Source organism: Anas platyrhynchos, chromosome 4, assembly GCF_047663525.1.
Source record: "Anas platyrhynchos isolate ZD024472 breed Pekin duck chromosome 4, IASCAAS_PekinDuck_T2T, whole genome shotgun sequence".
Taxonomy (NCBI): Eukaryota; Metazoa; Chordata; class Aves; order Anseriformes; family Anatidae; genus Anas; species Anas platyrhynchos.
Window position 1 is genome coordinate 66,011,599 of NC_092590.1, and position 133,295 is coordinate 66,144,893.

Here is a 133,295-nt window from a genome sequence, read left to right on the forward strand (position 1 = left end):
GCTCCGTCACCCTCACCATGAAGAAGTTATTTTGCATATTGGCGCGGAACTTCCTGTGCTCCATTTTGTGGCCATTGCCCCTTGTCCTGTCCCCACAAACCACTGAAAAGAGGTTGGCCATATCTCTTTGTCTCCCTTAAGGTGTTTATAAGCATTGAGAAGGTCCCCTCTCAATCTTCTTTTCTCCAGGCTGGACATAGGTCTCTCAGCCTTTCCTCACAGGGGAGATGCTCCAGGCCCTGTATCATCTTTGTGGCCCTCTGCTAGACTCTTTCCAGGAGATCCCTGTCTTTTTTGTACCAGGGAGCCCAGAACTGGACACAGTACTACAGGTGAGGCCTGGCCAGGGCAGAGTAGAGGGGGAGGATTAGTTCCCTTGACCTGCTGGCCATGCTTCATTTAATGCACTCCAGGATCCCATTGGCCTTCTTGGCCACCAAGGCACACTGAAGGCTCATGGCCAACCTGTTGTCCACCAGGACCCCCAGGTTCTTCTCCTCAGAGCTCCTCTCCAGCAGGTCATGTCCCAGCCTGCACTGAAACATGCGGTTGTTCCTTCCCAAGTACAGGACTCTACACTTGCTCTTGTTAAACTTCATTTGGTTTCTTTCTGCCCAGAACTCCAGCCTGTCCAGGTCTCGCTGAATGGCTTCTGGTGTGTCAGCCATTCCTCCCAGCTTTGTATCATCAACATACTTGCTGAGAGTGGACACTATTCTCTCATCAAGGTCGTTGGTGAATACGTTGAACAAGACCGGATCCAGCACCGACCTCTGGGGAACACCACTAGTCACAGGTCTCCAGCTGGACTCTGCGCCACCGATCACCACCCTCTGAGCTCGGGCAGTCAGCCAGTTCTCAACCCACCTTACTGTCCACTCCTCTATCCCACACTTTCTCAGCTTTGTTAGCAGGTTGCCATGGGAGACAGTATCAAAAGCCTTGTTGAAGTCAAGGTAGATGACATCCACTGCCCTCCCCCCATCTACCCAGCTGGTGATGCCATCATAGAAGGCTATGAGGTTGGTTGAGCACAATTTCCCCTTGGTGAATCCATGCTGACCACTCCTCATAACCTTCTCTTCCAATTGCTTGGAGATGTCATTGAGAACAAGCTGTTCTAACACTTTTACAGGGACAGAGGTGGGACTGACCAGCCTGTAATTTCCCAGATCCTCCTTCTTGGCCTTCCTCTGCGCTCATTCTAATACTTCATTGTCCTTCTTGTGCTGAGGGCCCCATAGCTGAACACAGTACTCCAGGTGTGGTCTCATGAGAACAGAGTAGAGGAGGAGAATCACCTCCCTTGACCTGCTGGCCACACTTCATATGATACAGCCCAGGAACTGTATGGATTTCTGGGCTGCAATCATGCACATTGCCAGCTCATGTTGAGCTTCTCATCAACCAGAACCTCCAGGTTCATCTCATCAGGGCTGTCCTCAATCCATTGTCCACCCAGACTGTATTTGTGCTTGGGATTTCCCTGGCCCAGATGCAGGACCTTGTACTTGGCCTTGTTGAATTTCATGGAGTTCACACGAGCCCACCTCTCAAGCCTGTCCAGGTGCCTCTGGATGGCATCCCCACCTTCCAACATGTTGGCCACACCACACAGCTTGGTGTCATCAGCAAACTTGCTGAGGATTCACTCAATCCCACTGTCCATGTTACCAGCAAAGATGTTAAACAGTGCTGGTCCCAGTACTGACCCCCGATGAACTTGTTACTGATCTCCACCTGGACATTGAGCTGTTGAACACAGATCTTTGAGTGCGACCATCCAGGCAATTCCTTACCCACCAAGTGGCCCATCCATCATATCTATATCTCCTCAATTTACAGACAAGGATATTGTGAGGGACCACGTCAAATGCTTTGCACACATCCAGGTAGGCAACATCTGTTGTTCTTCTCCTATCCACCAATGCCGTAACCTCATTACAGAAGGCCAACAGATTTGTTAGGCATGATTTGCCCTTAATGAAGCCATGTTGGCTGTCACCAATCACTTCTTTATTTTCCATGTGTCTTAGCATAGTTTCCAGGAAAATCTGCTCTATGATCTTGCCAGGCACAGAGGCAGGATTGACTGGCCTGTAGTTTCCTTGGTCTTAATTTTTCTCTTTTAAAAATGGGGGTTATGTTTACCCTCTTCCAGTCAGTGGGAACTTCACCGGCTTGCCGTGACCTCTCAAATAGGATGGATAGTGGCTTAGCAACTACATCTGCCAGTTCCCTCAGGGCCCTCAGATACATCTCATCAGGTCCCATAGACATGTGCACCTTTAAGTTCCTTAGTTGGTCTTTAACCTATGTACCTATAGAAGCCTTTCTTGTTGCCCTTGATGTCCCTGGCCAAATTTAACACTAATAGGTCTTTGTCTTTCCTAATCTGATCTCTGGCTGCTTGGACAATGTCTCTGTACCCTTCCCAGGCTATCTGTCCTTGTTTCCACCTTCCGTAGGCCTCCTTTATCTGTTTGGGTTTGGCCAGGAGCTCCTTGTTCATCCATGCAGGCCTTCTGGCATTTTTGCCTGACTTCCTCATTGTTGGGATGCTCCTGAGCTAGAGGAGGGGATGCCAGTATTCTTGGGGTTGTCAGGGCTCTATCCCATGGTATTCTACCAAGCAGATCCCTGAAGAAGGGATTCACACCCACACCCAGTGTTCAGTGTTATGAGTTTGCTGTGTTTCCTCTTCACCGCACTCAGGATCCTAAACTGTACCATTTCACAGTCATTACAGCCAAGGCTGCCCTTAAGTTTCAAATTTTCCACCAGCCCCTCCTTGTTAGTGAGAAGGAGATCCAGCATAGCACCTCACCTTGTTGGCTCCTCTATCAGTTGGAGAAGGAATTTATCATCAATGCATTCAAGGAACCTTCCAGATTGCCTATGGCTTGCTGTGCTGTCCCTCCAACAGATATCAGGGTTGCTAAAGTCCATCCACCATGAGGTCCATGGCTTGTGAACATGAGGCTATTTTTATCTGTCTGTAGAGAGCCTCATCTGATTGGTCTTCCTGATAAGGTGGCTTGTAGCAGACTTCCACTATAATATCACTTGTCCCTGCCCTCCCTTTAATCTTAACCCGTAAGGTCTCTGTCAGCTCCTCACCTATCCCCAGGCAGAGGTCCATGCACTTCAACTGCTCAATGACATACAGTTACACCCCCCCCATCTCCCCTGCCTGTCCTTCCTAAGGAGCCTGTATCCTTCCATTCCAACACTCCAATCACAGGAGCCATCCCACCATGTCTCCATAATGCAAATGAGGTCATAGCCCTGCAAATGTGTACATGTCTCTAATTCCTTTTATTTATTCCCCATGCTACGTGCTTTAGCATAGGGACATTTAAGTTGTGTCCCTCGTGTAGCTGATTTACTGGCTGGAACAGCTGAAATTCCTTCATGTGCTTTCTAGATGACCTGTGACCAACCTTCATGCTCTGGGCGTCTATCACTGCCACTGGCTTCAAACTGGGAGGAGGGGGATGGATTGAGGTTCCCTTCCCCCAGCAAGTCTAGATAAAGCCCTCTTCATCAACTTGGCAAGCCTATGACTGAAGATGCTCTTCCACTTCTCTGACAGGTGAATTTCATCAGCTACCAGCAGATGAGGTTTCTCAAAGCAAGCCTCATGATTTAAGTAGCCAAACCCCTGTCTGTGGCACCAGCCCTGTAAATATCCATTGATTTACCAGATTCAACTGGCAAATTCATTCTCAGATGCATCCTATGTAATCTATACAACTTCCTGAGGAGGGGAAGTGAGAGAGAAGTGCCAGTCTTAGACCCCTGGTAACTGATGACAGAAAGGAGGCAACGGCAACACACTGTGCCAGGGGAGGGTTGGGCAGGAGAGTACAAAATATTTCTTTACCGTGAGGGTGCTCAAACACTGAAACAGGCTTCCTAGGGGGGGTACTGTATGTCACAAGCCTGTCAGTGTTCAAGAGGTCTTTGGAGACTCTAGCAACTCCCTAGGGGCTGCTTTTGAACATCAGGATGAGGGGGCACTGCTGGCTCTGCCTGTGCCTCGTCAGCCTCCCTTGTGAGGGCTGATGGGTCTTGGGGGCTACCTTGGCTGCTTCAAGTGTCCTCGATGCTGGAAACAAAGCCCTGCCAGTCCCAATACCCCGGTCTGCTGCAGAATGTGTCTGTCCTGAAGCCAATCTACTCGGCAAGTGAGTATGACTAGGGGTGGACACACAGACAAAAGGTGCATTTTCTTGGTTAGCAGGCCACGTAGCACTCAGCCCTACCCCAGCAGAAGTCATCCAAGAGGAGAAGAGGGAAGGAGCAAGCTTGCAAGTCCCCTTGTTTATTTTTGAGAGCAGTTTGGAGGGGGTTCAGAGCCCCTGGGAGCTCACTGCTCTTGCGTTTGTAGGTTGGGGGTTCCGGGGCCTTGGTGCCCAAGGCAGCCATGCGTCAGATGGGCGGTGGGGCATCTGTGACATGGCTCTGACGCGTGTCACACACACATCTGAGGACAAGTCACAATGGAGAGCTGTCCTTAAAGGAGCGAGCACCAGGCAGTCCGTTTCATTTGGACTTGAGCGATCCGTGAATATGGTGTGTGGGGGAAGGCTGGGCTGGGCAAGGGCCGTGGCACGCATCTGGGGTGGGGGGGGTTCTGAGCCTGCACCTGGGGTCCAGACACTCAGGACTACACCGCAGGCAGGGCCCGGTGCGGCCACGGGGGCTGGGAGCAAGGATGAAGGGACTCTCGGGGAGTCTCTGCCCAGGGCCTCTGTCCCCTTCAAGCCTGCCGACACCGCTGTGGCTCCCAGCCACACAGTGCTCACAAGCCCTGCTTTTGCCCACTCCAAGACCAGCCCTCTTACCAACCCCGCTCCCCCAGCAGCCAGCTCCCTCCCAGACAGGCCCACTAACCCCCTTTCTCTCCCCCCTCCTCCAGGCCGTGGCTGAGTGGATTGCCTTTGTCCTGACTGTGCTGGGAAGCCAGTACGTGGGGCATGTCAACGAACAGGCTGACATGTCCACGCTTGAGCGGATGTGGCAGCGTGAGGAGCAGCTGAGACAGGAGATGGCTCGGCTGCAAGACGAGATGGAGAACAAGGTGGTTCACGAAGAATCCATGCTTTCCACTGTGTTCCAGCAGTGGCATATCTGGGCCATTGTTGGAGCCTTTGTTGTGTTCTGTGGGCTCTGCTGGCTGGCCAGGTGCAGGAAGACAAAGTCTGCCAGAAGCAGAAAGGAGCTCAGCTCCAGCAGTGAGGAGGAGGGGGTTTTCAGGTCATCAGCAATGCATACCTTTGGGCCCATGCAAGACTTGACCAACTTGTGCAAGAAGCTAGTAGGAGAGCTCCTCTGTGTCTGCCGAATACTTTGCAAGGATAATTACGTGCCACAGCTGAATCTAGCCATGGGGATGGATGAAAACAACAGCGGCTGGAGTGTACAGAAGGATGGCATATTCTACTGCCTGAAGGTGTTCTTGGATGCACCTCCAGGGTTCTCCTTCCTCCTTGACTTAGACTCCACAGGGCAGCGGCCAGCAAGGCAGTCTGACATCCGTGTGGAACTGAAATGCGTGTGCTCCAGGGAGAGGCTGCTGGGGGATGTGAAGTGCATCCTCCACCATCCGGATGACAAGCTGGGGATGTATCTGGCCACGCGTCTCCTAGGAACCCTCTGCACCAAATTCCACCTAGACACGAAGAAAGTCGCCTCCTGGGTGCAAGTGCTGGTGAAAAATGCTTGGGTGCTTTTGCCTATGTCGCACCACTGCCAGCTAACAGTGCTGCCCTCCCCTGACTCCTGCAAGTTAGAGCTGACAACCGCCTCCCAGCGGACCATCTTTATCGAGCTGATTTTTGATGTGCAGAATAATAAAGATATTCATAATTTATAATAAAAAGAATCCACACATGGTTAAAATAGTATATATATACTTTTTAACATGGACAAAATATTAAAATCACTCAGTATCCGTCTTTGAAATAATAAGGTCAATTGGGCTAAAATACAACATGAGAAATGTGGTTTTTTTATTATTTTTTTTTTTCCTGGTTTGAATTCTGAGCTTCTAAGTGGTCATGTAATATGAACATAAAATTAATAAGAGTTGAGTTAGCAATAGTACATACAGAAACCTGATCAAATTTTAGTAGGAAAAAAGGCTATGTTCATGAAATTGCGTTACTTAGGCACTTTAGTAACGTATGTAGGTATAGATATAAAAGTATGTATATATATGTTTACTCTTGTTTACAAGAACACTGGCCAGATGACAAGTGAATATTTAATTAATTTTATTATTTTTTAAATTTAAAGATATTTTAATTAATTCAAATTAATTAATAAGGTCAAAGATCAGGAGTATATATGAATATCTTGTTTTATTTTGTTTATTTTAGAAATCAGCAGGCAAAGACTACTGAAATACTTCAGTAGTCAGAGAACAAAAGTTTACCAGAAGTAACAGTTGTGGTGGTTTTACCATACTCAGCAGCTGAATTCCACCAAAGTTGCTCTCCCTCTCTCTTCCTCCCCCACCCCCCTCCCACCCCCCCCCCAAAGAAGGGGGAGAAAACATGATTGAAAAAAAAGCCTCATGGGCTGAGATAAAGACAGGGCAACCACTCACCAATTATTGTCACGGACAAAACAGACTCAGCAAAGGGAGATTAATATAAATTTTTGCTTATCATTAGTCGACTAAAACAGTGAGAAACTAAAACCAAACTTGAGACACCTTAACCATTCCCACCCTCTTCTCCCAGGGCCCGGGGCCTGCTCCTGCAGGGGCTCTCCATGGGCCGCAGCCTCCTCCAGGCCACATCCACCTGCTCCACCGGGGGCTCCTCCACAGGCTGCAGCGTGGAGATCTGCTCAGGGTGGGACACATGGGCTGCAGGGGGACAGCCTGCTCCACCAGGGGCCTCTCCACAGGCCGCAGGGGAAGTGCTGCTGCCTGCCTGGAGCACTTCCTGCCCTCCTGCTGCACTGACCTTGGGGCCTGCAGGGCTGGTTCTCCCACATTTTCTCCCACCTCTCTCCCAGCTGCTGTGTCACAGCAGTTTTTCCCCTTTCTTCATTCTGCTCTCCCAGAGGCCCAACCAGTGTCATTCACTGGCTTGGCTTTGGGCCGCGGCAGGTCCCTTTGGAGCTGGCTGAAACTGGTGTTTATGTAACATAGAGCAGCTCCTGGAGTCTTTTCACAGAGGCCACCCTTGCAGCCCCCCTGCTACCAAACCCTTGCCATGTAAATTCAATATACAGTTAAGTGCAATTAAAGTCTGAGTTTTCTACTGTGACTGGTAGAATGGAGCGACGTGGAGAGAGAAGAATCACTCATTTTAAAAAGTCAGAAATGTTGAAAACTGAAGGGTTCTGCCATTTTCACTTGAGAGGAAATTTCATACTCCAAATTCAATGATTATTTATATAATTAGGTTCATTAGAATTGGAATAAGGCATAATATTTGGGAGGCTTGGAGGCTTATCCTTGTCAATGTCTTACCCTTCCCCATAGCTGAACTCTGCTGCTTCTGAAGAACCCTTGTTGCACTGGCACCAAATTTCATGTTGGCGAAAAACTGTTATTTTCAGTTTCAAGATGTTCAAAAGCCATCTGGACATGATCCAGGGCAACCTTCAGTCCGTGGCCCGGCTTGAGCAGATGCGTTGGACTACACGACCTCCAGAGGTCCCTTCCAAACTCAGCCATTCTGTGATTCTGATGCCTCGGATTAGTAAGAATCAGGATGGAAAGAAAGGAGAACCTGTGCTGCCCACCCAATACCTCATAGTTTGCCTGCTGCATGATGGCTTCCAGCTCCTCCTGTTTGTTGTGCATGCTGCATACATTGGTGTAGATGCACTTGAGTCACATCATTGCCCTCAACCTCAACCCTGGGACCGCAGCCCCAGGTTCATCTCTGTTGAGCCTCATTTCCCCCTCATCCCCCTTCATACCTAGTTTAAAGCCCTCTCAATGACCCTTGCCAGCTCGTGGACTAGAGTCTGTTTCCCTCTTTGGAAAAGGTGGGACCCATTGGCAGCCATCAGGCCAGGTGCCCATGCCTGTCAGTGTTCAAGAGGCCTTTGGAGACTGCCCTCGTTAATATGCCTTCTCTTTTCTTTAGCCCTGAAGTGATCAGGCAGTTGGACTGGGTGATCGTTGTGGGTCCGTTCCAATGGAACTATTCTGTCACGCTCAAATGAGTGCCCACCATCCTGTCTAGGCAACTAGTATGGGAGCTTCAGGGGCCCTAACACTGCTGGTCGCTAACAGTCTTTACAGCTTGCCTTTTGTATGACTAGGGGTGGACACACAGACAAAAGGTGCATTTTCTTGGTTAGCAGGCCACGTAGCACTCAGCCCTACCTCAGCAGAAGTCATCCAAGAGGAGAAGAGGGAAGGAGCAAGCTTGCAAGTCCCCTTGTTTATTTTTGAGAGCAGTTTGGAGGGGGTTCAGAGCCCCTGGGAGCTCACTGCTCTTGCGTTTGTAGGTTGGGGGTTCCGGGGCCTTGGTGCCCAAGGCAGCCATGCGTCAGATGGGCGGTGGGGCATCTGTGACATGGCTCTGACGCGTGTCACACACACATCAGAGGACAAGTCACAATGGAGAGCTGTCCTTAAGGGAGCGAGCACCAGGCAGTCCGTTTCATTTGGACTTGGGCGATCCGTGAATATGGTGTGTGGGGGAAGGCTGGGCTGGGCAAGGGCCGTGGCACGCATCTGGGGTGGGGGGGGTTCTGAGCCTGCACCTGGGGTCCAGACACTCAGGACTACACCGCAGGCAGGGCCCGGTGCGGCCACGGGGGCTGGGAGCAAGGATGAAGGGACTCTCGGGGAGTCTCTGCCCGGGGCCTCTGTCCCCTTCAAGCCTGCCGACACCGCTGTGGCTCCCAGCCAGACAGTGCTCACAAGCCCTGCTTTTGCCCACTCCAAGACCAGCCCTCTTACCAACCCCGCTCCCCCAGCAGCCAGCTCCCTCCCAGACAGGCCCACTAACCCCCTTTCTCTCCCCCCTCCTCCAGGCCGTGGCTGAGTGGATTGCCTTTGTCCTGACTGTGCTGGGAAGCCAGTACGTGGGGCATGTCAACGAACAGGCTGACATGTCCACGCTTGAGCGGATGTGGCAGCGTGAGGAGCAGCTGAGACAGGAGATGGCTCGGCTGCAAGACGAGATGGAGAACAAGGTGGTTCACGAAGAATCCATGCTTTCCACTGTGTTCCAGCAGTGGCATATCTGGGCCATTGTTGGAGCCTTTGTTGTGTTCTGTGGGCTCTGCTGGCTGGCCAGGTGCAGGAAGACAAAGTCTGCCAGAAGCAGAAAGGAGCTCAGTTCCACCAGTGAGGAGGAGGGGGAAGAGGACAACAAGGAAAAAGTCCGCAGTGGTGCACAGCGTGCTTTCAGACCTTCAGCAAAGTGCACCTTTGGGCCCATGCAAGACTTGACCAACTTGTGCAAGGAGCTAGTAGGAGACCTCCTCTGCGTCAGCCAAGCACTTTGCAGGAATATTTTCATGCCACAGCTGCAGCTAGACACAGGGACGCACAGCTGGAGTCTCCAAGAGGATGGCTTATTCTACCACGTGCATGTCTTCCTGGTTCCACCTCCTGGGTTCTGCTTCCACCTCGACTTGGACCCCACAGGGCAGCGGCCAGCAAGGCAGTCTGACATCCGTGTGGAACTGAAATGTGTGTGCTCCAGGGAGAAGCTGCTGGGGGACGTGAAGTGCATCCTCCACCATCCGGATGACAAGCTGGGGATGTATCTGGCCACGCGTCTCCTAGGAACCCTCTGCACCAAATTCCACCTAGACAGGGAGAAAGTCGCCTCCTGGGTCCAAGTGCTGGTGAAAAAGGCCTGGGTGCTTTTGCCTATGTCGCACCACTGCCAGCTAAAAGTGCTGCCCTCCTCCAACTCCTGCAAGTTAGAGCTGACAACCGCCTCCCAGCAGACCACCTTCATCGAGATGATTTTTGTCATGCAGCAAGCTGAATAGGACTCCTTACGCTGCAGCATCAACTAGGCAGGGGCTTGCTTCACCATCAGCACGCCGTGAGAGACAACATCACATCATGACCATCAGCTGTGCTTCTTCAGGCTCATGGCGAGGCACACCTGCCAGAAGAGCTTCTACTTTCTATGTCGCAGCTCTGCACTGTATCCTGGAAGGCACAGGCTGTTCCACCTCTTCCTCAAAGGCAGCTGTGATGCACCTCCTGATGACTACACCCCTGCCAAGATGGCACAGGAGGTTTCCTACTGCAGCTGGATGACATCTTCTGGTACCCATGCTGCTGCCTAAAGGAGAAATACCGTTGACCCTTCCTCCTAGGAAACAAAAGGGTGACCAAGGAGGTTGTCTTACCCTCGGTCTTCTGAAAACACATCCTGCTCACCCTCTCGCAGTGCCTGGTGCTGGAACCAGCTGCCCAAGCTCAGGCGCTGCACAAGTTCCAGGAGCTACAAGACCGGCTCAGAATGTTGCTAACCTACGGACATCAACAGAGGTCTCCACACAAAGCAATGAGTTTGTGGGGTTGACAGCTGGCAGTGGACATTGACCTCATCCCTTGGGGAAGAAAAGGAGGGAATGTGAGAAATGAAATCCCCCAGCAGTAGCAATGTCTTCTTCTGGACGACCCTTCCTGTGCTGCAGGAAATTAAGACAACAGCAGCTACAAAAAATGACTTTCCCACTCCGTTCCCCTTGCACTGGTTTGGCCTGGGTGACAATTTCAGGCTCTGGGGCAGAGAATCTGCTCAGCCCAGAGACCCTCTGGGGAGAACCGAGTACTCTGCACATGAAGAAGACGGTGGGAATTGATCCTCGCACCTGGGAACAGTCGTGGAGGAATCGTGCATGTGTTCTGGACTGTGAGCAAGCTGGATTAGAGGAATTCCTCAAAAGCAGAGTCTGAGGAATCTCACCCAACCCAGACCAAGAAGCCATCGCAAGCGGGCTTACAACAGAACACGCTGTTACCTCCTGGACAGTGACTGCCCAGTCTGTGTGAGAGAGTCGGCTCCCCCAGGGACCTTCAGCTTTGCAAAGATGACAATAAATTACCTCTCTTCCTGATTGTCTGTGCAATGCCCTTTATTTGGGAAAGTAGGCTTAGGTTGCTACCTGCTCAGCTGCAGCAGAATCAGGGCAGCATTTGGAGGTGATATGTACCAAAACAGAATGCTTCCCCTCTCCTCCTCTTCTCTTTCTTTTCCAGTTTTCTGGACTGCTTCCCTTTTCAACAAAGATGTCTTTGTGTATAAATACCTGATGGGAGGGAACAGAGAGACAAGGCAGAAAAAACTTTTCTCTGTAGTGCACACTGACAGCAATAGGACCAAATAAAAACCTTGACATTCCATCTGAACACAAGAAGCCACTTTTTTTTTACTCTGTGGGTGCATATTCTCTGGCACATGTGGTCCAGAGAGGTTGTAGAGTCTCCAGCTCTCAAGATATTCAAAAGCCATCTGGACATGATCCAGGGCAACCTTCAGTCCGTGGCCCGGCTTGAGCAGATGTGTAGGACTACACAACCTCCAGAGGTCCCTTCCAAACTCAGCCATTCTGTGATTCTGATGCCTCGGATTAGTAAGAATCAGGATGGAAAGAAAGGAGAACCTGTGCTGCCCATCCAATACCTCATAGTTTGCCTGCTGCATGATGGCTTCCAGCTCCTCCTGTTTGTTGTGTATGCTGTGTACATTGGTGTAGATGCACTTGAGTCACATCATTGCCCTCAACCTCAACTCTGGGACCTCAGACCAGACTGAAAGCCCCTGCTGCTCTCCGGTGTGGTGATTTCATTCTGATGGACAGCTCAGCTCCACCCACACCTCTCTCTTATTTCCACTCCTCAAAGGAAGAGGGTGATAAAATATGATGGAAAAGGGCCCAAAGGTTGAGGTAAGGACAGGGAGATCGGCCACCTTTTACAGTGACAACGAAGACAGGATCAATGCAGGGAGATTTAACAGAGTGACTGAGAAAAATATAGAAACATTAACACGAAAATTATTATTTATAACAATACTATCAGTACATGAGACTCCTCCAATAGTGACAGACTAGTTAGAGACTCTGAACAAACAATTATGAACCAACAGCCACCATAGACTCTGAACAAACAATTATGAACCAACAGCCACCATTAGTGGGACCACTGCTAGCAGTGCTGTACCATCTCTGTTGCCTGCAGATGAAGGATGTGAAAATGCAAAGGCAGTTCAAAGGAAGGCCAAAATAATGAACTAGGGGATAGGAAACATAAGCTGCATGACAGGAGACCTAAAGAGCTCAACTTATTTTGTAAGTGCTTGATCATGAATACGTGAAATAGCTACTTGAGAGCGGGCCTTTGAACCTTACTGACAATGACATAACAAAATCCATAACTAGAAATGTAAATTAAAGAACTCAACTTCAAAGTAGGTAAACTTCACAAAAGATGAAATTTCAGAGAAATTACAGTGATTAAATACTCCAACAATTTAGCTTCACTAACACCTTGAGCCTGTAAAGTGAGATTAGACATATTTTTCGAAAATATAATTAATTTATCTTTTGGAAGAAATTCCTTGGCTTGTGATCATGCCATGAAGGGAAAGTTAGGGCTGACGAATTTTTCTGGGTTCAAACTTTTTGAGCTGAATTAATATCACTCATGTCTTTCATTTCTTAGCCCCAGGGTGACCAAGACCATACACACAGTCCCCATGTTCTCTGTACTTCTATATTAAGTCAGGATTACAGCATGAAGTTGTGTACCCGGGGAGGTTCAGATTGGATATTAGAAAAAAACGTTCTATACTGAGAAGGTGGTCAGGCACTGAAACAGGCTCCCCAGGGAAGTGGTCACAGCACAAAGTCTCTGGAGTTCAAGAAGTGTTTGAACAACACTATTTGGTTTTGGTGTGGTCCTGTGTGGAGCCAGGAATTGGACTCAATGATTCTTGTGGGTCCCTTCCAACTCAGAAGATTCTATGATTACGAATGTTGTGTTTTGGGATTTGTCAAAATGCCTGTAAAGAACTGAAAATAACAGTTTTTCGCCAACATGAAATTTGGTGCCAGTGCAACAAGGGTTCTTCAGAAGCAGCAGAGTTCAGCTATGGGGAAGGGTAAGACATTGACAAGGATAAGCCTCCAAGCCTCCCAAATATTATGCCTTATTCCAATTCTAATGAACCTAATTATATAAATAATCATTGAATTTGGAGTATGAAATTTCCTCTCAAGTGAAAATGGCAGAACCCTTCAGTTTTCAACATTTCTGACTTTTTAAAATGAGTGATTCTTCTCTCTCCACGTCGCTCCACTCTACCAGTCACAGTAGAAAACTCAGACTTTAATTGCACTTAACTGTATATTGAATTTACATGGCAAGGGTTTGGTAGCAGGGGGGCTGCAAGGGTGGCCTCTGTGAAAAGACTCCAGGAGCTGCTCTATGTTACATAAACACCAGTTTCAGCCAGCTCCAAAGGGACCTGCCGCGGCCCAAAGCCAAGCCAGTGAATGACACTGGTTGGGCCTCTGGGAGAGCAGAATGAAGAAAGGGGAAAAACTGCTGTGACACAGCAGCTGGGAGAGAGGTGGGAGAAAATGTGGGAGAACCAGCCCTGCAGGCCCCAAGGTCAGTGCAGCAGGAGGGCAGGAAGTGCTCCAGGCAGGCAGCAGCACTTCCCCTGCGGCCTGTGGAGAGGCCCCTGGTGGAGCAGGCTGTCCCCCTGCAGCCCATGTGTCCCACCCTGAGCAGATCTCCACGCTGCAGCCTGTGGAGGAGCCCCCGGTGGAGCAGGTGGATGTGGCCTGGAGGAGGCTGCGGCCCATGGAGAGCCCCTGCAGGAGCAGGCCCCGGGCCCTGGGAGAAGAGGGTGGGAATGGTTAAGGTGTCTCAAGTTTGGTTTTAGTTTCTCACTGTTTTAGTCGACTAATGATAAGCAAAAATTTATATTAATCTCCCTTTGCTGAGTCTGTTTTGTCCGTGACAATAATTGGTGAGTGGTTGCCCTGTCTTTATCTCAGCCCATGAGGCTTTTTTTTCAATCATGTTTTCTCCCCCTTCTTTGGGGGGGGGGTGGGAGGGGGGTGGGGGAGGAAGAGAGAGGGAGAGCAACTTTGGTGGAATTCAGCTGCTGAGTATGGTAAAACCACCACAACTGTTACTTCTGGTAAACTTTTGTTCTCTGACTACTGAAGTATTTCAGTAGTCTTTGCCTGCTGATTTCTAAAATAAACAAAATAAAACAAGATATTCATATATACTCCTGATCTTTGACCTTATTAATTAATTTGAATTAATTAAAATATCTTTAAATTTAAAAAATAATAAAATTAATTAAATATTCACTTGTCATCTGGCCAGTGTTCTTGTAAACAAGAGTAAACATATATATACATACTTTTATATCTATACCTACATACGTTACTAAAGTGCCTAAGTAACGCAATTTCATGAACATAGCCTTTTTTCCTACTAAAATTTGATCAGGTTTCTGTATGTACTATTGCTAACTCAACTCTTATTAATTTTATGTTCATATTACATGACCACTTAGAAGCTCAGAATTCAAACCAGGAAAAAAAAAATAATAATAAAAAAACACATTTCTCATTTTGTATTTTAGCCCAATTGACCTCATTATTTCAAAGACGGATACTGAGTGATTTTAATATTTTGTCCATGTTAAAAAGTATATATATACTATTTTAACCATGTGTGAATTCTTTTTATTATTTTATGTACAAATCTATCATTCTAGCACCCAGACTTTAAAGAAAGGATGTAAGATGGGACACAGAAAGGACATTTATTCTAGAGATTTTTTTTTTTCTGTGAAAAAGGACCATATTTCAAAAATTAACACAAATTAAATGCTTCCACAAGTATGCTGTTGATTAGATAAACTGAGATGCAAATTTCCTGAGAAACTCAGAGAAGTGCCGTCATTGCAGAGTCTTATCATGTTCTAAGTCCCAATTCCAGAGCAAGAGTCTAGAAACCAAGAGGAATAATGCTGAGTAGTTACTCGATGGTCCCAGAGTCCCTTCTGTGAAGGTGAGGGCTGTGGCTAGAGCCACGGTTGCTCAGTTAGAGAGGCTCTGTTCAAATGGTGCTGCCTAAGGTGGTCTCTGAAGTCATGTGTGACAGGTTGTCCAAGCATTGGGTCAACAGAGCTCCCATACCACCCACCTCTGTGAAGATCTCAGGCAGAAAGGACTCAGTGTCTCCAGAATGCAGTGTTTCCCTTGGGAAATGAGGCACCCAAGGATTTCAGAGCATCCAATGTGGGCCTGTCCCAGAGCTGTAGAACTGTCATGCAGCCCATCATAATCACAGGAGAGATTTTGTCAGCCTTCCCCTAGCTTCAGTGATATTTCCTTAAAGATAGAAGGCTACAAACGAAACATTTAGGGTTACAGTTGTTTATGTTTGTGTTTTTTTTTCTTTTTAAAGTGACTACTTTTATTAACAAATCAAAGAGAACTGTACTGTGGATAAAAGGAGTGCTATGGAAGGATAAGCACTGAAAAATTAGAGTTTTTGTCAAGTTAGAGTCAACTATCAAAATTAATGGAAGCCTTTGAATCTCTCAGTTCCTCATCAATCAAATTTGAGTAATATAATTCCAGCACCTCCCAAGGATGCTGTGAAGATTTATTAGTTAATGTTTATGAAGAAATTGAAACCATAGTGATGATTCTTTGACAGATATAGGGAAGTCTGTCAACACTGTCAAGAATGCAGTCACTGTCTTCAAAGCAAGTTTCCAACAACATATAGTAAAAAGACAAGGCACAAACTGAACAGTGAAGAATGAGTCATAGACTTGTTTGGGTTGGAAGGGACCTCAAAGATCACCTAGTTCCAACCTCTCTGCCATGGGCATGGTCACCTTCCACTAGACCAGGTTGCTCACAGCCCCATCCAACCTGGCCTTGAGCACTTCCAGGGCTGGGTCAGTCACAGCTTCTTTGAGCAAACTGTTTCTGTGCCTCACCACCTTCATAGTGAAGAATTTCTTCCTAATATCTAATCTAAAGCTACTCTCTTTTAGCTTAACACCATTTCCTCTTGCACTATCACTATATTCCCTGAAAAGAGTCAGCATCTTTCCTGTAGCACCATTTAAACACTAGAAGGCCACTATACAGTCTCCGCAGAGCCTTATCTTTTCTGGGCTAACTAACCCCAACTTTCTCAGCCTTTCTTTACAGGAGAGGTGCTCCAGCCCTGTGATAATCTTTCTGGCCCTCGATTCTAGCAGGTCCATATTGTTCTTAGACTGCAGAGCTGAATACAGTACTCCAAGTTGGGTCTCACAAGTGGAGAGTAGAGGGGGAGAAACCTCCTTCAAGGAAATTGTTTTTGATCAAATCCCACTCACGAATGTACTTAACATGACATCCTAAAGCTTTTTTTTTTTTTTTTTAAATAAATTGAAATTAAACTGGGAAAAAGGAAATTGAAATAAGTTGGCCCACACGGAAATTATGGTATTTTTTAAATTCCAAGTGCTGAGTGTGCAATCTTCCCAAAGCTCTTCTAATGCTGAATCTTTGTACAGTCTCTTGGAATATCTCTCACATCACTGTAGGTGTTTTAGCAATTTTTCATGTATTTAATCTGCATATACATTAAAACACATGCAGTGGGATGTTTTAATCTCTATATTTACCTGAATGAGGATCTAGCTGCAGTAAATGTTCCCTCATCAGGTTGTTTTGCTAGCAAAAGCCTTAGTTCTGGCAACCTGATCCAGGAAATATGACCAACCACAAAAAGCTAAAATTGAAAGAAAAGCACCTACAGAAAACGTGAGTATATACATAGGTCTTCAGGTTGTGGGTTTTTGCTTGGGTTTGATTGTTTTGTTTTATTTTCTAAACTGCAGTGTGAGGTTTTACTGACTTCTCTGTCTAAAATTGGTGATCTCAATTTGAATTGGTTAAGCGTGTCATCAGCAAAATTTTGAACTAAGCAGTCTCCGGTCAAACTCAGTCATGGGATACATTAATTTTGTTAATAAAAAATAAAATTAAGGTGTGATCACAAATTGAAAATGTAGTGCTAACAATTCACTGTTTCAGCCACTGACTTGCTCTTTCTTAACAGGACATCAACTAAGTGCTTCTTTTGGTGGAAGCAGCTGAATTTGATATGTGTGCAGAAACCCAGGGAGAGGTATTGTATTCTTATACTCACAGACAAGCCAGCTCAGCTCATTTGGCTCTTTTCACAACGGAAAAGATGAGTAATCATCTGGTCAACAGCATCTTAGTCTTGTGAACAAGAGAGGCTCCTTATTTGTGCTTCCTGCTGAGCTTTGAACTTAGCAGTAAGTCCTACCTAACTTTTTTCCTTCAGCTGCATGCCAGGCCAGAAGCCCATGCTTCTCAGGGAGGCAAAAAGTCATTAACCAGCTATTGTCACTGTGATACTCCAAACTGCAGGTATATAATATGGTATATAATAATAGGTATATATGCCTAATAAGAGCAGTGTAGTTATGCCAGTCAACATTAAATCAGTGCAATACTGAGTAGACATTATGTTTGTTTCTTCACTACTTGATACTGAGGTATACAAGGTACTGGTGAGTTAATACACAGAAGTCTATGGGTTTTTTTTTACTGTTATTTTTTATCTGATTGAAAACTCTCCATAGAAAACTGTTTCAGATCCGGCATAAGAAGTTAAATAAATGCTTTTCATTTTTGGAGTAACACTCAGATTGACTTTATTTACCATTAAAAAAAAAAAAAAAAAAAAGAGGCAGAATATGACTTTTTATTTTAATGTCTGAATAATGTGGCAATGACATTGAAACACATCTGAGTAGGAAGATACAGAAAAGCAACTGCCCCAATTGCTCAATTGCTCCTTCATGCCCTAATTAGACATGAGACACTGAATAAGTTATCTTGTCATATCAGTCAAATTAGAAAAGACACAAATAAAGCAGGTTTTCTCAGTGTTTTAAAGGCACAGCAATCAGCAATGCTTCGCTGATTTGCAATCCCACATTAGCACCAGGCAGCTGTGTGACAGAATATATCCTTCAGGTTCCTGCCTGCTCCCAAAGGCATGCTCAAGTTGACACTTTCAAAATATTTTGCTTAGATATCCCTGGGTTTACTTCAAACTTACTATTAAACACCTTTTCCCCAAACTTAAGCTTGGGCAGAGAGATATTAATTACAATGTACATGGACTAATCCAAACACCTTTTTTCAGAATTGGTTTCAGCACCTTTTACCCAAGACCATATTTGACAGCCATGCAGTTTAAAACCGCAAGTTGAGTACAACGTAAGTTTAAAGGAGCTAAGATACTAATGATTTGTGCCAAGTTCCTAAATTAGTATATTCTATTATTCTTGATTCATGAATATAAAAATCATTGTTATTTTAATAGCATGCTTTCTAGAGGTAGGTGACAAAGATATCTATGGACACTATTTTCATTGTTCACTAGGCCTGAGAGGTTTTTATTTCTTAACCAGTATTAAAACATTCACCTGATTAAAATCAAGCTCCCTATCAGGAGAAGAGAGGGCAGGGAAGGGGAGAGGGGAAAGGGGAAGGGGAAAGGGGGAACAAGGGAAGGGAAGGGAAGGGAAGGGAAGAGAAGGGAAGGGAAGGGAAGGGAAGGGAAGGGAAGGGAAGGGAAGGGAAGGGAAGGGAAGGGAAGGGAAGGGAAGGGAAGGGAAGGGAAGGGAAGGGAAGGGAAGGGAAGGGAAGGGAAGGGAAGGGAAGGGAAGGGAAGGGAAGGGAAGGGAAGGGAAGGGAAGGGAAGGGAAGGGAAGGGAAGGGAAGGGAAGGGAAGGGAAGGGAAGGGAAGGGAAGGGAAAAGGAAAAAAAAGCTAATTAGCTTAATATCAGTGAAATTTTCATTTGTACAAGTCAAAATCTGTATGTTTTGTTTCAGCAAAATTATATGCCTCATGTACAGGCTGTTAAGCTGTATACAAATGCCATGTTTCTAGTCAACTTAGAACAAAATGGATTGTAATGAAAAGAAGATGACATAAAAGTCAGAAAGTGACCAGTGACAGGACCCACAGGAATGGTGTCAAGCTGCGGCAGGAAAGGTTCAGGCTGGACATCAGGAAGAGGTTCTTCACTGAGAGGGTTGTCACACACTGGAACAGTCTCCCCAGGGGAGTAGTCATTGCACCAAGCCTGTCAGAGTTTAAGAAGCATTAGGACTATGCACTTAGTCACATGGTTTGAATTTCTGGGTTGACGTGTGTGGTGCCAGGAGTTGGACTCGATGACCCTTGTGGGTCCCTTCCGACTCGGGATATTCTATGATTCTATGATAAAATTTTCATAAATTTGATTCCAGTGTGATGTCCTGGTACCTAAATGGTAAAACTTACTTTGTCAAGAATATTTTTTGTGATACACTTCAAAACAAAGTGAAACTTTTCAACATCTAGTTGGATGAATAGAAAGAGATTGATACCAACCCACACTAGACATTCACATCCTATCAAAGACCTCTGTGCTGTGCTGTGAATAGAAAAAGTCAGAATGCTTCACAGAGGACATGAAAAGATGCTTCTTTAAATCATTAAGAACTCAGTCTCTCCCCATTGACCACAGAGCTAGAAGCCTCCTGCTTCAGCTGTGGAACGTGTCCAGAGAAGGGCTACAAAGCTGGTGGAGGAGCAGCTGAGGAAACTGGGGTTGTTTAGTCTGGAGAAGAGAAGGCTCAGGGGAGACGTTATTGCTCTCTGCAGCTGCCTGAAATTAAGGTGTGGTGAGCTGGGAGTCAGCCTCTTCTCGCAGATAACTAGCAATAGGACTAGAGGGAATGGCCTCAAGTTGCGCCAGGGGAGGTTTAGTTTGGAAATGAGGAGACGTTTCTTCTCAAAACAAGCAGTCAGGCATTGGAATGGGTTGCCCAGGGAGGTGGTGGTGTCACCGTCCCTGTGGGTGTTTAAGGAAAGGTTGGACCTGGTGCTTAGGGACATGGTTTAGTGGGTGATACTGGTGGTACCAGATGATGTTGGAAGTCTTTTCCAACCCTAATGATTCTATGATTCTATTCTATATCTAAAACTTACACTGTGCCAATGAAAAAGGTTGAACAGTTACCAGCTGAAACGAAGCTTAACACATCATCATGCACCAAAATTTCAGATTTTCACTTCTCCTGAAGTTATTTTTCTTTCTTTTTTGATCTGTATTGATACAAGGTTTTGTTTTTTTCCTGTTTATTTCAATTTATTGGTCAGTCCACCAAAGCAAACCCAATTGTTTTCACAGCTCTATCAACATAATTTCCGTAACAACTCTAAGAAAATACAGTAGCAGTTGTATATTGCAGAGTAATTAAACAAAAGCTCCCATAAGACTTCCCTGGCATTACATTCTTTAATTTACCTTGGAAGAACACATTTAGGTTGAAAGAAAGATATATCATGACCTTATTTATATTGACAGAGTTGCTATATTACTGTAAACTGTGTGAACTTGATTGAATGTAGACATTTTAATATAGAGGCAGTCTCCAGCCAAAAAATAGCAGAGGTACACTGTACACAAAGCTTCCCAATGAAATATGCCAGCCTTTTACCTCAGCATAACATATGCTGGGATTTACTGATCTGTAGTTTGGCTTTGTAAATTACAACAAGGAATCTACAGAGGAAATTAACCTGAGTCAGCAAAACCCACTTTAAGTAGATGGAAATGCTCTGCTTTTCCAAGCAATAGAATTGGGAAGTTGGGGAGGGAGGGGAAGAGGGGAGGTCTCTATAAGGGATTGAATATTAACCCTCTTAGAAAGGTTTGAATGTAATTCTGTAATGCTACATCCAGCTCATTGTTGCTTCAGGGCAGCAATCCGCAATATACATGTTCCATGTATATTAGAATTTCCATTATTGTTATGGAATTATTACTATCAACAGGATTTATGTGTAAAATTATCTATCACCAAAACATGATCATAAACAAAAGGGATGGGAGAATTGAATGACTTGTGTTTGGTTGGTTTTGTGCTGTTTTTGTTTTTTCCCATTGACTAAAACATGAAGGCAAAGCCTATTCTACAGGGTGTCAGCTGTAGGACACAAATATTAACACTGTTAAATAATGAGTCTTCCTTCTACAAGTTCTTCATTCCAGCTTTCCTCTGTACAGATTTTGGATGTACCCCAGTTAAGACAGAAGATTCCTCTTAAGCATCCATTCATTTAACCCCCTTTTTTATTTTTTATTTTTTTATTTTTTTTAACTCCTTCACTGACATAGGAAAACCAACAAGGTTTTATTCCATATATCTCAAAGGTGAGTTTATTTTTCATTTCATTTTCTCTAGATACTACTAAATTGTGTTGTAAAAACTATCTCTGTGTTTACTTTCCCATCATAATTCATCAGCACTTACACAGAAATAATTATGTTGTTAGAAGCTGAGTTTGGCAATTCTGTCATTATATTCTGTGTTGATGACTGATGTACTGTAAAGTGTGAGTGTTCACATGTGGTCAGTAACAAAATAGTTGACTAAAAAGAAAAATATGAGGTGCAGGTATGAACATCAAGTAAAACAGACATCTAAACATGGGCATTTTAGTTCTCCATCCAAGAACTGAAGGGAATAAATAGAACATGCAACATCTCCCCAAAACAGAAAAGGCGATGTACAACCCATTCTTCCCTCTGCTTTGTAAAGACAAATATTCCTTGTCTGCACTGTTCATTAAAGGGCATCTCCACTGATCCTTTTAAGCCTCAACTCTCCAATAGAGTAAGCCTGCAAGAGCAACTTTATATAGGATGGCAGAGCATCCTCCACAGAACAGAAGAGCTTGTAGGTCCAAGGATGCCCAGGGTGTTTGTGCACATTAAATTTGTCCCACAGGCAGTCTGCAGGCTGTGTACCAAAGCAGCCATGCAGACAGAAAGATTGCAGGAGGCAAATCATGCTGTGTTTACATCTGCCCTGGGATATTGCTCTTTTAGAGACATAAAGACACAGCCATTGAGTCCTTTCCCTGTAAATGAAACATTTTTTTACAGTGAACAGCTTGGATGTTAAAGTACCATTTACTAAACACAAAGGCATACTGATATCAATTATAACATTAAAGGAACTTTTTCCCAGCAAAAGCAAACGTAGAGGATATTTATCATCTAACTACTTCAAGATGCTGTGAAATTTTCTGAGAAATTTTCTGAATTTTTTTTCAACTTCCCCTGATTGAAACTTCCCTTAGTGCTTACATATTTAAGCCCTAGTCACCATATGTTCATCTGGGATGACTGTTACACCAAAAAAAAAAAAAAAAAATTGAGACTGCTCACTCCACAGCAGTGGAGTATACCAACCTTCAAGAGATATATATTTGTCACATATACTTCTGTATCATCCAGAGTCAGTAAGGGAGGCTTGTTCCTTTGAATCTGAATAGCACTTTTATAATTACTCCCTCTGTGAACTTGCTGGACATAGTTAAAAAAAAAAAAAAAAAAGGTTAACTTCAGAAATTTCAAAATAATAAACTGTTTCAAATTTTTTCTTCAGGTGGAACCCATTTTGCAAGTAGACATGGGTACATGGGTCAGCCAAAATAATTTTTAACCAGCAAATAAAGCAAGCCTAAGTAATAATATATATATATATATATATATACAGTAACAAGTACAATACGAAAGATGCAATCCCACCAGAAACTACCTCACAGCTCCAGAACCTTCTATTCTGTGAAACACGAGCAAGCACAGACAACTTGGGGTGGAGGGGGGAGAGAGGGGTGTCAAATTAGCATTGACTTAGTCAGATGAAACACAGATGTGAACAGAAAACAAAGAGAAGAAAGGACAAAGAGCTGCAGTCACTCAGAGTCACCTCTGCAATATGCAACAAGAAGGGTCCATACTGCAATGGAGAGTAGTAAATGGGACAGAGATTGTAGTGTCATGGTTGTCCTAACTCTTCCTAGGAATTTTTGCAGTCATTCTTTCTACTCTTTATAGCAGAATAACGAGAGGAAAAAAAATAATAATTTTCAGGTTTCTTTACAAGGAAATTAATAGGGTTTATTTTTATTCTCTACAAGAACAATTAATGACAATAGGAAGACTTCTCTTGACTCCATGTTCTGGTTTTGGGTTGGGATAGATTTAATTTTCTTCCTAGTAGCTGATATGGTGCTGTATTTTGGTTTTAGGGTGAAAATAATTTTGATAACATATGTATTTTCATTGTTGCTGAGAGGTGCTTACACAGAACGAAGGACTTTCAGCTACTCATGCAGCCCGGCTGGCAAGAAGGCTAGGGATGCACCAGAAGCTGGGAGGGGACAGAATGAGGACAGCTGGTCCAGGCTGACCAAAGGGATGCCCCATAGCATATGGCATAGTGCTGAACAATAAGAGCTGAGAAGTCTGGCTGGGGAGGGCGACAGCCACTGCTTGGAGTCTGGCTGGATGTCAGTCAGCAAATTTTGTATATTTATTTGTATATTTCTTTGTATTTTGTATATATCTTTGTATATTTCTTTATCATAATTTTTATTTTCCCCTCCTTTTCTCTCCTATTAAACTGTCTTTATATCATCCTCTTAATTCCCCCCTCCCCTACTTTTTTTTTTTTTTGTTTCCTGATTCTCTCCCCCATTCCACTATGAGAAGTAAGCAAATGGCTGTGTGGTGTTCAGCTGATGGAAAGGTTAAACCACAACACTCCAGTCTATGCTAAATTAGGACTCTAGTTTTGGAGCATATAAATAGAAAACAAACAAACAAAAAAAAAAAACTATAGCGTGACTATATGAAACTACAGTGTAAGAATAAGCATATTGTTCCCAAAGTATTTGTTTTGCTTGTGTTGTCTTTTTTTTTTTTTTTTGAGGGAATAGATTTAAAAAGTAGTTACACATATCTCAACATGACTTATAAGCTCTTTAAACAGCTTGAGAAATAAGAAAATATAAGATCAGGAGCAATAATAAATTTTCCCAGTTATATAAAACAGCTGCATATCAGAAAAAAATTCTTCATGCTAAGATTTGGAACAGCTATTGTGAAACTGAGACAGAATTGTTGAGTGTAGGTGAAGGTAGAGCATACATTCATCCTATCTCACTTGAGGCAGATGCACAGATAAGAAACGGTGGGTATTCACTGGTCAGCTCACATAGTACTGATTGGTGCCTCTGTGTGTGCTAGCCATCCACAGGAAACTCACGAAAAAGCAGCAGAATACTCATCCACTTAAACTGAGCATCACTGACCTCCGGCTAGCTTTGTGAGGCATTTAGCAACAGCATACAATTGTTTTACAGGGGAAAACATCTCAGCATTGTTCTAGCTCAGAGCTCACGCACCTTAAAGGAAAGAAACTGTGAGTTGCCTTTGTTTCTTCCTATGCTCTTCTGCTTTGAAAATGTTTTTTGTCTTTTAACCAAGGGATTAACTTGTGTATCAGTTTGGTTTTGTTCTTAGAGTGTAGCTTTCTGCTATGGTTCAAAACATTTGGATTGCATTAGCAGTAGGTCCATAAAACTGCCATACCCCATTGGGCAGCCTCTCGGCCTACAGCAAATGCTCATGCCTGTCTTCTTAAACCATTTTCTTCCATTTCTCACTCTAAGCAAATCAATAGAGCCTTCACTTTTGTGTGTGTGTGTGTGTGTGTGTGTGTGTGTGTGTGGCTATTTCCTCTGTATGTGTCTTTTGCACTGCTGATTTGTATTTCTGGGTAGAAGTCATGTACTAAAACAAAAGTGCAGTATATTTTTACACTTAATAAACCAATGCAAATAGCTTCCTAAGTAACTATCTTTACAGAGAACTTTCGTGGTTCCTATTAGAGATATATTTTGTTTCTGTGAAACTTCTGGTTGCATATCTGGCAAGGGAAAGAATCAAATTAATGTGCTATTAAAATAAATTGAGCAACATGCTAATTATTGCCAGAAACAGATTAGCAAAACCAGATTGTATTTATTTAAATCAGATAAGTACTTCCTGCTACATGTAATTGTTTTCTGTTTTTGTGAAGACAGACTTTGAAAATTATCTTGACAATGCCATTTGACAACTGCTTCACACTTGCTTGTAAAACAACTGTTTAAGGTCCTACCACTGTGCCCCATTTTACTCACTGCAATTGGCCTCATACTCCAAAGCACTTCAAAAGAAGGTAGAGACTGGCAGCATGAAAATTGAGCTATCCAACATTCCTGCACCTTAACTGTAGTCTTGTAAGTGATTTTCTGAATCATGCACACAACAACTGTCATACATTTCCATTAAAATATATTGTAAGAAAACATATGGTCAAATGAGAAAGGATAACCGGTATAAGGCTTATGTGCATTCTCTACAGTGTCACGGTCACTGAATGAAGACCTGGCTCATGGTAGATATTTTTAGCTAATTATAGGAATAGATAATTATTTGAGTTTGATTATTTACAGAACTGAAAACCAAATTCTTCAGTTCTTTCTCCCATGTTGTCTGACCAAGAATCTGTCTGTGCTGTGAGCTGGATTTTCAAACCGGTTTTTCAAAGCTGTCTAAATGATTAAGAAGCTTATGTCCCAATTTCAGAAGCAAAGTATTAACTTTCTAACTCATGTCTGATTGGAGAAAATATAAAAATAAAAACATTTTTTTCTGCACCATAACCATGCATGCTTTATTTGCTTGTTTTTGTTTAACCTGTAGATTTTCTTCTTATTCAAATAAAAAAGGCAAAAAAGCTTAAAGTGCTAATAGCACATACTGTCTAGCAAGATTTTTATAGGAGTAATTAGCATTAAGTGTTCATGTGAACAGAGTACTCCATTCTCAAACAGAACACCTCTGTTCAACATTTTAAGATATTGGGCATTCACAATGACCCACTGGGAATTGGGTCATTCCCAATACTATAAATACTAGAAGTTCATGTGGCTTGCTCCATTCTGTTCTGTTTAGACAGACAACCCATGAAATTTTCTAGAGATGCCTGAAAACTAATGGAACTGTGCATCTTTTCTCTCAAAGTAAAAGCCCTAGAAAGTCCCTCAATACTCTCCAAGCAAGCCTTAGAAAAAAACGTAAGATTTTTTGGCTTTTTTTTTTCTATGCAAGTTTTCTCACTTTGTTCTCCCTCTAGTTTAGACTTTGTGCTTTTAAGCTCCATTCCACACCAAAATGCCTAGAGAGGGGAAAAAAAAATGTTGTATAACTTTAGAATTATTAGGTTCTTCATAATTCTTTTGTTTCCAATACTAAGAGTTACTAGTAATTGTTGGAAGTATTATACAGTTACAGTTTGGCTCATGCTATGTTATAGCTCTAGATACCTGAAAAGAGCTAAATATTCAGAAGAAAGCTATCTGAAGAAAAATACCCAGTATTTAAGGTAGGAAAAGTAGAATTTCTACTCTGGTTACTCCATGACAGAAATCAGCATTCTGGTGAGCTTTTAAAAAAAAAGTCGACGTTTGGGCAAAAGCACTTTTTTTCTTTTTCTTTTTTTTTTTTTTTCTTTTATTATAACATCTTTCCGAATTTTCCAAATTTTTATTCCATCTTAACTTTCAAAACTAATCAAGGAATCATTTTTCTCAATCAGAAGTACATCTGCTTCTACTATTGCTGCTTGCCGTAAATCACAAGCCACCGTTGGCTATTTTGGGTATCACAAATACATTTTTGTGGATTTCAAATTGAGAGCAACCTACCATAGATATCTATTTGATTCAATGTTTGCAGAATTCTTGGTAATCATCAGCACAGTAAAACATCAGGATAAAATTAACTTTAGAAAATAAAACAGTTTGGCTCACTACAGATATATAGCAACAGCTAAAATTAGATTAAGGCATTTTAAACTGGACTGAATGTGTACACTCCCTTGTAAAGAGAAAGCTTTAAAATTTTTGTGTATGAATTTAAGGCCAGTCTAAAATGAAAACACAAAATAGAGTGAAGATGATAGAAAGCTCAGAAGCAATTGGCATACATAAGGTTACAAGGCCCTGCTATTTGACAAGTGGCTGCACATTAGCAGAGAAGAAAAGAACATTTTTTACTCTCATTATAGTCGTTTTAACTAATAAAAAGTAATGGCAGTAGACAATGATAGAAATAGAGTAAATGGAGAAGTTATAAACTCTATTTGTACTTCCAAATTATGGAACTACTAAGGCTCTGATTAGGAAATATAGGGCAGAGACAAGCAGACAATTGGAAAATTGATTGAGTCATCAACATAAAAGACATGGCAATACAATAACTGACAACTCTGAAACAGTCTTTAGAGTTTTATATTTCTCCAACAAAATTGCAAAATCAAACTTAAATAGTGTGTGTGTTTTCAGATGTACTTATTTTCATATTACCATTTGTGACCAAGAGTTTCACAAGACCTATAATGTCGAGATGTGGTTTTGACAGATTATCTTCAGACTTTATGCTTGGTTTGTAGAACTTAAACTTCACTTCAAATTTTCACAGAAATATAGATCTTTACATACAAATTCTATTACTGAGTGCACAGATGGCAGTGGTAGAACAATGTACACAAAAACCACAGAATCATAGAATCACCAAGGCTGGAAAAGACCTTGAAAAATTGTTCAAGTACATGTGGAGATTTCATTAGCACCACCTTTGAAAACATGACCACACTATACACTTTCTGATGCTGGTCATAGTCATTATCACATCTTTGAACACAGTACTCCTGCCAAAAGTGAAACATTTTCTCTTTGAATAGATGACACCACAATTTATTTTCTAGCTTTCCAAAAAGTTTTTTTGTTTGTTTGTTTGTTTTGTTTTGTTTTGTTTTATTTTTTGAGGGTGGCAAGAAATATGTACATCTAGATTTTTAACACTCTATGTTCCTTTTATCCTCACAGGCTCATTTGAAGATCTGCATTTCCATGAGTCAGGAACCAAGAGCATGGAGTAAGTATTGTACCTGAACATTTGCCAACCTCTTTGGCACTCTGTACTTAACAGCTACTGCATTTTGTTATTGATGTTAATTTTATGCTTCACCTATGCTAAAAGTTACACGGCAGCCTCACAGTCGTCTCAAATCTTCTGTAGTCTGTTACTGCCTTCTACCTTAGTTCTTTCTGAAACTGTAATCTCCTGCCTCACCTAGGTCTCAAATCATTGCTCCAGGAAGATTTCTGAAGGGTGTCCTTAACTGTACTACATTTACCTCTATGTTTACATGCATTGAGCGGATAAACCTCATTCCTCTGTCAGAGCATTTCATGGAGTTTAAAGAAGGCTGGTCACGCAACACTAGTGACAGTGCTGATGGGATGCCGTTAGGCAGTGAAGCCAGGCACAATTTGCATGCAAAAAATGTGCAGACCTCAAGAGAAAGGTGAGCCCAAAGATCTTCCCATACCTGGGAAAAGCACCTGCAATACCCTGAAGTTAGCTTGTAGGAAGCTCTGGTATGAAGAGCACAGATGGGCACAAAGTCTAGGCTTGATTCTGAAGCCAGTTTAAATGCACTGAATGCATGGCCTGAGTCAGTTAACCGAAATCATACAGGAACTGTGTATCCCAGTATGCAATGAAAGGTTTCTGAATCCCACTCTGATGTCCTTCACCAAGAAACACTGCCTCCCATGTCTCTTTCCAACAAGGACATTCGAAGATAAGTTTTATTCAAGCTGTTCCAGAATCACATATTAGTGGGTAGATCTACAAGTATATTTAAAATAACCTGAATCCACGTTCATTTATTTTTTCCACTGATAATAAGCAGACTTCCTATTCAGCAGCAGCCAGAAGTTTTTGGAGGGTGGTAGGTGCTACTTTTTAACTTTGTTCTGGCTGGGGTTCGTCAGTCAGGATCACCTCACATTTCCACAAAGGTCAGAGGACCTGTAGTTTCTGCTTACCACCCCCATAGAAGTGATAAGGATCTGTGACAAAGTTTTTTCCATAGAAGAGCTCGATCTTGCTTCATTAAATTGGTCTGAGTATGGGCTGCTGTTCAAAAACCCTCTGAACTTTTCCAGTAATTAATTCTGATGTTTACTGAAAGTAAAATGCTGATTTTCACAGGAAATTTTGATTATGCAAACTTCGAGAACTGGCTTTTTTGTTGCTGCTGCTGTCTTTAAGCACTCCAGCCACCAAGAAAAAGTTACTTCAGAAATATCCTGTAGCTACCAAATCATGTGAAGAAATTAGCTGAAACTACTCACTTTCTACTCACAGCTCACAACTGATAGCTATGCACCCAAAGCAGCTCACTGCTTAACCACCTACCTGAGTATTGCAGGTCTCCATCTAAAAGTAGCTTTGTTAGATTTGCCTGGGCTTAGACGCCTCTAGAAACTATAGACATTCAGTTACATTTTATGTGGGGAAGGGTGGGAGATGAATTTGTGGGTGTGTAAGAACATTAACATAATAACCTAGAACAAATGCATGTTCTGGCAGGAAACTTGATTTTTCTTTTTTTTTTTCCCAGCTCTTTGTAGGAAAAGAGAATTTGTATAATGGCTGGTATCAGTTCATACTGTCTGAAAAATGATATCTAGGCTGCACTTAAGTTTTCTTGTTCAGCTGGGGGAAGGGAAACTTTCAATTCTCAGAACTGAGGCTTAGCTAAATGAAGAGGTTTCATAAATATCCATTTTCTGAGCTTTCACAGAAAATTGAATGGATGTTGTAGGGAGTTAGACTTTCAAAGGACACTAGACTTAGTAATAGGAAGGGACAAATCTGATAGTTCCTGAGGTCTTGACAGATCAATTGGATATATTCTTTGCTTTTATATGTGCTAATTATGTAGCTAGTCAGCTCTCCATTCTAGCTTACCTACCTTTTTTAGGGTTGACTGATTAGTAGCAGGCCTTACCCTATGTAAGTCTATAATTTTGAGCAAGTTTTAAAAAAATCAAATATTTTAAAAATATATGAATTTGGACCTTGAGTTACAGCACTCTACAAATACCCAAATTCGGTAATCACTGAATGAACTACTGTAGTCTCTAGATCTGCGGGCAGTAAAACACATGCCTGGCAAACTGGCCAGTATAATATTCGTGGGAGAAAAAAAAAAAAAAACAAAGTGTATAAAGTCATTTAGCAATTCTAGTATCAGAGTTATAGTCAGCATAATAATAATAATACAATAATAATAATATATAAAAAAAGGAATTAAAAACACATAAGAGATGTACATATTTTGTCTCCTAACTTAAGGAAAAACAAAGCCATTTATTCCCTCTAACTTGGAAATCAATGGAAAGTAAATACTTAAACACCTTTAAATCCATGGGCTTAAACTATGTTAAAGTCAACATACACTTTCATCCTTAAGCAAAGTCATTCCTCAGATTTCTCCCAATTGTGTTGCAGCCAGCCTTCTAGCACAAGGAGTAAAGGTATAACCCAATATTCTTGATATTTTTAATTAAGACTGAGAAGGAAAATAATGTGTGAAATGGTACCATCTTTGTACAAGATGAAAGAACATCAGAGAACACATAACCTTTGCTGTTCACTTTTTTACATATGGTCATTCTGTGGATGCAGCATAGGAATTGGGGTAACAGTTTCTGGAAGAGCATACTAGACTTCTTTTCTATTTTGTTTTCTCGTAAAGCTGACCCGAAGGAAAGAAGTACATAGAAAAGAATATGTGGCTAGTTTTATCCTCTTCAAGGTCTTATAACAACCATACAACACATCACTTTAAAAACATTTTTAAATGAACAAGACGCCCTCAAGGCTGAAGACTACTGAAACCTCCCATGCTACATAAAACACATCACTTTCGGTTTCAGCTAGGGCCCCTGCTGTGGCTTCTCTTTTGAAGTGCTCACAGGTAGGGGCAGCTCAGTAGAGAAAGCCCTGCTGGTTTTCACCAAGGAGCCTGAACCCAGAGAGCTTACTTTATGCATGTTCTGGAAAAACTCCTGCTGAGCAGCAGGCAGAGGTATTCAAAGAGAAGGGTGATGGGTACATTTGAAACACTGCAATTGATTAAATGACATTTTGCATGGGAAAGAGGCTCAAATTTAAGCTAAGGTCTTTACACATAAGAGCAATAAACTGAATTTAAACTTGTGTTTTAAAGCTGGTGGCTTACCTTTGCTATGGGAGTAAACTTTTAACTACACCTGAGATTGAAGATGTTGTGGTGTCACTAGCCTTTGAAGCAGATACAAAGATAGCTCTCTGCAATGAGAAGCAAGTTTTTAAGTCAACTTCCAACTAAGCTACAGCAAATTTAAAGCCTATGTTTTAAGCTAGCAGGTTTCCTTGTCTGTGGCGAGGAGCTTCAGCCCTAGCTGCAAGCACTTCAAAGGCATAGATGCCTCAGCTGTAAATGTAGCTGGAAGATGCCAGCTTCATCACACCCTAGGTTTTACAATATAAAGTTTTCCAGCATCAGTTATAGAACTGTACAAATTTTATTAAACTACAAGTTATCTACAACATTAATTTTCAATTTTGAAAGAAGTTTTAGTGGAAAATACAGCTATGCTCTAAATATTATTTAGATAAAGTAGGTGTTTTAGCATTTGTGAATTATTTACATTTGTCACAGGTCTTCTTTTCCAAAAGACCACAAATATACCTCTTGTAGTTCTCTACGGTGCTGCCTTTTATTATCACGTCAGGTAGAGCTGTTCCTATGATCAGTCAAGGCTTCTGAAATATTTATATCAAGGAATTATTTCACAACCTAGCCAAGTACAGTGTTCACTGCAAAAAGGCCAGTGCTGCTATGCAGAGGGATAACTTTATTGCCCAAGTTTTGTTGCACAAACAACACTTTGTGCAAACCACTGAGTAGCTGGAGGGTGAACAAAGAGTGAGATTGTGGCTTTTGCTTCTCTATAAAGTATGGTGAGGAGACACTGTCTTCAAAGGAAACATTTTCTGAAGAAAAGCACAGATTTTATAATATTGAAAAACTAAAAAAAAAAAAAAAAGAAAAAAGAAAGAAAGAAAAATAAAAGGTTCTTATGATACATTTCTAAATGGTGTCTCCTAGATTAATCCACAGACCCTTCCTTATCTTTTCCCTGATTCATGAGTATGTATGTCAACCATTTTCCTCTGCCTTGTGAATTTGGAGTCAGGAGAGGATCCAGATCTGGCCAAGTGAAACAAAAAGAAAACTCCCTGCTGGTTCATTGCCTGCAGGGGGTATTGAGCCAACAGGAGTGGAAAAGTATCTTAAGAATAGGCTTTTAGGGGGCTGACAATTCCATTTTTAAGTCATGGGTTTTTATTTTCTCTGAAATGAAGCTTTACTTTTAAGAGTTTGCCCTTTTATTTTTAATGAAAATACTAAATCAATGATTTACAGCCTTTCTGACAAAAAAAACTTCTCAAGATTTCCTTGGTGAAGTAGCTTTATTTTACTTTGTCTCAATTATTTGGTGAACAAAACATTCTAGTCCATTTGGCTTTAGTTATATATTTTCTGACCTTCAGAAACAAAACTAAAAAAAAAAAAAAAGAAACACAAAAAAAGAGAGAGTGGAGTGAAATCAGGAGAAAAATAAATAAATTAAACTGGAGACAGCCACATGCTTCCTAAGAGTACTTTTTACATACTCATTACACCTCCTATTTCCTCTCTTCTTCCTCTGGGCAGGAGGCAATACACCATTTTACTAGCCCTTTGTGAGAAGCAATACAGTGTTTGCTATCTGGCCAGTCTGGAACTACTGTCAGTTAAGCAGTTAAGCTGCTCTGTGCAAGAGACATTAAAGAGTATCTCTTATTCCATAATGGGGTTTACATTTTGTCTACAGCTGTGAAGCTTTTTCAGGCTTTTTAACAAGGACAGCACAATGTCTTTGGAGGGATTATATGCTTGCCCTTTTCTTACTGTGACTTAAAGTATAATAGGGAACGATGGAGTAAATATAATGCTGTAATTAACTGGAGTGGCTCTGCTGATGTTATTAACCATGAGCATGTAACTCAAGTGGCTTCTGAATAGCCACAAAACCCCAAGAGTGAAATACAGCTCTGTATTCACTTCATAGCCATCTGTTATTTTTAAAGGATGCTGGATTTTCCCGTTAATGCTGAAAGTTTTAAAGTAAGGCGCTGCTATGAGACATTACAAAATGCTTTTGTAGATGGTGCATGAATAGGGGAGCAGGCAAAAATGATAATTCACTGATCCTAAACTTTAATTTAACTGTGTCACAGCAGAGGCATGCTTGTAATGCTGATTACCCATTTTTTTCCCAGTGCAATATTCCTTTCCATTCTAATTCATCCTTCTGAGCAGCCTATGTACATCTAACATAACTATAGCCTGCATTATGAGGGAGTGGAAAACATACAGTTCAAAGCCATTATGGCTCTCTCTACTCTGCAGTACAGAGTCCAGTTGCAAGAGTTGCAGCTACATTAAGGTCAATGTTCCAGCAACTGGTAGAGCATCTGATGCTCCTGTGGTTTTGATCTGATGATTTCCTTCCCATCTGCTTTCCCTCTCATACTAAACTTTTATATTTCAAAAAATGTATGCTTATAATGCTTCTAAATTCACAGGGAAGCACATTAAAAATGTTTGATTTTTAAGATGCTTATGTCAATTCTAGACCCTAAGAAAACATGGCAGGAACTGTAGCTGTAAAGCTTTAGCAGTCACCAGGCCTTATACTTTTAGCACAGAATTGGAAATTCCTGATTTTTTTTTCTATTTCCCTATTATATGCAACATTACTCTGCTTGTATACCTAAATGGAAGATATTCCATGACAAATCATTGAAAATGTGAAGTTGGTCACAACAGGGAGCCGATCATTCAAAGGAATCAAAGGAGTGCTAGATGGACTTCTGCATTTTCCTTTATAATACTATGACCAAAAAGTCTCAAGTATCCAGCCAAGTACTCACAAGTGTATATCAAACCACTGTTTGTTACACAGAAAGAATTGGGGACTGAGACGAGAGCAGTCAGTAGAAATCTGGAGGCAGTTGATAATGAGTGGAGTGTAGAAACAGAACTGTGGAGCATTGTTTAAATTTTTGGGTTACAGTCAGATCTGGTACTAGAGTTTGAGACTGAAGGAACCAGACCTTGTTTATCACAGGACTCTGCAAGGCATTTGGGGTTAGATGAAGGGTGCTACTGCTGTGGACAAAGAACTTTTTTTTCAGTTTGGGTAATATTAAAATCACTGTTAAGTAGTATAGTGTTCTCAGATAGGAAGAACTGGAAAGGCTGTTGGGTGGCTGAATGCTCCTGGAAGCCTTGGGGCCTGGATGACAATTCTTGTCAGCAAATACTTATTATTGGAACTGAACTTAGTACATTGGTGGATTTTACCAGAGCCAGGAAGAGGGCTGTCCCAAGGGTCAGCAAGCTGGGAGCTGAGGAGCATGACAGAGCTGTCAGGCAGGAGGCTCAGCAGCCAGGGCCCATTCTGCCATCCCAGGCAGGTGAGCAGGACATACTGAGGGTCCCAATCATCAAGCATGGAGCTGTGTCAGGGTTATGATCATAGCTGGTGAGAGTAATCATGGTCAGACACAGCCCAGTGATTACTGAGCAGCTCCAATGTGATGAAATAGGTTCAAGATCAGGCTGGGAAGTCTTTCTGTAGGTGGGGTCTGAATCAACAGAGTCCATGGCCAGACATGGACATGGCTGTGACTGAGTTGGGAACTGGCAATTTGGTGACATAGTTCATTGGGTAGGGTCTGATGTCTCTAGGCTGAGCTGACGTGAGGCTCCAGGCCCATGAGCAGGGGTGATGAGAGGCTTCAGGATCAAGGCCATTAAAGCCTGTTATTGCCCTCAGGGCCCAGACAACAGAACATGATAAGTTGTTTGCAAAGGTTTCTAAACTGTCTTTAAGGTTCCAAATTGGAATTGAGGTTTGAGGCCTAGATTGAAGCTTTAAGCTGTCAGATAAACCCCACAGAATCTGGATATGGTCTGACAGGAACAGTATGGTTAGGTAGATAGGAATTTTCCTGTAACCTTATTTGGCTGTAGATCATTCATTAGATTGTGAGTTAGTGGAATATTAATGATCCTGGCATAGACTGCAGAAGTAGCAGAGGTGAAGTAGGTGTATTTAGAAGTTTATGTCATTAAGTTAGCACTATTGATTTTTACCAAGTAGCCTGTTATGCTCTCCCCAGGTACTAAAACACTCTGTCTCTGCTCCTCTAAGCAATATCTGACAGCAACTAAAGTTGCTACATGCAGGAAGAAGCACAGAAATAAAAATAAACCATTGACCATAGCTGGAAGTTAACTAGCCCAATGTGGATCCAAAGCCCACACCTGGTCTGATTCCAAGGCTATTTCACACCACAAAGGATGGACAACTTGAGAACTCTTTAAATTTTATCGCCTTCAAATTCCTGTGCACCACAGACGAACTTGACCTAATAACTTTATGCTGCTCCATTATGAACATACAGAGTGCTCAGTTATTGACAGAATATTTATTTATTTGTGGTTCCTGGAATCTGTTTCTGCTTCTGTTGAATGGTCTTCAAGGAGACAAAAACTTGGATAGGGATTAAATATTAGGCTGCAGTTAACAGTGATGATGTCAGAAACCTTTTCTAAAACGAATGTTGTGCTGCTTGTGAAATGTATCTGGGTTTCATCTTTGCCATCTGTCAGGGTAAGGCACTTACTCACAAAGACTTCAGAAACAGCATAGGCTATGCCAACACAATCCCTGTCCTTTAGTAAGCTTTTATGTAGACATCCAACGTTTACCTATCTACATGTCTGTAGCTGTCAGGCAAGGTGGCCTGAAATCCCATGAAGCCACAAGATCAGGCAGCTGGCAGCACCAAGCAGATATCCAGATATCAGAGAGCAGCACAACTAGAAAAGAATGGTCAAAAGCAATAACAGGGATATTCTAGGATTAATTAGGAACAGAAACTTATAGGTATATAGGACTGGACAAGTTTTTACATCAGGATGGATAATCAAGAGAGAGAGGGAAAGGGGGGAAAGAAAAAATCTCTAAAGTTGATTTTTTTTTTTAATATTCAGAGGCACTTGGCTACAGCTAGAGAAAATTCAGTCTTCTCAAGCATGAATGCTTACAGTAAGTCAATAGCAGGTTAATTCAAACACGTAATTTATATTTCAGGATCCCAATCTTAGTGGCATGAATGTTTAAATAGGCAAATATATCCCATTCAGCAAAGCACCTTCTCTTTCTACTAAACTGCATCATTCCTTAATTTGTTTGTTTGTTTTTGTTTTGTTTTGAAATATTGATTGTAGTTTTGCTAAATATATATATATAGTTTGGCATTTGCTCATGTAAGCATATAAATGAAAAAAATGTAAACAATAACTGAAAAAAATACTATTAATGCTCGCTTTCATTTTAACTTAGAAGTGTTACCACCATATGTACCTTTAACTCATCATGAAAATCATCCCTGGGAGAATACATGGAGCGGCCATTTTCATCCAGCTCTAAACAGTATTTCATTGGCAACCTTTAACTGTGGTGTAACGTGTGATTCATAGATATTAAGGACATGGATATAGGTTTACAGTGCAGTAGCAGTAAGCTGGAGTCCTTTTACATATTTCCTTTCTGCTTTGGACAGGATAATTTTATTTTTCCTGAGTACTAAAAGCTATACTTTAGGCTAGACCCTATGTCTATGGTGTAAGGATCAACCATTTCTACTTTTATTTTATATGGAGATTATTCCACCTTGATTCGGATAGAGTGAAATTAAACTAAAATCTGCTTACCTGTCAGCTCCTTCCTGGAAGCAGATGGACAGGGAAGGACAGAAATGGCATATTCTTTCAGTTCCATATGGTTAAGTGTCTGTCACATGTAATGGGTTTGCTCAGCTTGTTTTACAATTTGCTGTTGTAGAGCAGAAGCAAACCATCCATATTACAGCAAAAAGGAGGGAATTTTGATTCTGATACTTAACTCAGAGTCAAACGTCTTCTGAAACAGGTTTTCCTGGGGCTATGGTAAAATTGCCAGATCCCCATATATGCTAGAAAGGGGTATATGTAATGACAACACCCCGGGCAGTTCTGGTTGCACAGTCCTGGTTCCACAGTGCTGGCAGGTAGCTTCAGCCAGCACTACATGCTCTGAGATAAGATGTCATCTGCCTTCTTCTTGTCTGCTCCCAGGGTATTGCTCATCTGTGCAAGAGGAAGGAGATGATAAACCTTCAGCTTCTCTGCCTCCTCAGATTAAATATTTTGGTATTCTTTAAGCAAGTGGAAAGCTAGAAGGCTTTGGATTCCTGTTTCACTCCAAAGCACTAGGGAGAGAATTATGAAGTTAAATATTTTTCCTCAGACAACCCCTTATGTACAGGGATTTGCACTTGTCATTGCAAGATGCAAGGGCATCTTGCAAATAACCAGAGTATCCAAATGTGTGGACTTAAAAAGCCAGAAAAAGCCAGTAAAAATAACTTGGTAGGTAGCTACACAGAACACATCTGGAAACAATACTGCTTTTAGAAGGCAACAGAAAAATAAGTTAAAATCTATATATGAACCTTTTGAAAGACATATATTACAGGTAAAATTGCCTTCAGAGGGAATGTTTTCAAATTTTGCAAGTCTTCAGAGAGTATCTGTTACCAGAATCTTCAAAAAAAAAGTAAAACATATTTGCTTCCCATTCATATCTTTGCTCTTCATTCCAGAAGAAACTCTCTACCATTTAGATGTCAAAAATCCCAAGGGGCTGCACAGAAACAATGGAATATGAAAATGAAAATAGTCATGGTGATACAACCCTACACCTCTAGGAAGTATTAGTATCATCCCAGGACCAAATTCAGATGAGGCATTATACTTGAATTACACTGATTTCTACGGTCACAAATCACGGTGCTTCTAATGTATATCTTTATTATTATGTCACTATAAACCGTTTTATATGCATTAAGGTATTCCCTCAGTCTTGCTCATTCACGTTACTGTTTAAGTACTTGGATTTAAAAATATGAAAACCATATCCATATTTGGTTCATCAATGCTTTTCCTGATCTTCTCATAGAATACATGATGTCAGGTGAGTTTGGAAAAACTCACTGAGAGACCATTTTTATTCACACTTAATAAGCATTTCTATTTCAAGCCACTGTTAGCCTAATCTCCCTACTCTATATTATGCCGTGACAGAGCTGTTATTATAGATAAGAAAGTGCTTGGCATAAACATGCACAATAATATGAACAGTAACCACAGGAACCGAAAGCCTCCCACTAGCATTTTTCCAAGTGTCAAATGTCTGTGGTTACCTTTCAGGTATCCAAGGTCCCTGCCCCTCCTGACAACATATGTTCAGCCAGCTTGACAGTTTTATTAGGGGTTCATGCTGCTGGCCCTAAGTGTTTGCATTGAGGTGACAGAACTGGTTGCTATCCTTAAACAAGTACATATTGTATAATATAATATACAATATTTATATTCTAATGTATATAATAGATACTATATGCAGAGAGAGAGAATATATTTATTCTACTGTTTTGTGTGTATATATATATATAAATGATCTGTATTTGATATATTTATACATATGCAATGTGTACATGCATATATAGAGACTATATGTATGTATATATATATACACAAGGTGCTGCCTTTTGCATTGTATTCCTTTAAGGAGACATACAGGAAGGGTAAGGCATGGAGGAGGCAGCCCCATGGTTCATACTCCTTTCTTCAAGGGCAAAATGTTCGTGCCATACCTCCCTGAGGAAGCTTTGCAATGTGGTTCGTATTATATTGAAGCATTTGGCTTGAAGTGTCCCAAAACACTGTTGCTGTTTGAATATGTTTTGCCTGATTTGATAGCAGAGTTCTGGGGAGGAATCTCTGCCAAACTCCAAATCTTTTCCAGGCATTTCTCTGCACAGCATGGAATCACGCACAACAACAAAACATAAATCTACATTTTGCAACAGTAATTTCTTAAAAGGGCCAGTCTTTGTAAGTGTTTGCAAATAAGGTTGAGTAAAATCTTTCCTTCTCCTTAAAGATCACAAAGCCTGGCTTGAAATGTGCCTTAGCATTATCCTGTCTTTTTCTTCAGACACAATGGGTTATCATTTTTCTCTCCTTTTAATCTCTTTCAACCCATGCAAAATCACCTGGCTAGGATTCATTACAGCCACTCCAAGCCAGATGAGACAAATAAAAGTGTCTTCTGTGCGTCTTAATTGTCAGTCTGAATACCTGTATTACCCAGTAGTAGAGAGATGGGAATGATAACATGTTCACCAAAGGAGCTGTTTCCTGATAAAGGTAGCTTTAAAATCTTTTAATATATTGTAAGTGGAATTTCAAAGAGCTGGCATTTTGCTGATTGCTAATGCAGTTTGGCACTAAGGAAATGTTTCTGTTCAACACTTCTAAAATCCATATTTAATCAATAGGATAAGTAATTATTGTTCATTTTACTTGTGTTCCTGTGGGTTTATTTTAACTGATATTATGGTGATCGGTTGGTATGTTTATACATCTATATATAACATTTTAAATGTTGCCAAGGAAACCTACAGCACTTTTTTTTTTTTTTTAAGAAAATAATTCAAATGAATCGTGCCAGTCAGAATTCAAATCATTTTGTAAATGAGCTGTTACATAATTATACTAAGAGAATATAGCCTATAATATTTATTATTATGCTCCTAACATTCACTTTAGGTTAAAAAAAAAAAAAAAAAAGATATACTTGGAGGCTTGGAGGATCACAGCTGAAGTCATTTAAAGATGTTAATCATATAAGCATCTGTTTTAGGCAGCTTTTTGTCTGATGTCACTGCACTGAGCACAATGCTTCCACAGATGATCTTATTACTGATTCATAAAAACTGACCTTTACAAATTAAAACAAACCAAAAAAAAAAAAAAAAAAAAAGAGCTAATTTCCAGGACAGTGTCTGGGACTGATTTCAGAAAAGTGGTTGGGCCTCTGCGTCAGACCTGCAGGATGCTTATGTGTCTGCATTCAAAACCATCAACAAAACACGAGATGCAAAGGTTTTCACTCACTACCTCCCATGGGTAGACCAATGCCTAAACAGTCTCTAAGCTGTGGCTATCTCCCCAAAGAACTTCCCTCAAATTTTAGTGCTGAGTACAGTGTCATATGTTGTGGGACATTCCTTTGGTCAGCTGGGGCCAGCTATCCTGCTCTGTCCCTTCCCAACTCCTGGGGAACAGAGAGGGAAGAAAATTGAGCCTTGACACTGAGCAGTCACTGCTCAGCTACAGCCAAAACAGTGGAGCATTATCAACATTGTTTGAGCCACAAAGCCAAAATACAGCCCCATATGGGCTGCTGTGAAGATGATTAACTTCATCCCAGCCAGACCCAGTACGGCACACTGCAAATTATCTCAAGTACATAGAAAGGTAACTGTGCTGGCCCAAAACTACCTCAAAAGGACTTAGAAGATCAATGTATGCCACAGGCAATTTGGAGTACAGAGGCTCCATGTTAGCCTGTTAAAGGTTCTAAATAACCCTGCTCAGATGTTCTTCCCATGTGTACCTCCTACCCACCACTGGCATCAGTCCCAAAATTACTGTTTCCGCCTCTAAGTGGGATGGTAGCAGTAGGAAAGCTCTCCTGCTGTCCTTCTGCACATAATTATGGGATTCAGGAAAAGGAAGATTTGGACGCACATCCTCCTGAGCTCCAACGGGAGGCCAGGCAGGGTGTATTCAGGCACCCAAAATGTCAATGCATCCCCATATTGAGGTAACTTTGTGTGGTGGTTTTACCGTGCTGGGCAGCTAAACCCCACAACCGCTCTCTCATTCCCCCTCCTTTAGATGAGGAGGGGGAGAAGTAAAGCAAAGAACAACTCACGGGTTGAGATAAGGATAATTTAATTAAAGGGAAATAATTAAAAATAATTATAATAATTAAATAAAGACTACCATGAACTAAACAATTTAACTAAGGGGAAATAAAAAGGGAAAGGGGAAAGGGAGGGGAAAAAAAGGAAAATAAAAAGAAGGGAGGAAAACAAACAAACAAAATAAATGAAAGCTATATGGAAGTGCAGAGGAAAGAAATTACTCTCTACTTCCCACAAATGAGCGATGATTGACCACGTCCTTGAAGCAAGGCCTCAACGCACGCAGCCGGTGTTCGAGAGGAGGACCGACGTCTTCCAAACGAGAGCCCACCCCTCCCCTCTTCTTCCTGTTTCCACCTTTTATTGCTGAATGTGACATCACATGGTATGGAATATCCCTTTGGTTGGTTTAGGTCACCTGCCCTAGTGATGTTTCTCTCCTCACCTTTTGCCCACCCCCTAGGAGGGTTAGAGAAAGGCCTAATACTGTGCCACTGCTGCTCAGCAGTAGACACAACACTGGTGTGATAACACTGCTGTTCCAGCTACAAGTACAGAGTACGGCACTGTATGGGCTGCTGCCGGGAAAGTTAACATTCCAGCCAGACCCAGTACACTTTGAAATTCTCTTCAGTAGTGAGCCAGATTCAATCAAGCCAGATTCATGATCTCTCTTATTTCCTGTCACTTCCAAATGTGAACTAACTCTCTTCTGTGCACTCCCTGAGAGGTTTTTTTGAGTGTTCTCTGCTGTTAGATTTAAACATTACTTCTGCCCTACTGACTTCAGTTATGCTTAATCAGGGCCACAACAGCAGTGGCCAAGCCTCCTCCTAAGCCAAACCCTACTGCTAGGTAACAATGTCTGTAGAGAAAGATGTTACCAGAAAATGCAGTGAACAGTATGATGCACTTTCAAACCACCTCATAACAGAATGGCCTTGAGATTGCAACATCCCCAAAATCTAATCATGCTGCCGTGTGCAGTGCACACAGCACATTTAGACACAAGTCAGGAAACAAATTGTGTTTTGAATGACACCGTCCCTTATTAATTGCCCTGGTAAACATTTTTATTCAGAAAATTACTTCAAGGTATGGATTCGGATAATCAGAGTGAAAAATACTAGGATCCTTCTTTTGTGTTAAGTAGACAATAAAATGTAATACTTATCTCTTTGTAAAGTAGTAAAGATACAAAGATTGCTTTCTCTTTCCAGACAGGTACCTAAGCTTTCGCACCAGGGACTGACCCCCTTCAGATGCTTACAGTAGCACAGGGTTGCATACTCCATGATTTCCTCCTTTCCTTCTAACCAAACTTTTTTTTTTTTCGCCTTCAGCTTATTGTTTTGTTCCCTATTTGTTGGTGGCATCCACATCTTTTCTTGTTTTATGCATTCTTTGACTTTACGATTGTGAATCATCTAGCACAGCGAAGATCTATTCTTTGAGACAAGCTCTCACAAATTTCTGCCAAAACAAATAAATATGCAAATAACTGCAAAAGTAAGTAACTACGGAAACAAATAACCACAATAATGTTTAGCCAATAGGGAATTGCTTCTGAATACTTTGGGACGAATGATGGCATTTACAATCTCTCGTGAAGAAAAATTTGACACAGGAGTATGGGAGGGTGTTTGGAATGTAGTAATTGATGGAACAAAGCATCAGGCAATATTGAACTGCTTCATGTAAAGTACTGCAGGCAGAGAAGAACCGATATGATAGCTATTTTTGTTCTTCTTATTTCATTGTTGAAATAGTAGAAAAGAGAGAGAATAAAGGTAAAAAGAAAAGGATTTGTCTCTTTTACCGTCAAATTTCAGCTATTGATTTAGTCATTCTTTACTCCTGGCAAGTAAAATTTACCCTAGTAATTATCCCCTTAAATGCTGGGAAGTAAGTAAACTTCCAGATGGAGTAACATAGTTACAAATTTTGTGACTCTGGGAAATTCTCAGATTTTGAAACAGGAACTTTTATACATCCAATTCGTCACGAATTAATCATAACTTATTGCAAGGAACTCATCAAGAGGAATTCAGCTGACATTAATGTAAATGTTATTTTTATTGCTTAAGGTGCTCCATTACAGTTTGTCTGCAGTAAAATATTAGTCAGGAAGCCTACCCTAGATTTTCTTCTTGCTATGTCTTCTGGCCATACACAATGTAACCTGGATCTTGAGCTAAATAGGTTTTGCTGATCTCTCTGTGCCAGTAAAGTGCCCTGTCAAAGACATGCAATTTAGGTTTCTGTATCTGGTCAATCTCAAATGTGTAACAGATGAAAAATATTCTAAAACATAGCCAGATAAATGAAATTCTACATATCCCTTAAGTTAGAAGTGAAAGGGTCTTATAATGCATAGAAAAAAAAAAAAAAAAAGAAAAAAAAAAAAGCCTTTTGCAGAAGGAGGGAGCAATGTCACTGTAGTATTGACCAGAGAATGAAGAAAATTCCATGAAAGAAAAAATGCATTGGCACTGTAATTAGACACAGGGATTTAAGAAATGGCATATCTGTATTTCAAAGCAAAAAATGTAAAAGTGGGCTTTTTGTAATCTTTTTAGGCAAGGGAGGGATTTTGTTAACATAGGTCACCCAAAAAGTGCAGAATGTCTCCACAATCTGAACCCATGATAAGCTTCTGACAAATCGTGTCCCATTAACAGTATTAGTTACCTTTAACATGTCTGTGGTTCTGAAGGACTTATGTAGGTAACCAGCAAAAGAGGTATTCAACCTCAGTGCTGCATCTCACATGCAGAAAAAAAAAAGAAAGAAAAAAAAAGGAAAAAAAAAAAAAAAACATACAAAGGGGACTAAAATAGTTTCCTGCTGCAGGCAAAGGAGAACTTGGCAGAAGGTCACTTTTCAGGTGCATGTTGGGAAATTCACCATGCAGAAGGGTTGGTGACAAATGCTACAAATTCAAGCACACAAAAATTGCATTCACTGTATTTATAACATTTATATGCAATAGGCATTTGCATTTGTAATACATACTTCAGTAAGTGGAATTGGGAAGTTTTGCAGAGAATGAAATTGTTCTCTTAAAGGAAAAACAAACAGTTGATATACATGAATATTAAAGAGAATAGAGCTGACAGACATCAGTTACTGTTTGTGTTTTTGATGTTCTAGAGAGATAACTCAGCACTTAAAATTTAACCATTTATACTTCTAGTAGCTGGAGAATACAACAAGATTTTTAAAACTCTTGACTGGCAAACTGAGAAATAGGCAAAGTCCAAAATTCTCTACAGTTATAGCCACTGTTCAAAAATATCTCTCATGCCAAACAAAATCAAACCTTTTTGCATTTGTGACCATTAGTATTTACATGTTGACAGAAAAATTATTTATCAATGTGCCCATTCAAATATTAATTAAAGGATTATTTTTTTTTATGAATTTTGGAGCATATTTATAATGAAAAAAATCAAATTTGATTTGGTATTACTAACTATAGGATCTATTATGAACTTAGAGTAAACTGGTCAGGACTGAGCCCCAGTGAAATCGTTCAAGAGAACATGACCAACTTGACTATTTGTAGGCATTATTTAGCAAGATAATCCTAACTCTTTTGCTGCAAACACTGAAGTCTCTTGTAGTTAAATAGTAAAAGTTGAAATCTTCTCTGTTTCAAATTACTTTCTTTTACATGAGTAAAATTATGTGATCTGTAGGGCTCAAGAGCAACCAGAAGTGGAGGACTAAGAGAACAGGTCCCTGTTACTTTGATATATACATGGCTTGTGTTTAGCAAGTGTTTTAGTATCAGAAGAGATCTTGGATACGTGACCTGGGTTTTAATTCCTATTCAGCTGTACAAGACTTTAATAAGTACTGTACAGTAAAGAAACCAAAGCACTGGATGCAGGATTATAGTGTTTGGGGTATTTTGTTGTTTATATTTTTTACAAATCAGAAAGAAAGAAAGAAAGGCCAGCAAATATATTCCACCAGAGGGTGGAAATGTTTGAGGGAGAAAAAGGAATCATTTACATAAATGTGTTTCCCAGACTTGAAAATTTGAAAACTCACATTTCTTTCCCATTTACTGCTACTTGCTAACAATAGTCTTTGTTCAATTGTGTCAGAGCTAACAGGAAGACCAGAGTACAGTGCCTGACAGATTCAAACAGCATAAAGAAAACTATACCAAAAAACAGGTAAGTGAATAAATTACCTTTTAAGGCATCCATAAGTGACTTTAATAAAAGCTTTGGTTTTCATACACCCATGTTTTAAGCAGAAGACAGCAAAGACCAGATTAATCTAGTGTGGTTTACATACTGCTAGCTGAACAGGAAACCACTGAGCTTCACTCTGTTCGAAAGCAGCTGCTAACCTAAATTATGTTGTAATTCCAAGAGTGGGTCCTCAGAAAGTAGGTAAAATAAGTGTGTATTACTGTACTCCTGATGTGATCCCTGTCTGCATATTCACTGTAAATAATAATTCTTCTTGTTGTTTCTGAATACTAAGTACTGCTACTGTGAAGATGTATACATGTTTATGTTGCTGGACAGACTGATACAGAGACAAAGTCCAGTAGGTAAAGAGGGTGATTGTGAGAAAACTATCGTCCACAGCACCAGGGTTAGGTCAAGACCTGTCAATGCATTTCTTCTGTACTCAATATGTCTCATATATTCCCTGTGTCTGAGTAATAGCAGGATGGAGGAATGCCATGTCAGAGTTGGGGGAAATCATGATACCTGTGGGGGTTGGCAGAAGGGGAAGGGTGCCATGTAGAGTGGTACAGCTGCACGCTAAAAGAAAGATTTAGGTCGTATCTCTCCAAGCAAATTCATCCCTGAAATGATAAACTGAAGATGCTGTCAATAAGGCAGTTACAATATTTATGCCTAAAATTAATATTAGCAATATCAGTAGTGTTCTCTATAGCTGCACCAAATTTGGGGCTGTAAATGATTAAAAAAAAAAAAAAAAAGTACAGTTTGACCATTTTGTTGACCAATTTGTTGAATTTCCATGTCTATGGAATTGTTTTTCAAATGTAAATTATTATCCTTGCAACTTTCATTTATTCTATTAAACTAGATTGTATGATTGTATGTAAAGTTTAATAGAGCAATGGTAATTTCTAATATTTAAATCGATTTTTTTTTTCTTTTTTATGTTCTTAGGTCTTGTCCAAACATACTTGCAGAAATGAATCTGGAAATACATCCAAAAGGTAAAATTCATTCAGTACTGGAAAAAAAAAAAAAAAAAAAAAAAAGTGCTGTAACATATCTTTTTACCTTACTGATTAGTGATGGTTTCTGGTATGCAAGGAACAAAGGGCCAGAACATTTTAATGTGATTTAAAAAAAAAAAAAAAGAATTGTAAAAAAAAAAAAGGAAAAGAAAACTAACTTCTCGGATACCTACTAATGAAAAAAAAAAAAAAAAAAGTGTTTATTTCCAGGCTGCTCCAAAAAAAAATGTTGGCTTCATGATGCTATATACTGAAAAAAAAAAACATTACATAAGTTATCTTCTTGCTGGAAACTGAAAATATTACATTGGCTGCTGACTTCTAGAAAGCAGTTGAGGGAATTTAAAAAGACTCACCTGTTTTAAAACAGTCACTTTTGTTGTTGTTCCAAAACAATGGGACAATGACATACGAGCTCTAAATCTGATTCCACGACAGTTATGGTCAATGTTAAGCATGTGTTTAATTCCCAGTGATTTCATAAGTAAAGCACTGCTTCTTCTCAAGTCAGTGGAAAATGATACCATATTTCACACCTTTAGCTGAGCTTACAGATATTCAATGCAAAACATACAAAATTATCTAACTAAATAGGTGCATAATCAGATAAATCTATTTAGTATACCATATATTTATTGTGTTATGTGAAGTTTTCTTAAATGTATATCAGTACAATACAGAAGATTTTGATTTAAGTCTGGGAAAAAAAGTAAAAGTCGTTCTGAAAAAATAACCCAACAGTCTAACATCTTACTGCAGGTCTTTTATTCCCTGTGGATAACTGACATATCACAAAAGCTTAACATAACTGGCATTTATTCACATACCTTTTTCACAGTCTCTGAGGAGAAGCCTGCCTAGCCTTTTCCTTGGTCTTGGAATTGAATCTGTGCAATTTATGAAGGTTCTGCTTGTCTTGCCTAGCTCCCCTAGAGGCTAAGGGAAAATGCCAAGCATTTTACACAGTACTTTTGGACCAGACAGAAAAAAGTGATACTGAAAACTCCTCTGCAGGTTCTTCCTTGCAGTATTCCATCTTTTTTTTTTTTTTCTTTTTCTTTCTTTTTTTTTTTTCCTTCTATTGAAGAGGTTAGGAGACACTCTGTAAGTATGACAAGGTTTATTGAAACATAACCCACAACATTTTATTGTTTTCTGTCACTTGCTGAAACACCGCAAAAATGACTGAAAAAAACCACAGCACATTCTCAGACCCACAAAAGTCTGTGAGAATAGATCTATCTTCTGCTTTCTCATTTAAATATGGACTAGATTTCTGAGATCAGATTTGCATGCACAAATTGTTAACCAGTCACTCTTTTGGTCAGACTCTTTTAGGTCAAAATAAAAAGCAAGCAAGATGGTCACAAAACGCACACAATTTTATTCTGCTACTAAGTAAACAAATTTAATTTCTTCACTTTTGTCCTTTGACATCAGGCATTCTCTGTCAGCTGGCAGAAACACACCCACATGTATGCCATAGAAATCCAACACCTTACTATTGTTACAACTATTATACAGTATACACCATCTATTAATTTCACAGAGGATACAGTGAAGCAACAAGAAATTTTAAGACTGATTATGGAATGTTCAGTCTCTATAGCTTGAGGAAACTCCCACCAGTTGCAAGTTGTTAACTTCACTGAAAAAAACAATGATGTGAGAATGTCCACCTGATTGAAAACTACCTGACACAAAGACGGAGAGAGACTAAGAGAGCTGGTGTTGTTCAGCCTGGAGAATAGAAGACTCCAGGGAAATGTTATTGTTAGTTGCCTTATGTTACAGTTAGTTGCCTTTCAGTAATTAAATGGGCATACAGAAAAGATGGAGAGAGACTATTTAGCAGGACCTGCAGTGACAGGACAAGGGGCAAGAGTTTTAAACTGAAGAGGGTAGATTTAGGTTGGATATAAGGAATAAATTCTTTGCTGTGAGGATGTTGAGGCACTGGAACAGGTTGCCCAGGGAAGCTATGGATGTCCCATCCATGGAGGTGCTAAAGGCCAGGCTGGATGGGACTTTGAGCAACTTGGTCTGGTGGGAGGTGTCCATTGCTGTGGCAGGGGGTTGGAACTGGGTGATCTTTAAGGTCCCTTCCAACCCAAACCATTCTACAACTGTTTGATTCTGTCTTCTTTTATACCTGTACAATAGGGAATGGAAGCCAGGGAATTGGAAGTTCCAGGGCAATATATATAGTAAACAGAAGAAATTGTCTCTCTGTGAGTGGTGAGTCTCTGACAGCCTTCCACCACCCAGATGGCAATCAGCACTTTTCATTCTGCAAACCCAATATGTCTAGCATAGTTGACAAAATGAAATATTCATCTTCACTTCCAAAATGTCATCTTTAAAATAACAGGAGGAGCAGTTTCTCTCTGGTTTGCACTCCTCAGCTAGCACAGAGCAAATATTTGGGAACTTACCTTATGTAAAGGGAACGCCCACAGAATACCACAACTCTATCTCTCCCTTCACTGGCATTGTGCAGGGATGCAGTTCCTCCAAACTGTGGTGATCCTTGGGTAACAGAATATGTTATAAACTAACCTGGACATAAATTTGTAAATCAATGTTAGATATCAGTAAATCAACCCAAAGGTTCGCATCAGCCCATTTTTGGCATTAAGCCATGAAATGTGTAGGTAATAACTTTGATGTTTACCACTATTTTACATTCATGTTGTTCATGTTATTCTGTGGGAGATAAAATGACCATTTTTATTAACAGATGTACAAAAGCGACAATTTAAAGACACTGACTGTTTTTTCATTGTTATATTGTCACCATCTAATTATCCTCTCATCTCCATCGGTTTTCCTCAGTGTCATTGATTTAACTGGGCTTACTTCTAATTCACACCAGCGTAACAAAACAGATGAAACAGAAAATCAGATAACTATTTTGCATGAATAATTCTCCTCCTTGTCAATGACCCTCCAAGTAGAGATAAGAGCACTATGTACATTTTACAAATGAACATTGAATGCCATCTGCTGGGGCATACAACACTCTGCAATATCAGGCTTATGTGCTCTTCAGACCTGTAAAATAATAATAATAATAATAATAATAATAATAATAATAATAATAATAATAATAATAATAATAATAATAATAATAATAATAATAATAATAATAATAATAATAAGTCTTGATAGAACCTTCATTCTCTGCTTTTGAAACCAGGCCATTTTTGAAACCAGCACAGGTGAAAGATGTGGCTAAGGGTTCATTTCAACAGCTCAGAACTAGGGCACTTACTGGGCAAGGACATACTGTGGCCATTTTGCATTTACCAGTCACGAGATTAAATGTGTAAACCAGGTTAAGGGTGAAACTAAGGACTCTCTTCTCAAGTGAACACACTGTCTCTTGTTCACCAGCCCCTTAGCCCTGTAACATGGTTTCTTGGCTAAACCATTAAACAGCATCTATGGGCAAACAGTCACCAGCTGTAAGAGTTTACAGGCTGGTAGATGGAGTGCTCTTATCTTGGGAATCATGGCTGTGAAGCTTCTCAAGCTGAAACCAGAGTCACATCTCCAGGGCAAGTGCTGCAAGTGCTGTGCTATTATTACAGAAAAGACATCAGCACAACTGCTTTTCTCATTCAGTCTTGAAGGCAGGAGGCCACATTTGCTTGTACCACTAAAGGAACAAGATATGTTTCTATCCAGAAGAGGGATTTCCAGTCCTGGGTCCCCATGCTCAACACTTGGAGTTCTGCCCTAGGCAAGCAAAACTCAGAAGAGAGGTAGGAGATGGAGCACATCCTTCTCTGAGTGTTTTCTGTGGGTGCACTTATACAAGCTAGTGGTTGTGGATCCTATTGCTACATAGCTACTTCCTTGTGCATTGTATATGTCAAAAAACTCTTGGGTGGATTTGCTTCTGCTCCTTTGTATCAGTCACTGATCTGTAAAATACTGTGCCACTGACAAATTTTTATTACTCTATGTAATCTACTAGTTATTATATCATCTTCTACAGAATTACATCTGCTGACATTTTTTCTCCATTTCATACAGAATATGAGAGAAGGAGCGTTCTCACTAATGCACATTTTTCTGTAAGTATCATGCTGATCTTCCTAGCATTTTATATTCCTTTCACCTCTACGTGTGTGCTAATATTGTCTTGGTTACAGCACTGGTAACAGAACATGTAGTCCTCACTGTTAATGTAAAATAAAGCATGAGAATTTTTTAATTACGTAGGATAACTTTAACTTTGTTTTAATGGGAGCTAGATAAGTGAAGTCCATGTATGGTATGCATCTAAAATGCACCTTTATTATAAGGTCATGCAAAATTAACAGGAGTCAAGCTGAGCAAGTATGTAAATCATAAACCTTGAGCTGTAATACAAAACCAATGCAAATAAAATCTGGAAAGATAACAGTATACATTTTAATATCTTCCAATTTGTATCTGAAGGATGATTTTGAGTTTCAGCTGTTAAGTGATGCATAAAAGACTGCAAATACCTTACAAGGTACAGAAAGATTAAAAGAAAGCAGAGGTCCATTGCATAATGAAGAAGTTAAACAAATAAAGGATGACAGAGGAAGGCTGCTGTAATCGATACTGTGGCTGCTTCAGGTTTCGTAGAAAGCTTAATTACATTCACACACTATATGGATTTAATAAAAACTAGAAGGCAGTCATGGTGAAAAGCAGAACTGGGAAAGAGCTGCTGGGAGAATATTTATTTATGCTAAAGCACTTAAGGAAGTATTCAAAGTAATTTTTGAGATATTAATTTATTATCTTTGGGAACTCTTCAAGGAGTCATAGGTTCCTAAAGCAGCGGAGAACAAAAGTAATGTCAATTTTTTACAAGTAAGAAAGCAGACTGAGGGCTCATTGGATACCTGGAGAGACTATTACACAAAGTCAGTTTGAAAGCATCTTTTGGAAATATTAAATATGTTTAGTTAAAAAGAAAAAGCTGTTAGTGTGAACATGAAGAACCACTCATTGAACCAAAATAATTTCCTTTTTGGCAGAAATATGAGCATGCTGGGGAGAAATAAAACAGTAGATGTGATATATCTTGATTTTTGTTATTATTCTTATGTTTGTATTCTTATGACCTGCTTATGACACTGTCTCATAAGCAAATTATGGAAACCTGTCCTAGGTTAATATGTTTAAAGTGTTTGCACAATTGATTGAAAAATATCCACCCTCAGTCTAGTTCACAGTGGACCTGCTGCTAAATTGGAAAGAGTTATCCAGAAGAATACCCTGCAAATGCAGGTATCCTGCAGGGGTATGTCTAGGGTGTGGTGATATTCTTTTGTGCAATATGTACAGTTATAAAAAGGCATACCTCACCCTGAAATGTATGGTCAAAAGCACTATATTCTAGGATGTCCACTTGGTGTTTTCATAAAGCTGTGTACAACCTGGAGAGAGTTTCTAGGAAAGTAACACTGGGGATATGAGGTTCAAGATCCTTTTGGGGATATAAGGTTCAAAATCCTTTGAGTTGTCTGAGCTCAGAAAAGCTTTAAAGAATTGTTCTTGTTTAGTCTAGGAATGAAAAGATAGACTAAAAGGAAATATAATTACAGACATTAAATGTAATGAAGGTTGAAATACAGTGGATAGTAATCAATTTTTTTGTGTGTGTGTATATGTCCTTGGAGTATGAAACAAATTGGTTTAATTTGTAGCACTCAAGAGAAAAAGCATTAACTGAAAGGATAGTTAACTAGTGGAAGAAGACACCTCAGGAAGCTATCGATTCCCTATTACTAGCAAATTCAAGAACACATTAAAACAAACATCAGAGAAGATCCAGGTATGCTGTGAGTGCGTGGATATACCTATACTGTCTCCAGCAGCAAAACATTATTAACTGAGCTGCTGAGTGCCCTCAGCTGAGTTGATATGGCAATAATCTCAGCTATGTGCTGCCTGTGCATTTCTCCTCCAGAAGGAAGCCAGAAGTGATGTCCCAGCATGTAAACAGTGAGTAAGACGTGTGGGGCAGGACTCCAGAAAGAAATCTTGAGCAAACCTGATCCAAGCATATAGACACATCCAGAGACATCTTGAGTCAATTGGACTGCTAATTTGCTAGCATGAAATCCCCAAAACAGTATATGCTTTTATTTTAAAGCATGAAAATTGTGATGAGCTAGTTGATATATTCTTGCAAGTAACATATGTAAACAGTCAGTACAATACAAATACCACATGGATAATATTATAATGAAAGGCATAGTTTCAAATGTCTGCAATGATCATAAAATTAAACACTCTCAATGCATTTTCAAGAGTGCTGACAGGCAGATTCAAATTGAGATTTAAGCTGCCTCCCAACAGGGTATTTTATGAATCAAAATAAAAAATGTTGAGCTTCAAAACTCTTGCTCAATTACTTTTCAACCCTTCAATTTCCATCAGAAAATGTTCTGTGTACCAAAATATCTTGTTCTGGCCATTACCTATTTCCAAATCTGAAATTAATCTTGAACTTAAACTTATTTGCATTACCTATGCATCTCTACCTCTTTTATCCAGGACAAAAATTTCACAGGGGAGGATCAGGCTGACTTCAAATCATGCTCTGAGCTATACGGGCAGGAAGAAGATGATTATGAGACAATAAATTCTTCCACTCTGGAACCCACCCATGCTTTGAGAATCCTTCCTCCCAAACCTCTACAGGAATCTGAATATGCAGGTATATTTTTTCTGTTTGCTGAAAGTAGGCCAAACCTATACATAAATAGTAACAGTACTATTGTTTTTATTTCATTCTTGGTGTTTGTTTTATTGCTATAATTTAATTGAAAAATAAAGAACTAGTGAACAGGATCAAGAGAGGAGCTTTGTCTGCACCTTAACATTCAACAGTTACCCCATTTTTCCATTAGATTATATTAAATCAATATTTACATGCTACTTTTTGTTGTTTTTGTTTGTTTATTTGCTTGTTTCATTTTGCTATTGACTTCCTGGAAGAAATTCTATAATCCCACCTGAAATCTGTAAAAACTGATTAATCAAATCCACAACCTTTACAGAAAAGCCCACTGCTATTTAAGCCTATTTAAAAAAAAAAAAAAAAAAAAAAAAAAGGTTCCTCCAGATGATAATTTGATAATTTGCAGATGAATTAATGCAGCACTCTTTTTAAAGATATTTTCTGCTGCTTTTAATATCAAAAATTAACAATTACTTTGAACGCATTTCTCAGGCATTCTTAACTTTACAAGATGGCTGCATTAGTCAAGTTTTGGATTACTAAAGCAATCTGAAGTCAAATTTAATGCCCAAAACATGGCTAGAAGCCGTGGATTATGGAGATTCTAAACTGTTTTCAAAACAAAAAAATAAAAAATACATAAATGGAGGAAATGCTAGATGAGGAAGAATGGAAAACAGATGCCGAAAATAATATGAATTTTATACGTATATAAAAGGTTGCGCCAGTTCATATCAAAGTCTGTGAAGATTTTTCCATTAGTTCTTGTGTGAGTGAGTTTGATGTCTAAACAAATAAATGACTTTTTATGTGAGTAAATTTAGCAGATCACAATCAGTCTGAACATCCAAAGAGTCATTTGGACATTTTGTTTGGATAAGAGTTATCTCAGTTAGAAAAGATTTTAAGTCAACAGCCAGTACCGTCTGTGGTTTATGTAACTGTCCTGAAATATCAAAACAAAACTTTTAATTTTTATGTTTTTGGAGAAAACACATTAAACAAAAAGCTGCCTTTTACCTGCATGTTTGGCCCACTAACTATGATGTAGCAGTGACAGAAGAGTGATGAAGGTATGAAAATGTATTCAGAAAGGCAAAAATCCATGCTACCATCCCATTTTGTCATCTTTCCTAGAAAAATAAAAATGCCCTTGAGGTACAAAGTTAATAACTTGAAAACATGCCAGTTAACAATCTGCGCATTTCCTTTAGAGGGCAACAGGTGCAGTATTTATTAGAAGCTAAAGTAAAAATTAAGATGTTCTCTGGAGACCAACCCCCTCCACCCTCGCTAAAGCCAAACAACTCATTCAAAAAGGCTGTTGGCATCTCCAAGAACAAATGTTCCAGTGAAAAAGGGAATCACTGATATGTTCACAGCCTACATCAAACATCTGCCTTAACTGTGCATCAGCTTACAAAAGCTTATTTTTTTATTTTTTTTTACCACAGTGAGGTATGCCTCAATACCATTACTAAAATACTGTGGAAGTTCAGAAAAGACAAAATGAAAATGCTATAAAAATGGCATCACCTGACCTTGTAAACAAGTTCTAAACCTGTTCATATTGACACAGCATTACTGAATTACTAAGGCTTACTTTTTCTTCCTCTTATACAGACAAACGTTATCTGATGCCTTCAGGTATCACTTCTGAGATGAGCAGCCATCACCCGTCTCAGTCACCTCAATATTTGGCTGTAAGTAAAGACCTTAAACTCTGTTCACAAATGTTACTTCCTTTTTTCTGTAACATCATTTAAAGCTACAGGCAGTCCAGTCAAAATCTTAGCCAAGTAACATTTGATTTTTTCCAAAGTCACAAAGGTTCCTGTTTCACTTTGCAACAATGCACTCTCTACTAATTATTGTTTGTTGATGCCTAAAGTCAAAACTGAATCTACAAAGTATTTGGGGCATCCCGGTGAAGAATAGACTTTTTTTTACTAGCTACGGTTTCAAAGAACAATGCCTAAGATCACATCTTTACTTTGTTTTATTAACAGAAATGCACGTCCGCTCTAGAGGGGAGGAGCATGGTGACTATTAGAGGTATAATTATAAAATCTGTTTCTGCAATCAGAAGTAGAATATGGTGATTCCATATTTAGCTTTGTTACATTGGTACACACTGAAGATGGTAGAAAATACAGTTTTCAGAACAGCAGCTGCTTTCCAAATTAAACCTGCTGCAAAATTTGGAATGCTGTTTTGACAACCAAACATTTCAGTAATTATTTACCAAAGAATATATATTTTATCCAATGAGCACCTTGTTTCTCAGTGGAAATATATTTATAAAAGCTATCTGACAATGTTCTCCTACTCAGAAAATGCCAAGTCTATAGTATTACCTGGTATATATTTGTTTCTCCACTGCGTTTGTTCTATTTCTTGAGACAAATTTGTAGACAGACTGCAATCGTATTCTTCAAGAATTTAATGAGGCCTCTGACTCTGAAATCCTTTAATTTACAATTTTACTCAATAATAATTTTCTTTTAAAAAGTATATTTATAAATACTTTTCTATATACATTTCAATATGTTTGATATACTTTAGATATAGCAAAATATCATGAAATCAAGTACTGAAGAATTAAATATATTTCACCTTGAAAGGGAATTATGATTTTTCTCTTATCATTTCAAATCTTTGAACCATATTTGCTAAATATGGACAGAAAAAATGCAATTACCAAAATATGATCCCTTTCTATGTTTGATGTAAAGGCTGATTTTCAGAGAGTAAGTATTACATTTGACCAGTCAGAAAAATAATACAAAGAATTCCATAAAAAAAGAATCTGTTTAAATTTTTCCTTTTATTTCATACTTTAATTCAAATCATTGAGCCAAGTAATTCCTGCAGATGATGAGAAAGTAAGCAGTATAAATTCACAAAATTAAAGGTTAGACTGAATCTTGTGAGATTATATATCTCACATTATATTATATATATAATATATCTTATATAGTAATTATATATAATGTATAATAATAATAATAAAATTATATAATATATATTATATGTGAAATACTGATATAGCTTGTACGAAAACTGAACTGAGAGAAATACTAAGCAAGACAGCTTCAAAATCTAAAGAAATTAGTAGGAAAGGTCCTACTGACAGTTGGACAGTTTGATAAAGCCTCAAATTCCACAACAATTTACGAGTTGGCTATATGTGTTTGCCTGCCTTCCTGAGACATGTGCTATCAGGAAATATGAAACAAGGACAATGCATGAAGGTAAATTAAACTGCAATTTGAAGGTGTAACTTAAATATATTTTTGAGCACTTCCTGAGCTAATAGTACTTGCAGAGTAATCTGATAGTTTTAGATAGTAACTACACTATTGAATTTGTCTTATTTATTCTAATACACAGTGCTATTAGTAGCTTTGCCACAAGATGGCATAAACAGCACAAAATAATTTTTTTCAACAGCTATTTTCTAGAATGGTTAAACATTTAAGGTGTCAGTATTTTAGTTCAGAGCAACTTACTGTGGCTTACCTGAAGGGGAACTTAGGTTGTTTTGCATCACTTTTCACTTTACCTATGATGTCAGTATATAGAACTTCTGAAAATACCTTCAAAACTAAACTCTAATGCAAATAGAGTAAAATAATTTTTACTAGTAAGATGTTCTATGTGCATTTAAATAATCAGTCAAATTGTGGTAAATTTGGAAACAGCAATGACAAAAAGCATATATTTACTTTCATTTTTAACAAAATAGATCAAAAAAAAGTCCTACATAACTTGATAAGCACACATATAAAGTCTCTGAGCAGTGTTTAAATTTTCAAATTACATGAAAAAATTCTCACTTTCAAATATTTCATTTTGAAATCCAGAGAAAAAAGCAAACTTCACTGCTTATCAAGCATCATGAAGAGTTTTTAGTTTGCTTTATTTTATATTTTGAGCTGAGAAGCTGAGATAATCAAAAATACTTTTTGTTGTTGTTTGATTGGTTGTTTGGTTGGTTTGCTTAGCTTTGCTTTGTTGTTTTTGTTTGTTTGCTTGTTTGTTTTTTCCCTGCTCTACCTTCAGGTAATTTCTAGTTACGTCTCTTATGAAACAAACGTTTGTGAGTGATATTGAAAAGATTTACCTGTCTACTATACCAGAAGACTCTCAGGACTTCCAGGACTGCCACAATTATAAAAGAACAAGTAGTCTACTGTTTAATTGGAAAGAAGCACAAGTTTGTTTGAGAAGGAGTTTGGTTGAGAAGGACAGTTTGTTTGAGAAGGACAAGTTTGGTTGAGAAGGAGTTTTAAATTGCATCTGAATCTATCTCCAAATCCATCCTTAAAAAAGGCTAAATAAAGTACAGATTTAACAAAACCCACATGTGATGAGACAACAAGGAGTTCTGGAGGTAGAACAGGATGGCGGGTGGATGGGGGTGGACTGCCAATAATAACAATACTGGAATAAGCCTATTATTTTATTTGTGGGTTATATGGACAGCAGTCTATTAACAAATATTATTAACTTTCTTTAGGAGAAAGAGGGAAAATACATGGACCCCAGGTAAGCAGAATCTCTCATCAGTTAGATTTTTTACAGGGCATTTTGCCATTGAAAGTTTTTTAAAAGCACACTCCAATTTTGCTCGCACTAACTGAAGGATGAGAGAACTTGTGTCTGTAGTCCTACATTATCTCACTTATTTATATTCATGGTTTGTATAGGCATCTTTTACCTCTCAGTGACTTTAAAGTGGCATATTAAAGTATGATGTTATGTGTTGTGGAGTACATAAAACTTTGACTGCTGACACAGACATGCCTGCTTAATGTAAGATAGCAATACTTATTTTAGTAAAACAAGGAAGAAATGCTTAAATGTATTTTTGTTTTCTCTCTTTCCTAACAGCCTTTCCCTCCTCCACGGTAAGATAAGAGATGGCTTTTGTACATTTCTCAAATGGGTGCTCAGGGCACTGAGTGCTGACGAGTGCTCACATCCAGCTGTAGCAGTTGTAATCACTCCCACAGAGACAGGCCAAGCTCTATGCCATGAATATGTATGACTACATTTTTCTATGATACGCCCACAAAAAAAAAAAAAAAAAAAAAAAAAGTTTTTTTCCAATCTCATACAATAATAATTGCTATAGTTAATAGACACCTTCAAGAGGTAAACCAGAAATTCCAAGCTTATTCTTCACCATCTATATTGAATGCAATAAGAGCTGTAAATTGGTTTAAAATGTGATAAGAATTACAGATATTCAAATTATTTCTTAAGTAAACTGCAGCGTATTCTGCAGCTGGGCTCTATGCACAGCTGTACCCACCCAGAGATGTCAGCACTAAAGAGCTGTATTTGGCACATACCAGTGAAGTGTATGAAAGTACTGTTAAGTGGCATGGAACATAGTACAGTAATGTCTTGCAAATGTAGAATATTATCCAAAATTACTTTTGCTATTGAATCCTGGACCTGAGCTAAATTCAGCACAAATACATTGAAAAAATCTTGGAAAATTCCTGTATTTTCCTTTTTTGAGCTTGCAGTTACAACAGACATAATTCTTATGCCTCCTTTATACCCTACAAGTTCTTCCAATTCTCCTTTGACTTCTTCAGGCCACTGAAGACACTGCCAAAGCAATATCAACCACTTCCTCCAGAGCCAAAGATAAGCAGCCAGGTCTCCCACACCAGGAAAACGCTCAGCCAAGCACACACCTTTCCAATATCAGCAAAGCTCACAAGGTACTGCTATGTTTCTTCATGCTGATTGCCTGAAAATTGAAACACTCTCCCTGACAAAATCACCAGACTTTACCTCCGTTGCACCTCTGCTTTTACTTAAGGAAAATAAATGTTGATTCTTTAGACAGCTGTGAATAATCAAGAGAAGTGGTATTTAGAGTAATCTGATACTAACATTTTTTTAAAGAAAAAAAATACCAAAATATCAGTAAAGTAAAGGGGCAGAAAAGTAGAAGTTGAAAAGGAGAAGAAAAGTAGACTAAAAGTCATGAACACTTAGTATAAGGTTTGTCCTACTTTTTTTTTTCCTGACATTTAGAGGTTTTGCAACCACTTCCAAGCAAAAATAATAGCACTTGCTTAGCACAGTTGGTGAATGAAGTAATAGCAAACCATGTGATGGGAATATACACTGACTGTGCCAGAGAAATACAAAAATATCTCCATAACCCAAGGATACTACATTCAGCAAAAGAAATCTGCAGCTAGAAGTCTTGCTCCAGCCCGAGACCAGTCCTTTATACCAGATCCCTGTAGCCCATCCACCGTCATACAACACACAGCAGAGCATGGATCTGCAGCACAAACCACTTGTGTCCAGCTCTATGGCAGACCATATGCATGTCAAGTTATGAGACTGTCTGCTTTTTTCATGCAACAAGCATGCTTAGCCACATGAGCATGAATGTATGCTGCTCACTGCCATGGAAACAGATGCACTCCTGCTGTGTGACCAAAACACACGTGTGTAAATGGGGAAGGTGGTGGGCATGTGCTGGGAACAGGAGTGGTATGTACGTATCCTGGGGCCACAGGGTATAATGCTCAGATGCCTCTCTGCAAACCTATCGCAGCCAGATGTTTCAGCCCAAAGAAGATATGTCAGTTTTGTCCATCCTTCAACAAATAGTTTCAATTTCAGTTCGTCAAGTTGGAATTTTGCTTCATTTTGCAAACGTCACCTCAGTCTAAATCCTATAGTATAAATACCACAGAGAAAGAAAAAAAAAAAGCAGCTTACAAACCCATTAAGTAATCTTCTACTCCAAGTATAGGAGTCAAAAGAGAAGCTCTCTAAGGAGCTGACTCTAAGTATGTTTTATTTTTTCCTAAATGGTTCTTAAATTCTTTTTCATGGATTAAGTTACAGAAACTTTCAGTTAAGACATTTTATTAATATGAAGTACCTTCATATTCAGATGTGTGACCTGACCTACAGCTGAGAAGTTCCAAATCCCATGACTGATCCCTTCCCTTCATAGGATAGCATATAAAATTGAAAGTTGTGAGAACTATTTCAAGCTGTGTTTGCCAGCAGTCATCAGTATGCAAAGTGCTAGAATTCAAAAGGTCTTATTACAAAGCCAAAGTCTGTAATATAAATAGGTGTAATTTCTTATTGTAGAAGTAAGGGGTGGCAGCAAAAAATCATAACCACAATGCTCTGTATTGCAGTTATAAATACTAAAATCATTCTAATATTTTTTTTAACTGTCATAGTATTTTGTTTGTTTGTTTGTTTGTTTGTTTGTTTCAATCACAGGAGTAAGGGAAGTGGCCAATACTAAGACCATACATGATCTGGGAAGGCATTTCACAAATTTCCCACACAAGCATTTCACTCAAAATATTTGTCACCCATCACCAATCCAATCACAGCTCTGCAGGGAGAAAACATATGCATGGACTGCAGTATGGAGTAGTGCAGCACTACACCATTATCTGCCAGATTGTAAGCAAAGCTGTCAAACTGCAGGCATGATTTAGGAGTGCACATCCTATTTTCCAACAAGATTTGGAAGACCTATAAAATTACACATTGTTAATTATACACTCTATAAACATCTGCATAAAATATGGGCATGTACAAGATGCTGGAATGTATCTGAGAAGCTTTGGCAAGGTTTAAATATGTGATAAATGTGTGGCCGTACAAGTGGCGTGTCCACTTGTAGAGGAGTCCTCCCTGAAAATACATCTTTAGTACCTCTTTACTATGCACCCAGCATCCTACATATGGGCTTTTCCTTGTCAAATAATGACCTCAGAATCCAAGCCAATGAATTGCACTTGCTAACACAAAAGCATCTTTCCAAACCCAAAACAGCATGATGCCATTTCCCCTTGTCACTTGGTGCTTGGGGGAAGAGCCTGATCCCTACCTCATTATAGCCTCCGTTAAGTCAACTGTACAGTGTGATAAGGTCAGCCCTGAACCTCCTCTCCTCTAGGCTAAACAAACCCAGTTCCCTCAGTCGCTACTGTGAGACCTGTTTTCTAGATGTTTCACCAGCCTCAATGCCCATCTTTGGACATGCTCCAGCATGTTGATATCCTTGTTGTTTTACGTTCATAAATAACTTATAAAATTTAGACCTCTATCTCTTTTGCTATGAAATGCAAGCTGCTGAAAAGTTTGTTCATCCAACAAAATATGCCAGATTTGATACATTGTCCCTTTTGAGGGGGAGAATACTGCCTGATGCTCCTTCTCATTAGGGGAAGATGTTCCTGTTGACCAGGCATATCAGGAGAAGGCAGAAAAATACCTAAATACCAGCTTGAATCAGGACCAGGAAAAGCATTCTACACTTCTCTTTATCTGTTTGCATCTTAAGTTCCTGGTTTGCATTTCCTTTTGTGTACACTTTGCATTCTGCCACCATGAATGTTTCATTTTTGAAACTCTTCAGTCTTCAAGAAAATCTGTTTATAGCTGACTTTAAAGTTTCTAATAAGATTTTTAGCATGAGAGTAAGAGCAGAGAAGAAAGCTCATAATCTTTCATATCACTTCTCCCTTCCCTCAGAATCAATCCTTACAAAGACTTTTTTCATTTACCATAATGAATTCTGCGGATACTGTTCTTCTTTTATGGAAGTCCATAACCTTTTCCTGCAAATAATTTATGTCAAAAAATAACCAGCCTCTGAATTTTTATTACAGTAATAAAATGCCAAGGGCTGTTAATTTTCAGTGATGATGTAACCAAAGTATTTAAGTACTCAAAGTCATTTTTTATTTTATGATAATGATTTTTTTCATATAATTCTTTCTTTTCCAGGCATATATCTCTTAGGGAACTCAATGAAGTAAGTAATCATCTTTGTATACATTATTACCACCAAAAGCATACACATTTCATGTCTGCATAGCTTCGAAAGTACCATTATTTCAGTCACAACTTAGCCTGTTAGGTAGAAACACTATAATAACCATATTAGCTTTGGGTCATAAATATATCTATTTTTAATGTGTGTAGTACTTTCAAAATGGCTACTCTGTGAATGACAGCTAAGATCCTGAAGTTGTTTTCAGAAATAAAAACCCAAACAGTGCATAGCAACCTCCCCAGGTATCCAAATAAAAGAACATATCCTAAGTGCCAAAAGCTGCAGATGTCTGAAAGATGTGCAGAAGGGAGGCACTTGTACTCTGAAGGCCAGTGATGCTGAGCTCCTGTGTGCAACAGAGGCCATAAAGGCTCTCACTCCTCACTCTCACCTCCAAGCTGAGCTCCCCTCCCAGTGCAGCCTGCAGCCCCGCACCAGCTGCCTGTGGCCAGAGGGCAGAAACTGAGAGATGATGCCATGAACTCACCTGTAGGCATAAATACAACATAAAGCATTATCTTTTCTCAGAGACTGGTAAAGGCAAGTGATTTTTTTTTTTTTTCATATCCCAGTTTCTGTAAAAAAAAGTTTTTAGAAAGTTCCTTTACCACCTAATCTATCTATCAATGAAGTAAAGCAGAAAAAATGAGCTTAGCAAAAAAAAAAAAAAAGGGCGGGGGGATACTTATGACAAACAGAAAATTCTTAGTGGTTTCCTGTAAGATGTATTAAGAGATACAGTCCTTAGAATAATGTAGAATGTTAAAGGCTGTAAAATTCAGAGATGATGGGTTATAATCTATGTTATTTTGTGTTTTTTACTGTGTTCTATTTGTTACAGTAATAGATTTTTTAAACGTTTTTATCTCATTACAAGGGAACAAAGGAAAGAAAGTAATTTCTACACTAAGTTAAGTCCAGCCATTTCCTATCACAGAAGCTGTATCACAAACCCATAAACTAATCTAGCTCTAACTTCAAAATCCTTTGATTTTTTCTGATCCAAAGCTCTGAATGGGAGGCTATCGCAGAACCTCACCCTCATGATTGCTTTGAAAGATTTTTCAAAACATTCTGTGATAGCAATATTGTAATTAACAATTAAAGCCCCCAAAAAATGCACTTCTGCCAAGAAAGATAATATTTTAACACAAAAATCTTTGTCTTCTCCTAGATGATGACTCATTACCAAATATAAAAATAACCCCAAGAACAACAAATATCTTACATCTGTAACTAATATTTCTGGCACTGTACAGCTGCACAAAAGCTGCAGTTCCTAGTAAGTTCATAGTTTAGCTACATCTTAAGGAGAAATGCTGTATATTTCATAACATGGATCACTTCCCATCTGTATAGATCCTAAGACATAGATAGCTTCAATGTGACTCAGAGGAGACAGGATATGCTCTTGTTAAGTTTTTGTACATCAAACTGCAGGTCAAAATGGTTGAGAGCAGAGCTACCACTCGACAGGACCCAGATGAGCTGTAGGAAAGGGTCAGGAGGAGCTCACTCACCAGAGCACATCTGGAATGCTTCACAAGGAGCTGCTGGCAGGCAGGAGCAGGATGGACATAGGGTCACCAACACTATCAGGGTGTGCAGCCCTTGCCCTGTGAAATGAGGCTGACAGGCCTGGATTCCCTGAGGAAACCCCAGGGGAACCTCTTAGCAGCCTTCCAAAACCCAAAAGAAGGTTATCAAGAAGAAGGCAGAGGCTGGCGCTTTACAGAGTACACAGCTGAAGTACAAGAGGCAATGATCACAAATTGAAACTAGGAAGATTTCAACCAGAAGTAAGGAAAACAAAAAAAACAAAAAAATTATGAGGGCAATTTCAAGAGTGTTGGAACAGGTTGCCCAGACGGGCTGTGAAATCTATGTTCTGTGGGTCTGCAGGACTCAGCTGGACAAAGCTCTGAGCCCTGGCCTCATCAACTAGCTTAGTCTTTGAGCAGGGGTTTGGTCCAATGACCTGCCTAGGTCCTGTCCAATCTGAATAGCACTATGAATTTCTAAGTAATGTAAAAACATTAATGGGGAGGTAAGTTTTAAGGAAGACTTAAAAAAAAACACCATTTACAAAGAGTGATTTTTTTTCTTCTGTTTAATCTAATGTATTATATTCTCATGTGTATCAATTTAATAATCAAAATGATCACTATTCTTGCATGAATCAAAATACTACAGAAATATAGTGAAAGTTTATCCAACTATAGTCTCTAGACACCTATCTATTGTTCACTTCTCTGCAATATATTATGCTGTACTAAGACTCCCCACACAGTGATTTTGAATGAAGTATCTGCCATGACAGTTAAAGTAACTGTACTATTAAAGGGTCTGAAAAGAAATGACTGATTTTCATCTTTGGATAGTGTATCTCCAGTCAATCAAATTAATCTCTTGAATTCACAGAAGATTGGTTGAGGAAAACCATATTGTAAATTAAGCTGATGAACGACAGTGATCATGAAACATGATCGTGATACACCCTGTGTTCACTTATACCCCTAAACATTCATTTCTCATTGTTGCCAGTGGACTGAGATGAAAATTCAGCCTGAGGTTTTGATAAAGTGATCAGGTATTTATAACTGAATGTCTATAAATTGTTTTAAAATGAAAAAAATAGTTGCGTTTGTTGTGCTAAGTTCAAGTTGGTAATCAAAACAAAAATATTCACTATCTATGTTATCATTTTATATAGGCATCTGGAAGAGAAAAAGGTTAGTATTTAACAATATGGTATTAACTTGTTGTCTTTCTTTCATATTCCAAGAACAACATATCCTATCATTAAAACTCCAGATGTGTTAAAACTCAGTACAGGAACCTAACATCTCTCCTACTGTACAGGATTATGCAGTCTGGCTCTGAATTAAAACTAGTAATAGACATCCCTCAGGTATACATCTGCTGAGAATGGAGAGATTTAGAGTGACTTCAACGATTCTGGAAAATGCAGTGGAAAAAAGGATTTAATTTGCATTAGCTACACCTATTTGGGGAAGCCGGGCATCACATTTGTTCTATGCAAACCAAAGTCTTAAGGGGAAAAAGAGTGAAAAAGGAAAGTTAAAAGTCTTAAAAAATATTTAAACAAAAATCTTTAAAGAGTTAAAAATCTATCTTTTTAAGCTTTACATTTTTAAAACTACAAATAGCAGCTTTTGTTTTGTTTTGTTTTGTTTTCAAAAAGCATTTTAAAAATATGTCAATTCTTTAGATGTGCATAAAATGTTTTAAAACCACCTTAAGCTATTCTGTCTGTATGAAGGTCCATGAAACAAAAGAATACTTGAAAATACCTTGAAGATAGATACAGGCTAATTGTTATGCTATTTACACCTCTATGTCAATGAATTCATAATTTCCTCTGGCAGTTCTTTTTGTGGATTAAGGCATGGTTTCCTGATTTCCAGCTAGAAGTAGTATTAACTGCATCAATACATGTGTTTTCTACCTGTCCTGCCCTAGAAGAAGGATTTTGAAATCTCTGTAAGCTTCTAGTACAGCATTCTCCACCATTTACCATTATGTTAATCCATATTATGTTGATCCATATTTAGCATGAGCAAAACCTGTAATGTTCAGCATCAGCATGTAACATTCCATACTACAGTAATGTTTCCCACTGTAATCATTAATTGACTGATTTAAATCAGACTGATTGTAGCCTATTAGCTTTCTCTGTTGAACTGCTTCCCCTTGTACACAAATGTGGTTATTTTTGTTAGTGGTAGTTGCTAGATACTGACAAAGTTGCACATGAGAGGATATAGTAAGTTCTTATTCTTTTTATTAATAGTTACAGATTTGATGAAGAAACTTGAATTGACTTTACAATCACAACAGAACAAAATAAAGCATCTTCCTGAATCCAGGTAGGAATATAAGAATTTTATGAGCTTGTACTGGATGTTTCAAGAACTAAACATTCTGCACGTAGCAAATTACACTTCACTATGTAATAAAAGCAAGAAGATATCACTTTCTGATGCCATGTAGTGATATATAATGTTTTGCCCTGAAGCACAGGTCTTTGGGAATTGCTTTTAAGCTATTACAAATACTCATTCAATTTTTATATTTAATAGCATACTGCTGTATTAGATTTTCCCTCAATTTCCCTGAAGTGGTGTTAAATATACTATACAAAGTAGCTCTGTCATCTCCAGCCTCAGCATTTTCCCTACCCTCTGTATTCTATTTTTATATGTGAAGATATGCTTGGCCTTCTTAAGGCTGATTATGATTCCATAGAAATCTGCCACAGTTTCTACTACTTTTCTAACCTTTCAAATCTTTCTTTTCTAAATAAGTTTTTGAATGCAATTCTACCACATCTCTCCTAAAGCATTCAACAAAATATAAAAGTATAGGATAAAGTATAGGAACTGTGACAAAAATTTAACATCTTTCCTACAGCCGACTGATAAGACAGAATCTCTCATCTAGCCTTCTTGATGATGACAGCATTTCTCCAAGATAAAATTACTACCTGTAATACCTAAAATTATTACCAGTATTTGTGACCCCTAGTATTTTGATTCTTGTGCTGTGGTACCAGTGGCTCTGTTATGGGAAGTTATCTGTCCAGTGCATTCCCCAGTTCTGACTAATACTACTACAAAATTTGGGGCACTCAGCAGTGGGCTAAAAAATGATGAGTGTCAGGGAACAACTGCTTGCTGCATCTTCCTTATGGAAGGACTGGAAATAGCAGGTGAAATTAGCATGGGGTTGGCTCAGAACAGACACAGGGAAATTGTGCTTCACTATAGAATCAAAGAATCATAGAATCATTAACACATGGGGTTAAAGCATGAAACTCTTGCAAAGGCTCGTGGGGAGTAAAAACGTATGTAATTTCAAAAAGTGGCTGGAGAAATTAATGGAAGAGAAATCTGTCAAGAACTGGTAAATACAAAATTATCACCTGAAACTCAGGAGGGCCCATGGCTGCAATTTGTAAGATGAAGGTATGTTTTGGGGTAGCACAGCTATGCATTGTTCTGTAATTTTACTGTTACTTAAACATGTGCCGCTAACAGAAATATTTTTCTGACGTTACTTTCATTGCTTTCTCCTAGCTTCCAATATATACAGAGCTCCAAGGATGTTTGCAGCTCAGGTAAGAAGAGAAGAGCTTTGAAAACTAAACACTAGTCACAGTTACAGGTGCCAAACTGACGCAGTAGGCACCAGATATGTGTTTCTATGTGTGTGCATCTGCACTGGGTATTTTCAGTGCGTTGAGTCAGTGCAAAGGGATTGTTAAAGGAAGCAAGAAGGGAAAAAAAAATAGTAAAACAATGGCACAGTCAATAGCAATGTAGAACCAACTGGAGTTACTTGCTTGGCTGTACCCTGCCCATGGTTCAAGAAAGCTCAGAAATGCCTAACCTAACCCAAGAGTATTAAGCCACTATAAAACCCCACACCCAGAAAAGGAAGGAGATTTGGATGAGCTGCTGAGGTACAATAGGGGTAAGATGAAAAGGCAAATTGCTGGGCATGCAAAGAGGCAGAGAAGGAGAAAGTGTGCTGTGAGCAGAACAGGCTGCTTTCCCCAGCAGAGCTGCCATCAGCTGACATGGATGGAAGCTGCAGATGTTCAGGATGTTATTTATATAGCAGCTACCATGGTTTTAATGACTTTCTGTAAGTAAATACATTGATCTTTTCTTTGTGGAAACTAGTTTAGGTTTATCACAGATTCCTAGAGGGAAGGACTTGTAGATGGCATTATCAGACAGGTCTGTTAATATATTATGGCTGGAAATAGGAAATTCACTGGGCTGTGTGGTGTTTCCTGAGGGAAGGGACTGGGAGCCAAAAGTAACAGTCGCGGGTTGCCCTGCTCAGCCCCAGCCCATGGTGTGGCTTGTCCAGTAACCATGGCAACATCACTCCCGTCATTGTCCCTGTGTTTTTTTGAGACTCATAGAATTGAATGAAGCACATGGGAGTGGTTTCACCACATTCATGGTCACACTCTCTAATCTGGAAGATGATACTTCCACAAACACAGTTAAAAGCTGTGTTAGCTTTTTGCTGTTATGTCATATTGTATTTGGTGTCTGTCAACCTCTCTACCTTATCTCTTCTAAAAAAAAATATATATATATGGCTTTATTTGTATTTACCCTTTTAGCCCAAAAGTTCTATTTGACTTATCCCTACCTGTCAATAAACTTACCATTGCTTTAAAAAGCAATTACATAAATCCAAAAGAGAAAGGATTAAAATAAAATAAAATAAAATAAAATAAAATAAAATAAAATAAAATAAAATAAAATAAAAATGGCATCTGTTTACAGACATTTGAAAAGCAAAATCCCTTTGTTTTCCAAACTTCATGGTAAAAATTGTGTAAGGAAAACATTTATCAGTGTGTTGTGTAAATATGATTTTTGCACGTATATATATACACTAAAGAGAAAATATTATAGAAAGGAAACTCTCTGATATATTGGTGTTTCATAAAAAGATTGATTGAAAAAGAAGTATGTCCAAACCTTATGTGGAGTACATATAAATAATATGACCTTGGTCTTTTGAATTCTGTGGGTCTCTGGGTTTTTTGAATGTCATTAAAAGTGCACCAGCCAAGTTACCTCATATTTTATCTCAATTTTTTTTACAAGTAAGTCTTTGAGAGTGCATGCCTTGGGAGACACAGTAGCTCTGTGGCCTCAAGGAGTACAGGGCTCATCCATGCTGGTAACTTTCTACTGTCCTTGACTACACTTACTGTACTTTTGTATTCTCCCTTAACTGCCTCTGCAAATGCCCTTTCTACCAAAAATACAAACTTCTAAGCCATGCTGACAGCCCATGAGTTGCATAACCTGAATTCATGCTAAAAGCCAGGAACACCAGGAAGCACATAGAGGCCATATTATTTGTTCAAATTAAGAAGGATTCATCTTGACTTCAGCCTGTGTCAGGCCACACAAGCACACCTCCCACTGCTTCGTGCTGTAAGCTCCTTTACCTCTATTTTGGGCTGTTCTCAGGAGTCTCTCAGTCCTCATCTATGCACAATTCCTTGTTTTTCCTAGGTTCCCTGTACCAACCTCTGCTTCAGAAACTCCTGCCATTCCTACCACTGTTTCTGGTCCTTCATGTGCAGGCCCTCTGAGACAGCACAACCTCACTTTATGTCCTTGAATTCTTTGACCTTGTGAAACAACAGGGACAGAACAGAACAAAGAAGTGGCCTTCACCCCTGCTATCCTAAGTGTTCCTTTAAAGTCCGTGTTTGGATTAAAAAAATATTTTACAAAGAAAGTATTAACTTTACTGGATTTGTATGAATAACCTTGTATTTTTTACCATATGTAAATATATATTTCTCTCACTCTGAGAAATTTCTCTGTTTTTTATCATTTATTGTTTAAAACAAATTATTTTCTGTGTAAAAATCTAAACTGTTCTTTAATTTCTTGGCAAGCAGTGCAAGAGAATTTTCCACTTCTTGACATACGAGAAAGAAATTCTACAGAACAAACACACCAGTCACAAAGCAAACATAGTGCTAGCTGCAGGGTTTCTTTTTAAAAATAAAGTATCTGAGGACAGCCACCAAAAATGAAATGTGAACACAAATGACAGTTTCAGGATCTAATAAACTGAATGGTGGCATGTGGGTGTTTTAATGACTCAATCTGCAGGAAAAAAAAAAAAAAATTAGATGCCTGGTTACAGACCCTTTACACAATTGGCTCAGTAATTTCATTTCTGAAGGGATCGATTGCCTATTGAATATGAATGAATATAAATGAATATGGTTGTTTTCCTACTGACATCAGTGGACATTGTTTACTGGCTTAAACACAAATGCAATGTGCTGTAAACCAGAACATGACACATGGTACATACATGAAACAATGAAAACTATTATTCTTCTGTAAAAGGGTGTTTCTGAACTTCTTTAAAACTTTCATATGTTATGTATTGGCAGAATAAACTGATAAAACATGACCAACAAATAAAACATAATGAAATTCCATTTTGGCAAACATTACTGTCTCTTATGAGAGTAAAGGAAAAGATGGAAGCCATTGATAATCACATTTTTCTCATTTACTCTTACAATAGTTACTAACCCATTTCTACCAACAGCACTGCACAAAACAAGTAAAAATGCCTTCTGTTTTATGGCAGGACATCATATTTTTATTCTGCAGTTAACCATTTCTTTTTTTCATGGTGTGTACCTGCAAAATGCTTCCTAACCATACATCTTGAAGATTTTCTCAAGCTTTTTCCACTGCAGTCTCACCAGCCTGAGACTTCCCATGTCACCCTGCACTTCGTGGTCCTGCCCCATCCCGTGCACTCCCTCGTGCTCTGCCGATAATAGACAACATTAAATATAGACTGCAAATCACTTGGTTTAGGAGGATGCTTTTCAGCTGCCTGAGCTCCCTCAGTTGGCTCACGTAACCCCACCAGGAAAGGAGGGAGCAGGAGCGCACAGCCTGGGGGCTCTGCCTTCACCTTTTTCTTGATGCAAGAGCAAATTCACTTCTCCGTATCCAAAAAATGAAGCCTGGCCCTAAATTTATTCACTGCAGCAAGCTGCAGAGCAAACTGAAATTCATCGGCACAGCAGAGCCTTGAATCCTCTAAGGCTTGGTGGAAATAATGCCATCTGGCAATGGGATAAATGAGGAGCTTTAATATGCTTGGATACAATACAAATGCAAGGGGTTTGAAAGGTAAATGCAGAGCAGAATTACACTCGTAGAACATAAATGTCCCCATATTTTTTTTTTTAATATTTTATTATAATGTACATATAATATTTTGCTATGCTTACGGGTACTAGTGATGTCAGTTAAAAGGCATCAGAAAATTCATGTCTTAAATTTCTTGGGGCATGGATCTGAAATCACTGGTCCTGCATTAGCACGAGAGTAGTCATACCAGTTCTAAATTTTAAAGGTTACAAACACAAAACTGCAATTCCAAATTATAAATGCTATTCTCTCATGTAAAACAGATAGGGGAAAATGAAGCTAAAATTTAAGTTTAAAAAATATGACTGTTTTTCCTTCTGAATTTTCTTTTACAGGGCCCACATTAAATGTAGAGGATGTGTCAGTGAAGAGGTCACCATCTCCTGTACAGTGCACATCATATGAAAGCAAATCATTCACAAAACATTCACTTGTAAAACAGGAAATGAAATCTCTTACCCAGCCCATAGAAAAGGTAAAGAATGCTTTGCTTAATGAAGACAGGGTTGTGGTTTTTTAAATGGAATTATCACTCTACAGCATGATCACAACTAAGAAATACGGCCTACTAAATATATTTATCTAAGAAATTAAATAGTCTGAAACCTGTAGGCTTTCAGCACCCCTGAAAACAATCCAACATGATAAGAATTTAGATGTTTAATTTGGAACACATTTTCCAAAACAATTTCTAGATATAGATGCATTATTATCATTCTAACAAACTATGACAAATTTTCTTTAAAGGCAAATTTGATTTAATCGGTTTTCACTGGGATTTGTTTCAACCATCTGTGTTTAATTTCTATACACTGATTTTGATATCTTAAAATTAAGGACTTAAACAAATATGAATGGTACATTGGAGAATATGATCGCCATGAAGCAGAGGTGGCACTGTTACAGGAGAACACCGTAAGTACAATCTATCTTGAAATCTGTGGTGTAAAATCTTGGAGAAAATGTCTTTAAACTGTCCACAATGGCTTACAATTTTTCTGTGAACTAACCATACAATCCGTGACAATTTAGATTTGATACAAAATATAGAAAGAGTTAAAAATATTGTCAACTGATTTTATTGCATTTCTGATAAACAAACTTACATTAAAATTCTTAATTGCCACACTACCAAACATACATACACCACCAAGCAGTTTGCCATGTAACACATCAGACATTATCAACAGGATTAAGGACAGGAGTATGCATCAGTATTTGTTTATTTTTAATTAACTCTAGTCATTTGAGCATCCACCTATTTTGCTGTTTTGCAGTCATTATTATGGCTAAGTGCTTTGCAAAGCACAGCCTGGAGGGTGTGGGGTGAGCAGAAGGACGGATGGCCCCTGGGAGCAGGAGGCGCTGAGTAGAGTACGCTGGGCAGTGCCCAGCAGCCAGGGCAGTTGGCACTGGCTTGTGACCTACATGAAAGAAAGACGCCCTGCTCTCACTGTCTCACCCTGGGCAATGCGGGTGGATAAAAATAATTGTTGGGTTTAAAAAAGGTTTGTGGTATGGTCAACAAAAGGCATAAAATCCATTTATCTTGTAACTACTTCAGAGACTGAAAGCAAGCCTTCAGGGCTGTAAAGTCAAAGACGCATTCCAACCCATCAGCCAACCCACAGTACCCCAAACTGTGAAGGGCTGGATTTATTTACTTATTAGTATAATAGAATGCAGTGATTGCTAGTTTTGAGGGCAATTTTAGCACAAAACCTCTCAGTTGCAGTCTCCAGAAAGTTGCAGTCACCAAAGGAGTCAGGAGCAAGAGGACTGATGCGCTCCCATGGGTTAACAGCCAGCAGAGAGTTTTGAAGGGCTAGGGCCCCACACAAGTCCTAGTGGCTGCCTTGGTGTTCTGGCAGACCCACATCAGAACAATTATGAAGGGTTGCTGAGGACAGCCAGGCCAAAGAGCGCTAGCATCAAGTTATTCCAGAATTTAAAATTTTTCTGTGGTCATTTAACTTCTTCCACTGGGTTTCCAGTCTGATAGGGTTTTACAGTGTTTCTTTAGAATACTTCCATGCATAATAATTTTAAATACAGTATGGGATCCCAGGGCAAATGGGAGAGAGAAGGCAGTTTCTCAGTGAGCTCTTTCTAATTGCATTCAGAGTAATGGCTTGAGGCCTCCAATCAGATCTAAATTTGGCCCTGAACTGGCCACTCTGAAAAGAGTTTGGAAAGCAAAGCATACAGCTGCTCTGTGATTGTGTAGGGAAGTGTAAATGAGAAGCAGTTAGTAAAGGTGAGCCTTTGGTAACAGCTGAGTGTGGGGATTAGTTCTGATACCAGATCCTGGCTCACTGCTCAATGCTTTGCACCCAGGAGAGCTATCAGCAAGAACAACAATATAGGCATATTTTTTGGACTTCAATTTATTCATAGCATCTGCTGGGAAAAGCATAGTGATTTTAAGATATTCAAAAGTAAATTAGATTTTATAACCTCCTATCCTTAGCTACGTGTGAAAACCCCAAAAAGTACCCATTAAAGAATTAATGATTCTGTGCTTTAACATTCTTGTAGAAATACACTGTAGCAGCTTTCTTCAATAATAGCACAGTCTCATTGAAATGCATAAATGATTTTTTTCCCTCATTTTTGTATTTATCATATCTGATTTCTGGCCAGAAAATAATCTTGCACCCCACAACATGGGTTCTACTACTGATTGCATCAAGCACAGAATCAGATATACTAAGATAGTAGCATTAATGATTAATGTCATCTCTTGGTTTCTTCATTTGCTGCACATCCTTTAAAAAAAAGTTCAGGTCTCCTGGTGCAGTTGGCAATTCTGGTCAGAAATTCTTGTAGTTCCTACTACAGTGACAATAACTTGTTATTATTCACAGAGAATCTGAAAACTTGTGAGATGCTTAGATTTGTCAGAGGTTCTTAGCTTCTCTGATTTACATGTTTTCACTCTAGTCTCAAACTTTGTTACAGTTAAGAAAAAATAAAATAAAACCGTATATATGAGAACACACTCCATACAATCAAGAGTAATAATTTTGAAAAAGAGACATTTTGTTTTTCCTTCCTCTGCTCCTCTACTGCATAAATGAGGAGTATCAAGTTGGCACAAATCAGAATTAGGTAGAGTCATTTGAAGGAATTAATGTTGGAATTTTAGCTCTACCACAGGTAACTTTCTCCCTCTCAGGCCTTCCTACAAAAGAGTAAAACTAAACAGCCAGATCACAGAATTTGAAACATTTTCTAACAAACATTTAGGTTCATGAACTCTTTATGCATATGAAAATCTTTACTGTGTTGAATGAAATTGCTAAAATCAATCATGCAAACATTTAATTGCATACTGCAGTTTATGTATATGAACAGCCTACAGGCTAGTTCTGCATGGGTGTCAACTCTGAACACACATTAAGTGGACAAAGCCATTTTTCAGTATTATTTCTATATTCACTGTTAACACTTCATGGGTATCTTTTTTATTATTGCATATCCCTAGAAACAGAAACTGTAATTGAAACTGTTGTAGTAATTACATTAAAAAAAAAATGTAAACACCCAGGTTACCCCGATAGTGTAAATATTTATCATACCAGCTTAAGACTCAACTACAACTTAAAACAAAGAGGTCATAACAAGCATTAAAGAGACCATGTCCTTGTATCATAAATCATTATTCTATCCAAAGGAAATTAACCAAAATCATACACTGTTTTTCTAAAAAGGAAAAAAAAAATGACATCACCTATTCCTTCTTCCTTCTTCCTGTTACTTAATAACTTTTTTCTTTAAATTGATTTGACTTTTGATATCCCATTTTCATTTTAAGATTATTTAGTAGCATGGAGCTTCAATAAAGGTTTCAGCTTAACATTGTACAAGAAGCAGCATTGATCAAGCCATGCTTTTCACTATCATCAGTCAAAATGTATGCTAATTATATTTGACTCGTGGAAATTATTGATTTTAACACAGTTTCACTACATTTAAAGAAAATACTTTACTAAACTGTCTACCATCAAACTTCATTTAAAAATGTATTTTCTTGATACAGTATGACATTGTTAAAATTAACTAGTTTTGCAAGATTTAAAACTAAACACCAGCTCTAGGCAAATGTTATGATACGCTTTTACCAGGATTTACTGGTATAACTGCTATAATAATTTGTTCCGTACAGGATGAGACTTTCTTGGTTAGAGACTGTTCAAAGAAATCAAACACTGAACCATATGTTTTGGTTGTCTATTATGGAAGAAGAGTATACAACATTAAAGTACGTTTTCTAGAAGACAGCCAACAGTATGCACTGGGAACAGGGCTCAGAGGCAATGATGTAAGTAAAATGACCTGCCTATTGCTTTTGTGTTGCATTTCACAAGTTCATAACATGAAAGATTTATTATAAATTTCCCCACATAACAAATTTGTTGTATATTAGTTTAAATTATAACTGTGTTATAATTGTATTCTTTTATATACTGGTGTTTCAAGTATGTCTCAATGTTTCAAGTAACTTCAAGACAGTAATTTAAAACCTAATTTTACATACCATGCTCAAATACTGATTTAAATAATTGTATTTCTACCTATCCTGGATATGAATCACCTGCCAAGTAAAATGGAAAGTTCTCCTTTTCCAGGAGAATTTTTCCATCTTTATACCTACAATTTTAGCATATTTTTTAATTTGTTAAAATAAGCAGAAAATTTAAAATCTATACAATTCCACACGTCTGGCAGAACAGTCTGTTGTTGCTATTGCTACATAATCAAACAGATTCTCTAATTGTCTGTCCCTCATATAACAAAAGGTGAATCAATATCTTTACAAAGAGATGAGGAAGTAGGAAAAATATGGGACAAAGGATATTCAGAAGCCATGAAATAATGTGGGAGGGTTATTTTTTCCAAGCAAACGCCATTTACCTGGTAGTTTCCCATTCCGGTTAGTTTTCATTATTTAAGATCCACAGATAACTATAACACTTCTATTTTTCTTGTACACAGTTCTTTTGAAAAACAACTCAAATCTTTGCTCACATTTAAAGCTTATCATGACATAAAAATTAAATATTTTCTACTTTCTAATTAAATATTATCTACTTTGCTAATCTGGTACATACAAAATACATGGTTTTAGCAGAGTAGATTAAAATTATATTAGTAAAAATTACAAAAACTTTAAAAAAATAGCACATTTGCTTTGAATTTCGTAATTTTGGTCTTAAAAAAAAATACAATATCACCAAATCAGATTTCATCTGATCCTCTTGTTATATACTGGGAGTGGATCAGGTGGAATTGACAGTGATTACCATGAGATGCTATCATGTATACAGTATATCTGTGAATATAGTAAATGTGATAGAATAAGCCATGCATTTCTTTTAGAAACAGCACTAAAAGTACTAAATTAACAGTATACTTGCATTTCTGTGTACAGTTCTCGTGACTTAACAATGAATCCAAAGAATAGCTCAAGATGAAAAACAGTGGTGTGATCACACATGACACATGATCAGATCCATGACAGAAATGGATCACTTACCTCTAAAGTTAGAAGTTGGTTTGTCTCACCTGCAAATGCTTTGAGGTTACACACAGAGGGAAGAGTACTATTTAAATTGAAAGGCAATGACACGAGGTGATTACTAATGAAAATGGAAAGTAGAGAAGTAGAAATTTGCTACCCATCAGAATGGCAGAATCAAGGATGGATTCTCATGAGTAGGACAGGTGAGGGTACCTTTCATAGAATCATAGAATGATTTGCCATGGCCATGGGCATCTTCCACTAGACCAGGTTGCTCAAAGCCCCATCCAACTTGGCCTTGAACATCTCCAGGGATGGAGCAGCCACAGCTTCTCTGAGCAACCTGTTTCAGTGCCTCACCGCCCTCATAGGAAAGAATTTCTTCCTGGTATCTAATCTAAATCTCCCCTCTTTTAGTTTAAAACCATTACCACTGTCCTATCCCTACATTTCCTGACAAAGAGTCCCTCCCCAGCTTTCCTGTAAGCCTCCTTCAGGTACTGGAAGGCTGCTGTAAGATCTGTCTGCGGAGCCTTCTCTTCTCCAGGTTGAACAACCCCAACTCCCACTGCCTGTCTTCGTAGGAGAGGTGCTCCAGACCTTTGATTATCTTCATGGCCCTCCTCTGGACTTATTCTAATACATCCATGTCCTTGTGTAATTCTAATACATCCATGTCCCAGACCTGAATCCAGCATTCTAGCTGTGGTCTCACAAGAGCAGAGCAGAGGGAAAGAATCACCTCCCTCACCCTGCTGGCCATGCTTCTTTTGATGCAGCCCAGGAGATGGTTGGCTTTCTTGGCTGCCAGCACACATTGCCAGCTCATGTTGATCGTCTCAACATGGTTGAGAATGGTTCAGTTGCAACTTGATCAGTTCAGGAACCTCAAACCAAACATTTATCATTTTATGAATGGGCTTAAGGGACGTCATTGTTTCTCACAGCAGGGAACAAAATTAAAACTCTGCTGAAACCCTTACATTGATCTTGTACATTAAAGGGATTTTATAGTGACTTCATTGGCAAATCAAATGGGAAAATAAAAGGTACATGTAAAAAACAAACAAACAAAACAAAATGAAACAACAACAAAAAACAGAGAAAACAGCGGTATATCATGTACTACAAACTAAGAGTAATTTTGATAGGATAAAGTTAGTAATAACCTAAAGTTGTTTCATCTTTTCAAAATCTATCATTGCATCTGCTATCACAGACTTTTATGGGTGACACTGCACTCCTAGACATGCTCCCCTTTTGCTCCAAGCTGCTTTCTATCACACAAGATGGAGACACAAAGGAAATAAAAGGATTAAATCCCATTGCTTTTCCTTTTACGATAGCTTATGTCCAATCATAATTCTATGCAAAATATTGCCTACTTCTAATGCTGTCATTTGAAATTCTTTTAATGTTATAGACAAAAACATATAGCACTTGCAGTGTCAATCAGTAATTACAATTTTTCTTTTCCCCCAGAAATTTAATTCGGTGAAAGAAATCATTGACTTCTACAAATATGTTCCCATCACACTCATCGATGGAAAGGATAAGGCAGGAAGCCAGAGAGAACAATGCTACCTTTCATATCCATTCAAGTTACGCAAATGATATCTTCTGCCTCAACATCGCACATTTCTGTATACATGTAAATAGAATAATTATTTAAATATATCAAAAGCCAGATTAGCTTTTGAGTGATGAAGCATTCATACTATGAAGCATTCTAAACGCTCTCCTAAAAAACTTCTAACTTGGATTATAGATTACTGTATTTTTGATTTGTTGCTATTTGTTTTTATCCAATAGGTAAGTGAGACTCACATTGTATTAATTCACAGAAAAGCGTTTAAAGATTGACTCCTGATACTTCAACAACGGTTGAGCAATTTGCTTATCTTGCATTATACCTGCTAACAAAAGATGAAAACCAGCCTTGCTTACCTACATGTCACTGAAGCTCAGTTAGTAGCAAAGCCTAATAAAACACAATGTAGTCATATTAAATGTATTTTTTGCTTTTAAAAATACACACCAAATGCTATTATCTGAGTATTCACTGATTAACACTTTCATTCAGCGTGCGTACGTATTTGCAGAACAAAAAGCCCTACTCAGCAGCCACTGAAGTCAATGGGTATCAGCTGATGCTCCCAGGTGTTGGAGCAGATTCTAAGGCTACCTTTAGCAATGAAAACTCTTACTCGTTAACTAACAAATATTCTTCACCTTAAGTAGAATCATAGAATCATTTAGGTTGGAAAAGACTCTGAGATCATCAAGTCCAACCATTAACCTAGCACTGCCAAGTCTACCACTAAACCACATCCCTAAGCACCACATCTACACATCCACCCCCAGCCTGTACTGACATGGGAGATCTCGCCGACACAGATGCAGGAACTTGCACGTGCCCTTGCTGAACTTCATGAGGTTCACATGGCCCCAGTTCTCACATCTGTCAGGGTCCCTCCTGATAAAGTCCCTTCCCAGCACGGATATCAAGTGCACCACTTGCCTTCGTGTCATCAAAAAAGTTAGTGTCACCCATAAACATTACGGTCGTTCAGATTCTCTTAGGCATTACGTTTCTAGGCAGGGCGCCTCTGGTCTTGGGTTTTAGACTCTCCCTCAGATTAACTATTGCTCTTGGGAGAAATGTGCCTGGATCTTCTTTTGCAATCATACTTCTTCCCATCACACCTTCCTGCTTTACACAGCATAATATTTGAGTTGGGAATGAACGTGCTGAGCTATTGATACACATCCCTCTGTCTGAACATGTCTTTGTGCTTTGGCTGTCCAGACTGACAGCACAGCAGGCACAACTACATATTTGGTAGGATTTCCACAGGACACCCCACTCTGCTCACCAGAGGTGCCCCTAACGCTACCTGAGGTAGGGTCAGAGCGGCAGGAGCAAAGCACTGCCTGTGGAGCACAAGAGCATGAGAAGGGGGGGCTGAGAACACAGCTGGTGGTGTGCCACTCCCTCAGCCTCCCCAGCTTGAGGCCAGGGTGGAGGGACAAAGCAATCACTGAAGTAACAGATATTTGTATTCCATATTTGAACTTTCAAACATATGTTAGGACCATTATGCAAGCAGTCCCTTTGAATTCTCACTATGCTCAAGTGCACAGATTAAATCATCAGTAGGAGCAGCAGAATTGTTTCAGAGACACCTAAAACTGTTCCAGCATTTATCAAATGGATGAGCTTTTTTTTTTTTTTTCCAGAAAAAAAATATATTTTATTCATATCTGATTTTGGGGAAGCTTAACTAATTTTCCCTACAAATATGGAAGGAAAGTTTAGAGCTGTTCTGTAAAGCATTAATAATCTTCTTTTCTCAGCATGCTGAGAAGTTTAATGAAGTAAGGCACCAAGAAAACAACCTCAGGTACTTGATCCTTACAGAACAGGACCAAGAAGAATAAAAGCATTAAAGCCCAGAATCACAGAATTTCTAGGTTGGAAGAGACCTCAAGAATATGACATTCCATCCCAACTTATGACGTACTGTGTAGTCACACAGACTAGCTCTACAAGAATTTAACAATTGGTTGTTGACTTCCTTGCAATCTTTTTATTTCTCCATGCTGCATCAGAATGCAAAGGAACATTCATTACAATTATTTCTCTCAAACCACTGAGAGTATTAAATATGAAGGAAATTATTTTCACATGACATTATCTGATCATTAGAACCAAAAAATCAACAGAACAGAAGCTGCTACGTAGAGTTTGGCAAACCTCATGAAAAGGAAGAGAAGCATGATGTAATCTGCTTTCAAACTTTTAGAGTCACCATACAAATTAACTTGTGGAAGGTTTTCATGTTATTTTTTTTTTCTAAATTAAACCCATGAGAAAATAAAACAGCTTAACAATTTAGATAGGAGACTGTGTCAGAGACATACAAAGCTTTGTAGATGTTTACTAAAACAGCAAAGTTGCTTACTAAAGACAAGCATTACTAGTATACTTAAACCACCTACAGTTTATAATGCTGAGCAGCAACGCTTTTTCCACACACACAGATTACAGCTTTCATTAGGAATGTTCTAATTTTGCCAGTGACAACTCTTAAGAAGAAAATTCAAAGCCATTTTATTTAGTAGCTTCTACAAAAACAAAATCAATTCAAACAGTAACCTGGACTGAAAGAGTTTAAACAAAGGAGGAATTTTAGCCATGTTTTTCTCATGTTAACAATTTCAATATTTATTGTATGTGATAGGCCGAAGTTTTAAAATGGAAACTATTTTCAGAATCAAAAATGCAAATAGTACTGTTAGGTTTGGCATAAAAGTACATGAAGTGAAAAAACCCTCTAGTGTTCCCATCTAAAAAAATATAATTCCATTTGAATACAAAATGAGAACTGTCATTTCGTTATTACTGACAAAGTAGACAAAAGGAAGTTTGTTCTGTGGAATAGGTTAGTCTATGATACAAATGATACAAAATTTTTCAATGTGTGATGAAAAAGATCTCACTTAAAGCACCAAGTATCTGAAGGATTTTAACACTATTGCAAAATGTTTGGAAAGCAATGTTTTAACTGTTTTTTAAAATAAGCCTCAGTCAGATGTACTTTATAGTTTTAAAATATTTACATTTCAATACAGATACCATACATACTTTATCAAAACAATGTATAATCTGCCGGAGTGTATAAAAAAAATATTCCCAGCTTAATTCAACTGTTTACAAAAATGCACCAACAGCAAAAAAAAAAAGTTAGGAACTACCAGTTTTTCAAAACAGTAGTCCCAGTTCAAACATACAATAAACATCCAGCATTACAGTCAGTATTGATTTTCTTATCTTTAAAAATGTAATAGGTGATTTTAATTGTAATTGTGTGCTTCAATATAATTCATACTATATGATTTTAAAATAGAATGATTTAACATTGACGAGATGAAGAAAAACATGTATTGTTTGCGTACAGTAATAACCATCCCTCTTCTGTAAAAACTTGAAATTTGGCCCTGACTTAGAAATGTGTTTACGCAACTGAGCAATGCTTATACTGCACTGAAGTCAGTAGATATTATAGGTACATATGTAACTAGGCACATGCTTGTATTAATTGACACCTACAAAAAATATATTCTAGCAACAACTGAAGTTTTAAGATTAAGAAGGATGAAAGATTGCACTGAAAATCTGGTTCAACACTGTCAATGTTGTGCAACACTGCTTTTTGTTTTGAAAAGTCTTTCCTCTTCAGCAAGCTTCCCCTTTAAGCAAGCATAAACCTACTGACTAAAGTTTTAACCAACTGACCAATTCTACAAATGTGTTCCTATCAGACTACACACATGCTATTAGAGGGTTTATGTTTGGCTATTAATTCCTCAGATTTCCGAACAATCTGTGGAGACCACCTCAAGAAAAGCTTCTCTCTCCTATCAGTCCAAGTTTGATGGTATCTCTGGCAATGTGTGCTCAGAACAAAGGCAGTACAAAAAGCTTGACAGTCTTGTGCTCTCCTTCTCATGTCTACACAATACAGTCTAGGTAAAGACTAATTACTACAAAAAAATTAATATTTTTAGTGCTACTTGACCTAGTGGGAGTAACTCCTATCTCACAGATCTCACAGATTCTTCATTTACACACTTGTATTTCTTGAAAGTCAGTGAAGGTGGTTTTATTCCACTGAAACAGAGTGCTTGCATTTAAGTTTTACTTTCTCTGCTTGGTATATAAATTGCCACTAAAAACTGATATACACTTGCTGCCCGCTGAAGGTTGAAGGTGCTTTTCAGTACATATGTGCCTAATCTCTGAAACACCATGCTGTAACAAAACAAATTAAACCCTGTGAGACAGATCCCATAGTCTAAGATTTTAATTCATACAGACCTAGAACAAATCAGTTACAGCACACTATTCTAACACAGAGAATAGCAACTAGAAAAATGTTTGCATAGCAAATCTTCTTCAAATTTATCTTACGGAACACATGAAGTTGACCTCCAATAAAAATTTCAAACATGAGTGCAAAGTAGTGCTCAATCCTCATAAGTTTCTCAGTATCTTTGTAATTCTGCTCACTTTGCTAACAGTAGAGAACTTCTCATGAAGTGTTTTTACCTGTCTTCCTTTTCAAACAAATTGATGGCACCCATTAGAATTGAGATTTAAAAAAACAAAAACAACAACAACAACACCTCTCACTTAATGATTTTTTACTGGAAGAGAAAGAACATCCCAACCCTTGGTTGCCTCTATCAAGTGCCTTTGTCCATGACTTATCCATTCTTCTTGGTCCACATATACTCTTCCACAAAACCAACACTTAAACATACACTGAAGTGTTTCAGCTGGTGAAGCTTCCACCACCTGGTAATTGTTTTTATGGGTCTTTTTTAGTTTCATCTTTAGCATACTCTGTTTTTTTGCTTGGCTTCCTGTCTCAGCATTCTGAAGAGTAAGACGCTTTCGATAACGTTTGACACCAAGACAACTACTTGTCCTTTCTGACAGAACTACTTTGAGGACATGACCTTTATACTTGTTGATAGTCTTCATGACATTAATTATCTCTGGTGTGTCAACGTCAGGATGGTTTAGTACGACAACTGGCTGGTTGCGACGAGGGCATTTGATCAACTGATTCATTCTCAGAGGGACAAGCCGAAGACGTCTTGCTGTCAATAGATATGACATGTCAGAATTTGAACTGGTTTCTGACTGAGTTCTTGTTTTCCTCTTAGGAAGTTCCCTGAAGCTTGCTTGTTTTACCTTATTTTTGGGTCCTAGTTGACTTCTTGAATAGGGTTTGCTTTGCTTACTCACATCACTGCTTTTCTGATATGGTACACCATTTTGTTTGCTATTTTTAATACTTGCTTCTCGCCTTGGTCTTTGCCTGAGCGATAGATTTCGAGACTGAGCATTTGGTTCAATCTGATTAGGCAAATGTGGCACATTACTGCTAAACTTCTCAGAAACACTAACAGGAACCGGGCGAGGCAAAAGCATTTCATTGCAATACATAGAAGGAGCTGATACTTCACTCCTCTTCTCTATCCCTTTAGAGTTTTGACTGCTAGTAGCATTAAGCACTCTCAACACTGTCCCTTTGGGGATAAACACTGGAGTAGCAACATTGGAATTTTTAGTTACCCTGCTTTTAGATGTTCTTGCAAATGTAAGCAGCTGCTCGTTACTGTGTTCTTCACTACTAAACACACTATTTCCACCATGCATTTGAGGTAAAGACATAGCTTGTTCCAATTCAGTGGCAGGAACGACTCTCTCACAGCTTGCTAAATTTTCTTGAGGGAAATGCACCTTTTTACTAGAAGCTTGACATCTCAAAGGCATAGATTTCATGTTAGATTCAGCAGCAGACATGAGCTGAGCAATCTTTCTACACAGCAATGTTGCTGACTTCTTATTGCATGTTGTATCATCCCATCTGATGCCCTCTGGAACATTTTCGGCCCCAGAACTAAGAGAAAATACAGATGAAATAACGGGTCCCTCAAAAGGACTGCTCTTATTCTCCATTTTCTGTAGTTCTAATGATTCCAGAAGAAGATTGGTTTTTGGACTTATGGTTTCAGCTTTCTTTACTTTCCTAAAGCCAAAAGTCATGTCCTCCCAAGGTGGAGTTTTAGTGAAATTAAAGTTCTTTTCCGCTTCAGAACATGTAACAGATTTTTTATCAAAACCCTTACCAGTTAGATGTGCTTCTGCAGAGCTAACTACCAGATTCTTACATTCTTTGTCATCCCTCTTTGGAGGCAATGTATCTTTTTGTTTAAGGACTGTAGCAGAATAGAATGTTTTGCCCTCCTGAGTAGTCTTTACTGAAATGTTCTTGGAACTTTTATCTTCAGAAACAGTTGCATATTTTGGACGGGATATATCCATACCTTCTTCATAACAATACAAATCATAATGTAAGTTATTTTTTCCATCTACTTCCCACTTTGAGGATTTAAGATCACTTTTTTTTTCAGTACTATTAGTCACCAGAGACTGAGAACAGAGCTCTGCAACACTTGAATGCACATCAATACCTTTTACCAAATGAAGGCGTAATTTTGATGCATCTTCTCTCTGTATAGATACAGAGTTGTAGTCTAAGCATTGAGAATCCGAAGAACAAAGACATTCAGAATTTTTGTCATGTGTACTCTCTAAATTAAGCTGGTTACTAACACTGGATAACTTGTCTACATTCACTTCCATGGTTAGTAACTCATTTTGAATCACAGAAGATGTTTTTTTTCCTTCTACAGATCGTTCTCTACCTTGATACTCAAGTTCCTGTTCAGCACAGTTCACAGGTTTGTAAGCTGCTTCTTTCATAGGAATTAGCTTAAGAACCAGCTGTTGAGCTCCATTCACTATTTTAATCTCTACTATCTGAGCTAAACAGTTAGAAGGAACTACAAGTTCAGATGGTGCAATTACTGTTAAAGGCATTCCAGGTTGTAAAGGCTCAGATTTTGGAGAATAAACCTCAACTTCCACACTTTGATTCTCACACATGCTTATTTCAGATGGCTCCAATATTCTTTTGTCCTGTACTGACGTTGCATTTATGCTACATTCTGTATCATGAGACGAACACACTATTTTAGTCACTCTTTCTGGAATCTCACAAATCATATTTGAAGATGAATTTGAAAGTTTATTTTGAAAAGGAATTTCATCATATTTCTGCTTTTCAAATAAAGTGCTTTTACTTGGCAAGCAAGCCTTCTTTCGCTTGTGGTTTATGATAGTATTTGAAGGCCGTTTTGTGGGTGCTTCATGTACTCTTCTTGTATGTTTTACTATATAGTCATGTCTAACGGCACCATATTCACAGTATTCACACTGATAAGGAAAAGTTCCAGTGTGTTTCACCAAATGTCTCTGGAATTCACCTTTAGTGTAAGATATATAATTACATTGGGAACAAATAAATTTAATTTCTTCATGTTGACCTATATGCTTTTTATACTGCAAAGGATCCCGTGTTGAAAATCTACACTTATCGCAGTAGTATTTACCTGGCAGAAAGTTTTTAACTTTAAATGTTTTCTGTTTTCTACTTGAGGATATTTTTTCATGCTTTTCAAAGTCTACAGCATTGGCACCTTCAGGAACAAAATGGAAAGCAGGCGGTGGAATATGACTGCAAGTCTTACAGATGAAATTCTTGTCTTCGGTCCACCCGAGTTTCTTATGCTTTTCTATATCTTGCATTGAAATTTTCTGAACATTTCTGCATTTTATACAGTTTATCAGTGACAACTTATTATTCTCAGCCTCAGTCCCTTGGTACAGGCGGTTCTGGTCACCATCCCCTTTTGACGGATTTGTTTTATCTTCAGAAGATTGCTTTGGGGATGTAGTTAAGGAATTATTTTTATCATTAACTTGGCCAGGGTACAATCTTGGTAAAATTTCCCTCATTTTCTTCAATTGCATTTCAGAACATGCAACTCTGCAGCAGTCTTGTCAAACAGAGCAGTAACAGACAATATTTTCTTGATATAACTCTTGTGTATGCTGCTTATTAATTACTCATTCGGGCCACCAGTTTGCAAAATATGCTCTTTGGAAGAAATGGTGCTCAAGGAACTGCATCCATATTATATTCCATGTCCTTAATTTTATTCAATCAACTTGCAGCACTAGGGAATAAAAAGTAGAAGATTAAGTCAGTTATGATTTACTAATTACTTAACTAAGGTGAACTACAGCTTAATTACAACATGCAAACTTGTTAATATAACATTGATTGTATTGTGCACGTACAATCATTAACTCTAATGGAAACATATCCAAATAAATAACCCTTTAATGTTTGCTTATATTCTATTTGTAAATTCATGAAATGATCTAATATATAACAAAACCTAGAGAGTTTCTTCCATGTCATGAAAAAAAAATCCATTTAAAAGCATGTATTTAAGCCTAAAAAAAGGATTCTCAGTAACAGAACTCTGCACCAGAATTTGATTTCAGTTTATATACAGTCCTTGACTGAGGAAAAGATATTATAAAACACTATAGGTGCCACTCATTTATGAATAGCAATAAGAAAAAGGAAACCAACTCCAAGGATTACTAGAAACACGCAACCTAATTAACATAAAAATTCCTGAAGTATAGATATAAATTCTTTTCTAAGTTATGCCAATGTTTCCAGATCCAAGCAGTCCTGAACACTAACTCATAACAACATAATTTATAATTTATAACAACATAATTTCTACTTCACATATTCTCAAAATAATTAGGTCAAAACAATCTGTGGCTGCAATAAGTAATTACTATCACTTCTATTAATATCACAGTACAATCACTTCTACATACATGTGCTTGTGGGCAAGCACATAAATAATTCACTCCACCCCGATAACACAAAATGTATTATTCAATCAAAATAAGCAATGCAATGGTAGGCAGAGGAAGAACAGTATTTTTAGTGTAAAAATACCACAATCACTTGTGCAACACTTTTGGCCGCACGGGTTCTAGTACTTACTGTCACTTTTCTATATTTAACACAAACAAGATCTCTGCTTTAAAAGCTTTTGCCAAAACCACGAGACCATTGAAATTTGGAAAATAAACAACTGAAGCATCCTTTTGAGACATAAATAAAATAAGATAAAGTCCAAAGCTAACAGTAATAAGTAAAAATCTATTCAACACCTTCTTACTCAAAATCTTACTTACAGACATAGTGTTGCACAGATCTGCATTCAAGTATAGACCCTGAGGTTATTTCTAGACTCCTCTGCATTTTAATATAATCACACAGAAGATGGCTATTTCTGCTCCTGAAATCTACTTTCTCTCCATGTCTACCTACAGAGAACAGGGCTTGATTTGGGCTCTAAAACCCTCTCGCAGAGCTGAGATCTCATAGGAGCATCTTACTACTATAATACTACCTGAATGAGAATTTGATACTCCAGAACACCTTTATAATGCCTGGATATGAGTAAGAATCCAGAAGGTTCTTCTTGTATCTCCCTGCATTCCATCTGCTAACACTCCTAATTGCTATAAGAATGTTAACCTAGAGATGGGGCTATACAAAGAGCATAAAAATTGACATAACCTCAAACAACAGCAAAAAGTTATAAAACCGGTTAGATAATTGTCTTTTCAGTCTCTAACAGATGGATGGCGGCACACCTCAAACTCATCAGTATGTAGCACTGAGGGCTATAGCAGTCTCATCTCATTATAGTGCCAACTGCTGTAGCTACATCCCTGCTTTAAAAACAAATCCACAGCAGCTTCCCAGGAAGGAGGAAAGTACACATTACTATATCAGGATCTGAAGATTTGTGTATTTGGTTGTTTTAATCTAACACTGGTAACATTAGTGCCTGGATAACAGGATAAAAGTCAAATAAATGCTTCTGATGATCTCAGAAGAACTGTTCTCCCATGCTAATATAACTTTAGACTTGGGATGAATCTTGTTGACACAGAAGACATATGGTAGGCCTATATTCAGGAGATCCACTGCTTTATTTCAGGAGAAAGATTATACAAGAGCTTGGAGAGCTCAAGAGCTGCATCCAGACCAAAGAAGCTTTGATGATTTGTACAGTTTTAAGAAATAACTAAAAAACTGTATTTTGGAAGGGACAGGTGAAATTAGATTAGTATTGTCTTTGCCTTTTTTGCTGTTAGCAATTACCTGCTCAAACAAACTGCAATCTGCATGAACCGGCCAGCAGATAAGCATTGCGTACTTTATACCATCAACAACCTTGATCACAAAAAACAGTATTAGACTAAATACATAGAAAGTTTTCTTATTTTTTTAACACTGTAAACTTCACCTTCCGAAATAGCATGAAAAAGAATCCACCACCTTTAAAGACCAAGAAAACACTGTCAAACTTCTTACAAATGCTTCAATTTACCAGACAGACCTCTATTGCTCAGCCCAGGAAGGTGGCACTAGAAGAATTTAACAGAGGTAACTCAGAGAACAGGCTAGTAGTCTTCCTAAACTTTTCTAACTCAAGTAGTTTTCTATTTGAAAGAGAAAACAAATGGGTGTATAACCCCAAATCCAAGCTTTTATGCAGACCTGTGACAAATACATTTGATATATGTGGTCAGTTAAACCTGACCAGCACCTAAACACCCACACAGCCTCTCACTCAGTTCCTATCCCACCCTGATTAGAAAGGGGAGTGAACTGCAGGGCAAGAGCGAGAAAACTCATGGGTTGAGACAAAGACAGTTTCATAGATGAAGGTAAGAAGCAAAGTGTAGGGGAAGCATAAACGAACTCTCTCACCATCTCCCACAAGCAAACCAATGCACAGCCAGTCTACACGCAGCAACCACCTTGGAAGCCAACACTCCTCTCCCCTTTTTCCTCTGCTTCCAATTATTATTGTATATTAGAATGTTTTATGGTATGAAATACCCACCTGGCTAATTCTAACCATTTGTCCCAGCAGCGTCCCCTCCCAGTCTCTTACTCACCCCTTGTCTACTCACTACTCACTACGAGACTAGGGAGGAAAAAAGCCTCGACATTGTGCAAACACTGCTCGACATCAGCCAAAACACTGGTATGTTATCAATTCTGTTTTAGCCACAAATTCAAAACACAGCCCAAAACAGGCTGCTCTTAAAAAAAATAACTCCATCCCAGCTTAACCCAGTACAAGGTGAAAATGAACTCAACCAGTAGCTGCTGAAATGACACCCTTGTTGTCTACCTAGCTTTTTTTTTCTCCCCAAACTTTTTTTTTTTTTTTTTTTTTAAATTAACTGTTCAGTGATCAGGAAAGGTTTGATGCAAACCATTCCTATTTTGGCTAAAACAAAGTACATTGCAATGTGTTGGTTTTTGTTTTTTTCATTAAATACAGGAATTAAGTTATTTGCTTTTTCTGATTACTTCAAAAAATTAGATCATTGATCTAATTGATATCTGATTGATACAGAAAGGCGGTGCAATAATCCAGCTCCATTCACTCCATACCACCATGAATGGGGAGAGAAGGGAGGCTGAGAATTACCCTGAAAAATTGTGGTAATTAACTGTTATCAGAGACATGCTTCAGAAGATTTAATTAAATTATACATACTGTACTTTTTCAAGTTACAATTAGATGCAGAGCACACAGACCAAACCAAAGACACAAATGAAACAAGACCTGAAAGTCTACAGGGAGTCTGAATAGAAATGCAGGAATGGGACAGATAAAGAATCACGTGAAAGATCCTAGGAGTGTCAAAAATCAGTTCTAGTCATTGTCTTTACAAGAACGTACTCGTTAAAAAAAAAAAAAAAAGTTTATGAAAATACTTTGAAATCCTAGATACCCTAGATTTTGGAAAACCTTAGAAGAAGAAACAGAGGCACATGAAAAAATGATAACAGGAAGTTAAACCAAACTTTATTCACTCCTACCAAACACTTGCTATTCAATGACATTTAAAAAAACGACAATTAATGAAATATTCCCACCTTGCACATAACACTAAGTAGTGTATCTTGAACCTTGCTGCTCAAGATAGCGATCAACAGATCCACAGAAGTCAAAATGTATTCCTAACAGTAGATACCACATTTTTATAAAGGTTAGAAAACAAACACCAAGTAAAAATAAATAGACACCCTCTGCAGTCTCACTATGCCAAATCCATCCAGTACAAAGTTTTTGCACTGCAGTAAATTACAAACCACTGACGCAGCCACTGTCAGAGACAGGAATTCCTAGCATCTTCCCATTATTCTGTGTTTATTAAAATTTCCATTACCTTCAAATACATTAAAACTTTGTTCATCGTTCCGAAGAAAAATATTTCTTTTCCACTCTTTTACTTCCCTTCTTTACCTCAAAGGATACAATGCAACAAAATGGATGTGACGAGCAGCATGTTTTTATCATACATGATCAAATAAGACCTTACTTCAGCAAAGTATACACCTCTCACACACTAAGTTCACAAACTGCACTCAACAATCAAGCTCTCCTTTGGTACTGAAAAACTCATCCAAATTATTTTCTAAGAGAAATAAATTTTAAAAGAATTAGAAGACACTGTGCATCACTGTATCAGAAGTATAGCATGCAAAATGCAAGTCCCTGGGGGAAAACTTAAATCTCCATGTAAACTTATCTTGTCTGCGTTTCACAACTCCATACTATGCCATATACTAGCCATGTAGTATTGGTTGGCTGTATCTGATAAGCTGAGTGAACTGTCTTACTGACCCAGCAACAGGGGTTGACTAGCCACAACTGTCAGCCACCAGCTTTAGGCCTAACAACTGGGAGAGATCCAAAGCGCTTGACTCAAGTATTGCATAATATTGCAACTAATTAAAAGCACTGATTTTGTATTGAATGCGAATTATTCAAATACACCAAAGAGATTTTATCTGTAGTTATTTCTTCTTAAAATTGCATTTTGCTTCAAAATGAGAGCTAATCACACAGACATAGGGCTTGTTGTATCTGAAATTCACATCAAGCTTTTCAACCAAAATCAATGAGGAATGTCAGTGCAGATAATTAAGAAAGAACAAAGACCACAAACCAAGTTTTTAAATCTTACTTTTATTATAAAATACACAGTTATTTCACTCTACAAAAACAAAAAATATAACTACATTCAGAATGTTTACTACTTATGGTATAAAGTTATGCAAAATATTGATTAAAAGTGAATAGTTTTCTTATGAATAGATGAAAAATTGTAAAAATGTATCGAGATTTATATACATCATAAGAAGGCAGGTATATATATATATTAAATACAATATATAAATACACAGTATTCTACTGAAATGGTGGTCTAAGGCTCTGGGCCTGAGGCCTAGCTTTATTTGTACCTGACATATAAAAGATTCTGATATGTAATTCAACTGCTTGGTGGTCTTATTGCAATAAACTAAGCAAGGCACCCTAATATAACTACTGTATCAAAAGCAATACTTTAGACAGTGTCCAAAGAGATGCTCATACAGTTGTTTATCACATGTATGATTACATGTAATTACATTTCATACATTACATGTATGATTATCTTACGAATTTATGCTGCATATTTCTCCATTTCACAAAAACTACAACCATTTCAAAAATCTCTCTGTATATCCAAAGCACACTGACTAGCATGTAGCATTACCTTGTTCTAAGCTTTAAGGCCTGTAAGCAACAAAGCAAGGAAGCATGACACTACAGAAAATGGGAGAGGAAAGAGAAAAGAGCTCTATTACATATTCCTCCATACCCAGTTCACAAAGCACTCATGTAGATGCTAAAATTCATCTCTACAGATTTAATTTCCGATCAAATAAACCACTTACATAAGGATCTGCAAGAAAAGGGCCTACTACCACAACCTTTTATTGTAGTAGTAATGCAGAAGAGAATACCAGCAAAATCCTGTAGGATACCATTAGTCTTCTTCGTAACAAAAGACTTTTTATTACATGTGTGCTTCGTGACACGTAGGCTACCTCCATGATAATACTGGATTCTTTTGTAAAATAATTCTAAGTCATTTTATACCTCGCATTTTTCTTTAGTGTCCAACATAGGACATTTTTATGATAGATTCTGTAGCAACAAAATTTAATTTCGGAGATTTTAAGAGATTAAGAGATTCTTATGCCTGAGCACTGTAAAGAACAAAATTTACATACAAAAGACAAGATGTTCAATTTGCTCAATAACGTGGTTACTAACCCGAAAGCTTCTCTTCTTCAAGAAGAACGTCCCAGACGCCAAACCTGGACAACAGCTTTAGAGCCCAGGCGAATCCACGGCACCCTCATGGCGTCCACGAGCCAGCAGCACCCGCCAGCTTACCACCAAAAAGAAAACAACACAAAAAAAAAGACCAAAAAAAAAAAAAATCCCAATTTTCTCAGGCATCCAGCCCACCCACGCAGACACGGTGCTGCCCCTCCGCGGAGACCTGGCCTGTCTCGCTGAGGGAGCGTCTCTGCTTCTTCGGTGCGGGGTGACCGGGCGGCCGGCGGATCCCCCCGCCAGGCCGCGCAGCCCTCCGCCCGCTGCCGGCGGGGAGGCGGCTCCGCCCGCAGCGCCGCGCAACGCCGCCGGCGGCCCGCAGGGGGCAGCACTGCGCCGGGCTGCAGCCCGCGCTCGCCGCCGGGACCCCCTCTGGATCTCTCCCTGAGGGGAAGGCGGGCGGGCTGGGCAGGGCGGCAGCCGCGACGCGGGAGCGCCTGGGGGAGCCCGGCCGTGAGGGAGCCCCCCGTAGCCGGGAGGAGGGAGATAAAAGCCTCGTCTTCCTCAGCCGCTTCACGGGTTCCCCTCGGCTCCAGGCGCGGCGCCCGCTCCACCTCTGCCCACAGAAGGCGCCCCCCGAAGCACTTACCCCAGCGACAGCGAGCCCGCGCCCCCCGCCGCTGCTGCTGCCTCTAGTGCTGCTTCGGCCCGGCCCTCCGCTCCCCACAGCGCCGGGCAGCGGAACTGACCTCAGCGGCGGCCAGGCACCGCGCCGCCCCATTGGTCAGCCCCGCGCCGCCGTTCCCGCCGGCGGCGCCGTGTAGAACTCTACTGAGGCGCCCCGCGCGCGCCGCCGGTGGCGCAGGCGCGCTGCGAGCCCCAGCGCGGTCCGTGAGGCCCTGGCCGGGCACGGCCCCGCGGGGAAGTCCTCGGGGGAAGCGCCCGGGCGCGGCGGTGCCACCTCGAGGAGGTGCGGGGAGCGCAGCCCGGCCCGCGTTGGTGTTAGAAGGCGTTCAGCGTTTCCCAGAAGGATGGCTGGAGAAGGGGTCGTCGGAGGGTTGCCCAGTGCCTGTCGTTTTCTGTTGCTTCCTATTAAATCTAAATTTCTGTTTAAATAAATTATTCGTAATCTAATTTGAAGGGAGAAAAGTTTAAACTTTTAGCATCTTTCCTCCTAAAAATCCTTTTAAGGTGACCACAGCATTTAACTATTATTATATTATTAACTATAAAGAGGAAACCACATTTAACATAAAATCCAGAGTCTTTGCAAATAATGGAGCTTTCCCTGTATGTGACTTAACAGTTGTGTGCCATTTTGCTGTTTGTTCTGTTACTTGGGGTCTGTGCAATAAAAGGAACCGCCACTAAGTTGTATCTTCTGACTAGTCTTTACTACTACCATTGGAAAGAGCGGGCTTGATGTAGGCTTGCCATTGTCTGGGTACGCCTGATAGAGGTGGTATTTTGTGTTCTTACTCCACCGTAGGCATTCACTGTACTCTGTGTTGCAGACAGGTCATGGGAGTAGATCAGCCTTGACAAATTTATGCGTTGAGATAGCTAACATTGTCGTCTAATCAGTTAGAGTTATGCATTATCTGTGTGGGTGCCATGAAAGCCATCACGGGTAATTTCGAATTAACTGGTTTGTGCCAACTGTTCTGCAAAGATAAATATGTGTGGGTTACACTTAGTTTGTAGTTTTCTTCAAAATCAGAAGCAATAGAAACATTCCTGGAATAAAAGATGATATTCTGTAACACAAGTAGTAAGTCAAGAAATAAAGGGTTTGCTGGTCGAACTGTTCTGTGGTGTTCTGGTTTGTTCTTTTTTTTCCACATCATTTAGCTGTATCTTAAACAGTCCTGGCTGTGATAAATGCACTTCATATCCGTGAAATTGAACAAGTTATCTGATACACAACAGTGATTAAACACTTTCACAATTCTTTCTTAGCCTGTCTCTAGGTTAGAAAAGCAATTGCCTGGAGCAAAAGCAAATAGATCATTCAGTATTTAAATAAGGCCAGATTAAACGATGTGACCCAGAAAAGCCTTATTTTTTTTTTTTTTTTATGGAAAGATTAAGAGCCAATTTACAGCTTCCTTGCTGTTTTCCAGCTACACTAAATTCAGTCTCTACCCTGCATTTTGTATCCTTGTGTTTACAGCTACTCCACCGTTTCCTTTCACTGTCATGTAAATGCTGTCTTCGCTGAAATGAGTCAGATCCGTTCAGATCCTAGATCCCTTTCTCATTTAGTGTCCAGCCCTCAACCTATTTGGACTACCAGAGAGAGGATAATTCTGTAGACTTAACACCTCATCACTCCCCTTTCCTTTGCCATTGACCAATGAATTCACACCCCTCTGAGGTATTTTATTTGTCCTTTAATTCCCTGACCCTACAGGTACCACCAGTGTTAGTCGGGCACTTGTGGGCATCCACAATGAGGACCCTAAAGTGAGGGTCGTTACTTGGTAATGGCAAGGGTTGTTGCTTAGGTAGACGCTGGTGGTAATGATACCAATTAGCAAACAGAATCATCAGCTAAGCAAGTAGCCTGCTTTACTTCAGAGAGAGTCCTGGTAATTGCGGCAAAGTGATGATGCTCTTCCTGCATTTGGGACAAAATCTATTGTTCCTTTGTACCGTTGTTATCCTCTGTGAGACCTGCCCACCAGGAAATCAGCACAACTCCTCATCTGCTGCTGATTGTCTTTCTGTCAGCCTGCATTTCTTTCCACTCAGTAACAAGATTATCTGACATGAAATGCTGATGATGGCTTGAAGAGCCAGGAGGGCCACAGCCAATTTCTGATGTTGAGCTACAGCTTTGCAACTCAGCTGCAAAACTATGAAACAGATTTGCTTGGAGATGAACCAGGAGGAAAAGAATAAAGAGGGTAAAAGGACTACAAGGTTAATGAGGGGCTCTAGGAGTTTTTCTTGGAAGAGTTTTCTGTGCATATTACTAAATACACAAGCTTCAAAAAGTAGGAAAGAGATGTACTGGAAAACCTGAGAAAAACAGTAGTGATAAAAGAAGTTGCCAATGGAAAGGGATACTTTTTTGGAGACATACAAAATTTCACCTTGAACTGTAGAAGTACCTTCACATAACATCCTCCTATCTCTTCAAGACTATCATAATTACAGGATATGGCTTCACTATATGCTGTGATAATGCAACAGCACAGTCTATTGTGATCTGGGAATGGGGTGGAAAGTGCTTCATTTGATTATGTATTCTGTGAATACACATAGTAGATTTGAATTATATAAAAAGTGAAACATATACTTGAAAGAGAGGAATATTTTGTCTTTCAGGGTGGAAGTATACTACTTTGTAAGAGTTCAGAGCACTTAGAAAAGAAAACCCCAATCTTTATTTTCTGAAATGTGCAAGTACAAAATGCATACAAATGACAAAAATAAGAATTTGAAATAGAAGCAAGAGAAGTTTAAATTCTGAAAGTTCCCCACTCTTCTTAGGGGGGTGAACTTGCAGAACTGGATTTGGAGACTGAAAATAACAGCTTTACATTTCTGCAGCTGATCTCAATGTTTTATGATACATTCCTGATTCAAGCGGCTACACGAAGTGCATGTCATATATGATACATTTCAGACATTTACTGAGATGCAGGTTGCTGCTGATTATCAAAGTGCTCACTTCTGCTATTCTGTTTGATTGAAGGGCATTAGGACTATTAAGAAGCAGCAAGAGTGTAATTTTACATTATGATGTTAATTTCTACATCTGTATTTTTTAAAATGTTACAGCCCTGTAGGGTGCTGAGATTTTACTGTACCACCCGTAAAACTACTGGTTTTCTATTGCTCTCTAGTGGTCAACGTGTAACCCTGCTCCTATACCTTATAAAGATTAATTTCATGTTGTTTTTTTTTGTTACCAGAGTGCACTATGCTAACATTATAAACCCCTCTGCAGACATTTACCTTCAATTTAAGGAAACTTAAATGTTGATCTTTTTTTTTTATTTTTTTTTTTTTGGGGGGGGGGGGGTGGGGGGGAGAAGCATGGACGATTACCTACAAAGAAGAGATTGGAGCTGAGCCAGAGCCCCTTCTAGCACAGTGCTCCCTGCTCACGATAGAGCTGAGAAAAACCCTGGGGTAAGGACCTGGGGACAGCAGCTCTCAACCAGCATGTCTCTAGCAGAGGCCACTGGCAGACCCCAGGAAGAGAGTCAACAGCCAGTGGTCGGCATCGAACTGCACCCCAAGGCTTCATGAAGACAGGGGAGGGAATGCAAAGTGAACAGAAGCAACACTTAAAAGGATATCAAATAGATTAAAACATGCGTTGTTACAAGTGACCAGTTCTATATCACTGCTTATTTTTTGGCTTGTAGCTATTTCTTATAAATATTTTAAGACCACCTAAGTACATAATAACTCTAGAATAGAAATAGTTCAGTTGACAGGGACCCACAGAGATCATCTAGTTCAACTGCCTAACCACTTCAGGGCTAAAAGTTAAAGCATATTATCAAGGGCATTATCCAAACGCCTCTTGGACATTGACAGTCATGTAACATCAACCACCTCTCTAGGAAGCCTGTTCCAGTGTTTGACTGCCCTTGCAATACAGAAATTTCTCCTACTATCCAGCCAGAACCTCACCAGCACAGCTTTGTGAAAGTGCCTTGCAACAGCCTTAGTCAAGAAACATAGTGTGTTCATGGTAGACTCATAGCATGAACATTAAGACAGAAATGTGAAAAACAGTCTTACATTTTGCATGAAATTTTGAAAAATAGCTATCATTAACATGTCTTAACACTCATTTCAGGCTTTTCATATACAATCTGCAGGTTTACTAAATCATCAAGGATATGGTATTTTTTAAAGTGGGATAAATAACCTGCTAGAAATGTGTTTCACTTCCAAATATCTACACATGCAATAACATGATACATGTCTGTCATGTCAACTGCATGTTGATATAACCTGGTAAAAACAAACCTTGCAGTAATCTTGTTCTAGCATCTCTTTAACATCTAGTGCTTTCCTAGGAAACCAATCCCATCAGACTTAATCGTCTATTTCAAGTTCTGTTGGGAAGTGAGCATAGAAAGTTAAATATACCTGTGTGGGAGAAACAGGAAAGGCTTACCACATAGTAGTGAGCAAACAGGTGGTAAAATCAGTGTGGGTATTATCTTACCTGTGTTAGAGATAGCTGTTCTGTGATAACAGAATTAAATATGTATATATATTTTTCCCCTTAGGAATAGAGTTTTCTATACCTTTGCTACAGCAAAAATATTTTCACCCCATTGAGATAGGGACCTCATTCCCCTGACTCAACAAATGCACTTTAGACCTCTCCTTAAGTACCATAACTGCTCTAAGAGCTTTTTCAGGTAATTAGCTATTCTGTGAAGCTTCTGTTTTCTCATTATTGTCTTGCTGTCTATGAGGAAATTAAAGACAGGTAGAAGATCATCCCTGTTATATCTACATGTAAAAATTATACAGACCTTAGATGGCATTCCTTTATTTAAAATTATGTTTCTTCATGACTTTTTATAAAAGATCCTAGTTTCACATTAAAGAAAATATTCAAGGGTATATATAAGACTGTTCAGCATGTGCCTTTTTCACTAGAACAAATGAAAACTGACAAAAGAGTTTGGGGTCTTTCCCACCGTCCCCCCTTAATAGCTGTGATCATCTATGTCCAATTGTGATCATCCATACTGCTTCTGTTTTACTTCTGTATTGATGTGTGTTTAATTTCTAAAGTGGAAAAGGTGATGAATTAATAGAAGGAAATATTTCATGGTATTCCCAAGGCTCTAGAATGAGTAAATACTTGGTTCAGTATTTACTGAACCAAGCCTGAGAACTTCCACCTGCTCAACACCCTAAACCCCTAGAGCTGCTCTGTCTGCACAGAGCTCTGAGCATGGCAGGAGACTGGGCTTTGCTTCGTTATGTACAAGCCTTTGAATACAGCTCTGAGATGTAATGTGATATCAGAACTGACTTATCCTGGTTATCCTCTCAAAAACACATTTACAGGGCATCTTTTAATTTCTTATCTCAGAAAGGGCTGAGGAGATTAAAATTTTATGTAGTTTCTGGCTTAACATTGTTATGAACCTGTAGATTTCTGGAAAGCCTCTCAGATTTCTGACAGCTGAGGTGCACCCCTGTGACATAAGACCAAAAAAGAGTGTAATTTTTTTTGGACAGTTTTCCAGCAAGTCTACTATTGTAGAATTTATTTCACATATATTGTTTGATTCAAAAGAGCTTGAATTTTAAAAAACACTACACAATCACAGATTTTCCATACTTGAGGTCCATGGGGGTTTAAAAGTTTTCTGCTGCTATGGCAACTTTAGCAATAAATGCTTCTTAAATACCCTCTTGATGAGTCACAAGTATCTATTAAACTTTCTTTGTGGTGAGTTACTATTTCCATTCAAAGAATCTCATTGATTTTTTATAGTAATCATTCACTCTCTACAATCTAATATGAAGGAGGAAAAAAATAACGTTTCAGATTTATACAGTCAGAAAATAAATTCTATGAAATTCCTGGATCTTCAGACATAGTCCCAAACATAATGTGAGGAAACATTGCATCATGTTACCAAACAGCTCCAAGACAGAGCCTTAAAAACTCTTAGATAATGACAAATATGAAAAACAATTTGTAAAGCACCAAATGCAACACACTAAATGCTATAAATATGGGGTTATCTTCTCTACTGTTTATCAAAAGATAGATCTGAGAAATCCTATCACACTTGCTCCCTACACACTGCAATTATCGATATTTTTATTTTAAATGCACCCAGCAGAGAAAGGTAATAAACAATAAATTACTTTATATAAGGCTAAAAAATAAACTTTTTTTTTTAGCACAACCACTTTTCAGCCCCTTATATTTACACTCACTCTCCTTCGACACCTACCCCTGCCTCTTTGGAGCTTTAAACTCCCTACATGACAAAGACAAGCTCATAAGGCCATATATAACTAGTCCTGTGCAAAAGTCGAGGTCAATAATTTGGGAGAATCCTGGGCTTCAAAATTTAGCTGCCTAAGTCTAGTTTGATGGCATCAGTCTAGACAGTTCAGATAGTAACTCAAAGTGGGTGGAAAACTGTATTAGCAGAATATTAGATACCCAGAGACTTCTGCAGCTTGAGGACCAATATAACTCCTTGTTTTTTCATCCTTTACCATTTGCAGTGGAAGAAAATAGATCTGAGCAGGTTTTGATGGGGAGAGACCTGGATATAAATGTATTCTAAAGTAAAATTACTTTTTTTATACATGTGTTTAATCTTGTAATCATCACTGGAAAAAAAAAAAAAGTGCAATGTTGTAGAAAGGATTTTTGTTTTAAATAAAAGTCAGTTAATTGACTTTGAACAGATAATGGATGCAGCTAGTCTTTTGAATACACCTAATGAGTCTATTTAGCTTTTTGAAGTCAACTTGATGTCTCAACAGGCATCCTTAGTGATATTTTTAGCTGCAGTAAACAATTTCACAAAATAATGAGGTTTGCAACAGGGAAATCTTTAGTCAAATTAGAATTCCAAGATTAGACTGCATTTCCTAGCAGCTGCAAATTGGTATTTTTTTCAAGAAAATAATATAGTCTTCCACCTCCATTCCAGGAAACCATTCCACATAAAGGGAACCAACAACAATCAGTTTTCAATAGACATTCTTTGTGTTGTTATTTTACTGTATTTCATTTTATTCTGCACGGTTGTTGCTAACACATGGCCCTGAGTTCAAACCAATTTATTTCACTAAGTCCTTAAAGTGAACAATTCTGCAAGATCTTGAACAAGATCTTGAGTTAGACATAGAACATTAAACAGCAGTTTTACTCTAGAAGCAAAGCACTGGTCTAGTTTTGTGCTATTACTGACAGTTTCTGGGATTCTTGTGTTCCCCCAGAAAAATAAAAAAAAAAAAAAAAAACAAAGCCATAGAGCAATATTCGTCAACCATTGATTCGTATAAATTATAACCACATTTTAAGAGGAAAAAAAAAAAAAAGTTTATTTAACATCTGTCAGTGCTTATATATCTGCTTGGCCCCAAGAACATATCTACCTCTTTAACCACCAACAGAACTTTAAAGCCTTACTCAGCACAAACCACTGATTTATTTAATAACACAAAATGTTATATAGTTTGCTATTACTTTTAACTATATTTCTTCAGATTTATCTTTAAGAAGTGCAGAAGGCTCTTCCTTTTACATTCCATATCACTCAATGGTCCATTAATACCAATATTAAGTTTAAGTTTACATGCCTAATTTCTTTATAGAAGATGTCTATCAAGACACTTCTTGACAATTAGAAACATCAGGAGATCCCTATTCAATACTCTATTTAAAATTCAGAGATTAACTGATGAAAACAAAATATGGAAGTATGACTCTTTTTATGCTCCAAAGTGGATTCATTCCTCTCTATCATCTTTATTCCAAGCTCTAAAGGCACAATTCAAAACCCTCTGAAGCTGACGGAAGTCTTTTCATTGATTTTCACAGGCCTTTGGTCAAACTCCAGTTGACCTAGATAACTGTGCCAATGAACAAGCTGTAACTCCTTGTATGTGCTTGTTTACAAAAGAGATGGAGCAGGTCAAAATTCTCATTTAGTCTCACTGTACTGGATAGATCAGTTACAAAACAGCACAATAGTAAAGGAGACTTTAAAGAGACAGACCTGAAACAACCTGCTGTGCAAGTGTCATTTTATTACTTTAGTTCTCTGAGCTTTATTTTTCTTGATACAACCTGCCAGAAACTGAACATTTCAAAATTAACTTAATGCTATTTCTGTTACCCTTGCTTTTTTTCAGCTATTATTGGTTTTTGTATAGTGGATGTATCAATACAATAAGCTTGAAGGGAGTTTTACCCTATTGGTAAGACACAATGAGATCCCATCCGGCTCAGAATATCTCAGATCATCTAGGGAAATCCTTGTCTCTGACTGACTTCTCTCTGTGCTACAGCCCAAGGTTTTTGCACCGCACTTTTGTCCCATGTCTAGGTCTGAAGTTGACAGGAACCGAACTGTTTCAGATTTTTCTTACCGCTCCATCAAAAAAAAAAAATCTTTCTAAATGGTGAACTAATTATATGCATACTAATGCAACAGAATTATTACATTAATATGTAAAACAAAGTTTTTATGAAGACATCACCAGGGTTCCTTATGCTACTGGCTGCATCAGCTTTAATGAATCTTTTTACAGGACAAGCCTAAGCCTTCCTATGCAGAGGAAGAGACACTAAATTGTAGGATAAACACAGTGAACAGCCAGCATGTGAGCAAAACAAAGCTGAATATAAAGCAGTCATTACACGTGAGCACTGGTTCTGAAACATAAAATAATGAAGGATAAAAAGAAAAGACAGATTATTATACTCGTACATTTCTAAAAGAATGCATTCTCATGCATTTATAAACCTAGGTGAGACTTCAGGTGAGAGCCCCATGATAAAGAATCACAGTTTCACTATCTCAAGAGGAGTGGTCATTTAGATCAACTGTTATTCCAGAAAGGTAATGGAAAAGTCATGATGGTATATTCCTCTGAGGGTTAATACAGAAGCCTCATGTGATTCCATGTTTTTCTCTATGAAGGTCATTTTCAACATTTGCAACTAATAGGTATGGTTGGTGTTCTATTTGTCATCAATATGATCAGCATCATCCTCAGTTCACAGTATACCTCATGAAAATAACCAAAAATTACTAAGTCACTCCTAGTCACTCCTAGTAGCACACATACAAAATATCAGTCAACACAGAAGGAGATATTAATTATTTTGGTAATCAAATATTAAATATGTTTCTGTGTTTAGAATTCATGATATTTTATTCTAATAATTTTTATAAGAATCTATATGAATCACTTGAAATTTCTGTTACCTCTTGTATCAGCTATTATATGGATAATAAGACATGCAAGAGAGAATCTAGACATTCTGCTGATTTTAGCAACCAAGTGCTTGGATGCAAAATGAACAGATTCACTGAACAGGAGAATAAACCAAAACACCCACACATTACAATATTTTTCTCCATACTACTGCAAAAACAGGAAAAGCAAAACCAAAGTCAATGAAATGAATAAATAAATAAATTAAATGGATAAATCTCCTGGGATTGTTTGAATCAATAATCATGGTGGCCTTAAAGCCTGAAAGCTGTTATATGGAAAAATATACTGGATTGATACTGATATACACCTCCACTGGAGTACTGCAAGTGGAGAAATTATATTTATAAAGAAATTTACTTCTATTCAAAAGTCTTTTTCTTTAGAGAACAATTGCACATACAAACTGAATAAGCTATAATGTTCCTCCAGTGCACTGACTGTTATCTGCTGCCACCAGGACAAGAAATATTCCCTTTTTTCCTCTCTTTTTCCTATCCAAACATCACATGATGTGGCTTCAAAATTGCTGATAACCTCTTTCTTCAAAGAAATTTTTGTAATAAATGTTTAGTGTGATCAGAAAAGAGCTAATGAAGAGTTTTGGTCAGAACAGAATGTGTTTGTCCTGCCAGAAGATGTGAGAAACAGGAGAAAGAAAAAAAAAAAAAAAAAAAAAAAAAAACACTTTTTCTACATTTTCCAGCTCCATGGTACTGACACAATAGAGTCTTTTGCACAACAAAAGAAAAAGAGTTCCCTGTTTTAAGGGACACTCTTTTAAAGTGTCTTTTAATACTGTTTTAAAGGGTTAAAGTGTAAATGATAGGTAATGACAGAATTTGTGACAGCATATAATATTGTAGAATGTCTGAGAAGTCTTAATGGCTTTGTAGGAAGTCACTTGAATCTCAAAAAATAACAAGACCAAGTATAGTTTGTCAGATGACAACATAAGTTTTGTACAAAACAAGAATCCAGAAATTCAAGGCATTTCATGTAATGCATTCTACATTAGAATTTGCTATGCTACATAAGAATGTTATGCTACATTCTACATGCATTCTACATGTAGCATAGCATTCTACATGCATGCTACAGGAAAAAAAAAAAAAAAAAAAAAGATAGTTATTGAAGTAATTTCCAGGAATGAGAAAAAGCAAAGTGGGAACAAAGTAAATGATTATAGATCTGATTAGGACTAATTTAAATATATATATATATATATGTATGTATATATATATATATGTATGTATATATATATATATATGTTTCTTTGTAAGAACAAGTACAATGACACATTTTTTTTTATATACATATCATCTAAGGTAGAAAACTTTGGACTGTGTTCTATGATAAAAACTATGTTGAATTAAAATATATCTCTGAATACAAAGAGGGGATATTAACCTTTTCTATTCAAATTAGCCATGGCTTTGAAGCAGAATTTAAATTGAGTAGTAGCCTGGAAGCTTTGATTTACATCAAATAATTGGATATGAGCTTCCAACATGCAAAGCAGGCAGCTGCTGAAAATGATCTGAAGAAAAACAAGATTTTCAAAATCATCACTGAATTACCAGTAACAAAGGCCAGGAGTATTGGGAACAAAACCAAGACTGAGGAAAATATTATAGATCAGATGATTCACCCAGGAAAGCTTCACATATAAAATAATGGTCTCTATGAATGACGCTACCATTCAGGGAAAAGATCTATTTGTTATAAATGAGAATTTTAGGAAAATGTTAACTTAGTGTTCAGATGCTCAGGTCAGAAAAACAAATCAAATGCTAGAAATGACAAAGAAAGGAATACAGAACAGACCAGTTACTTTTTCTCTGTATGGAAGCAGCATACATACACGCTGGGTATTCTGAGATGTTATGATTTTCCCATCCCAGCCAGTAGAATGGGTTCGCAGAAGGGCAGTGGAGGTTATCAGGGGCTGGACTAGCTCTGTGAGAAACAAGTGCCAGCATGAGAAAGAAACCACTGAGGAGGGAATACAATAGGGGCCTCTGCAGCCATTGGCAACACAGAAAATAAATAGAGGACAATTGTTTTTTATAGTCCAAGAGATAAGGGTATTACTCTCAAATAAAAGAAACATGCAGCAGATGCAAAACAAAGGAAAGGATCTTCCACACAAGCAGATATACTGAAAAAATTGCAGTGATAGAGTGTAGTTCACAGTAGAAGTGCACATGGATTTAGTGAGGGTTTGAACAAATTCAAGCAGAAGTGTCTGCTGGGGGCTGAGCAGAGGGACATCACTCTCAGAGAACACTGCACGGTCGCTGGTTTTGTACAGTTCACTAGGCCTCTGCTGCTGGTTACTGCTTGGTGCTGGGTTGGAAGGACCTTCGGCCTAACATGTCTCTTGTGCACTCTCAGGCAGCTGCAGGTGTGCCCTTGTATCTTAAACACGTCAGCTTCATTCACAGTACAAATGATCTTCCACATTGTCAAAAAGAAAGGACAGAAGCAATGGAGACCTGTCAGGAATCAGTAAATTAAAATTACATAATAAGCTACTGATGGTGATTTTCCCATCAAAGGCAGCAGCAGGCATTTGTTACAGAAAAGCAGGTTTATTATGACACAAGCATAAAGAATAAGTTAAAATGTGATGTAACAAGATTGTAACGTAAAACTCCAAAAGGCATTCGGGGATCTTCAGCATGCAGGAATATGTTTCCCATTGACATTTGGCTCAAATGTTCATCAAATAGCATAAACACTTTGTACATTTTATATAATATGAATATCTGCCATATTTTTTTCACAGTATTACTCCATTTATATATATACATATACATATGCGTATATATATATACACACACATATATATATAATCACAAGAACTCATCCAAAGCTTGATAAACATTGGTAGTAGTTTTAAGATGTTAAAAAATAAAAAATAAAAATTAAACTAAAAAAGAAAGGAAGCCTAGAGTCAGAAACAATAAGTTCCTTAAATTAAACAGGAATAAACACCAGTGGTATAAATACTCTTTAAGAAAGTAAGGTATGGGTGAAGTGAGAAGAGCTCAATAAGAAGGTCTGTCCAAAAAAAATCTTTTCACATGCAGGAGCAAAAGATCGAACAATGAAAACAAACCTCTTTCCTTTACAGGTTCCTATGAAGACTGCAGTGATACAGAATCTTTAGTAGATAAGAAAAAAACACTCCTTTGATTTTACTGGGATTCAAGTGTATTCTTCAAATGTTATTGTTCCTCTCCTTATTTTCAATAACTCAATTCAATTCCTTTGTTGAGCGAGTTTATGGAAGGATTTATTTTTAGTATTTTTTGTCACTGCATCACAGCATTCCCACACTGATTACTCCTCAAGACAATTGTGCTTCCATAACAAGGCTGTGGAGGCAATGGGTGGGGGATGATGGATAGCAGGCAATATATTCAAAGGCTGCTGTAACCTAGTGAGACTGAACATCTTGGGCTCCTTCTAGTGTCGAAAGTTGGAGGTGGGGTTCTTCAGAAAGCAGTTCAGAAGGAAGTGAAATTCCAACTTTCCCACCTTTAATTTCTCTCTGGAGAGCTTATCTCTCTACACTGATTGTGAAGGGAGTTTGGGAGATCAGGCTTATTATGTTAATATTGAGCTTTGGGATGCTACTCCCCTTTGAAGATCTGGCACAGAGTGCCACAAGCCTATTGGATTTCACAGTAGCATAGCAATGGCCCTCCGAGACCACAAGTGCAAGATAACAACACAGGCTTTAAGAATAGAGGCTCAGGCCCCAGGGGCATAAACACAAATCACAGAAGGTCAGTGACTCACCAGTGAGGGAATGCAACCTTGGGAGCCAAGCTGATCTGATTTTAAGGAATCACAAAGACAACAGAGAAAATGTATCTAACATATGTAAACATCCTATAGACAGTGAAAATACAAAGATGACAGGAAAGTGCAAATAACTGTCAGAGTTCCTGCTAGGAAACAAAGGAAGAACAGAAATAAAGGAATTTCTTCAACACCCTCTCTTCCAGTTGCAGAGGCTGTGTCTGAGTCACATTGGTACTTAGCCACAGCTCTTCCCTCCCTCACTTTTAGCAGAGAAGGAGTAATTTCTGTTTTGCCATCCCTCACATTTTGCTACTGTGACTCAGCAATTATATGAAAAGAGTTGTAATAAGTAAATAAGAATTTTGAAGAAAATTTGTATTTCCTGCTCCCACTTTCCCACAGGATAGTGTGATTTATTACCACAGCATCAAACCAATGTAAACTAGGGTGCAACAATCACAATGGTGTGCATGCAGTGGGAAGTTTTTAACAGCTTGATAGAAAACATCCCAGGAACAAGCCACTTCACACATGAAAATGATGAGATGGTAAAATGAACTGTGCAAATACCTCTTAGAGGATAGAGGCAATGATGAACAAATGATTTAATAAATCTCACTTTTTTTTTTTTGAAAACATTTAAAACATTGACACATGGACTGAAAAAAAAAATTCATGGAATATAACTGGATTTTACCAATCTAATGTACAGTATTCACCAGTGAATTACTGTGCTGAATTATGAAATTATCACTGTATTCCTTTACAGATGTAATATACAATGGCCCCAAAATATACCCCCAAAGCATGTTCTGTGGCCTGCCTAGAAGTCTTCATATATATCATAGAAAAATCTTTAAATGAAATAAATTGAACCTTATTTCTTGCTCTATGATTATTTTGACATTAGAACAAAATATTCAGCTACTTGTTTGAACCATGACTCTCTCCAAGAGCTTTAGTAGCTAAACTCCCAGTAATTTCTTGCACATCCTCCTCTGCAGCACTCAGCATTATTTTCCTAATTATTTTATTAATGTTAAGAAAACAGTTCCTCCAAGTTAAGGAATGCTTACTCCTTCATTACCAAATAACATCATAGGTCAGTCAAGGATATGGTGATGTCTGCCAAAATGACCTGTTTGTTGAAAGAGATCCTATAGTCCTTAGTTTAGGGGCAGAGTGTCAGAGCAGTCTCCAAGTATGTTAGAGAGGACCAAGAAGAACTTCAAAAAAGGAAACAATACAAAAAATTTGTTCTGATAAATGTAACCCATGGAGTGAATTAAGAGAGAATTTCCTGACTCTGTGGGCCAGAAAAGAGTCTACAATATGCTGGCTTAATGCAGGTTGACTTTAGATTTTATATATATTATATATATATAAATATATAATATTTATATTTATATTATATATATATATATATATATATATATATATATATATATATATATAATATTATATATATTATATTATATATATTATATTATATTTATTATATTATATATAATATAATATATATAATATTATGTATATATCATATATATTATATATACTATATTTTTATATAATACTTATATATGTTTATATATATATATATAAAGATAAAAGCATAGTTTGTTTTCTTTTTTCTTTTTTTTTTTTTTTTCCACTAGTGTCTCTTATAAACTCATTATTGTGCAGCTGTCCTGTCTGTTTCTGATGCTGTAAATAAGTACTTTCCATTCCACTTAATCTAAATCAAGTGAAGTGTAATGCCAGCCTTTGGATAATATTACAAAACTTTAATTATGCAGTGGTTATATTCCTCACAAGTAGGGAACTGGAATTTTGAATGAGAGCTTTGTTTCCTAACAGACTGCTTCAGGATATTCAAGTGATAATAGGATGTAGGTTTTTTTGTTTGTTTGTTTGTTTTTAATGTTTGTTGTGGTTGTTTTGTTTTATTTTCACATAAACAGCTAAGGCCAGTTTGAAATCTAGGATCACATGGGTCAAGAAAGACATTCCTTCTAATGATTAGCTGCAATTTTCTGGCCTAATGCAAGATCATAGAATCATAGATTCATTAAGTTTGGAAAAGACTTCCAAGGTACCGAGGACTGTGTCTGACACCCAGCAGTCCTGAGGGTATATTTAGCAATTGTTGGTTCTTCATACATCTTAGCACACTTTAGTCACTAATTGTGAGAAAGCGCTAAGAATTCTTTTTTTCAGCCTGCTTTCTATATAATAATAATTAACTCATTACTGAGTTAATTGCAGTGAGCAGTCATGATTTTAACTTATCATGCCACCTCTAAACATAATGTAGCTACTTAGTAACAGCATTTTAAATGGAATTCAGATATCTAATGAAATTATATTATTCTCTAAGCTCACAATGTTAAAATGCATTACAAAGCAGAATATGTAATTGTAATGTAGGCAAAAACTTGATACATTTAAAATTAAGGGACAGCTCTTATAGCTCAAGTAGGCTAAACCTATACCAAAAACAACCAAACAAACAAACAAAAACACCTGACTAAAACTTCCCTTTTCTTCTTATCTTGGGAGGAAATACAACCTGAACTTATAATATAAACAAAAGAGCACATGACTCAGTCAGGGTACATAACAGAGAGTGTCTACAGAGACGAAAAGAGACAGCAGTCACATATTTCTAGTGGTGAATGAATCAACTCAGAATGAAACAGCTTCCAAGAAACATCACTGATCAGTTACCTCATGTTTAGCCTTTTTTTTTTTTTTTAATCTGGGCAAAAGAAAAGTTTTTTTTAGAAAAGAGCTAGTAAACTAAGATAAGACCCCTTCATGTATTTCATACTTAAGAAGGGAGATCCAGTAGCTTACAGGAAGAATAAGCTTCCTCAGCATCATGAAAGAGTTTCCAGCAAGTTTCCAGCAGCATAGGACCTAATAGACCCATGATTTGAGATACAGTGTGCTAAGTATTAACAGAATCACTAAACTGTTTTGTGATGACTCCAACCAGAATATTTGCTAAAAGCTTCCTGCCAGTGAAAGAGTACAATAGAGAAGGCTTCAAATGTATTACAACTGTTAGCCAGCTGTAAATAACAAGCAGTTGCATTCAGTGAGTCAGACCAGTGCTAAAATAAAACTTGAGGAACCTAGTTTTGTTTGGAATAGAACCAAACCTTAACCATATTTCTGTTCAAATTATTAAACTGCAGTGGATTTGAAAAAGAAAATAGGATTGCTGCTAAATAAAGATTGATTATTTAAAATCTTGATGAAAACAAAATGTCAAATTGAAGTAGATCTGCAATCAGGAAGTAAATGAGGAAATTTTCCACGATGTTAGTCACTGATAGAGGTCTGGGAAGTGAATGGGAGAATACAATTACTTCTCCAAAGAGACCGCCAGATGTCCCTTCCAACCTTAACCATTCCATGATTCTGAGATTTTGTGATTAAAATGCCAACTGGAAACATTAACTATCTCCTCTATTGCCAAATCGTTACCAGTTTCAGTTAAAAGAGCAAGTAAAAAAATTATCTTGAATAGGCATTTTTGACTCATGTGTATACCCAAAGCTGAATTCCCCTATGAATGTGTCTACATTTAAGATTATTTTTTTATTCAATAAATGTTGAAATCCTTACTAATATAAGCAGGACTGAACTTTGGTGGCATGGAGTTTTTGTCTAGAAGAAAGACAATCCCTTAGCAAATGTACAGTTTAAACTTTAGTGGAAAACAAAAAGTTAAAAGCAACCTTTTTTTTTTTTTTTTTTTCCTGAATTTTGACAACAGAGTTAAAAAATATTGCTTTCCTTTCTTTAAAAGCTTGTTTGGACAAATGCCATCAGAATAAATCAGTCTATATTATTATTTACTGATAAATAAACATTTTGAACATTTAATGAAATTAAAAAACAGTAACTTGTGGTGACAGTACTAGTTCCTCCATAATTCAAAATGTTTTTTTCTCAGACTTCCTACTCTCAGCCCATCTGGAACACATTCTGGCCCCATGTTCTGGAACATATAATACAACCATTGATTAGCCATTTCTTAAAACAACACCATTTGCAAGACAGTAAGTGTCTCTTTGATATAAGGTTAGATACTTGCATGAGCTGATTTTTCACAATTATGCAGGATGGATTTGTCATTATTGTCTCAGTCTTGGCTGTCAGATTTTTTTTTTTTTTTTCTCTAACACCCCAATTCTTTTGTAATCAGCAACACTCAGAGGGTTTGGTACACTACACCACTCAGCTGAAATGTAACACTATCCAAGATTTCAAATGACTTAAGGACAGTATTTTAGTTCATAATTTTATTGTTGAATATGACATTGGCAATACAACAGCTGGTGAGATTTACTTGTTTGTTAATACAGAAAGATAATGTGTGCCTTACTTAAACCATTTCAGAGTAGTAGAAGCCATTATTATGATTTGTCTTTCATTTTACATGACTTACAACCTGTTTTCAAGCCCAGACTAGACAGAGTTTCTCCATAGCCTTTGATATGTACTCCCTTCCTTCTCATGGGACTGTGGGTGGATTTGGCCAGAAAACTTCCTGATGATAGATATTGTAGTGTAATCTCATTCTGAAAACACACCATAATTTTCTGCCTAGTACTCTCTATATTGTGGATCCTAGTTTGACAGCCAGGACTTCCAAACTAGTATTAGCATTGCCAATAATGCATTTTATTGAAATATTTCATCAGATAAAGGAATTTTATTCAGATAATGTGAGCTATGTGAAAGCTATATCCCTTTTAAGAGTCCTTTTTAAGTAACTTCCTTGCAAATCCCAATGCAATCAATGTCTCCTGGATGTCACTTCTCTCTTTATTTCCATCACAGTTATTAAACACAGAATTGCACTTATTGCTACCAGGAAGAATCACAAATCCTGAAGTTGTGAGAAACTAAAATATCAAATTTGAGATCCAACAGCTGTTTTCTCCTCTGAAGAAAATGCAATCTAATTCAGAGCTATTTTCTAAAAGCTCATCATGCCATTCCTACAAATGAAAATAACTTACTTGCTTCACTTGTAACAGATTTCTTGTAAATGGCCTTAATAATAATCACTCTTGGGACAATATCTCTGGTTCACTTATCCTCATGTGCCATGAGATGATTTCTCAGCATTACAGTTCTCATATTTGTGCGGTTGTTTACTTGTTTTCCCTTTAGCAGAAAGGGAAAACATGGCCTCAATATGACACTTGCAGAGCATGTTTCTAAAACCACATGCATAATCTTTGTGAAGAACTCATATGTCCTGCTATGAGGCACTGAAAGATGTTTCTTGCTAAATGTCTTATACTGTCCTACAGAGCAAAAATAGGGAGGCAGGAGAAGGGAAGAGAACTGGGAGCAGCTGAAGCCTTCTCTGGCACCTTTCTTTGTTATTTTGCAATGCCAGAGGCAGGCAGATGACCCGCCTTGGGCAAGTGACACAAGCAATTAGCAATACGATTTTCAGAGACCTTGACTATGCAGATGGTATTTTAAGCTTGAATAACATCTGAAATACCTGTTTTCAGACTGTCCTGGTGAGACCGTATCTCCTGAGATGAAACAAATTCAAACATGCATACTAGATTCAACATTGTTCCTCCAAGGCCTGTGATCCTGTCCTCCCACTTGGTATTAACACTCCTCAGCTACAACTACCTCTGCATAAAGACTGAGCTTCAATACATGTCTCATGGCCTTATCATATATAGGTGTGGCTTGGGTGATAAACTCATCAACGGATATTTATGCTTTCTGAGGGCAATTAGCTATGGCTGAAGAACCATCTTACTACATCGTGTGCCTATACCCAAAATGATAATTGTTTTAGGGTCAGCACTGCGTGAAGGATGTGGTTCAGAACAGAATTCAAAGCTTCCCTAAAGCGTGCAGTGAAAAAGCACGAGAAGGAACGATGCACTGTTAAGTTACTCAAGATTTACGACAGAATAATTACAATTTTCATTGAACCTCTGTCCTTGTGAGACTCCTGAATGTTAACTACAACTTCTTAAACATATATGCCTGTCTTATCACATGCAGCATTTTGAAATTTCACAAGTGTCTGTGAGTCCTTTTCAGAACATCAAGAATCACCATTTAAGCACTGCCAAGCAAATTCCCCTTTCAGTTATGAGCCAGAAAAACGCAGAGGAATTTTTCTCCCAGATATACATACTGTAACACCAGCAATAAGCAGCTCAGAGCAGTGCTGTGGTACAACTAAGAATGACAATCCAGACAGCAAATAGGTAGCTCACACATATTGATGGCAATACTGTGCAAGTAATATCTGAAAAATGGTCTGAGCTCCCCTCCCTGTAATAGGGCTCTTCTAGCTCAGCCAAGCCTAGGAGGGGTTGAGCACAATAGTTGCTGTTGGTTATAGTCATGACAAGTCATGAAACAGGGCTCATGTATGTATGGGGTTCTTATTCACTTTCTCTCCTGGGAAACGTAGGGCTAATACAGTGCATGAAATAAGACAAATTTTAATATACACAGCTGTGAGGCTGCATTTTAGTGTGTTTTTCAAAACTATAATATTCAAGAGTTATCCATTACCAGTACACTGGCAACCCTTCAATTACATGGGGTGAACTACCTCAGCATCTTGAGTGTGGGAGTTGTTAATTTTACAGAACAATCCTTAACTTGCAGGAACTCAAGTATAAACACGTGATATTGGATCTACAAAAGCCACCTCAAAATCTATGTTAACATCCATGGAATTATTCTTGAAAATAAAATTGGCTTGACTGAGCCTTTAAAATAGTACTAGCAAGGCATAGAAATTTAAAAGCGGGTTGTGCAGCCTAGTCATTGGGATTCTATATACAGGAATCCTTGGGACTATTTTCCTCTCTCTTATGGGCTTGTTAGTTAACTTGAGCAAATCACCTCATTTCTGGTCCTATATGACCTGTAAGGATGTCTGAAATGTTAAGTCAGATGTCGAGAGAACAAGGAATGTTGTTGAGAGAACAATGTATGACAAGTTTACAGGTATCTTAGTGAAGAAGACATTTCAATGGGAATGCATACATGCACCTAGAAATTACAAATTTATCTGGTTAGAGCTCCTTAGCACTTCAAAGAGTGCACTTCTAAATCTGTATGTTAATAAATCTCAAGATGAATGTTTCAAAAATAACTATTGCAGGTAATAATTATTCTGCATATGATGGAGATTTGATGAACAAAAACCATGGACAAAATCCCATTAAAACAAAGAAAAAGCTCTGTACTAAAGCTTCCCTTGTAGTGTTTCTATTCTCTGTGTGACAGAAACACATTTTGCTACCAAATGAGGATAAAAAGTCTGAAGTCTCCCAAATTTCTTTAGGGTATCTTTTGAAAATTAAACAGGCATGGAGATTTGCAGTTTCTGACCACCAATACAGAGGCAAGTATAGACATGAATGAAGAACTTCCTAATCTACCCATGAAATTCAATAACATCTTTACATGATAAAATGTAAAAAAAAAAATATGAGTAATATGAGTAATAAAATGTGAGTAATGGAAAGATCACCTAATTCCAATCCCCCTCCTGTGGGCAGGGACACCTCCCACTGTGTCAGGTTGCTCAAAACCCCACAGCCTGGCCTTGAACACCTCCAGGGATGGGGCAGCCACAGCTTCTCTGGGTAACCTGTTCCTGTGCTTCATCATCCTCATTAAAGACAATTTCTTCCTTATATCTGATCTAAATCTATCATCTTTTAGTTTAAAGTGAATAAGGAGTCTTGGACTGCACCAAGGTTCTACATCTCCAAGGCAGACAGCAGAATATTCAGGTATGCCATCTGTAATTTTCCTGAATGCAACCAATGACTAAAGTCATCTACTAGCAATTATGACTGGGAATAATGACTGTGGTGATTATGACAACATTCCTCTTGTAGCTAATGGTGTACATGACAGGAAATATGGGCTATTTGCATATTATAATGGTTTATGTGAGGGATGCTTTGGAGTCCATATATATATACTTTGAATTCAGGCATCTTTGAAGCAGAGGCAATTAGTTAAAATATATCCTGCTCCACACTGTTCCTGGATAATAGGATGAGTTAGGATTCCTGACTACTCATTAGGACAAAGACAGACTAAATCTAAAGAAACAAAAACAGACTCAAAGACTACAAGCTACAGACACACTGCAATGTTTACGAGACATCTTGTTCCAACAAAATGTGCATGTACAGGGTGTGACTAGACTGGTCTTCAAAATTTCTCATTATGTGTTGTGAAAGTTTATTAGCTTCTATTCGGAAGGGAAAGTCCTGTAGGCAACCCCAGTGAATATGCTGACTGGATGTAGTTCCCTTCTAATTTTTGCATGGGAGATAGCTGGCAACTGAGACACTGAGGTCTGCATCTCATACACGAATAGTTTTCTGCTGGGACAATCTAGTGCAGCACATTGAAATCTGTGTTGCTGAATCGCAGGTCATACAGACTTTTATGTGATAGCAACATAGTACTGTGTTCTAAAACCTCTTGATAAGTTTGAAAATCTAAAAATACCTAATTTAAATGTTCAAATCAAGCACACCTAAGAAATTGTGAATCTAAACATTTTTATCTATTTATCATCTACACAAAACATTTATGTTCAACAAAAAATCCATTTTTAGTAGTGATTTTTTTCTGAGCCCCAAAGCAGAAAAAGATGCAGCTCTGGACCTTTTTAAAGAACAGATGAATCTTCACTATTAATGCCTTGCCTTTCCAAAGATCCATTTGAAGAATGGAACATGACTTACGTTGTCATGAACCACGACAATAGATCTCCCGGGAACAATTATACATCTTCATCATACGTACCTCACTTATTTTCACAACTAGACTTGTGTAAAAGCAAGGGGTGACCGAGATAAAAGGTTTTGGCTTGTCAGAAGGGTGCTGCTGCTTTGCATAGGGCATAAGCACCCTCAGGAGCTATGGTTGACTTTATGAGATACCTGGAAATTGTTCCTGTAATCCATTGGCTTTTGGCTGCAAGAGTGCTTGCAGGATTTCAGGCTTTCCTGACTAGTTTGCTACAGCAATGGTTTCTGTGTAACAGCTTGTATGACTAATGGCACTCAATCAACCGCAGCTGGGGGGTAGCAAGCAGACTGGTATTTTGTGAAACCTGGAAGCAAACTAATAGACACTGCTGAATGATAGCAAAGTGAACTTTAAGGCATCAGAGAGAAAGATAAAATAGAGGAAAAAAGAATGGATGAACAACAACAAAAAAAAAAAAACAAAAAAAACAACCCTGAGAGCCCTGGGGGCACCAATGGGATCTGTAAGCATCTGTAAAGCTTGTAGAGATCTACAAGAAGAATGGAATGGTGGGAATGTGAGGTATATTATTAATGTTATTATTATTAATAATTATAATATATAATTATTAATTATAATATATAATTATTAATAATAATAATAATTGCTTTTTCTAGGTGTATTTCTTGCAAACTAATTTGTTTCCTTTGTTAATTTCAAGAAATTTGTGTAACAAAGAAAGAATCTAATGAAGCTTGTGAACTTTACTGGGCCTATCATTCTTTATTTTATTTTAAAATTTTAGAATTTTCTAAATCCCAAAAGGGTGGGAACGCACATAGAATTGATGCAAGAGGTTAACAGTCAGCAGAAAAGTGTATAAAAATTTCCAGTGACTTGCATTCAAAGTGTTTTTTTTTTTCATTTGTTTGTTTTTATTTTATTTTTCTTCCCAAATAATAAGGGGCTTCAGAAACTAATTATTGTGTAACAAAAGACAGGTTTCAATTGTCTACAAAGTATAGACATCTGCCAGAAATATTATACCAAGTGAAGTCAGTGTGCTATTGTTTTGCTATAAACCCATCTGAAAACACTATGACTAATGAACTAGGGCAATTGCAATTATGTTTGAGGAAAGCTCTATTATCTGACAATGTTGGGGACCATTTTTTCCATCCTTCCACTATTCATCCCCACCCATAAGTAAAATACAAATTATACTTTTAAAACCACAAAGATAGACTAGTTTTAATTTCATGAAATGTACCAATTTGTATAGTCTGGCAAATCTTCAATGTCAATAAAGATAAATGCTCAGAAATGGTAGGAAAAGACTAAGACTTTTTTGCCTTGCTCAGTTCTGGGATCGTTTGGCACTGACAGACTATTTGTTTGTCCTTTTTGCAAAACGTATCATTTTTCTTCTTCCAAGTAGTCAATGACAGTTTACATGGTTTGGAGAACTTGTAATTTAACTGAAAAAGACAATAATCTTCTGTGAGTACAAGAGTGTGTCTGAGGGCTGTATTAACTTAAGATTCAGGCATTTCATTCAGCTCATTTTTCTGTAACAAGCCAAACAACTATTCTTTTAATGCTATTATGTTGCTTTAAGGAGAAAAATGCAGCTTTATGTCCAGCGATCAAAATCAGCAGTCATATCTCTTTAAATGTATATTTATGTTTTTGTGACTGGAAAACTACATTCAATACATGTAACCTATTTTACTTTTTATCCAGCCATGTCTCCATTGTTAGTAGTATTTTAAAAAAATAATAATAAAATCAAGCAATATTAAAATATTGCAAAATCCTAATGGATTCTTATCCCCCCTAACCAATTAATGCCAGTTAAAGAGGCTGGGGTGATAAAAATGTTCCTCCAAAATCCATTGTTTGCTTTGAGCATATTTTCCTGACCCAAGCAGCCTAGCAGATATCTGAGAACTTGCTTTCTTGCGATCTCCTTCCCTACAGTGCAGAGAGGGACCCAGCAATAAAGCAAGAGATAATCTTGCTTAAGCTTCTTCAAGACAAAGGTATATATCTTCACTTTTGTGCCAACTTTCTTCAGACCTTAAATAGCTCCTTTCCTCACCATATTTTCCTGTGAAGTTACTAAAATATGCACTTACAGGCAGAAAATATATTTTTTTAAGCCTTCCCTTCCCCAGCTATCTCAACAGCCTCTCTTTTTTCTAGCCATTTTGAAACACCAGGTACCCTGCCTGTACAGCTTTCCAAGAGTCTCACTGCTATTCACACCAGCACTACTGGAAATGTTTTTCCTCATGCATTCTGGGATCACATTGGCCCACATAAAATGAGTGACTGATATTTATCCCATGATCAGCTCAGGTTTCCAACTCTTTCTTCTCAGGTCCTTTTTGTCTTTTCTCTCTAATGGAGTACTGAGCTTCTAGGAGCTGTATCTGTCAGACCCTGAATACAAGACCTTGCAATTTCATTTTTTGATTTCAATTTCATGCCAATTTTAACTGTACAGTTACAAAGGTTGCTTGGTTCTCCCTCTACGAAATTCTGACCCTATTTTCTCTCAACAGTGCATCCAAGTCTGGTATAATCAGAAATGTTCATTTTTAACCATCTATTGAGTCATAGTCATCAAAGATGATTTCAAACAAGACCCGTACTAGGACTGATGAGGGGCCTGGAGAACAAGTCCTACGAGGAGCGGCTGAGGGATCTGGGCTTGTTCAGCCTGGAGAAGAGGAGGCTCAGGGGCGACCTTATCGCTCTCTACAGATACCTTAAAGGAGGCTGTAGTGAGGTGGGGGTTGGTCTGTTCTCCCACGTGCCTGGTGACAGGACGAGGGGGAACGGGCTAAAGTTGCGCCAGGGGAGTTTTAGGTTAGATGTTAGGAAGAGCTTTTTTACTGAAAGGGTTGTTAGGCACTGGAACGGGCTGCCCAGGGAGGTGGTGGAGTCACCATCCCTGGAAGTCTTCAAAAGACGTTTAGATGTAGAGCTTAGGGATATGGTTTAGTGGGGACTGTTAGTGTTAGGTTAGAGGTTGGACTCGATGATCTTGAGGTCTCTTCCAACCTAGAAATTCTGTGATTCTGTGATTCTGTGATAGTTATCTTGGAGACTGCTCTGTGACCCTATACATTGCTTTGCAACACAGCATACTGTTGCCTCCTTTTTCAACATCTCCTCATTCATCCTTGTACTAATTCCCATCTTCTATACTGCAGCTGGTAATTTCCCACATAATGCCTTTGGGCTACGGGAAGGCCACTAGGAGAGCTCTTGATTAATAAACCCTGACAGTATCCATCCATCTTAAACTTAACAACTTGAATGGAAACATCAAGCACACTTCGCAGAAGGAATGAATCGACAATACAGTGTTTACAGAAAGCCTTAAGAGATCCATATGATTTCCCTTCTTTAGAAAATTAGAAAGAGCTATCATGACAATCTAACTGCTGTAATTCCTGTGTTCTGTCAGGCTTCAAATTCAGGATAGTTTTCTGAATTTGGAGACTTTTGTTTCAAGAAAAAGCCCTTTAACTCTAACAGAGCAAGCAAAAAAAAACCTTAGCAGCTATGTTTTGGTTTATTTGTGTTTTATCATACTTTGGGTGAATTAAACACAAAAACTGATTTGGCTTGAAAGAATTTCCCTTGATCCACATAACACACAGCTAGCATTAAACTATTGTAAACAAACTGTTAAGGTGTTGTCTGACTGAGATGGAGTTAATTTTCTTCAAAGCAGCCTGTATGGTACTGTGTTTTGGATTTGTGACCAAACCAGTGTTGGTAACACCCCAGTGTTTTAGCTATTGTTGGATACTCTCTGTTTCTCACTTCCACACCCCACACCCATCTTCTTCAGTGAGTAGGCATCCAGGGTGAGCCCCCACAGGTACCAGTTTTCCTGCTTCTGGGACAAGGTTGGAGGTAAGGAAAGCAAGGGCTCTGATGGAGGGGATCCAGGGACATAGCTCCATCCTGGAGGAGAAGTCAACTTGTGGAGACCCTGAGCTTTCAGAGAGCTTCTGCTGCCTCCTCCAGACATTGCCACCTGTGGTAAACAAAGCAAGAGAAGGCACCAGGTAACTGCTCGCTTTCAGGTGCTTTGAAAGCTTTATGGTAATACGAGGAAATAGATCTACTAGTCTGGCACTCAGTTCTTCCCCAAAATCTCATTGCCCTCCCACATTACAGCTCTACCACTAAGCAGTACTCATACTCACACTCCTCCATATGCACACTTCTGTAAGAACAGAAATCCAAAAGCAGACAAAAGAAAGGTTATTACATATACTATAAACCTACTTTTCATCTTTTCTAAAATAGGATCAACCTGATCACTCCATCTGCCTAAAATGAAGGCCACAGCACAACCTCTCCATCAGGAAAATCCATCTGGACCAGAGATGCTTGTTTGTATAATAAACTAGTTCACATTGATTATATGACTCTGTCCTTCTTTCCCTCACAAGCCAGCACTATAATCCCACATGTAACACAGCCTGTGATCAGGTGAGCATAAAGGGTGTAAAGACAAGCAGACCTGGTATGATGAGCACAATGCAGATATTCTCTCTCACACATGAAGTTTAACTTTGACTTTTCAGACTGATTTTTCACAGAAGTAACAGCATACACCTAGTATTTTATCCTTCCTGCATTTTTATATTGGGAAATACAAGGGTTAAAGAACAACTCCATAACTGAAGAAAAGTGCAGATAGGAAATACATCCAGATTCTTAAGATTGTTTATAACTGAAACCGCACACTTAAATGAAAGTGAGCTCCAGATTTTATGCACAGCAAAGTAAGGAGCTATTGTTCACAGTTAATGACTAGCCTCTAACAGCACATACTGCTCTGGAAGTGCAAATCACCAGGAAGAGAAAGCCAGGATTTCATAATTATATTACAACAGCAAGTAAAGGATATATTTCATTGATTACTTACATCTTTAAAAGGTATGATACGTATAAGATTAGAAATCTGTATATTATCAGTATGTTAAATATATATAACATACACATATATATAAAACATACACATGTGTATGTATATATATATGTATATATACTGGATTTGAATTATTGTCCATAGCTGCATACAATGTTGTCTTTTGTGGCCATTGCTAAAATTCTTGTTTCTAAATATATACATATATATAAATAAAATAATTTTCATACAGTTTAATTTTCATCAAATCAAATGCTGGTTTGTTAGGCACATTGCAGGTACAAGCATAGTGACAGGGGAATGCTGCAGCTAAGTCAGTGTGTATTATTTCAATTTGTGATGGTGAAATAAGAACCACATGCAAGTCTGTTTGAGCATGATAAGAACAGGAACAAACATTTAGTCCATGTTTTGCTTGAGATTGTCAGCATTTTAATACTATGTGGCAGGCAAAATGCTACAATCAGAGTGAGAACAGATGGTAAAAATACTAATGCTTTCCTAGATTGCAGAATACAACTGGATATTGTACTTCAGTTGTCACCAGGATCTACATATCATCCCACATCCAGCTGATAGGGAAAGAGATGAAGGGTAATATTCTAATAAGTTAAAATTACACCATTCATGATATTAGCCGCAAATGAGACCAGTATATCTTCCTTAATGAATGGATGTCGTCAGCGGTGAGATAAATGTATAACAGAATCAATGGTGAAGAACTATCAGAGGACTTCACCCAAATGTAAAGGTATTTTAAATACAGAGGAGAGAGAGATCTCTCAGCTCCTTTTCTAGAACATTTAGAGGAAAAAAAAAAAAAAAAAAAAAAAAAAAAAAAAAAGCCCTGTGATTAAATGATATTGCCAAAGCAACAGCTGGGCAGTAAGACATTGATTCTGAAATGTTCACAATGTCCGTATTTGCACTCCAAATTGCTATCACAGCACAGCAAGATAAGCCACCTAATATTATGGAAAAGGTTGCTGAGATATTTGACATACTCAAAAATATAACTTGTATCTTAAAGTTTATAGCAATATGTTACCAGTTTTCTCACACTTACTTGTGAGGTGTGGCAGTTAGGCACCTAAAAGACAACACTCAAAGCCAGCCCTCGTCTGAAAAGCTTGCAGTCCTACAAACAGACATATGTTAAGACAGGGAGAGACCAGTCGCAGAATCTAGCCTCTTTTCTAGCACGTTCTTCAGAACTGGTACAATGTGGAAGAAGTCCTGGAAAAAAGGAGAAGACTGGAGCCATTACTGGAGCGTGGGGAGTGAGGGCAGACAAAGTAAGAGATAAGAGTGGACTGCTGAATGAGATGGAGTTACAATGGTCTTCAAGATAAAGACGAGACATTAAGCCATCTGGTGGAGAACAGCAAGACAGGAAACAGCAGCAGGTGTGGCGGGGTGTTGTATTTCAGAGATAGGGAGTGGAGTGAGACAGTTCCCAGTGAATCTGCAAGGAGCGAAGTTATAGCAAGGGAGGAAAGATATTTGAATGTATGTTAACTTTTTGATAAAGGAATTGTATTTAATTGTATGGAGGAAAGGAGCAGAGATATTCAGAGCCAAGTCAGAATGTGGAGGAGTCCTTACTTCACAATATCAGCCTCACTAGCAGAATGGAGCTGCTGTCAGCAGCAACAGAAAGGTAGGAACAAAAGGATTAAGGATGAGAAATAAGAAGCTCAGTTTTACAGTGCTAAGCTTGAGCTGCCAGGACATCATGCACTGACATGCCAGGGACAATCTGCAGCACGCAGATGGATACACCATGCAAGTACAGTGGTGCATTCACGATTCACCAGTGGAAAACTAACCACCAAAAAAGTACAGGAAGTTGTTCAGGAGCACAGTACTATGAATTACTGTCTTCTCCACAGAGCATTGTCAGCAGCCTGGAAGGTACTTCAAAGGGAAAACAGCAGTGGAGAGGAAATGTATAAAAATGCAATTAAATATGTCAGTCTTTTGAATGGTATAAAATGTAGAAAAATGGTTGATTGTGTTTTGGTTCCTCTTCTTGGGTACTTTCAGTTCTCTGCTGCCTCTTGCAAGCATCTTTTTCTACAGAGTAAAACGGTTTCTGCAGTTTGTTTTTAAACCATGCACGTCTGTAAGTTCTTCACTAAAGAACAGGGAGATGGTGCTTAGTTCATGTTGACTCTGGTACATCAGCTTTTTGAGTCTTGTGACTTCATAGAGCTTTGGTATCTTTGATATACGATTTTCTTCTCTTACATTGGTGTATTTTGCAAAAATTACTGGTAATGTTTTCACCCCATGCTTTTACTTTTCTGACTTGAGTTTCTGTATTCCTAGAATTTCAGTCTAAAAGATGTTAAAACTTTTCTTCAAAATTATACCTAGGATAATTCTGCTGTGATCCAGCAAAATGTGATCCATTTTTTTCTGGTTTATTTTCATTTTGGTTGTGTGATATAAACAAGATTGATTTTCTTTCCTAACAGGATTATTTTATTTTGGCTTAAAAATAAAAATGAGTAAGACTCTCAACAGACACATAGGAAAACAAATTACCTGTACCGAGTCTTATATAAGAAATAATAAGAAAGTGTCAGTTACAAGAAAAATCATGAGCACATTAAAAAAATTAGAATGTATATATGTTTAGAAGGAAAGTATAATTATGCTATTCCACTAAGGCGGGGTTTATTAATTAATAATTACTGCCTTATTTTTTAAGATAAAAATAATTTGTAAAAAAAAAAAATAATAATGAAAAACAGAAGCAAATATTCAGAAAGAGAATAAAGCAAATATGTCTCATTCAGTGAAATACAATTAGTTGCATTTCTATGTCTTAATCTGCCTTTGGAGGGGTGCTTTATATGCAGCATATAAATAGACATTAGTGAATGTAATCCTGACAGTTGCCTCTACAATAAAATTTAAAAGATATGACTGTCCCATTCTTTCCAGAGTAACTTGGAAGACTGAATTAATTTAGAATTAACAAGTAATATTACTTAGGAGAATACATTTGACAAAGCTGTTGTTAATCTCTTCCCTATGGACAAAGGCTAAACAGACACTTCTCCCCTTCAGCTATCCAGATGTCAACTACCCAGAAGTTCATGGTTGGCAGCAATAGTTGTAGCACAGTTTAAGGGAGAAAACTCATGCTTAGCTGTAAATATCAGCCAACACAGGAGTTCTCATCACAGTGGGAACCAACAAGTTTATGTTAGAAGATTATATCAAGATACAGAAGATTTGAATTCCTGTACCAGGAAGAGAGACAGGATGAAAATGAGGATAATGCCAGGCAAGGAGAATAGGGTCAGAAGAATACCTGTATCTTTTCTGTCCCATTAGAAAGAGTGGAATACAAACTATGGGGCAGTGTCCCCTACGCAACATGGAGCAGGCAGCCTCATGCTTTGCATTTAGATTGGCAGCTGCAACAAAAAGCCCTCCAAGCAAACCTGAATCTGCCTTTTGCAAAGTGTGTGGGACACTGCAGGAAGTCCACTAACCAGTAACAGTATAATGTCATTCTAATAATAGAACTTCAAAGGTACAGTCAACTTCAAGGCTAATTACTTACTGACACAGAAAAAATGTCTGTATTTTTTGTACAGTCTCCTGGGAATAAGTTAACAGGAGTGATTGAGCGATTGTTTTAGAGAGGCAATCTCTGCTACCTCTTACCTTCAGGAAGCTCATATGGGTTGTACCAGGAATACCTCTGGAAAAAGCATCACAGAACATACAAACTCATCGGTTTGGTCCAGTAAGAAGAGCAGAAATTCCTGAAATTCAGCCTAAGATCCCAGGAAACAAACAAACAACAACAACAAAAATAGCAAGGATTAAAAATAGCAAGTGAAGGTGGACCAGTTCAAAATTATCAAGTTTATTGGAATATCTATATGTCTCAGTAAAAAGAGATTCAGATAGAGGTTATAAATATTTTATACATTTAAAAGTGATTGCAGCTAGGAAGAGTAAATTTTGTCTTTTCTCATACTGTACAAATAATCTCTCTGCAGACACCCACAGATTAATGATAACATTCTCTGAAATCTGAGCCACATAGTCCTTCAGACATTGAGAACATTTTAAACAGAAGTTGTGTGTCCTTACAAGCTCATTGAACTTACTGTTTTGTTGTGTCACGTTTACTTGGAGAAGACTAGTCTATAACTGTCTGTTATTTTTTATGTTTGCTCATTGAACATTGACTTACATTTTGAAAAGTGAAAATTCCAAGCAGGAAATTTTATAAAGAGGCAGTGACCACTCTGACCATAAATAAATAAAAATCTATGCACAGTGTAGAACTACATGTCTTCGTTATTGCTGTTTACACATATAAGCTATTCACAGTTCACATTTTTTACTTGATCTTATGATCTATGTGTCACAGTGGTACTCTACTCTTGAGACTAAAATGTATTCTCCTCAAAAGGATAAACCAGCATCTGATTTCATTTAGAGAGAGAAATTCACTGCTGGAACATCTTTGTTGTCCAGGAACATTTATAAGTGGCTGAATAATTTCTTCCACATCCTCCTTTATTTAACCAGCCCAGATGACAGCAGTCCTAGAATCCTGATCACTGTAAAAAGCCCTTGAAGTCACTTCAGGGAACTGGAAATGCTGGTGCACTGAAAATTCAGGTCTCTTGCAAAAAGGACCAGATAATGTTTGAGCTGCTATCCAAGCAGGAGAATAATAACCCCAACTGTTTAACTGCTGACTTTACTCTTAAAATTAAGGTTTTCTTTTTAACTTCTTTTAGGTATAATCCTTAAAAAGCAAAACTCATACGAAATGATACTTCTTTATCAACAGATCAGGTCAATATCTCTTGACTGTCCAGCTCCATGACAGGAGGAGGAAGTGGTGGGATACTGGAAGCGGAAAACCTTGTGTCCACCAGGAGACATTACTTTGCTGGACATGCCAGGGATATAGTTGGAGAGACCCCAAAGAAAATACTAGGTTTCTGCTGAGCACACAGAATAAGAAAGAGAGAGAGAGACAGAGAGGGAAGGAAGGAAGGAAGGAAGGAAGGAAGGAAGGAAGGAAGGAAGGAAGGAAGGAAGGAAGGAAGGAAGGAAGGAAGGAAGGAAGGAAGGAAGGAAGGAAGGAAGGAAGGAAGGAAGGAAGGAAGGAAGGAAGGAAGGAAGGAAGGAAGGAAGGAAGGAAGGAAGGAAGGAAGGAAGGAAGGAAGGAAGGAAGGAAGGAAGGAAGGAAGGAAGGAAGGAAGGAAGGATTTTTAGTCATTATAAGGTAGATATGTCATAGAATCATAGCATGATTTGGGTTGGAAGGGACCTTAAAGATCACCCAGTTCCAACCTCCCTGCCTGGGCACATACACCTTCCACGAGATCAAGTTACCCAAAGCCCCATCCAACCTGGCCTTAAACACTTCCAGGGATGGGGCATCCACAAATTCTGTGGGCAACCTGTTCCAGTGCCTCAACACCCTCACAGAAAAAAAAATAATATATCCAAATATCTAATCTAAACCTATCCTCTTTTAGTTTAAAGCCATTACACCTTGCGCTATCGCTACACTCATTGACACAGTCCCTCCTCAGCTTTCCTGTAGGCTTCCTTTAGGTACTGGAAAGTGACTATAAGGTCTCTTTTCCAGGCTGAACAATCCCAGCTTCCTCAGCCTGTCTTTGTAGGAGAGGTGCTCCAGCCCCTTGATCATCTTCGTGGCCCTCCTCTGGACTTCTTCTAATGCATCCATGTCCATGGACATGATTTCACTTGGTTTTAGTTTGAAACCTCCTATTTGAGTTCTTAACACTAGATGTCGTTGCCACCACGTCTCCAGGAGGACAGCTGACTCCTGCTGCAGGGCTTTTAGTGCCTTTCTGGCAGAGGCCTGTACTTTGCAGTATTTACAAACATAAACCTTTTGCTCTTGATGCTGTAAAAACATTTGCCATTTTCTTCAGCCTGTTTTTAGTACTATCATTTCAGCCAAGGACTGATGCCTCAGCAGAGAGGATCAGGCAGGGAAGAAAACTTCCTCAGCTAGGAGGAAACATTAATTCCTTAGGAAAATCCCCAACACCCACAAGGAATGTCATATCCCTACACCCTGTCCCTGTGTAATGTTATATTTAACAATATACGTTAGTGGATATCCTCATCTGTGCACGTTGCTGACAGGAAGGCTGGAAGGGCCTCCCGTTGTTAGTTTCACATGCACTGTTTGTGGGGAACCACAGGGCACCATCCTCTTTACACTTGGCATGCCTTGCATTTTTCCATGAGAGTGATGAAGGGCCTTATTCAGCCATGTCAGAATTTCATTGGTGCCTGTCTTCTTCATGTACAGGGTGAAGGATTTTTCAGCCTTCAAAGAAAACTCCCTTGTTCTATCTCGTACTGACCCAGGGGAAAAAAAATAAAGAATAAAAGTAAATAATAAAAAACAATAAAAATTAAAAAGGTTTCTCTAAAAAACACTAGTGAAAGATAAGTAGGAATCAGTCTTCTGCAGTTGGAAGATGGAGCATCATGATGAGGAGAGGTAAAAATGACGTATTGAATCAGTGGAGCATACAGTTAGCCCAGCATCTGATCACTCATCACTAACGAAGTTTTGCTAAAAAGGTGGAAAAAATTGTGATGTTTATGGTTAGGGAATTCCTCATCTCTAGGAAATATTTCCCTCAATACAGTGAATTTATTTCTTTAGAAACTCTGATCTTATGAACAATAAAACTTTCTCATGGTCATAGAATCATGGAATATCTGGTGTTGGAAGGAACCTGGAAGGATAGAATTGTAAAATGATTTGGGTTGGAAGGGTCATCCAGTTTCAACCCCTTACTCCACACAGAGCCACCCCAAAATCAGACAATGCGTCTGAGTGTGTTGTCCAAATGCTTCTTGAATGCTTCTTGTGGCAGGCTCAGTGCCTTGATCACTGACCTAGGAAGCCTGTCCCAGTGCCCGACCACCCTCTGGGTGCAGAACCTTTCCCTAACCCCCAGCCTGACCCTCCCCTGTCCCAGCTCTATGCTGTTCCCTCGGGTCCTGTCGCTGTCCCCAGAGAGCAGAGCTCGGCGCCTGCCCCTCTGCTCCCTTCATGCAGGATGCCATGAGGCCTCCCCTCAGCCTGCTCTGCTCAAAGGCTGAAATACCCCTAACCTGTAGTATTGAATAGTTCTTTAAAATAAGTAACTCCTTAATCTGACTAGTTAGATTTTCATAACCTGTAAAGCACTGAAGCTCAGAATTTCCTACTTAGTTCTCAACCACATTTTGCAGAACACATCAGTAGAAGGATTTTTTTTTTTTAAATGAAAGTCGTGCGTTTCTGAATCCATTTTATTGTGTCCACTTTTGGTCCACATACTACAAGAAAAGTAGATGAAGCAGCCCAGAGGAGGGACACCAAGATGGTCTGTGGCTGGAGCACCTCCCTAAGAAGAGGTGCTGGGGAAGCTGGGCTTGTTCAGCCTAGAGAAGAGATGGCTTCAGGGGAGACTAGTATCAAGTTTCCCATTCATAAGAGACAACTGAGAAGACAGAACAAGGCATTTTATTACAGTACACATTAGGAGAACAAAAGATGACAGTCACAGATTAATGCACGGGCAGTTCAGACTTGATCTAAAGAAAAAGAAATGTCTGTGAGGAAAATTAAATACTGGAACAGGCTGCCCAGAGTGACTGTAGAGGGAATCTCCATCCCTTTAGAGCTGACTGGATAAAACTGTGAACAGCCTGGCATCTTTGACACTTCTTTGAGCAGGATTGCTCTACATTGCACTACAGACTTTATATATTTATATATATATTATATTATATATTATATTATATATATATTAATATATATATATAAATATATTTATATATATATTGCACTACAGACTTTCTGAGGTCCCTTCCAGCCTGAATCCCAGAGGCTGTCTCCAAACTAGAAGTCATGCTGTAACCAGAAGCAGCACAGTACTGAACTAAATTAGCAAACTCTGATGAGATTAAGCAGATGCTTAGCTTCTGGATAACTTGGCACACAAGGAGCAAGGTCGCTTCATTTGGCACAGAAGCAGAGTGCTACGACTCCTACTTTCCCTGTGCTTTTATCCCTCTCTCTGTAAAAAGGAACGCTACAGCTCCTGTGTTCACCTTTGCCTCTGTCTATCTAGGCTGCAAATTCTTTGCTTCTGAGTATGAATGTGTGCAGTATCTAAAACAGCTGATCTCAGTTAGGGCTTGTTGTCACAATGCTACCACAGACAGATAGCCAAAACCATTGGAGTGCTCAGTTAAAACTCCAGAAGTGTTTTCAGAAACTTCAGGCTGCCATCCACAGATTTTAACAATGTTTTCAAGGATTAGGATTTTCATAAATCAGATGCCATTGTTCTATCAGATGACATTGTTCTAAAGAAGCTATTGTTCTCAGATGCTGCACCGCTTGTAAGAAAAATTCCAAAGTATTTATTATCAGACCTCCATTTTAAACAAAGAGTACTGAAATATAAAGCTGGCACTCTTCAGTTGTAACAGTGGATCTCTTAATTTCCCCTTTTGATACTTTTTTCTTTAAACTGTGACGATCCCATTATGTACTTTTTAATTTTTCAGAAGGACTTCTTTCATCAGTTTATTAACACTCCTTGATCTGAAGACAGCACTAGCAAAACAGTATTTTGGCAGCACCTCAAACTATATCTTTACCTTCATTATGTTTACTTTTATTCTCAAAATAATCTGTATGCCACAGTGTACAATCCTGTGTAACATTAAATGATTCCTTGGAAGGAATTTTCTCCTTTTGGTTCTATGATCCCACTGGATTTGGTGTTACCCATAATAGGGTAACATTAACTTTGCCAGATCCAAAGCACTGGCTGTATTCTTCCCTTATTATTTCAGCTAAGGGAAGGGATTTAGTAAAACACCCCACTCCACACATGCACCCCCGGAACTCTTAACTGTTCCCAGAATGATACAAGAGAAATCATCACAGGAACTCTTCTCTTTGATGGAATGAATCAGTTTAACCAACAGGATGTGTTTTGGTAAACTCCAAATAATTTGCTTGGAGATTCTGGTTTGCTAAAACAAAATGTCATGTTAACAGAGTTAAACAAAGACTTGTATTTCCCCTACCTCTAAACAAGAACTGGGGTCTGCTATGACAAAGTTTTATTTTGCTTTATTCAGAGAGGCCAAGGAATGCATCTTTGGTAACCCCAAATGGTACATTTTCATGTGTGATGCCTGACCATGCAACACATCAGCTGATGTGATGCTGCAGTATGACTGCAGGGAACATGTCTGACCTTGCTTTACCACAGGGAAGAAGTTCTGTATTTTGGGCCTCCTATACCTTGCTGCCAAAGTACGTCAGCAGAATAGTTAAAAACATACTCAGGGGTGCCTACACAAGCCATGGTTCCTGCGGAAAAGTCCTAGTCCAGTACCCAGAGGGGAAAGCAATTCCCTCAGATTTACTCTGACCTCCTGGCAAAGACATGGCTTCCCAAGCACACTCACTTGATTTTGCATTCTTGGCATCTACCTAGGCTTCAAATTATTGCATTGTCTGCATTTCTCAGTCTCCTTACTCATACACAGACAGTTCTGCTGGGCTGAAGTTAATATTGCATGACTGCTTACTGAAAAGAGACAAAAAAAAAAAAGGGGGGGGGGGGGAGAAAGAAAGAAACTCCTTTTATTTTTAGACTACGGCACAGTTTCAGATGATCTTGGACTCATTTCTTTGTCTACTGACACTTTCCATTAATTTCACAATTCTGTAAAGAATCAGTTCTGAAAAATTCAAGAAATCCTCTATCTCTGGTAGAAAGGCCCTTGGCATAAGCTGAAGCCCAAGTCAGAAGCAAGAGCTGTATCTCCCTGCTATATGCTTGCCTGTCAGCATCTTCTCTGCCCACTCCCCCAGACAAGCTAGGCTTTCTGGAATGTGGGAGGCATATCAGATGGTGTCTGTCTATATCAAAGACCAAATAATGCTGCTACATTGCATGTAGAGGTGTTGTATTTTGATTTTTTTTCAACAATTCTTCCTACAAGATGTGTAGTCACAGTCAGAATATACCTTTTATAAATGTTCCTCTGTGGCTAGCCTTTCTTTGGGAAGCCATAAGCACCCTGCAGTTTTCCTTCACTTTTATTAATGATGCATTGGAGCAGCCTTCAGTAAGCGCTATGTCTTCTATTCCTTAAATGTAAACCAACAATAAGTAAAACATTTCTCTATTCTTAGGTATCTGAAGAGAAAAGCCATTCTGCATTTTGAGACTTTGAACATTTGTCTGAAGCAAGCCATTACTGTATGCCAGCTTCCTCAAAAATTGGGCTTTCGTGACTGTAGCATGCATTCATCAGTCCTTCTCATACTTTGTAAGCAGTTATCTAATTTCAGCAAGGTTTGAAAAGAGAAGTGTAGTCTCAAAGATAATTACATTCCCAATAAGTTTCACCAGTTGTTATAAAACATGCAGGAACATAATCTTTGAGGGAGAAGAAATTAGTGTCCCTCAGGGAAAGGCTCCAGTACAATCTCAACAGTCATTTCTTCTGTTTGCCTTGTCAAAAACCACAGATCCACACTGGAAACAGCTGTACTTTGATAATATTTAAGAAAGACTTTGTGTAGAAATGATGATTAGCTGATAAGTGAGGTTTATTGGAGATATTACAGGTGCAAAGAATGTCACAGAGAACATGGAAAGAGAATCACAATGTAATGTAGTGAGACAAGTGTAAAAAGAGTACACAAAGCCAAGAAAAACAGCATTATTAGTTCTATTATTAGGCATTAGTTCTATTATTAATGTAATTGGCTGTTCTTCTCAGACTTTATTGTAGGAAGTTTCTTCTTTTCCCTAGAGACCAGGACCGCAATCTTGCTATTTGAGAAAACATCTAATGTCAGAATTCCCACTTAAATACGCAAAAAGTTTTATACTTGTGCTATCCTAGTGGGGATGCATCATGTATAAGCAGGGAAAAAAAGAGCACTTTGGATGAACAGGCTTGCCTAAAGTGTGCCTTTCTTCTTTGTTTGTAGTGTTCAAATACTGAATTCATCCTGAGTTACTAATACACACAGGCATGCTGATGTGAAACTTGAGACAAAAAATGTTAACACAAATTTAAAATTGGTACGCATCAGAAACTGCATAGTTTACTATGAGTTTATCTACAGTGTATATGTTATATATGCAGAGAAAGCATCCTTAACTAAAAGCACTGTGTGCTGTTTCATTAGTGCTTACAATTTACTGCTTCTGCAACAGCTGTGTATAAACAGAGGCAATCCTTTGCACAGAGATTTGCTAGAAACCATTAGGAACTCTTTAAACTTACAAAGATGTCACTTATGAAATGACATTTATGCAGAGAAAAAAAAAAAAAAAAAAGAAAAAAAAAAAAGAAAGAAAACAAGGAGACTTGCAAAGCTCAGGAAGATGGGCTTATTAGTCAGTGCTTATTCATACACTGACTAATGTGAGATGTCACTTGTACAGAACTGAACGTCTCTCCACAGCCTGCAGCACAGGAAGCCCACAGGTGGTTTCTTGGCAGTTACAGTCCTCTCCTTAGATCAGAAAATATTCTCCCTAAATTATGTTGATATATTTTCTTTTTGCAAACACTTCAAAACCATAGCTTAGCATTCCCTAGGGTGTTGTGTCATTTTCCTGAACTCATCACTCTTTGGGAATTTGCTGTCTACTCTTCACTTTCTTTGTTCTCCCATTTTTTGTTGGTGTAAAAGAAAAAAAGAGGACACAACAGGTACACAATGGATGATTGTGTCCTGGAGGGCTTACAACACAAACTGCTGTTATAAGCTAGAATCTCATGTTTTTGAGGTAAGTGGACCTAAATATACTAAGTAATGAGATACTTCAGACTGCCTCTGAAGGGCAACTCTGAAAAAGGCAAAGTCAATTTTTGGACGTGTTAATTGCTGTATTTCAAACAGATATAGGAAAATATTGATGTTGTGTGAAGTGTTTCTGCTGTGTTCTCAGGGGTAATGTGTATCATTCTAGTCATTCATGCCCTAGAGAGGGACACAAACTAAAAGATGGCCAGGATGACCCTGAATTTGGAGATGCTGTCACATAAGGGTGGTTTGGCTGACTTAATGCTGCAAATCAGCACTGAGAATTGATTTGATCATTGAAACATCACTGCATTGTTACAAAAGAAAAATTCTACCTAAATGAGAGAACAATTTGTTAATAATAATTATAGGTTGATAATAAATAGGTTTATGATAGAAAATTTGAAGAAAGTTCTGCATAAAAAGTAAACTGAACTTGTGAAACAGACTTCCAGCTGCAATAGAAGATACAAAAAAAGATGGCCAAGCCAAGCCAGGATGTCAATCCAAGGGCAGACTTGGCTTGGTGGGTTCTGTGGCCAGGACAGCTGTGGGGAGACAGATCAGGATCCTACAGCATTGCAGGGTCTGACAAAGTAATGTGAAGGTCCTCACCTGGCATGATTATTTCAGTCCATATTGTTTAGGTAAATGACATCTATGAAAAAGGGTACAAAAAAACCACCCTACTTCTGGCTAGTAAAATCCCACAAAAATGTTCATGAGCAATGAATGAGATGAATGTTCCTAAGGGGACACATGGTGGCTCATACTGCTGTTTTCTCAAAAGCCACATGTACAGCTCTGCTCTTTGCAAATTATAACAAGGGATTCAAAAATCTTGACCACTGTAACTCTAGAGGTTCACAAAATATATGTAAAAAATATGACTAGCAAAAAGCTTTCTGGTTAGCCCACTTTTACTCTCTTATGAAGGTACCTGATTCTCTATATACTCAATACTGCAGTGTACTTTTCCTAGTGCTGAGTCCTGCAAAGCCTGATGTCCTAAATAATAAGTTTTAGGCAATGAAGTTCATGGCTGAGAATGTCTCATACCTATTAACTCACGGTTCTTTACAGAGGAAGGTGATCAGCAACCGAAAGATTTAACAATTCCATCTGCCAGAAATCTTTGTAGACCATAAAAGAATGGTGTTCCTGGAATAGCAACAGACGGGGAAAAAAAAAAAAAAGTCACTAAAAAAGAATAAAAGCAAAGCTTTAGCACATAATTTACTGTTGTATATTGGGACTTATAAACTGGGTGATTTAGAAAGTTGTTTAAAATCAATACTGAGTGCCCTAGATTATGTCTATTCTATTAAATTTGCATGTGGTGCCTGTGTAATTTGGAAGGAAGGGGTGTGGTGGCAGCAGGTCGTAATTGCTTTCCTACAGCATAATGATTCAAGAAAGAACGTTTCCAGGCAAAACATGAGTGAATTTGCCCTAAGTTCCTTAAATTCTTGTGGTATTACTGTCCTCAGAGCCCTGTCGCTAGGCTCTGAGGTAGGTACCCTCTGGGCTTCCTCTTTTTAGATGAGTTCACACACACACACATACACACACACACACAAAATAAATAAATAAATAAATAAAGGCTTTGGCTGATTGTAGTATGAAAATGTAGGCTAGAACTATAAACTTCTTAAAAGAGATTAAATCTGGTGAAGCAGAATAAAGCGTCTGTAAACGTTTTTCTCTCTGAGGCCTTTCAGGCTGGAAGGAAGGTTTCTTCCAGCGCAACAGCTTCTGGTGACTTGCTGAGCTACCATCATCTCCCCAACGTCCCTCTGGATGGTTTGAGACAGATTTTTATCTTCTTGCCCCCTCCTAAGACTTGACTGTTGCTATTCTCAACTCTCCCGGTCTCCAGATGTGCTGCCAGTGCCTGTTCCATGTGCATCCCCCTCTGCTAGCTCCACCACAGGCCCACAGGGAGCTGTATTATTCCCCTGCCCATATTTCATTCAGTCTGGCCCAGGATGCAATTACCAGAACAAAGTGAATAAACAGGCTTTTACAGAAGTATGACAACCCAAAATCAAGCATTCGGGACTCTTGCAAACTTCCTTAAATACTGGAATCCTTTCAGGCTGATACATACAGATGTCTGGAAACTCAATATGGGAACAAAAACTTTTCAATAAAGAACAGTTGGCCAATATTTAAGTAGTCGCTAACACTTTTAAGGACTAGCAGCAATCATATCACTGCATG

The 133,295-nt window shown here is 38.5% G+C and overlaps 2 protein-coding genes across 3 annotated transcripts; one reads left to right on the top strand and one right to left on the bottom strand.

Annotated features, from left to right (window-relative positions):
* The first annotated feature begins 24,222 nt into the window (after nt 1-24,222).
* CLNK (cytokine dependent hematopoietic cell linker) lies at nt 24,223-77,554 on the top strand. Its single transcript, XM_027457387.3, has 19 exons — nt 24,223-24,358; nt 27,873-27,921; nt 44,937-45,008; nt 45,990-46,039; nt 50,105-50,145; nt 52,610-52,772; nt 54,420-54,499; nt 54,806-54,851; nt 57,319-57,347; nt 57,693-57,709; nt 58,409-58,537; nt 61,602-61,629; nt 64,364-64,382; nt 65,465-65,540; nt 66,750-66,790; nt 70,742-70,881; nt 71,244-71,321; nt 74,575-74,730; nt 77,413-77,554. The coding sequence occupies exons 2-19, from the start codon at nt 27,917-27,919 to the stop codon at nt 77,542-77,544; spliced, it is 1,302 nt and encodes a 433-aa protein (XP_027313188.2). The 5' UTR covers nt 24,223-24,358; nt 27,873-27,916; the 3' UTR covers nt 77,545-77,554.
* A 2,473-nt stretch (nt 77,555-80,027) lies between these two features.
* Nucleotides 80,028-92,555, bottom strand: ZNF518B (zinc finger protein 518B). Of its 2 annotated transcripts, none has more exons than XM_027457386.3 (2): nt 92,300-92,555; nt 80,028-85,587 (listed from the first exon to the last, which is right to left on the bottom strand). In XM_027457386.3, the coding sequence occupies exon 2, from the start codon at nt 85,379-85,381 to the stop codon at nt 82,127-82,129; it is 3,255 nt and encodes a 1,084-aa protein (XP_027313187.3). In that variant the 5' UTR covers nt 85,382-85,587; nt 92,300-92,555; the 3' UTR covers nt 80,028-82,126. The 2 variants fall into 2 exon arrangements, with proteins under 2 accessions (XP_027313187.3, XP_071893877.1); XM_072037776.1 differs by lacking the exon at nt 92,300-92,555 and adding an exon at nt 91,645-92,285.
* Between the last annotated feature and the right edge of the window lie 40,740 nt (nt 92,556-133,295).

Coding starts and splice junctions, on each gene's coding strand:
- CLNK (XM_027457387.3), top strand. Junction 52,773..54,419: donor ACAGGAATCTGAATATGCAG/GTATATTTTTTC, acceptor CCTCTTATACAG/ACAAACGTTATCTGATGCCT. Junction 66,791..70,741: donor CAAGGATGTTTGCAGCTCAG/GTAAGAAGAGAA, acceptor TTTCTTTTACAG/GGCCCACATTAAATGTAGAG.
- ZNF518B (XM_027457386.3), bottom strand. CDS start 85,381: ATGCAATTGAAGAAAATGAGGGAAATTTTACCAAGATTGTACCCTGGC.